This window comes from Megascapheus bottae, chromosome X (genome assembly GCF_031878675.1).
Source record: "Megascapheus bottae isolate mThoBot1 chromosome X, mThoBot2.hap1, whole genome shotgun sequence".
NCBI lineage: Eukaryota > Metazoa > Chordata > Mammalia > Rodentia > Geomyidae > Megascapheus > Megascapheus bottae.
The window spans coordinates 10,698,236-10,832,215 of NC_143547.1; the positions used below are offsets into that span (position 1 = coordinate 10,698,236).

Consider the following 133,980-nt stretch of genomic DNA (forward strand, 5'->3'; position numbering starts at 1 on the left):
ACCAAGCTGGCATCCTTTGAGTGGGGAGAGGTTTAACTCTCCTAATAGACAAGACCCATGTGAAACAAAGCCACATACTGAGTTAACTGCACAGTGGCCTGTGGTGTTTCTCCTGCCAGGAATTCCTACTCTTCCTCAGTCCTTGAACTTGCAGGCCAAGGTTCCACTTTAGGCCATGGGAGACCAGTCCCAGCTCAGAATATACATTGTTCTCAGAACTTGACTTATGAAATTGTAACCTCTCGATACAATTCCTTAGTAATAGCAATCTAAAAAGAAAAAGGGAAAAAAGAATATAGCTCTGCTTATTAACAGCCTCATATTACATACTAGATCACATGGGTTTAGATTTTTCCCTCTGGTCTAGCTCCTAAATGGCTTGCTAATAGGTCATGTAATGGTTTTTACTATCAATGAGTCTGGCATGTAGTAGGATATCAGATTGGATTAATAATGACAATACTTTTCTATGACAAAAATATAATAAAACTAGGATTTTTTTCTAATATATGTTCATATAGGTGGCTATTTTGGGAAAATATCTACTGTATCTAATTTATATGATCTCATTTAATTTGCATAACCAATTTATGAAGTTCAAGTTTATGACCTTAGTTTTTTTGTTTTTTTTGTTGTTGTTGTTGTTGGTCATGGGGCTTGAACTCTGCACCTATTCTGAGCTCTTTGGCTCAAGGCTACTGCCCTACCCCTTGAGCCACAGCCCACTTCAGTTTTCTGGTGGTTAACTGGAGATAAGAACCTCATGGACTTTACTGCCCGGGCTGGCTTTGAACAGCAATCCTCAGATCTCGGCCTATTGAGTAGCTACGATTACAGGTGTGAGCCATCGCACTTAGACCTTATTATTTTGAACTGAGTGATTAAAGTATCATCATTGACTCCAAACTCCTCCTACAAATCAACAATCAAACTTATACTATATCATTAATATATATATATATATAAATTTGGTTTTAAGTCAGGGTCTCAAACTTGCTAGGTATGGTTGTGATTACCTTTGCCATATTCCTGAGCTTTTGTTATTTTTTTTTTTGCCAGTCGTGGGGACTGGACTCAAGGCCTGAACACTGTACTTGGACTTTCTCAATAGTACCACTTCCAGCTTTTTTCTTTCTTTTTTTTGCCATTCTTGGGGCTTGAACTCAGGACCTGAGCATTGTCCTTGGACTTTCTCAAAGCTAGAGCTCTACCACTTGAGAATCAGCACCACTTCCTGCTTTTTTCTATGTATGTGGTACCGAGGAATCGAACTCAGGACTTTGCGCATGCTAGGCAAGCACATGTACCACTAGGCCAAATTCCCTGCCCCAGCTTTTCTTATTTATTACCATAAGGTCTTACACATTTATGACTGGGCTGACCTAGACATCCATGCTATTTATGATTCCCCTGTAACTGAATTAACAGATGTATACAATCATATCCAGCTTTTATTGGTTGAGATGGGGCACATTAACTTTTTGCCTTGGCTGACCTTAAACTATGATCTTCTTCATCTCCACTCTAATGTGGCTAGGATTACAGAATTGAGCCACCTTACCCAGCATGTACCATCTTATTATAGCCAGAATCTTCAATACAAAGCCTTTACATGTTACAGAAATGATAAAGTTTCTAATTCAGTTTGGTCAAATACATTTCCCAAGCAGCAAAATATGTGATTCAGCATAGGAAAAGTTAACCACTGGCACAGACAACCACAGGCTTCTCTTAATAAGCCTGTCTACAAAGGAGAGATTTCCATCTAGGGGGAGGAAGAAGGGAAGAAAAGCCAGTTGTTGGACTGGGGCCTTCCAAAACCAAAGACGTGACCCTAAACAGAACAGGTGACCTGGGCCATTCAGTTGCTTTGACTTCATATGTGCCTTTAATTCCAAAGTTGCAAATAACAGGAAATGAACCACAGCTTTAGCCAGTTAACATCAAAGGTAGGAGAGCAGGAGGTTGACTGTTAAAAAGAATCCAAAAAGTAAACATCCCCGTGAGTCACAAGCATTCCCTATTCAGTAGAACCATTCAAGTCAAAATTGCATGGGAACATCCAAATTAACATCCCAAGAAAAAGCAAGTCTAGTGCTCTTTGAAAATGTATGAAATTCTGCGAGATGCTAGTAGCTTCTGCCTGTCATCCCAGCGACACAGGAGGCTGAGATCTGAGGATCATGGTTCAAAGCCAGCCCAGGCAGGAAAGTCTGTCAGACTCTTCTCTTTGAGAAACTACTCAGCAAACCAAAGTGGTACTGTGGCTCAAAGTGGTAGAGCACTAACCTTGAGCAAACGAGCAGCTTCTAGGACTTGAGATCAAACTGCAAGATCCACAAAAAAAAAAAAACTAAGACGTTCTATACCAATGAGAGAAATAATATACAGTCTAATTATAACAGAAAATTTGTTCTTGGAAATTAATTGGAGAATGCATTGATTTACAGTACACACACACACACACACCATTTGCTCTTTTTTCCCCCTAGTACTACAGATAGAACTCAGCGCTTTTGGTTTCCTTGGGAGGCTCTCAACCATTCAAGCTATGCCCAAGCCTTCCGTTTGTTCTTTTTTGTATGGAGAATGGTCCTTAAGGGATCTTTGCCTTTAAGCTGTTGTCCAAACATAAATATCATGGATTATGTGGCACTTCAACTTTGAAATGAAAGCTGTGTGTTGTTCTTCAACAAAAAATAAGTACATTTTAAAATCATGATACTGAGAGAGGGTGTGGAAACAGTAATTTTCTTTTCCTTGGAGGCACACTAGTCTCAGTTCTGGGATATTTACCAAAATACTGATGCCCAGGGCCCATTTCCTAAAGAGGTTCTGCTACTGGTCCAATGTGCTACTTGGACATCAGAAATAAGTTGGATTTTGTGTATGTATATTGGTCCTAGGGCATGAACATAGGGTCTAGGTGTTGTTCCTTAGATTTTTTACTTGAGGCTGGTATACTACCACTTAAGCCACAGCTCCACTTCTTTTTGGTGATTGATTGGAGATAAGAGTCTCATGGACTTTCTTTCCTAGTCTCGCTTTGAACCAGGATCCTCAGATCTCGGGCTCCTAAATAACTAGGATAACAGGCATGAGCCACTGGCACCCAGCTTAAGGGAAGAAAAATTTGGAAATCTGTATGGCCATTCTCAGAATCTTGGGGAGGCTGTTGAATTTTCGGGAGATCCAAAGTAAGCAGAAGAATAGGAGTCACAAAGTTAATTGGGACGCATCCAGCAATAGACTTCATGTTTCTAAATAGCATTAAAAAACCCAACATCACACCCCAGTTGTCACTGTATTTGATTTCGGAACCTGGTGTAGTGTATATATATTTATTTAAATTAGGGAAGGGAAAGGGAGCAACAAAATGGTGAGGAAAAGGACAAAGGGTGAACCAATATAACAGTGATATTTACAAGACAGTATGTTGGAAATATACTCTACTGATTGGAGAAAAGAAGGGGGGGAGGAAACGTGAGGCAAAAACGTTGGAGGCAGGGGGGGGGGGGCGGGGGGGGGGGAGTTTGGCCTAGTGGTTAAAGTGCTTGCCTAGCATGCATGAAGACCGGGGTTCGATTCCTCGGTACTACATACATAGAAAAAAGCTGGAAGTGGTGCTGAGGCTCAAGTGGTAGAGCTCTAGCCTTGAGAAAGTCCAAGGACAATGCTCAGGCCCTGAGCTCAAGCCCAGGACTGGCAAAAAAAAATGTTGAAGGGAGTAGCAATGTTCGACAAAAATATACTCGTTACCTTATGTATATCACTGTAACCCCTTTGTACATCAACCTGACAATAAAATTAAATTTAAAAAAACCAACAACAGAAAAGAGGAAGTCTAAAGAAAAGAGCTAAAGGAAGTGGAAGGATGACAGGTGCATGACCAGCTGTCCAATTGCGAATTTGAAACAAAGCAAGGCAGAGGAATTAGTACATTCCTGTAACATACTCCATTGGGATGTCAATGTTTTGATCAGAGACAGCTCTATTGTACTTTGTAAAGCCTTTTTGATGGGAGCTAAAAACAAAATCTGATTCATACTGGTTTTTCTCCCTAAAAAGTTACACAAGGGGAAGTAGGAATGCCAACTGTGAAAACTGAAGAGAAAATCAGATAGATCTCAGTCCAAACACAACCACGAATGGGACAATAGACAGTAACTGTGACTCTAATGAAATGCAGTTCTCAGTTGAAAGAACTGGGCTGGTGTTTCTCTTGTTCTATTCTTGTCACTCAGTCTTTTCCCCTTTCAGAGAAATAGTTCCCTTCAGTTTGAAACAATAACCAGTTACACTGCAATACATGTCCTCTGGATTCTCAGTGTGGCCTAAAATGTCATGACCTCTTCTCTACTCCCACAAGATAGAATGGAGATTTCCCTTCCTGTGAAGGGGTTGTCACAGGCTGTTTTGAGGATATCAGTGGGTCAAGTTGGGTAAGTGGCACACATTTGCCTTGCTGAAGAAGCAGTACTGATAAGTGAAGGGTCTTATTGTGGTACTTTAGACCTGTAATCTTAGTTACCTGGGAGGGAAAGGTAGGAGAATCAAGGTTCATTGTCAGCCAGAACAAAAGCATGAGATTTTAAGTAAACAATAATCTAAAGCAACAAGGTTTGTGGCTGTAGCTCAGGTGGTAGAGTTCTTGCCTAGCAAGCACAAGGCCCTAAATGACAACTCTAGTGCCACCATAAAAAAAAAGTGGAGAAAAGGCCTGAATTGGGGAAGCATTTAATACCTGCAAAAAAAGAACCTTGCAGATTCCAGTTAAATCCTATCTGCGCAGGAGGCTGAGATCTAAAGGATGGAGGTTCAAAGCCACTTAAGCAGAAAAACCTGAGAAACTTCATTTCCAAAATAACCAAGCTTGAGGTGTAGTTCAAGTGGTAGTACGCCAGTCAAGCAAGCAAGCCAAGCAAGTACAAAGCCCTGAGATCAAATCCTGGTATCGGTAAAACACAAACTAAATGGGAATGTATGGCAATGGAAGTCCAAGAAGGCACAAGTAATAACTTATACCTCAAGTAATAACTTACACCTGATTAAACAGGACTGTAGTTGCAAGCAATAGAAACCACTAGGAACATCTAAGGGAAGGATTTTTCCCCCAACAAATGGATAGTCCAAGATGGACGTACCTTTGCTCAGAAATACATCCAGGATTAATAATAGCCCTCAAACCCCTGACACACAGCCAGAGCAGGGTCAAACTGAGAGGGGTGTTCTGAGAAATAAAAAGAGCATATATTCACTTGACTGTGTGGGTTTAAGATTTAAAGCCATATCTTGCTCATCTATTTTATCTACAGCGCTATGACTGCCATTTACTGGCATTCAGGGCATATTTATCAAATATTTGTGGAGATTAATTTGATATCTGTGTATCTATACCATATCAAAATCTGCTTGGAACATTATAAAGTGGCTGTGGCATTATGGCTGCTATGAGACTGCGTGAATGAACTGGATTGTTCATTGAACCTGCCCACGTGGACTCACCCACTTTGCCCTTTCATTTTTACCATGTTTTGTGTGCTGAACTCAGATCCTGGGCACTGACCCTGTGCGATGGTACTCAAAGATAGTGCTCTAACACTTGAGCCACTGCGCTACTTCTGGCTTTGTTAGTAGCCCATTGGAGATAAGAGTCTCGAGGCATTTCTAGGCTAGGCTGCCATGTCAGATCTCTGCCTCCTGATTAGCTAGGATTATTGGCATGAGTTACCAGTGCCTGGCTTTTTTTATTAGCTTTTTGTTTCCCATGCCAAGCTTATCTCATAGCTGAGCAGGTCAGTTTCTCTCAAAGAATCTAGCCAGAGGTTTCATTGCTATGCTTGTGGTCATTATCACATGATCACATGATCAATCCTGGCCAGTAAGGAGCTCAGGAGGCAGGAAGAGCCCAAAGGCGCAGGACTGAGAGGGAAATGGGAAGCTGAAAGGCCAGTATGCCATGGAGGCTGAATGGCTATAAGAAGTTAAATCTTTCCATCTCTTTTTTTTGGGGGGGGGGCAGTTCTGGGACCTCAGCTCAGGGTCTGAGCACTGTCCTTAGACACTTTTGGCTCAAGGTTCCAGCCATGCCACTTGAGCCACAGCACCACTTCTAGCCTTTTTTGTGTATGTGGTACTGGGGAATTGAACCCAGGGCTCCGTGCATGCTAGGCGAGCACTCTACCACTGGGCTACACTCCCAGCCCCTCTTCATTTTTTTTGTTGGTCGTGGAACTTGAACTCTGGGCCTGGGCATTGTCCCTGAGCTCTTCAGCTCAAGGCAAGAACTCTACCACTTGAGCCACAATGCTACTTCCAGTTTTCTGGTAGTTAACTGGAGATAAGAGTCTCATAGACTTTTGTGCCTGGGCTGGCTTTGAATTTCAATCCTCAGATCTCAGATTCCTGAGCAGCCAGGATTACAGGCATGAACCACTGGGGCCCGGATCCTTCTCATGTTTAAATAAAACAAGAACATTGTATTCAATTAGATCCCAAGGACTATATGAGAAGGTGAGACTTTCATAATGACCATAAACATATGGCTGAGAAGCAGACTTTGGGAAGTTGTATTGCTTCTTAGTGTAATAGCGAGGTAGAGAGAGATATGGTATAGATAAAACAGACAAAATATATAGCAGTGATGAAACAAGGAAACTAAAATAATTCAATGAGTAAAGGATTAATACCTAGAATATACACAGACTTTGAAGAATAGCAAAAGAATAAATAATTCAATTACTAAGCGAACAAATGAACTGAACATAGTTCACAGAAGAAACACAAACAGCTAATGGTTATACAAAGAAATGTTAAACATCCTTGGCCAAAAGAAAATGCAAGTAACTACACTGAGGTCCTATTACACTCCAGTCAGAGTAACAATCATCAAGAAAACAAAAATGAACTATACAACTTGTGGATAGGGAAGAAAGGGAAAAAATAGGAGAGAGCAAGACAAGGGGTGACACTGTCCAAAAAGAAATGTACTCATCACCTGACATATAACTGTAACCCCTCTGTGCTTCAACTTTATAATAACAATAGAAAAGAAAATGAGGGGCCGGGAGTTTGGCCTAGTGGTAGGGTGCTTGCCTAGCATGCACAAAGACCCAGGTTCTATTCCTTGGTACCACATACATAGAAAATGCCAGAACTGGTGTCATGGCTCAAGTGGTAAAGCTCTCCCCTTGAGAAAGCCCAAGGATGGTGCTCAGTCCCTGAGTTCAAGGCCCAGGACTGGCAAAAAAAAAAGAAAGAAGATAGTGACTCATGCCTGTAATCCTAGTGATGCAATATGTGAGCATTGAGGTTCAGAGCAGCCTAAGCAGACAAATCCATAAGATTCTCAACTGCATATAAACACCAAAGAGCCAGAAGTATAACTCAAATGGAAGAGCACCAGCCTTGAGAGAGAGCGCCCCAGTACAGGGAAGAAGGGAAATATAAAAGAGGAAGGGTGAAGGGAGAGAAGAAAAGGAAAAGGGAGGTGGGAGGGAGTCCTAAGCTAGTTCTAATACTAGTCTACTTCCTGCACTATGGATTTGCCTATTCTGAATACAAGTAAGTGGGATCACACCATATATACTATTTTGTGACCTAGCATATTTTCAATATAGTATGTATCACTACTTTGTTTTTTTTTCTTTTGTACTTTGTTCTTTTTATGGCTGGATAATATTGCATTATTTGGTGTTTTTCCACTTGGCTATTATAATGCTGATATGGGCATTTGTATAGCTAATGTTTTTGCTTTTGCCTTTTGCCAGTCCTGGGGCTTGAAGTCAGAGCCTGGGCACTGTCCCTGAGCTTCTTTTGCTCAAGGCTAGCAGTCTACCACTTGAGTCACAGTGCCACTTCCAGCTTTTTCTGTTTATGTAGTACTGAGGAATCAAACCCAGGGTTTCATGCATGCTAGGTAAGCACTCTACCACTAAGCCACATTCCCAGCCTATATACATGTTTTTCTGTAACTACTGTTTTCATTTTTCTTTTTCTTTTGCCAGTCCTAGGGCTTGAACTCAGGGTCTGAGCACTGTCGTTGGGCTTTCCTCAAGGCTAGCACTCTGCCACGTCAGCCACAGTACCATTTCTGACTTTTCTATGTATGTGGTACCAAGGAATTGAATCCAGGTCTTTGTGCATGCTAGGCAAGCACTCTAGCACTAGGCCAAACTCCCCACCCCTTCATTTTTCTTGATATATACCTAGGACTAAAATTGCTGGGCCACAGAACTCTATGCTTAAATTTTTTATTTTGCTGATACTGGGTATTGATGTCAGGGTCTAATGTTTCCTAGGCAAGTGCTCTATCAACTGGGCCAAATCCTGTCTTTTAAAATATTTTTTTGCCTATCCTGGGGCTTGAACTCAGGGCCTGAGCACTGTCCTTGGACTTTCTCAAAGCTAGAACTCTACCACTTTTGGCTTTTTCTATGTACATGGTACCAAAGAATGAAACCTGGGTCTTGGTTCATGCAATAGTGGTAGGTGAGCACGCTACCACTAGACCAAACTACCACGACTAAAATATTTTTTAAAAATATTTTTTGCTGATACTGGGGCTTGTATTTTGGGTCTGGGCACGATCCTTAGTTATATTTTACTCAAGGCTAGCACTCTACCACTTGAATCATAGTGCGATTTCTGGCTTTTTCTGTGATTAGGAAACAAGAGTTTCATGGGGACTTTTCTATCCACGCTGGCTTTGAACTGCGATCCTCAGATCTCAGTTTCCTGTGAAGCAAGGATTACAGAGGTGTGAGCCACTGTGCCTTTTGCTTTTAGTTTAGGTTTTTTTTTTTAGTTTAGTTTTTTTTAAATTTGATATTAGCTCATGTGCTTTTGCCTTGGCTAGCTTTTGACTATGATCCTCCTACCTATGCTTCCTGAATAATAGTAATTACAGGCATGCACCACTATGCCTGACTTATGCTTCATGATTTGAGGTACTATTATTTAGAACATTTGTTCCCAGTCTTTTGTCAATGGTTCTTTGTTTTAGCCATCATCATTGTGAAGTGACTTCTCCCTGTCGTATTCGTAAATATCTTTTCATGTGTTTGGGGGCATTTTTATGTCTTGTTTGGGGTAAAAAGTGTTCTGACCCTTTCCTCTGTTTTGTTTTTCTTTTTACTGATGAAGAGCAAAGATTGATCATATATTCTATATAAGCCACACATGTTATATGGCTTGTATATTCTCACACATTCCAGTGAGTTATTTTTTTCTAAATAGTTATTCTTTATAATATTTTCAGTAGTCAAATGTATCTCTTTTGTCAAGTTGTGTTTTGATATCTAGAAAACAACATTGCCTTACCCCATGATCTTGAGATAGGACTTCATCAAGACTTATTTATCTTGTCTTCTAATAGCTTTGTTTTTTGTCAGTTGTGGGACTTGAACTCTGGACCTGAGCATTATCCCTGAGTTCTTCAGCTCAAAGCTACCACCCTGCCCCTTGAGCCACAGTGCCACTTCCAGTTTTCTGGTGACTAATTGGAGATAAGACTCTCATGGCCTTTAGTGCCTGGGCTGGCTTTGAAGAACAATCCTCAGATCTCAGCCTCCTGAGTAGCTACAATTACAGGCATGAGCCACTACTTCTGGCTTTGTTGTTGTTTTAGCCATGACATTGTTGTGTATGATTCCACTCAAAATTTTAAAAGTCCCTATGCGGTAGTGCTTTCTCTAGGAAATATTTGTACCGCCATCAAAAAAAAAAAGAAACAGTTATACTATTGTATTGAAAACAAAATGTACAATGTGTGCTCTTTAGCATTCTGATCTCAGCTGAGAACAATATTTGAAATGAGCCAGTGCTTTCTCTGTAGGACAAATAAATGCTTTCATAAAGACGTCACTTTGAATGGAGTGCGGTTTATGACCTATTTACTTATAAACCAGCCCAAACAGCTTGTCTCCATAGCGTGAGGGAGGGAAGAAAGACTCTACTGTTAGAATCAGAGAAAAAAATCACTAATTTGGTCTAAACAAGGGAGCTTAAGAATTTTCTGTGGCTTTCAAAAACTACTTTCTCAAGGAAGATGAATAAAAACTGTTTTTATAATGTCTTGTGACCTGGAAATATTTAATGTAAATATAATAGTGCTTTTATTTATATTTATTGAAGATGGCACAACATAAATGAACCAAACAAAACCCCATCTGAATAGGCTATTTTGGAAGGAGGATCCCTAAGAGAAGTCAAACTGACTAAGTGGACTCAGCATGTATAGCAAAGGGTACATGAGAGGAAGAGGAGAGAATAAAGACTCCCATACTTCTGCTTTCTCTCCAAGCTACAGCTGTTCACTGCTTCCAGCCAATAAGGCAATCCTAGGAGATACTCGCCATCAAGCATTTTACTGCACTGCACTGCACTGCATGCATGCAGTGCCAGACTTATGTACATGGGGAACTTTGTCTTGCAAGGAGGTTTTTCTAAAGACAGCAGGCACAGGCCTGCACAATCTCTTTTCTGCGTAGATTCCATACCACTCATGCAAAGTTGAATTTTACGGTTACTTAAGGAAACACTCAAATTTAGTTTTGTCAATATTCTCATTTTGCAATCATTTCAGTGAGCAGTTTTCCTATGTATTAATTTTAAAAAATTAAGTATATTAGGAAGGTACTAGTGGCTCAAGTCTGTAATCCTAGCTACCCAGCAGCCAGAGATCTCAGGACTAAGGTTCAAAGCCTGCTTGGGTAGACAAATCTATCTCTAATTAACCAGCAAAAAAGCCAGAAGTAGAGGTGCTGTCTAAGTGTTAGAGTACTAGCCTTAAGAGAAAAAGCAATCAAGAGCTTGAAGCCCAAGTTCAAACTGGAATGCAACCACAAAAATAAATAAGCACATTACTAAACTAAATATCACTCAGTGTCATAGTAAAGCCTCAAGAGGTGTTTAAACTAAGCATGGAGGTATACACCTGTAATCTCGGCACTTGAGAGGTTGTATCCTAACAATTATGAGTTCCAAGGCAAACCTGGCCTGCATCGCCAGTTTCAGGTCAGCCTTGAGCTACATAAATTCTTCCTCCACTCCCTAAAAAGGAGACAGACTTAGACTTAATGGACAGTGGCATATATTATTATGCAAACGTCACTTTTAAATTAATTAGGAAGCCTACAGAGTGGGAGAAGATCTTCACCAACCAAACAACGGACAAAGGCCTCATATCTAAAATATATCAACAATTCAAAAAATTGAATCACTCCAAAACTAATCTCCAAAGTAACAACCATCCCATTAAAAAATGGGCCAAAGACTTAAAGAGAGTCTTCTCTGAAGAACAAACAAAAATGGCCTATAGACACATGAAGAAATGCTCAACATCTCTCTGGTCATAAAAGAAATGCAAATCAAAACAACTCTAAGATTATACCTCACTCCAGTTAGAATGGCCAGGATCAGGAAAACGAATAATAACAGATGCTGGAGGGGATGTGGCCAGGAGGGATCACTACTACACTGTTGGTGGGAGTGCAAACTCGTTCAACCACTATGGAAAGCAGTGTGGCAGTGCCTCAAAAGGCTAAACATAGAACTCCCCTATGACCCAGCAATTCCACTACTTGGCATTTACCCAACCATCCAGAAACAAGGGCATACTAAATCCACTAGCACAACAATGTTCATTGCAGCACTATTCACCATGGCAAAGATATGGAACCAACCTAGATGTCCCTCAGTTGATGAGTGGATCAACAAGTTGTGGTATTTGTACACAATGGAATTCTATGCTGCTGTCAGAAAGAATTACATCACCCCATTTGTTAGGAAATGGAAAGACTTAGAAAAAATCATATTAAGTGAAGTAAGCCAGACTCAAAGGAACGTAGGCTCAATGGTTTCCCTCATTCGTCATAATCAGTAGAAACCTTGGGCTCTACTAGCAGAGATCTGCAATAGAGCAAAATCTTGATACATAAGGCCATATAGTATGAAGCTAATTGAAAGGACCTCCAGGATATTGAAACAAAAGCCATATAACGAATGATTGTTGTCCTTAATGTACTATGTTGTCTCTCATCTCCTTTGCTGTCCCTTGGTTATCTCATATTGTTATAGTATCTCACTTTGTTATCTGATATATTGAATTTATTTGTATTTGGTTATTTGAAATTTGATAGGGAAGGGGGGAAAACCAAGACGGATGGGGGGTTTGGGGGGGAGGGTAATGGGTACCAAGACATGTGAAAGGGTATCAATGTATGTGAATTAATGCACCTTCTATCTGGCAAATATCATGTAACCCTTTTACTAATTACAATAAAAAATGTGAAAAAAAATAAAATAAAATAAAAGGTTTTAGCTAGCCAGGCATTGGTGGCTTATGCCTGTAATCCTAGCTACAAAAGGAGGCTGAGATCTGAGGATCAAGGCTCAAAGCCAGCCCAGGCACTGAAGACCCAGAGACTCTTATCTACAATTAACCTCTAGAAAAACAGGAAGTGGGGTTTGGCTCAAGGGTAGGGCAGTAGCCTTGAGCAGAAGAGCTCAGGGACAACGCTGAGGCCCAGGGGTAGAGTGGTAGCCTTGAGCTGAAGAGCTCAGGGACAGCACCTGGCCAAGTTCAAGCCCCATGACCCACAAAAAAAGTTTTAGGTGGGCATGGTGGTACATATCTGTAATTTCAGCTACTCAGGAGGCAGTGATATGAAGGATATGATTTGAGACCACACCAGACAAAATGTTAGTAAGACTATTTCAACCAATAAACCAAATGTAGAGGTTTGCACCTGTAGTTGCAGTTAGGCAGGAGACACAGAGGATTGCAATCCACAATAGCCAAAGCAAAAATGTAAAATGCTATCTTTTTAAAAAAAAAGCAAAAAGGACTGGGGATATGGCTCAAGTCATAGAGTACCTCCTTGCCTAGCAAGCATGAGTCCTTGAATTCAGACCATGGTAGTGCCAAAGAAAAAAACTGGAGGATGAGTGTGATGCTTAATCACACAGTTTGCCTAGCAAGTGCCAGGCACTGGATTTAATTCTTAGTAACACAAAATAAGAGGTTTAAGATGGTGCAACTTTTTTCTAGATCTCTCATTTTGTCTATGAGTAACAAGAACAGGTGTCCAAAGAAACTAGTGATGCTCCCAAATAAGTCTGTAATAAGTTAATAAGCATCATTAGGTCAGCAGAATCACAAACAGTAAAACAAGGTGAGGAGGGGCTCAATACGGTCGAGAGGAAGTACAGAAAATAGACATATACTCATACACAGCCAAGAGCAATGTAGAAGGTGAAAAAGGCCTGGACACACCATGGCCTCTTCCAGTTCAGGAGAGCCTCAGCAAAGGCTAGCATACACTGCCAGTCTGCTTTTTCTTCCCCAAATGACATAATTTCCAATCTCAGAAAACATGCTCCACAACCCATCATAGTCTCTCTCATGAGCAATGCTGTAATTAAGAATTGTAGGCTTCACAAAAGATTCAGAAAATGAATCAAATTTGACGAAATGTCACAGACACAAAGACAGGTCATAACCCTCTGAAACTTAAAAACACATAAAGGAAACAGGTTTTTTTCTTAATTATTGTTTTCTTTTTGTCATATATCTGCCTTTGGGAGGGCAAAGAGGGGAACAAAAATGAAGGGAAAAAGGTGAACAAACATGGCAGTGGTACTCACAAGCAACTGTAAACTATACAAGTTGTAGATGGGGATAGGAGGGGAAAACTAGGAGAGAGAGAAGGAAGAGGTGATGTGGTCCAAAAAGAAATGTACTCTTTGCCTGACTTATATGACTGTAACCCCTCTCTACATGACCTTCATAATAACAATAAAAACAAATTAAAATTAAGGAGGGGTGGACTAGGTATGTTGTAATGAAGTAGTTGTCTAGCATATGTGAAGCCTACACTTATCCCTAGCACCAAAAATCAACAGCTCCAAATGGAGAGAGATGAATTGATGCCGTCATTTACAAAAGGGCTCCAATGGATACAACAGCTAAATTTATCAAGTAAACATAAGATTTTAATATTAGCCTCTTTTTTTGCAACCCTGAGGCTTGAACTCAGGGTCTGAGCACTGTCCTTGGGCTTTCTCAAGGCTAAAGCTCTGCCACTTAAGCCACAGCACCACTTCCAGCTTTTTCTATGTATTTGGTACTAAGGAAATGAATCTGGGTCTTTGTGCATGCTAGGTAAACACTCTACCACTAGGCCAAACTTCTAACCACTAGCCTCTTCATTTTTTATAGAATTGTAAGTACTGTATATGCGTTATTTTATTTGTACCAATATTACATGGGCAAAGTTTTAAAAATCAAACAATTCCTCTATAGTGGTTACAAAAAAACAGCACACCTCCCTGCCACACCTGTTTTCCTGTGCTAATATTTCATTAATTTTGCAACTATTTTTTTTTCTGTTGTGCAGCTTGAACTCGGGGTCTGGGCACTGTCCCTGGGCTCTTTTGCTCAAGCCTAGGACTCTTACTACCACAGCTCTACTTCTGGTTTTCTGATGGTTAATTAGAGATAAGAGTCTCATGGACTTTCCTGCCAAGGCTGGCTTTGAACAGTATTTCTCATATCTCAGCCTCGTGAGTAGTTAGGACTACACATGTGAGCCATCAGTGCCTAGCTCCAAGCCACACTTTTATGACACAATGTCTCTTGTTATGTATCTCAGTCTAAATCTAAACTCATGATCCTCCTGCCTCTCAGCATCCTAAGTGCTGGGATTACAGGTATGAACCATCCATGGCATGTAGAAACAAAAGCTATACATATTTATGGGATATTATGAGGTAGTTCAATGTATAATGCTTAAATCAAGGTAAATTTATCTATGTTCTCAATTATTCATCATTTTAAAAATATTTATCCTTTTGGTTATTTGAAATTTGATAGGGAAGGGGGGAAAACCAAGACGGGTGGGGGGTGGGGGGAGGGTAATGGGTACCAAGACATGTGAAAGAGTATCAATGTATGTGAATTAATGCATCTTCTATTTGGCAAATATCATGTAACCCTTTTATTAATTACAATAAAAAATAAGTCAAAAAATAAATAAAAATATTTATCTTTATTTGTGGTAAAAAAAAAAAGAAAAAAAAATTAGGGGCTAGGAATGTGGCTTAGCAGTAGAGTGCGTGCCTACCATGTATGAAACGGGACAATTCCTTAGCACCACATAAACAGAAAAGGCCAGAAGTGGCAATGTAGCTCAAGTGGTAGAATGTTAGCCTTCAGCAAAAAGAAGCTCAGGGACAGTGCTCAAGCCCTGAATTCAAGCTCCAAGACTGGCAAATGAACCACCAAAACATAGCTAACTTGGTTTCTTCTAGCGTTTTGAAATATACAATAAATTCATTAAACCATTCATTAAACCCTCCTTTGTAATAACACCATAGAAATTCTATCTAATCCTAACCTAAGACACACTGATCAAACTCTCAAGAACTCTTTACCCTTGTATGCTAATGCTATCTTTAAAACCCCTTTCTTCTGGTCTCCTGCAGTTTCAGGAGAAAATAATGTGTGTATTCAGATACTACCATTACCTGGAGGCCATTTTCTCATAAATTAGAAGAGATACAGAAGATAATTTAGATGGCTGATATTTAAAAGCTGATGTTTCCCTGTAGTGAAGAAAGCATTTAAGATCATTCTGCTGATCATACAGAAATTTAGCCTCACTTCTAAAAACCTCCCAGCATTGCATCATAGGAGCATTTTAAAGACTCACTATGATTTTCCTTGGAGGTGTGGGGAACAGTCTTGTGAATCTCCCATTTTCTCTCTTTGCCTTTTACCTTTTCTACACTACCATCAAAGGCAGCGCTGAATGGGGGAGGGCCCTGGCATTTCTCTCAGGAATTTTCACATGGTCTATATAGACCTTGGTTTAGGTTATTTCACAGGCTGGAGTGAGCAGGAAGAAGAGTCACTCCTCTCATTTTTCTTTTCCCTTCCAGAATGCAACTACAGAGCCCTCGAGTTGACTGAGAAGATAAAGGCCCCTTAAATAAAAGTACAAGGGAAAGATTCAGTATCACTAGGTCAACAAAATGCTTCTAAGAACAAACTCTTCTACCTAAAAATTTCCTTGACCATTTTATAGACATAAATAAGCTAGAACTTTGGTCAGGTCTGGATTTGGACCCAATTTGTACTGTAACTTTATTACTCCTGGCTAGTGCCAGGAATTTGGCCTAGTGGTATGAGTGCTTGCCTAACATGCAGGAAGACCTGGGTTCAATTCTTTGGTACCACATACATTAAAAAAAAAGCTGAAAGTGGTGCTGTGGCTCAAGTGCTATGGCACTAGCCTTGAGAAAGCCCAAGGACAGTGCCCAGGTCCTGAGTTCAAGCCCCAGGACTGGCAAAAAAGACTGTTCTTTAAATATCACGACTTTCCAAAATAACAAATGTGAAGTTCACTAATTAAACAAGACAACATAATGCCCATCTAGTTTTTCTCTGAAGTCAAGAATTCTGAATTTTATTTTCATACTTGCAAAAAGAAATAATACTCACTGGACCAAATTTTAATGACCATTGACTTCCTTTTTAACCTAGAGCAAGTCACATTTTTCCATCTGTGTGTGTCAACTCACACAGATTTTCTTTAGAATATTTGCATATATAACCTCATTGATTTGTTAGGGTAAATGATTTACATTATATGAGCTATTACTGGGACAGGACAAAAATCAAATCACATACATAGAAAAGCAAATAAAACTAAACACAACTGGGTGCCAGTGGCTTACTCCTGTAATCTTAGCTACTTAGAAGGATGAAAGCTGAGCCTTGCTGTTCCAAGCCAGCAGGGTTGGAAAGACTGTAAAACTCAATTAACAGACTCCAATTAACCACTAAAAAGTCAGTGGTAGAGTGCTAGCTCAAGGACAGTCCATGCATTCAAGCTCCAGGACCAGCATAAATAAATATTAGTATACACTGAGACCGAAAAAAAAAACAGAACAAACTTAGTGAATTCAGGAATAAATGAGTAAATATATAAAATGGTACTTGAGTTACAGAAATGCAAGATATTAAAACATGTAATTTTAGTGGGACAGCAATGGCTCATGCCTATAATTCTAGATACTCAGGAGGCTGATATCTGAGTACTGAGTGTAGCAGTTCAGAGCCAGACCAGACAAACAAATCAAAACTCTTATTTCCAATTAACCAGCAAAAGCCAAAAGTAAAGAAATGGTTCAAGTGGTCGAGCATCAGACATGAATGAAAAAGCTGGTAAGTTAAAGGACCTCAGTTCAAGAGGCAAGAAAGAAAGGTTTTACAAGCTGAGCTGTACCATAAATATGCCTACTTTATATTATTTTTTTTTCATGGGGCTTGAACTCAGGGCCTGGACACTATCCTTGAACAATTTTGCTCAATGCTAGTGCTATACCACTTTGAGCCACAGCACCACTTCCAGTTTTCTGGTGGTTAATTGGAGAAGAGTCTCCATGGACTTTTCTACCAGAGCTGGCTTCAAACTGCAATCTCAGACCTACTTTATATTCTATCCATGTTAGGATCAAGTACAGTATGCAAAATGTATTAAATATAAAAAGAAATCTCTGAACACAAGCAACCACAAAAGACAAAGAGATCTTGGAACAATAGTCTGTAAATTTAAAAAAGTTCAGACAACTCAACAATTCTAGTTATGAGGTTACATATCAGGCACTACTAGAAGTCTGTGATATTTACTACTCCACTACCCCACCACCCCATAGAAAAGTTAGAATAGTTTCAATTGACATTTTAATAATGACAGAAGGGCTAGAAAGGGAAAATAATACCTTGCAGGTAGGAGGCACTATTGACTAATAATCTTCAATATATGCTAAAGTATGGGTCATGTCTTTGCAATCTTCTGCAAATGAAGCAATCTCAATGAAGAATCTCATGGAATTTCTACTTTGCCTAGGTGACATAGGAAGCACAGTCAAATGGAGGAAACCTAAAATAATAATAGTGTATTTATAATTTAGAAACAGCTTTAAGTATTCAAAGAATCAATGTAAACACAAAAGGAACTTTACGTAGGGTAAAATTTGCTGCAGTTCAATAACCTGGTAACATCATCAGCCTTGTTTATGCCACTTGTGCCCCATTAAAATATTTATCATTGGAACTAGACACTGGTGGCTCACACCTATAATCCTGGCTATTTAGAAAGCTGAGATCTAAGGACTCCAGTTCCAGGTCAGCCTGGGCAGGAAAGTCCTCAAGACCTTTATCTCCAAGTAACCACCAAAAAGGCAGAAGTGCATTTGTGGCTTAAGTGGTAGAGTGCTAGTCTTGAGCACAAAAGCTCAGGCATTGGTGCCCAGTCTTTAAGCTCAAGCTCTGGGAGCAACACACACACACACACACACGGTATTTAACATTAACATGTACATGTCTGTTCATGTATTATCAACTTTCTAGCTGCTATCAATTCTGGAAGACCACCTATTGGGAATTAAACTGGTGATATCAGAACACAGGGGCTTATAGTCTCAAATAGGTCTGAAATTTGGAAATTCTGTTTTCTTTTTCACATGCTGGGCCCCTGCCATCCTTCTTGGCAGGCTGACAAGTCAAAAGAGGCTCCTGCTGGTGCCACTCACCCTGGGAATACAGAGTTCCATGAACTGTGCATTCAGGAGCCACAAAGGAGGATACAAACCACACACAACAGAGCCAACGCACACAGCTACATCTCCATTCATCTATAGACACTACTTCATTATGACTTTCCCACTGCCATTCAAGAACCGGAAGATCTCTACACACTGGGAGGGGACAGCCACATAAAGGTCACCATTACTGCTTTCTTTTGTATGCTTCTAATTAGTGCAGGCAAACTGTTAGTTACAAGTTTTGTTCCTTGTGCTGGTTTGCAAAACATCCAACGCTCCTTCTCCTCTACACTCTTCTGGGTTTGGAAACTCAGCAGTTACAGACTACAACAGCTGATGATTGCCCCAAGACAAGTGAACAGTTGTCTAATAGCACATATACACTGTGCACCCCCACATATACTCACACAGAAACATGCGTCAAACACGAATCACTCATACATCTACATCATATGCATGAGCACCAGAGATGCTAAAACTGTCCCCTAAAAATATCAGTAAAGAGAGCAGGACAATTGTTTTTAAATTTAGGTTTTAATTAGGTACATAAATAGCAACTTGAGAACAAGATGTTCTAAGGCTTGTACATTATTATCTCTAAGTGAAAAGATTCAGATTAGTCCACTTGAAGTATGGCATCAACCAAGATAATAAAGGAGGCTTGGTATAGATTTTCCTGAAGAAGAAAGCCAGTTTACTATATTCAGTACTGACATCTCTGCCATTTTTTTCTGTAGAAATACTGATTTACTGTCTGCAGTTTCCAATGTTTACCTATAACTAAAAGAAAGAAAAGAAAAACGTGAAGTAAATGGAACCAGAAGCCAGAAAAGTAAAAGTAAAAAAAAATTGCATTTTGAAAATGTCTTAAGTTTAAGTAAAGGAAACCATATAAAATACTGACATTATTGGAAGGGGTGGAGGTGGGAAATCGGCAAAAAACATGAGAAGGGGTATCAATGTGTGAGAAGTAATGCACCTACTATCTGGCAAATGTAACTGTAGCCCCTCTACACATTACAATGAAAAATTAAAAAAAAACAATAATATTGACATTACTGTTACATGAGCCGGAAAATACTATATAATGTTCCTGATTTCTTAGATGGTTAAATTAACACTCAGTAAGGCTCTGTACTCCAGTAGTAATATAGTTAGGCTATCACCTGGTTGAGTATCCAATCACAATTAAATAGTGACAATGGTTAGATGAATAAATACAAAATAATTATCTAAGTGGCATAGCAACCCATCCTCCCACCATACAAATATATTTCCATGGATTAAAAAAAACCACAGAAATTCAAACACACATGAAGGGTAAACTGAATCTCCTATAGATTGCTTTCTTGCTTCTTCCTTTCATTTTTTGTCTTTCTTCCTTCCCCCTTTCTGTTCCTTCCTTTTCTCCTTTTTGTGTCAGTACTAAGGTTTGAACTCAGGGTTTTGCTTAGGTTTTTTGCTTAGTTTTTGCTTAGTTTTTTTCACTCGTGATTAGTGTTCTATCACTTGTGCTACTCCTCCAGTTCCAGGTTTCAATAGGTTAACTGAAGATGAGTTTCACAGATTTGCCTACTCAGACTAGCTCTAAACCTCAACCGTCAGATCTCAGCCTCCTGAGTAGTTAGGATAACAGATGTGAGCCATCAGAAACCAGTGCAATAAGATTAATTTATCCTTTTATAAAGTGCATTGCTATATAATTAAAAGCTACATTTCCAATAAAAAAAAAGCTAAAAAAAAAGAGGGGGGGCTCTGAATGTGGCTTACTGGTAGAGTGCTTGCCTAGCATGAATGAGGCCCTGGGCTCAATATCACATAAACAAAAAATTAAATAAATAAATAAATAAACTTTAAAATAAAGCATAAAAAGAGCCAGTCGCAGTGGTTTTCACCTGTAATCCGAGCTACTCGGGAGACTGAGATCTGAGGATCGAGGTTCAAAGCCAGCCTGGGCACTAAAGTCTGTGAGACACTTATCTCTAATTAACCACTACAAAACAGGAAGTGGGGCTGTGGCTCCAGCCAGGGGTAGGGTGGTAGCCTTGAGCCGAATAGCTCAAGAACAAAGTCCATGCCCAGAGTTCAAACCCCATGACCAAAAAAACAAACAAAAAAAAACTTTAAAAAGTCAGGAAAGGAACCAAGATTGTAGATACAGTAAGTTGAACTGTGGTTCAGAATATCTCCAAAAACTGAAGTATTTACCTACTTATATTTTATTTATTTTGCCAGTCCTGGCTTGAACTCAGGGCCTGAGCACTGTCCTTGGCTTTTTGTTAAGGCTAGAGCTCTACCACTTTGAGCCACAGCACCACTTCTGGCTTTTTCTATGTATGTGATACCAAGGAATTGAACCTAGGCCTTCCTGCATGCTAGGCAAGCATTCTACCACTAAGCTAAACTCCCAACCCACTTACTTTCATTTTATGTCTCATTGTCTTTATACAGAAATACAACTATATTCAATATGTATATCCAATACACATCTGGCTGAAAGATGCCTCTGCCTTTTACCAAGATTCTGGGATAAAGTCATTGGCTTGCTTGTATAATAGCTGAGTGTTACTGACTTCTGTGTATGTGTATATTTTTTTCTTTTTGCACTTTTTCCTTCTTTTTTCTTTCTTTTTGTGTGATGCCAAGGCTTAAACCCATGGTTGGGTTACTATAAATGTAAAAGAAGAACTGGAATTATTTTCGGTGACCCCTCAAACAGGATCAGGACCACTGTGTGGGAGTCACAAGGGAACATATTTTTGCTTAGTATATAAGAAACAGTTTCCTAAAAGTCACAGCCATCCAAAGATGGCTGGCTGCCCTGTGGAGTGTTTGCTATTAGTGGATGTATAAAAAGAGGAACATATAGGGCTACAGGGGATTCTGCTTGAGAGACAGTCTCTCAAATTCGGTCATTTTCCAGCTCTCTAAAAATGTGGAGGCAGACCTAAAAAGAAAAAAAAAATTTCAAACTCGGGGTTTCGTGAATTTACAATATTAGCCATGATTTACAAAAACATAACAATGTGTTCTGGTACATTTCTGATTATATGAGCTGAGGGTACAGCTCACTGGTAAAGTTTGTCTAGCATATGCAAGATCCTGGCTGTAATCTCCAGCACAACGTTTTCTGGCTTGTTGTGTGTGTGTGTGTGTGTGTGTGTGTGTGTGTGTGTGTGTGTGTGTGTGTGTGTGTGTGTGTGTGTGTTGGTTCTGGGGCTTGAACTCGGGGCCTGGATGCTGTCCCTGAGCTTTTTTTTTGTCAGTCCTGGGGCTTGAACTCAGGGCCTGAGCACTGTCCTTGTGCTTTCTCAAGGCTAGAGATCTACCACTTGAACCACAGCACCACTCCTGGCTTTTTCTATGCGTGTGGTACCAAAGAATGGAACCCAGCAAGTAGTTAGGATTACAGGCATGAGCCAATGGTGCCCAGACACAGTTTTGCATACATATACAAACTATTAGTATAACATTTTTTTAGCACTTGAAGGTGCTTGATAAGTAAATATATGAATAAATAAAAGCAGTGAATTGAGTATGTAATAAAAAACTATCTCAGGCTGGGAATTTGGCCTAATGGTAGAGTGCTTACCTAGCATACACGAAGACCCAGGTTCGATTCCTTGGCACCACATATATAGAAAAAAAGCTGGAAGTGGTTTTGTGGCTGAAGTGGTAGAGGTCTAGTTTGAAAAAGCCCAAGAACAGTGCTCAGGCTGTGAGTTCAAGCTCCAGGACTGGCAAAAAACAATCCTATCTCACTGATTTTCCAATTTCTGTCTGGTTCTAGCTTGTATAGAAAACCTAGGTACTGCTTCAGAATAAATCCAATTAAATAAAATATAGCACTTAAGCCCAGAAATTAAAGATGGGATAAAATATGACCCTCTGTTTCCACATCAAGGTGAAACTGCTATAATTAATTTAATTAAATTAACTAAAGACAAGTCATTTCACCTGGCACTAAAAATGCTGCAAATAACCAGAGTTTTTCTTGTTCTTTACCTGATAAATTGGCAGAGTATGGAATTTTCTACTTATTTTCAGGTGAATTCTTCACGTTTCCTGGCTAGAAAAATGAAAATGAGATCTTTAGATGCAGTTTGAAAAGAAATGTGAAATGTCACAAAGTGTCTTCAGTAGTTGTCTAAGTAATAAACATTAAATATGACTATTTGGGGCGGGGAGGAAAGATGTCAAACCATTTTGGGGAAGGGCTTGGTAGGGAGTCAATGAAAGACCTGGGAAGATAATGAGATCCCAAATTCTCAGCGAGGCTTACAGTTACTGTTTAATACTGTTATAATACAGAAAAGCATTGGCATTTCATGCATGTAATCCTAGTTACTCAAGAGGCTGAGATCTAAGGATTGAGCCAGTCCACGCAGGAAAATCTATGAGACTCATCTCCAATTAAACACCAAAAAGCTGAAAATGGATCCAAGGCTCACTTTGCAGAGCACAAAAGCTATTCTTGAGCATAAAAGCTTAGGGGCAGTGTCCAAGACCTGAGTTTAAGCCCCAGGAGTGGCACAAAAATATTGTTGTAATATAGAATAACCCATTCAGTAAAGTGAAAGAATTGCTACAGGCTCCTGAAGGAGTCTGCTGAGCTCCCTAAAGGCCCTGCTGTAGAGAGAAATGTGTGCAAAGACAGCAAGAAATAAAGTCCCACTAATTCTCATTATGTAGACTGAGTCAGCTGATTCTGTTTTTAAAAAATCAAATCAACAATGGAATGATTTCTTTTTTTCTTTTTTGCCAGTCCTGGAGCTTGAACTCAGGGTCTGGACACTGTCCTTGAGCTTTCTCAAGACCAGCGCTCTAGCACCTGAGCCAGAACACCACTTCAAGCTTTGTGTGTGTGTGTGTGTGTGTGTGTGTGTGTGTGTGTGTGTGTGTGTGTGTGTGTGTGTGTGTGTGTGTGTGTGTGTGTGTGTGTGTGTGTGTGTGTGTGTGTGTGTGTGTGTGTGTGTGTGTGTGTGGTACAGAGGAATTGAACCCAGGGCTTCATGCATGCTAGGCAAGCACTCTACCCACTAGGCCAAACTCCTGACCCTGGAAAGATTTCTTAGTTCCTGGAAGCGTTAAATGTACTACTACTTCATGCCACTACTGAAGAGGGCAAGCTTCTTGCACCATCCATCATAGGGGCCAATGGACCCAAAACAAACAGGCTTACTCTGGAAGTAGTTAAAATTGGACCACACCCACTCTGCCTGGCGCCATCTGGGAACATGTAACTAGGTCATGTCATCTACGAGAAGTAATGTCATCCATGAGTAGTAGTAGCTAAGTTTCTACTGGAAAAAGCACATGAGTGAAATGTTTAAGCTCTTATTTTCCTATGTGTTCCTTTCACTCTGAAATCACATTAATAAGACTTTTTGACCTCAAAGAGCCAAAGCTGGAGTCTGACAAAAAATGAGGCTACCACTGGGCAGGCAATGGGGCTGGGCTTCTGATCTCTAGAGTTTACCTGGTGGCCCTTTTACAGTGATAAATATGACTCTAAGGGGAAAGGTTTAAGAATGCAGACATATGTGGTGGACCTTGTAATTTCAGAGTATGGTTTCTAGGCAATTTTAGTATTTATTGGAATGGTTGGGAACTGGTCTGTAAGTACTGCTCTTTATTTGTCATTCCAGCATCATCAACACTGACCCTTTCATTCTCAAAAGTATCTTCATTTGGATGATAAATTAAATGGTCACCACATCTACTTGATGATGGAGTTATGGGGAACAAGGCCATATACATTATGTTGAGTAGCTCAATATTCAAATACACAGGCCTGCTCGATGCTCTGAATACAGCTCTGCAGGACTCAGTTCCAGTGGTCCTCTTCTTTTTTTTTCTTTTTTTTTTGCCAGTCCTGGGCTTGAGCTCAGGGCCTGAGCACTGTCCTTGGACTTTCTCAAGGCTAGAGCTCTACCACTTGAGCCTCAGCACCACTTCCGGCTTTTTTCTATGTATGTGGTACGAAGGAATCGAACCCGGGTCTTCATGCATGCTAGGTAAGCACTTTAACCACTAGGCCAAACTCCCGGCCCTGGTCCTCTTCTTGTAGTCACTCCTCCATTCACCATTACTTCCTCCAGGCCATATACACAATAGTACATACATGAATGTACACACACACACACACACACACACACACACACACACACACACACACACAAACACTACACCACAGCCTGGGGGCCTTTTTGCTATTACCCAAACTTTCCAAGCTCTTTCTTTTTAGTATAACAAAGCATGACAGTTCAAATATCTCACTAAAGTAATACTGGGCTTATTCACTCACCCTATTAAAAATTCGAGCTCTCCTGGTGGAGACCACTATGATCTCAGAGAAAACATTCTTACTTCAAAAGGCAGTTCGTGACTTAGCACAAGCCAAAAATCTAGGGTTTTCTATTTTCAAAGAGGTTCTTTTATTTTAAAAGTATTTTATAATTCAATCATCTTCCTTATAATCCAGCTTTAACATATATGGCTTGGGTTTTTAAAATTTCTCTTTAACCGTGTCCATGAACATGAATAACAATTTGGTAGAAAACTGGAAAGCTTCAAACAAAGCTCAAAGCACTGGTTTCTAATTACTACACCCTGCCATGTGAGCATGATTGCTAGCCAAACCTTTAAGCTATGGCTGAAATGTTTCAGGCCTCACCCACCAGCAGAATGATGTTGATCACTTCTCCAAAATGCAATTTGCCTGCATGTAAACTGGGAATAGTAATGGACTTTGCCTGAGCAAAGAGCACAGCACTAAAGACCAAGCTCAAGAAACCTGACCTACTCCACTACCATAGGACATTTAACTTTCTTTATGAAAAACGGGAAAGGACAAATGACCTGTTAAAAGATTCTCACAAGATTCTAGTTCACTGAAAAGTCTTAGGCAGGACAGTACTCCCCAAAAGATACTATGTCCCAATTCCAGAATTTATGACTATGCTACCTTACATGGCAAAGAGAAATTAAGGCTGTGTTACAGTTAAGTTTAATAAACAGTTGCCCTTACAGTAGGGAGATTATCTTGGATTATCTGGGCAGGCCCGGTTGACTTTTAAGAGTTGACAAAAGCTGGATGCTAGTGGCTCGGGACTGTAATTCTAGACACCTGAGAGGCTGTGGATCTGAGGATTGCAGCTCGAAGCCAAGCCTGAACAGGAAAGATTCTTATCTCCATATAGCCATCAAAAAGCCAGAAGTGGAGCAGTGGCTCAAATAGTAGAATGCTGGCCTTTAGGAGAAAAGCTCAGGAACAGCACTTGGCCCTGAGTTTAGCCCTAGGAACAGCGCGCGCGCACGCGCACACACGCACACACACGCGCACACACGCGCGCGCACACACACACACACACACACACACACAGAGTTAACAGAAAGTAAGGAAACAGAAGAAAAGGGACAGAGAGAGGGGACTTGAAAAAGTCTTGGCCTAGTGTTGCTGGCTTTGAAGATGCAAAAAGAAGACATGGAGGCAAGGTCTCTAGAAGCTAGGACAGCCTCATTCACTAGCCAGCAAAACAGAACATTGTTTATAACAGCAAGAATTGAATTCTATCAACAATTTAAATGAGCAGGAAATTGTGCTCCGGGGCCTCCAGCAAGGAATGCAACTGTAGTGGCACCTTAATTTAGTATTGGACTTCTGACCTGCAGAACTGAGTAATTAGTATTATTTTCACCCTTAAAACATATAGCCACCTGTTTCAGTAGCAATAGGAAATTAAAACAATTATATAAAGACTTCTATGAGAAAGGTATTGTTATGTAACTCAGTCTAGCCTCAGAATTCACAATCCTCCTGTCTCAGACTCCCAAATGACTGATTAGTCATACAGCTATGATTCCAAAGACTCTATCTTCTCAGGTGCTTAGTCACCTATGCGGTTGTAAATGGTTGACAATGTGTTGAACTCATCGAGTCTGAAAAACAGTACCAGGAAGTCCTATCCTCACTATCCAGGCCATCAGAACAACTTCCCAAGGTTTAAAGGCAAGGCCGAGAAAAGGGTACTTTGTACAACTCTATCCTGCCAGCCAATCTTTCTGGGTACCAAAAGTAATAACACTTTTCCTAAGAGGAGCTAATTCCCCACATCTCACACAGCCACGTCAGGATTTTTGGCTGTTTATTTTGCTAAGTGATGATGCTTTAAAAAACAGAAAATTTGCGCCAGGCATTTGGCCTAGTGGTAGAGTGCTTATCTAGCATGCACAAAGACCTGGGTTTGATTCCTTGGTACCACACACATAAATGCTGGAAGTGGTGCTGAGGCTCAAGTGGTAGAGCTTTAGCCTTGAGAAAGTCCAAGGACAGTGCTCAGGCCCTGAGCTCAAACCCAGAACTAGCAAAAAAAAATATAAAATTCACACTTTCATTTATTAGAATTTCACTGTATTTTGTGACAGTGTTGGGGCTTGAACTTGGGGCCAGGGTGCTCTCCTTTAGCCTTTTCCCTCAAGGCTGACACTACATCATTTGAGCCACAGTTCCACTTCTGTTTTTTTATTACTTGGAGCTAAGTCCAGGCTGGCTTCAAAATGTGATCTCAAACCTCCTGAGTAGCAGGGATTCTAGGCATGAGCTACCATAACTGGACTATATCTTAGACTTTTAGGAAGTTGGAAAGGCACAAATTTAGAATAACTTGGGCTTTACAGAAAAATCTACCACATTGGCCTTATTTTCCTTTTAGTTTGATAGCACTAAGAACAGTAAATATCAGCTCTATCCTCTTAATAGATTCATAATTTTTAGCTGTGTGAGAGAAGGAAGTAAGGCCTTGATGTTAAGGCAAGGGTTGTACTATTGAGCTACATAAACCTATACCAGGTTTTGAAGTATATGACACTGCATTGTCACTGAGAGGCATAATACTGTATTCATCTCATTTGACTGAAATATTAGGCTCATCAATTAGCGACTCCCCAGACTCCCAAACTCCACCACTCTATTCTCTGCTTCTATGAGCTTGACTATTTTTTTCTGGTCCTAGGGCCTGAACTCAGAGCCTGGGCAATGTCCTTAGAAACTTTTTTCCGCCTCAAGGCTAGTGCTCTGCCACTTGAGCCACAGCACCACTTCTGGATTTTTCTGAGAATGTGGTACAGAGGAATCGAACCCAGGGCTTTGTGCATGCAAGGCGAGCACTCTACCACTAGGCTACGCTCCTGGCCCAAGCTTGACTATTTTTTGACACCTCATGTAAGTAAAATCCTACACTCTTTGTCCTTTTTTATGTCTGGCTTATCTCAAAGACAAATATTTTAAGATGGCATAACTTGTTTTCAGCGGAAGACATAGATGTGTTTAGAGAGCTAAGGAATTTGGAATGGAGGAAGAGAAAGCAGACCGTGTTTACTCAGGGTGGTGGCCACTGCTTCCCTTGCATTTATTTTCCTGCTGGGTCAGCAGGGCTGAAATAAAACTATTACAAGCTCAGCCTTAAAAGTTTTATTCAGTTTTCCTGTGAAGGAACAGGTTCATAGTTTCTTGTATGTATTTTCTTGCCTTTAAAATAATTATTCTATAATTCCCTGATAGTAACTTGCAATTTAGTGAAAAACTAAAATATGACACTTATTGTAACACCGTACTATGGTTAGCTAATTATAAGACAACTCCAAAAGAGGCAATGTGACCATAAGGTTGACATAAACAAGTAGCCTCCATCTGTTATTATTTTTATGTCAGTAATAAGACTTGAACTCACGACCCTGTAATGTGGCTTGACTTTTTTGTTGTTGTTGTTCAAGTCTAGTACTCTACAACTTGAGCCAAATCTCCATTATAGCCTCCATCTCTGATACTCGGATCTTACAATGGAACTATTCTAAAAAGATTTCAGATTAGTATTGAATAATCAATAGATATTTCATTATTTTATTAAGCTCCTGGAGTAAAACAGTGAAATTCATAATGAAGATCATTAAGTCAACTACATGAAAATTTTTGTGCATCAAATAAGAAACCTGAGCTGAACATACTGGTCCACACCTATAATCCCAGCACAAGGTAGAAGCAGAAGGATCTTGAGTTCAAAGTCAGTCTAAGCTATATAGTAAGACCTTGTTTCAAACTACACTCCCTTCCAAAAGAAAAAAAGACTGAAAATACAAGCACTAAATTGAAAAGACAACTAAAAATTTGGAGTCAAAATATTAATATGTAGGCAAAAATAATTACTCATAATCAGTCAGAACAAGATAGTGATCTATATACAAAAATTGATCAAAGACTTAAAATAGGCATTTCAATAAGAAACTAGTAAATGTTGAGGTTGGAAGATTGGATCAGTTGATAGAATGCTAGGCAATGAGCAAAGGCATCAGGTACCAAGCTGGAGCCCCAGTCTCAGACCAAAAAAGAAGAAAAAAATAATGTTCAGAGTCAACTTCTACTAACAAGATGGAACACTGAACTATAAATAAGGACAAGAATTGTAAAATACCCACATATAGCAAGTACTGATATTTTAAAAAACTGATTGGTACTGAAATACATAGATTTAGGTGAAAACTTAAACTGTAATTTCTTAGAAATGCTAAATCAAGGTTAAACAAAATAAACACAAGAAAATAAGTACTTGAAAGTGGTGGGATATGGTCAAGGGAAGGAATAGACCAATGAAGAGAAGAAAGAGGAACAATGCAGTAAAAAAAAATTTCAATGCATGTCCTACAAAATTAAGAAGAGTGAGGGAAGAGGTGGTTAGGGGAAGAATGGGTGAGAATGATAAAAGGGGTGACATAATGGGACTGGGAGTTTGACCTGGTGGTAAAGTGCTTGCCTAGCATGCACAAAGACTTAGGTTCAATTCCTCAGTATCACATACATAGAAAAAGCCGAAGTGGTGCTGTGACTCAAGTCGTAGAGCTCTAGCCTTGAGAAAACCCAAGGACAGTGCTCAGGCTTGCAGTTCAAGCCCCAGAACTGCCCCCCCTTACGAAAAAGGGGTGACACTGATCAAGAGGCATTGTAGCCATAAACTGTTTTGTTGAATAGCGACACCTCTGTACAACTATTTCAAGATAATCTTTTTTAAAAAAAATTCAAATTGAGAAAAATATTGTAATAAATACACAAAAATATTTATCCTACTTTTTGTATAATAAGCTTTTACTAGGTAACTAAATGAGGGAAAAAGGTAGTCCTAGCCGGGTGCTGGTGGCTCATGCCTGCAATCCTAGCTACTCAGGAGGCTGAGATCTGAGGATCACAATTCAAAGCCAGCCTGAGCACTAAAGTCCATGAGACTCTTATCTCCAACTAACCACTAGAAGAGTAGAAGTGGCGATGTTGCTCAAGAGGTAGGGTGGTAGCCTTGAGCTGAAGAGCTCAGGGAACATGCCCAGGCCCAGAGTTCAAGCCCCATGGCCGATTAAAAAAAAAAAAGATAGTCCTTATTGGAAAAGCACAGCTAATGAATGAGTGAAATGACCTAAGTAAAACATCATCATTTCCTTATCCCCACATGCTCAGCATTAGGTTCCTCAAAATTTCTGTTCTAGAGCTGGGAGGTGGGGGAAGAAGAAGAAAACCAATACACTTCAATATCAAATAAGTTCCAAAATCTATACCAAACATTAAAAGAGACTTTTGCTATTTTGCATTTAAAACTGGTAGTAAATGTTTAATGTCCTCAACATCAATTTTATTGCCTTCTATTGAGAACACACAGCTGGCAGGATAAAAACATGGGAGAACATATTAAGTCCTTATTAGTTTTGAGGAGGGCAAAGGTGTAGCACAGAAAGAAATGCAAAATAATCATGAACTAATTAGAAATCTTAACCATTGCACTCCCAAATGATTCCCACATTAAATCAGCGTAGCTTTAAAAGTGAGGGTTATCAAATCACTACCAAATGCTGGACTGTTTAATTTGTGTTACAACCCACAGCCCTGCACCAGCTTGTGTGCATGTACGTGCACATGCATATTCTAGTCCTGGTGTTTGAACTCAGGGACTGAGTGTGCTGTCCCTGAGCTTTTCTGCTTAAGGTGAGTACTTTACCACTTGAGCCAAAACTCTACTTCTAGCTTTTTATATTTAACAGAAGATAACACTCTCTTGGACTTTTCTGCCCTGGCTGGTTATGAACCATGATCCTCAGATCTCAGCCTCCTGAATAGCTAGGATTACAAGTATGAGCTACTGGCACCTTGCCCAGACTGAATGCTTTGAGAAGCTCCACCTTGGCTTTAGTGTACATGTCTGTCTGCACACACATAGCCATGCCAAGGAACCCCCTCTGGCTTTGCTGTGCCACAGCCTGTGATCACACCAAAGCCAGTGCTCTGATGGAGAGTGATTCAGGATTATTTTCCATGCTACTTTCGAGGGCTGTGTACATTTTCCTGACATTCTATTTCCTTTCCCAAATAAAATTTTTGTGAGATCTTGTTAAAAGCATTTTTTTAAACAAGAAAGCAGGCTTCCAAAGAAAATGTCAGAGAAGTGAAAATAAAACTGTTTATTCTTTCAAATGATGGTCCAGAACCTCTTACTAAAGAGAGAGTTAAAAAGGACTCAAGGGGGACTAATTCCTTTGGAGACCATCAGTACAAAAACCAATTTCACTGGAAAATTGTTTATATATACATTGAGAAGGGCTCAGAATTTATTTTGTAATGCTATTTCTGAATCCTATTTCAAAATTATGGATCTTATTTTGAGATAGCTTTTTTGGAGAGTGCTAAGGATCTAATCTAGTTTCCTGTATATGTGAAACACACACTTTTAACAGTGAGCTATATCTCTACACCATTCTTTTTGTTATTGTTAGTTATGGGGCTTTAACACTGGACCTAGGCACTGTCTCTGAGCTCTTCAGCTCGAGAGTGTCACTCTACCACTTGGAGCTACAGCTCCACTTTTGGTTTTCTGGTGGTTAACTGGAGATAAGAGTCTCACAGACTGTTGTGCCTGGGATGGCTTTGAACTACAATCTTCAGATCTTAGCCTCCTTGATTTTTTATTTTTATATTTTGCCAGTCTCGAGGCTTGAACTCTGGACCTGGGTGGCTACCCTTGAGCTCATTTTGCTCAAAGCTAGTACTCTACCACTTGAGCAATAGCTCTACTAGCAGCTTTTGCTGTGATTCAGTTGGAGATAAGAATCTCACAGATTTTCCTGCCTTGTCTGGCTTTGAATGGCAATCATCAGATCTCACCCTGAGTAGTTAGGATTACAGGCATGAGCCACCAGTGCCCAGCTCAACACATTGATTTATACGTTTATTTATTTTTCTTTCGTGCTTATAACTAGGGCTTGCATTCAGAGACTTGAGAACTTGCTTAGCTTTTTTACCCATGTCTGGTCCTCTACCAATTTGAGCCATGCTTCTAATTCTGTTTTTTTTTGCTGGTGAATTGGAGATAGTTTTGAACCTTAGTACTTAGATTTCAGCTTCCTAATTAAGTAGCATTACAGGCATGAGCCACCTACTTGATTTATACATTTCTGAAAGAGTATTTCATTTAAAACAATGAGAGTTAAAATGAATTTCCCTTCCGTCTATAATGTAGAAAGTATAGGAATACAAGAACCCTACTTCTCCCTTGGCTGGCATTGTCTCTCAATATGTAGAGGAGACAGGGTTTCTGTTCCACACACATTCTGCCTTATCAGGAGAAAGAGGTCATTCCAGCACACATAAGACATAGTCAATCTGCAATGTGGCTGGAAGAAAAGATGAAAGGTAACACGTCACAATTACACAACCTCCTCCCCCTGTGGCTCATGGCACAGAGAATGTGGCCTGTGGCAGGTATCTGCTTCTCAACACACCAGGGCTCCTGCCCTCAGCAGGGAGATAACGGATACATTACTGCTAAAGGAAATAAGGAAGATTATGGAAATAAGAGGAGGGGTCTTTCAATGATGTCTCCTCACCCCATGAGGGAGCAGAGTATATTACCCTTTGAAACCACTTTTGATAAATGTAGTAATATGCTATATTTTGAGCAAACTATAAATAGAATAGAGTGGAAATTAGGGCCTAAGGCTGAGGTGAAATGCGGTGGACAGTCAATACTTATTTGGCCCAGCTGATAAACACTACTCTAAAAAAATGGTACTCGAAAATTCTAAGCTTAGAAACTTAGAAGAAAAACAAATAGAAAAATCTAGAAACTAAAAACAGACAGAAAAGGCAACTGAAGCAGTAGGGCTATCCAACATTTTAAATATCTAGATAAACAACATATTTAATCCAACAGATAGTGAAAATTACCTTACGAAAATGTTCCTTCCACAAATCTTCTGCAACTATGTATCCTCTTAGACCCCAGTCATACAACTTCTCCCCACTGACCTAGAAACAAAATTGAAATCATCTGCTACTATTCCATATGTGACTGGCAAGGAAGAGAATATTCATCTTTCTTTTCACCTATTTCTAGGAACTATATTTAAGTGTATGACTACTATAGGATGTCTTGGACCATACATGTTACATCTGTGCAACACTGAGCTGGGTGACAGTGGCTTACACCTGTAATCCTATGTACTCAGGAGGCTGGGATCTATGGATCTTGGTTCAAAGCCAGTCCAGACAGGAAAGTCCAGCAAACTCTTATCTCCACTTAACCACCAAAAAGGTGGAAATAGAGCTATGGCTCACATGATAGAGTACCAGCAAAAAGAAAAATAGAACAAAAAACCCTGCGTTCAATCCTCAGGACTGGCACAGGAAAAAAAAGTGAAACATAAACAAGTAAAAAAAATAGCAAGAGCCAGATTCTGGTGGCCCCCACTAGTAATCCTAGCTACTCAGGAGCTGAGATCTGAGGACCATGGTTTGATACCAGCCCAGGCAATAAAGTCTTGTGAGACTCCTATCTCAATAAAATACTCAGAAAAGGTTGGAAGTAGCATTGTGGCTCAAGTGGTAGAGCTCTAGCCTTGTGCAAAAAGGCTCAGGGATAGTGCCCAGTTGGTTGTGGAGTTAACCCCGATAGCCAGCAACAAAAAAGCAAGAATTAAAAAGTAAAGCAGTAAAACATGAAAGGAGCAGAGCTGGGAGTGTGGCCTAGTGGTAGAGTGCTTACCTAGCATTCATGAAGCCCTGGGTTCAATTCCTTGGTACCACATACACAGAAATGGCCAGAAGTGGTGCTATGGCTCAAGTGGTAGAGCACTAGCCTTGAGAAACTCTAGCCTTGAGAAAGCACATGGACAATGCCCAGGCCCTGAGTTCAAGCCCCAGGACTGCCAAAAAAATAAAAATAAAAAAGCAAATAACTCCAAACACACAAAAAAAGGATAGCAAAAATGATAGAACAAGAAGGAAAATTAGCCAGAGCTGGTAGCTCACTCCTGTAATCCTGGCTACTCAGAAGGCTGAGATCTGAGAATTGTGGTTCAAAGCTAGCTCTGACAAGAAAGCTAATAAGGCTTGTGTCTCAGGTGGTAGCTAACTTTGAGCAGGAAAGCTCAGAGATTATGCCCAGGCCTTAAGTTCAAGTCCCAAGAATGCCCCCCTCAAAAAAAAACCCAACAAAATTAAGCAGTAAACCCATAAGTTGTACACAAGCAAGAATGAAGAGCACTGTAACAGATTGAGTCATAACTTACCTGGGCAAATGCAATAGCTTGTTGTGGATAATAGATAGAGGCAGCTAATCCCATGAAAGCAGGTGGATATACTAGCTTCCTCATTTTTGAGCCTAATAAATAAAAGGTGTACACACCATTAGATGATTGTTATATTCAACATCACAATCTCCTTTATATATTCAATACTGAGAAAGATTTCTTTGGCCCAAAATTGACAGGATATACTTAATACTAGTATGTGCACCAAAAGATTAACACTTTTTTTGAGATAGTCACACAATCTTCATTTTGAAAGGCTAGAATTCAAGGACTTTTAGTATATTCACAGAGTTGCGTGATCATCATCAAAATCAATTTTATCATCCTCAAAAGAAATGTTTACCTATAGGCTGAGGTAATAGCTCAGTGGAAGAGCATGTGCTTAGCATTCATAAGGCCCTAAGTAAAAGACAGAGAAGAGATAGAGGAAGAAAAATGAGGAGGGGTGGCTGTCAGTGGCTCAGAGATTGAGGATCATGGTTCAAAGCCAGCCAGGGCAGGAAAGTGTATGAGACTCTTATCCTCCAATAAACTACTCAGAAAAAGCAGGAAGTGGCGCTGTGGCTGAAGTGGCAAAAAGAAGCTAAAGGACAGTGCCCAGACCTTGAGTTCAGGTCGCAGGACTGGCAATACATACATACATACATACATACATACATACATACATACATACATACATACATGAGGCAGGAGAGATGGAATGATGGGTGAGGGAAGAAGACTCATTAATAGACACTATAATTCCCTCCTCCAACCTTTCACCAAGAGTAATTGGCATTCTATCTCTATGGATTTGCTTTCTGTGAACAAATCATACAATCTGTGGCCTTTTACGACTGACTTCTCTAACTCACGAATGTTCTCAAGAGAACCGCCATCTCTTTTTTTTTTGTTTGTCAGTCATAGGGCTAACGCTCTACCACTTTAGCCACAGTGCCACTTCCCACCATTTCTTTCTTTTCTTCTTTTTCCTTTTTTTTTATATTTCTTTTTTTAATTGTAATTAGTAAAAGGGTTACATGATATTTGCCAGATAGAAGGTGCATTAATTCACATACATTGATACCCTTTCACATGTCTTGGTACCCATTACCCTCCCCCCCACACCCCCCACCCGTCTTGGTTTTCCCCCCTTCCCTATCAAATTTCAAGTAACCAAATACAAATAAATTCAATATACTTTTTCCATTTTTTTGTCAGTCATGGGAATTGAACTCTGGGCCTGGGTAATGTCCCTGAGCTCTTCAGCTCAAGGCTACCCCTTGAGCCACAGTGCCACTTCCAGTTTTCTGGTGGTTAACTGAAGAAAAGAGTCTCACGGACTGTCGCTTTTTGAGCAGGCATGAGCCACTACGTCTGACTTTTTTGATTATTTGAACAAGCTCATTATGTCACCCAGGGTAACTCCTAATTCGCTATGTAGACTTGAGGTAATGATCCTCCTGCCTCAGCCTCCCCAGTGTTTCCAATGCACAAAGACCCAGGTTTGATTCCTTGGTACCAAATACATAGAAAAAAAAAGCCAGAAGTGGTGCTGAGGCTCAAGTGGTAGAGCTCTAGCCTTGAGAAAGTCCAAGGACAGTGCTCAGTCCTGAGCTCAAGCCTAGGACTGGCCAAAAAAAAGAAATATACTATTTGTCTGACTTAGGTAACTGTAACAACTCCCTCTGCCCCCGTACATCACGTTTATAATAATGTTTATAATTCAAAAAATGTTTTAAAGAAAAAAGATCATTTTATGGAAATGATACAATCAGGATAAGGTATTATTGAAGAAATTCTATGAATTCTCTCCTGAGATCCCAGGTGACTGTGTATGTGTAAATGTATATGAACCTGTGACTATGTGTACGTGTGTGTGAGTGCCTGACAGTAAAGCATTCCTCACACTGGCGGCCCTGGGTCCATGTAACCTCATCTAAGGTCAGAACCTGCCTCCTAGCAAGCCCCATCTATGCACAAAGACTTCTTACTAGTGTTTCAACTGCGTCATTCTGAAACATGACCAGACAACCAAGACATTGGAGGAAAGCCTATAAAAGTGAAAGATAGAAACAAGAAAGAGGGGGGAAAAAACTAACCCTACAGGAACCAGAACTTAAAAACAAAATTAAACCTGTTATTAAGTATCATCAAATAAACTTGAGAAGCTACTACATTAAAAGAAAAAATAATTCTATAAAAAATGGGATATTCAGAGAAGAGTTCATGAAAATGAACAAAGTAAAATATTCAAAATGAATAAAATAAAATAATCAAGAAATAACCCAGTTTGCTAGTTAATGAGCTCAGGAAGAAAAAAAGTACATTGTCAAAGACTAGACAGTAAGCATCCTTCAGCTGAAATCTAGAAGCCAACAAAATATCAAACAAGCATTGAAAAATCCAAATCTAGTCATGACACCATGGAATCTCAAAATACTCAGATTTAAATAAGACCCTAAAGCTTCTAAGAAGGAAAAAGAGAGTCATTTCAGAAACAGCAAACATCCAGACTAGTAAACTACATTTCCATCAGCAACTGCCAGAGGCTAGAATGTACAGCTTTCAAAGTTTTGATGAAAAACAAATTCCATCACTACCCCAGCTGTCACTTGGAATAACGGTAGACACACAAGGTCTTGGAAAATTTGTCTACAATAGATCTTTTTGCAAATGATTCAAGTGCACAGTTTAACAACATGACAGAATATATGAAGAAGACACCAAAGTCCAGGAAAAAAGGGGGATCAAGAAAGAGAACTCTCCCAACAACAGCTTTGTTGAAATCTCAGGCCAGCTGCAAGAGGAGATAAGAGCTGAGGGAGCGGATGGAGAAGAGGAGCGACTAAAACACTCAGAAGGATGCTAAGTTTAGAGAAACATGAGAATCAGTGGGAAAAACAGCCATAAGGGGTAAAATAGAAGGCATATGAACTTGAATCTAAAAATATTCTCCACAGAGAACACAGTGTTTTTGACATGGGCCCATACACATGTTAGTGCAATGTATATCAATACCACTTACACTTCTAATAATAGAAGTGGTGTTTATTGGTTTTAAACTTGACTTTTTTCTGGTTTTAGAGCTTGGGCTCTGGAGACAGGCACTGGCCCTGAGCTCTTTTTGCACAAGGCTAGTGTTCTACTTCTTGAGCCACAATGCTACTCTGGCTTTTTCTTTGATTAACTGGAGATATGAGTCTCACAGACTTTCTTGCCTGAGCTAGGTTCAGACTGTGATCCTCACACCTCTGACCCCTGGGTAGCTAAGATCACAGGCATAAGCCACCAATGCCCAGCAAGTTGAATGTGTTTCTACAAGTCTCATTGCCTGGATTGAAAGTATGTGATTGGACCTAGAGTGTGGCTTAGTAGTAGAGTGCTTGACTAGCATGCACAAAGCCCTGGTTTTGATCCCTCAGTACCACATAAAGAGAAAAGGCTGGAAGTAGTGCTGTAGCTCAAGTGGTAGAGGGCTAGCCTTGAGAAAGCCCAAGGAAAGTTCCCAGGACTTGAGTTCAAACCACAGGACGGGCAAAAAAAGTGTATGATTATCCTAGAAAAGAAAATCCTGTTACCCTGGGGTCTCTCATTGTCCACTTGAGCATCTGGGCACTTCACACAAATGAGGACCAACTAGGTGAAGTAAACCTGCCCCTAGTCCATTTTCACCTCTCTTGGAAAAGCTGACATGTGGCAGTTCTTGTACTTTTTTTTAACCAGTCCTGGGCTTGAACTCAGGGCTTGGACACTGTCCTTGAGCTTTCTCAAGGCTAGAGCTCTTCTACTTGAGCCACAACACCACTTTTGGCTTTTTCTGTGTATGTTGTACAAAGGACTTGAACTCAGGGCTTTGTGCATGCTAGGCAAGCACTTTACCTCTAGGCCACACTACCAGCCCATGGGCTATACACTTTTGTCAGTCCTCTCAATGATCTGGAGGAGGGGGGCTTTCCAGAACCTCAGAAAGGAGGTATGAGCATATTCCTTTCCTACATCTTCATACTCTTACTTCCCACAAAGCCAGTGAGAGGTGTAGGGAAGTCAATAGTGATTAAAACCATCTTTCATGGAAACTCCTGTCACTAGTAAAGCCATGGGCCTCCTAATCATATGACTTAGCAAATGCACTTAAAAAACCTTATCAGGAGGGACCCCTGAGCTCGTACTGCTACTGCTAGCTTAAGGTGCCAACTCCCTGAAGGCGCCTGCACACCACTCCAGTCATCCACAGACATACCTATGGGCCTGGTCCTTTTGCTTGGTGACCTCCTCTGATGCCAATCATTTCAGGGCCTCTACATCCAGCACCCAAACGCTATCTAAATGAAATGGGAATCCTTTTTTTGTTTCAAGGATTTGGTGCCTTAAGCTAGAAGTAGTAGTATGAGCTCAGGGGTCCCTCCTGAGAAGGATTTTTGAGTGCCATATTATAGGTCATATTTGGGAATCAACTTAGTATCTTAAAATAAAAAGCTAAGAACCAAATTTTATCTTCCCTCCCACATGAACAGCTAAAGAAATAAAAAATAAATAAAGACAAAATTTCACCTACCTCTAGTAAAGAGGAGTCCAACAAATCCAGCAAAACCAATAACACCAAGTCTTGGAAAAAATCCAGGAGGTGCATTTTGGAGATAATCATAGCTATCTACAACAGAACCACATCACGAACCACAAATTACTCATTAAAAAACAAAACAAGTCTTACATACAGCTAGTATATATAGTATCAAATGGATATAAACCATACATTCTTTGTTTCCTAATAGATTTTTTGTCATTGTTGGTGTTATTTTAGATAGGGTCTCATTATGTAGCTCAGGGTGGCCTCAAACTCACAACACTTTTGCCTCTACCTCCTGAGTGTCAGGATTATAGGCATGTGCCACCACACCTAAACGTGCACAAACTTTTTAACACATTCTTTCAGGAACCAAATGCATTAAACTTAGAGAAATCAGCATCCTTAGGGAGTACAAGTTCATACAGGAAGTAGTCACTGTTGGTGATGACAGCATGAGTAATAAATTTAAAAAATACAACATGTGAGCCTAAGCATGCCTTAGGAAAATTTGCATGATGTCTCCTTTCCTGTTCTCTCTGCTGGACCAGTCTCACCAAGTAAGAGCCAGCATGAGCCCTTATATTCTTATCAACCTCTCCTCTTCCTCTAAAGTCTCAGCTGACTTTAGCATCTCATACTTAATTATATTTAGCAACTCATATTTGGTACCTTGCATTTAATTCCTCGAGTATATGTTCTATGTATCCTCACAGAGAACATAAGCTCCTTAATGGTAGATTGTATACAACTATGCCTATCTTGCCCCAGTGGATAGTCATCCAACAGATACCTATTACAATCACTTCTAAGAGCTGATAGCTTAACAAATAAAATCAGCCAAGTCCTGATGCAGCAAACCATCATATCTCTTATTCAACCTCATCTTTAGCACTGTCTATCTACTTACAACTCCTTCTGGAAGACTTAGTGCTAATTCCCACCTTGATGGCTAGACTGATACCCAGTGTCCCATCCTCAGATCCCAGCGTGGCTAATACTGTTCCTTGAAGACTCGCCTCAGAAATCCTTCCCTAAAAGCCTGCCTCCCCAATTTTTATACAACTAGTCTCCTTCCTCTGTATCTTGTGAATGATTGTATACATCGGTCTCAATGATCTTTTTGACGCCAGGCACTGGTGGCTGAGATCTGAGGATCATTGTTCAAAATCAGGCTGGGCAGGAAAAGTCCATGAGATTCTTATTTCTGATAAGTCACAGAAAAAGCCACAAGTGACACTGTGGCTCAAGTAGTAGAGTGCTAGCCTTGAGCAAAAAAGTCTCAGGAGCAGCATCCAGGCCCTGAGTTCAAGCCCCAAGCCATCACCAAAAAATTAAATAATTCTTGAGATAGGATCTTGCCATGGCTAGACTCTCTTGCCTCAGCTGCTCAAGTGTTAGAATAATAGATGTGTGTCACAGTGCTTGGCTTTGATCACAGTTCTGATCAGCTTTGATCTTTAATGGCTGGCACAATGGTGACTTAACAAATGTATGCCAAACTGAATAACTAGAATATTCAGTAATCCTCTCCCCCACATAATCCTAGATACATGACAATTTTCTTTTCCCTAGGTTCCTTGAAAAATGTGGCAATCACCTAAGCCATCTCTCCAGGGGAGAGTTTGAAAACTTGAATCCAAGCCTCAGTACCAGTATAAAAAACAAACAATAACAACAAAACCCCAAAACCAGCTCGTCGCTGGTGGCTCACACCTGTAATTCTAGCTGCTCAAGATGATGAGATCTGAGGATCACAGTTCAAATCCAGCCCAGGTACTGAAGTCTGTGAGATGCTAATCTATAATTAACCACCAGAAAACTGAAGTGGTGCCATGAATAAGTGGTAGAGCGCTAGCTTTGAGTTGAAGAGCTCAGGGACAACGACCAGGCCCTGAGTTCAAGCACCATGATGGATAAAAACAAAACCAAACCTTACCAGTGGTAACAACTTATGCCTGTCTCAGTTCAAATTCAGAAAAATGCTGGAAGCAGAGGTATGTGCACACACATTCCCCCTTCCCACACACACAGGGGAAAACCTTGGACAAATAAGGTTTTGATTGGCTGAGATGCCTAGTAACAGGAATTAAATATCACTATCTCTATTAATTTACTAGTTCTGACTGAGATCAATCAGAACATAGCTATAAACTCAGTTTATGAGTGTATGGAATAAGTGGCCCATAAGTGAGAAACCATCAAAGGCAATAAAAACCAAAAGGAAAAACATATAAGCACACATCTCATTATATAATAAGATCTTTTCCAGGTATCTCAGTGCAGTTCCTTTCTGCCTCTAAACTTCTATGGCATGTGATAAGAGTAGTGCCAATGAGCTATTGTATATCTGAAAATATACCAATAACTTTGTGTGTCTATAATGTACCTGGAAACGGTTGTTTTGTGGGTGTTTTCTGTGCGATATTTTTCAGGTAGGATCTTGTGCTTTTTTTCCCGGGACAGTTTTAAGACTGTGATCCTCCTACCAACGATTCCCTCAGTTTGGACTGCATGAATCACCATATCCTACTTGTTTGTTGAGATGGGAGTCTCATTTTTTGTGGAGATTAGTCTCAAACCAAACACTTCCCAATCTTTACCTACTAAGTAGGTGGAATTACAGATATGAGCCATGACTCTTGGCCTCAATTTTTTAAAGAAATTCCAGTGTATCAGTACTTGACAGCCCAACAATCTTAATAATGCTAAAGAGATTTAGGTGATACCCGTTCTCTGTAATCTGACACTAACTGATTATCTTTCCAGGAAAAAAAAACACTCCTCTAAAATTCTTCATACAATTTCCACAGCCCACTCATGGAACCCCAGCTAAACAGTTCAATGTTAGCAAAGTAACTGATTATATCTAATTAAAAGTCAACTTACCTAATCCCCAATGAATCAAACGTAGAACCTTGGGCTTAGTTTCGCAGTATCTATCCTAAGAAGGTAAAAAGAAACGGAGAAGAAAAGTTTGTGAGACTCTTATCTCTAATAAACCACCAAAAAACCCAGCAGTGGAGATATGATTCAAATGTAAGAATGGTAGCTTTGAGCATGGACAGTGCCCAGGCCCTGATAATTCAAGCCCTAGGACTGGCACAAATATAAATACTTGTCTCTATTGAATAAATTATTAAAATGGATATACACCTGAATATAAGACAATCTGAAAGAAAATTAGGAGTAGCCAGATAGTACCCACCTTCAAGAACTCTGGAGTGAAGTGGCACTGTGGCTCAAGGGGTAGGGCCATAGGCTTGAGCTGAAGAGCTCAGGGACAATGCCCAGGCCTAGGGTTCAAGTCCCACCTTAACCAACACCCCCCACAAAATATATGTTCATACAGGATGAGAATAAAGGAAATGACTCTAGGATATGGAAACAAGAGGTTTACCTTTGTGACTGTTGTTCTTAATAAGCCAGGTGTAGTGGCTCACACTTGTAATCCTAACTACTCAGGAGGCTGAGATTTGAGGATCAAGGTTCAAAGCCAGTCCAGACACTAAAGACCATGAGACTCTTATCTCAAATTAACCACTAGAAAACTGGAAGTGGGGCTGTGGCTCAAGGGTGGTAGCCTTGAGCTGAAAAGCTCAGGGATACTACCCAGGTCCAGAGTTCAAGCCCCACAACTGACAAAAAAAGAAAAGAACTCTATAGTGAAAATAAATGAACTCTATAGTAAAGGTGGACAAGATGTAGTGGTATCACTTGGATATGTCTGTCACTTGGAAATAACTTAACACTTAGATACTGTTTTCCACCCAAAAAAGGAAGAAAACCAGGCAGACACCTGTGGGTCACGTCTATAATCCTAGCTACTCAGGAGGCTGAGATCTGAGAATCACAATTCAAACCTGCCTGGCCAAGAAAGTCTGTGAGACCCTTCATTCCAATTAACTACAAAAGCTGGAAGTAGAACAGTGATTCAAGTGGTAGAGTACAAGGCCCTGAGTTCAAACTTCAATACATTCATAAAGGATTGAGTTAGCAAAAGACATTGATTTGTAGGTTTTCTTTCTTCTATGGGTAGAAAAAAAAGTTATGGATTTTGATGAAGTAATATCCAGTTATCCCAAATTCAACATTTATTATTACTATTTTTTGCCAGTCCTAGGGCTTGAATTCAGGGCCTGAGCACTGTCCTTGGGCTTTCTCAAGGCTAGAGTTCTACCACTTGAGCTATTACACCATTTTCGGCTTGTTTCTATGTATGTGGTACTAAGGAATTGAACCCGGGCCTTCATGCATGCTAGGGGAGTACTCTACCACTAGGCCACACTCCCAACCCCTCAACATTTATTATTTAAGGCCATTTAAAAGAATGATCACAGAACTGGCACAATAAAAGGATTAAGCTAGCAAAAGAATTAAGAGTGTCACTCCATACATTAACTCATACGCTTTTCTTTCTCTTGCTTTTGTCTGTCTGTCTCTGTCTTTTTTGGTTGGAGTCCTGAGGCTTAAACTCTGTACGTGGGTGTTGTCCGTAAACTTTTTTTGCTCAAGGCTAATCATACACCACTTCACCACAGCTCTACTACCAGCGTTTTGGTGGTCTATTGGAGACAGGAGTCCCACAGTCTTTCCTACCCAGTCTAGCTTTGAACTGTGATCTTCAGATCTTAGCCTCTTGTAATCTTATGATTACAAGCATGAGCTACCAGTGCCTAGCAAGTTGGGCACACTGGATCTGAGTGCTGTCCCTAAGCTAGAGGGACTGCTCTCACTCAAGGCCAGAACTCTACCACTTAAACCACAGATACACTGCCAGTTTTTGTAGTTAGGAGATGAGTCTCATGGACTTTCTTACCCAGACTGTCTTTGAACCATAATCCTGAGAATTCAGCCTCTTGAGTAGCTAGGAATACAGGCATGAGACACAGGTAGCCAGCTCTGCCGTTTTCCAAAAACACACCATGACACCAACCATACCTGACACCAACTTGTATATGGTTCGAACTGCTGTCGAAGCTCTGAGATGTTTTCTTCAAGTTGGGTTCGTGGTTTCTCCACATATTTAAAATGAGTCTCAGGAGTTGAGTAGAGTGAAAGCTGCAGATATTAAAACAAAATCAAAAAGGCACATCCATTAATGAGATCACATGAGAAACCATCAAATTTATAGGTATATTTTTATTAATCCATAAATTACAGTAACCCTAAGAGTTATATGAAATCTCTAACTTGACTTCAGATCATCTTTGTACCTTGCTTTGATAAGGACAAGGGAGCAGACCTCCAAAATGTCCAGTGCTTTGCCCATCCATTGCTAGGAAGTATAACAGCCCACTTCTATCTGTTTTTGCTGTATTTTTTTTGTGGTATTCAGGACTGAAAGCAGGGCCCCAAGCATGAAAGGCAAGCATTCTATCATCAGCTACACCACTGCCCCTTTTTAATCATTTCACATTCTGTTACGGCATTCTACCTCAGAACTCATTTGGAAAAACAATTCTACTACTCTAAAGCAGGGGTGGGAAATATCTGCTACCCACAGCCTCCGCCTTATAATGGTAATTTTGTAATGGCCCACAAATTTTGTTGTTCCTCCTGTAAACGGTATGTGGAAGTAATTGAATAACTGGTTAGCCAATGAAAATGAACAGTGTGGCCTCATCAAAGGAGGAGACAGTTTATTCCCCACTCAGAGTAGAAACTTCTCACAGCCACTGCTGGCGGATTTCTTTTTTTTCTTGTTTATTAATTGATCTTATCATTTCTTCTTTATAATAAATCTTTTATAGTAATATACATTAACTGAATATAGGAAAGATTTACCTTATGACATTTCCATACATGCATACAAATGGACTTTTATCATATACATCCCTCTATTATATTCAGAAATGTCAGCATCTTGACAATGGTATAAGTAGCAAAATTGGGACTCAAACTCAGGCTTAAACATTTAAACGTGGCATCTTCTGCTACAGCCTAGTGGCTCTCATCACAGCATGTTAGAATGTATTTCTTTACATTGTTATTTCCATCATCATCCTTCCTCAGTGCTCAGATAAGAATCATGTTGTTAGGTAGCTGGGCTCCGTGGCTCACACCTGTAATTCTAGCTACTCAGGATGTTGAAATCTGAAGATCACAGTTCAAAGCCAGCCCAGGGAACAAAAGTCCATGAAACTCTTATCTCCAGATAGCCACCAGAAAACCAGAAGTGGTGCTGTGGCTCAAGTGGTAGAGCAATAGCTTTGAGCTAAAAGAGCTAAGGGACAGTACCTAGGGCCAGTGTTCAAGCCCCATGACTGGAAAAACAAACAAACAAACAAATGAATCACGTTAGGCAAATAAGACACAAAATAGGTATTAAAAAGCATAACTATAAACTATCTGGGTCTCCATTCTTCAATTTCTTTTACTTTAATGTATTTTTTTAAACTCAGATTTCGAGGTAATCTGATTTCTGACCCCTGTCACTTGGGCCATCGTTCCCAAAGCCTGAGAAGAGAGTAAAGGGAAAAAGATAAGCTAATTAGATTTATGTAAACATCATTCAAGTAACTCCAAAGGGGAGACTGAAGGTAGCTTGGTCCATAGCCATATTCAAAGACAAGAAGCAGAAAGGATCCTACTGCCTAATTTCTTTGAGAATGTGACCAATTTCTGAGTTTCACAATTGGTCCAGAATAAGACAGACTACTTAGAAAACTGAGTGTTGTTTAACATCTAATGCAATATGACAGGTTACACACACATACACACACACGCACACAATCTGTAAAAGGCTGGACACTGGTGGCTTACCTCTGTAATCCTAGCTACTCAAAAATCTGATATCTAATGACGGTTCAGAGTTAGCACAGGCAGGAAGTCCCTGCCTAAGACTCTTATCTCCAATTAACCATAAAAATGGCTGGAAGTAAAGCTATAGCTCAAGTGGTACAGTGTTAGCCTTGAGCAAAAAAGAACACAGGCATAGCCCCCGGGACCAACACAAAAAAAAAATTCCTTAATTATATCCTTAGTTAAGTACTATTAAAGTTCATCTGCTGAGTACAGTACAGCAAACTAGTTTTCTTTCTTGCTTGCTTGCTTGCTTGCTTGCTTGCTTGCTTGCTTTCCCTTCTTTTTGTTGGTTGTGGGGCTCGAATGCAAATCTTGAACGTTGTTCTTGAGTTAGTTCTTTTGTTCAAGGACAGTACTCTACCACTTTGAGCCACAGCGCCACTACTGGTTTTTCAGTGGTTAACTGGAGATAACAGGCTCATGGGAAATTTTCTGCCCAGGCTGGCTTTGAACTTCAGATCTCAGCCTCCCGAATAGCTAGGATTACAGATATGAGCTCCTGGCTCCTGGGTCAGCTTAGTAAGGAAAACAAAAAATAAGGGTGACATTGTACAAAATAAAAATGTACTCATCTGACTTATGAAATGGTAATCCTTTGGTACAACTCTAAAAACAATTACATATATATATATATATATATATATATATTTTTTTTTTTTTGCCAGTCCTAGGCTTGAGCTCAGGGCCTAAGCACTGTCCTAAGGTTTTCTTGAGGCTAGAATCCTACCACTTAAGCCACAGCACCACTTCTGGCTGTTTTTTCTATGTATGTGGTACCGAGGAATTAAACCCCAGTCTTCATGCATGCTAGGCAAGCACTCTACCACTAGGCCAAACTCCCTGCCAGGGTGTGTGTGTGTGTGTGTGTGTGTGTGTGTGTGTGTGTGTGTGTGTATGTGTATTATTTTTTTTGCCAGTCGGGGGGCTTGAACTCAGGCCTGAGCACTGTCCTTGGACTTTTTCTCAAGGCTAGAGCTCTACCACTTGAGCCACAACACCACTTCCAGCTTTTTGCTATGTATGTGGTGCGTGTTAGGCAAGCACTCTACCACTAGGCCAAACTCCTGGCCCTGATATATATATTTTAATACAGTACTGTTCATACTAGCCAAGTGTGCTAAGCTATACCCACAGCCCTTCTGAAAGTTCATTTTTAGACAGGGCTTCACTATGCAGGCAAGACTGTTCTCAAACTTTCAACCCTTCTACTTCAGTTTCCCAAGTAAGTGAGACTACAGGCTTATGCCACCACACCTGGACACAGTATTTGGAAATCAAGTATAAGGAAATACATTTCTTCCTTTTAAATATACCATATCTGGGTTAAAGGGGGAGCTCAGGAATAGGGTACTTGACGAGAATTTGCAAGATGCTGGATTTGCTCTCCAGAACATGTCTCTTACTGGTAAGTAACTTACAAACACTCTTACAGTAAGTAAATCAGACATTCAAAAGGTGTTACCTCATCAATCTTCATATTTTTGTGAGGCAAATCCTTTTTTGGTGCTGGTGCTGGTGCTGGTGCTGCTGCATAGACTTTGAAGGTAAGCAGGCTTAGGCTGGCCGGCACCATGGACCTTTGAATTATCTGAAACACAGAAGCCAGCATAAGCTTTCTCCTCAAGTTACAAAGCAACAACAGGAACGTCATTCACTTCTTCACAACTTCATTCACTTCTTTCCTAGAAGGCATATATATGCGTGCCTGAAGTTCTGAGGGAGTCAGAACATAAAATACACATTCTCACAGATTTAAAATTTCAAGCCAACTGACCTTCATTTTCCTAAGAGAACAGTTCCTATTTTTCTACCAGTTTTTCAAGTAAAAAATATTTATACTTAGATAAATAATCTATTTGTGGTATCTTCCCATTAAATCTTTGGAACAATTCCAAAACCTACTCATCATCATACCCTCAGACCTGCTTTCTTTCTTTACTTGTACTCCCAGGAATGATAACAATCTCATCAGAAACTTCAAGGTCACCTGCCATCTAGTCAGCAATTTTTCCATATAATATCTACTTTTGGGGCCAGGAGTGTGGCCTAGTGGTAGAGTGCTTGCCTGGCATGCATGAAGCCCTGGATTCAATTCCTCAGTACCACATACACAGAAAAAAGTTGGAAGTGATGTTATGGCTCAAGTGGTAGAGCACCAGCCTTGAGAAAGTTCAAGGATAGTACCCAGGCCCTGAGTTCAAGCCCCAGCACTGGCAAAAAAAATCTACTTTTATTAACTACAGTTACTGTGTTACCCAATAGACTTCTCAACCTTAGTCCTCCTGTCTAACTTTTATATATAGAATATAACTTTTATATACTTGAACTAACCCTCTCCTTCAACTCCCAGCTTCTCACTCTACTATCTGCTTCTATGAGTTCAACAGCTTTAAATACCACAAAGAAATATAAATATGTGAGGTAATATACAAGTTAATAAGCTTGACTGAGGCATTCGCAATGGATGTGTATTTTAAGACATGTTGTTACCCACAAGAAGTATGCATTACTTATTTTTGATCACTTACAATTAATTAATTGGTAATAATAAAAAAAACGGAGGTCGTTACTGTATTCCCCCATCCAATTGGTCGCTAAGTCCTGTTAATTCTGCCTATTAAATAATTTCAGTTCTACTTTCTCTTTATACCTTCCTGTACAAACTTTCCTTGAGTTTTTATCTCTTTCCTGAATTGTTTTAGCAGCAACTTAACTGGTATTGTGGTCTTCTTAAAGATTCAAAACACCATGAAAAAAAGAATAAAATCTTTATTGTACTCAATCCTTGCTTGAATTTTTTTGCACTGGTCCTTGGCTTGAACTCAGGGCCAGGGCCACTGTTCCTGAACCCTTTTGCTCAAGGATAGCACCCTACAGCTTGAGCCACAGCTCTACTTCCAGGGTTTTTTTCGTGTTTGCTGTTTTTGTTGTTGTTGTTGTTGTTGTAGTTGTAGTTTTTTTTGTTTTTTGGTTTTTTTTTTTTGGTGCTTAATTGAAGATGAGAGTCTCATGGCCTTTCCTGTCTCAAAATGGTTTCAAACTGCCATCCTTGGATGTCAGCCTCCTGAGTAGCTAGGATTACAGCCATAAGCCATGATATCCCGCTGGAATTTTTTGTTATTCATTTTCTAGGAGTTTTAGAAATGAAAGATCTGTTATGAGCACTCATAAGCACTTTCTCTAACCTCATCTTTCTCATTCTTCCCTTGCCCATAAACTCCCTATATTTTTCTCCCGCTATTATCTAGTTTCCAGGGTAGATTCATGTTGATTCCTGTCTAAAATATCCTCTACTTCATCTGTCTTTATGTAGAAATACTTAAGAGCAGGGAGAAATCAAGCCTTTATTTGCATCTATCAAGTTCTTCCTATCAGATTAGGAGTCCTTTTGGGGATGAAGTGTCATATTCCCATTCCTACTGCTATGGCAGTCTGGCTCAGAAGAGATGTTCCAATAACACATAGGTACTGGATAAAAAAGGGGACAAATGAAGAGTGGTTGTCTTTGTCATGATTAAGTACTAATAATTATATTGTTGAGATTTGCCATTCCTGTAATATAAAGACTAAGTTACTCTAATATAACACAATATTAAATAAAATGTAACAAAAATGTTTCTTGGAGCATATACCTGAGGTCACACACAGAAGAAAATTTCTATATTTCAGGAGCAAATTGAACTGCAAATAATTTTTGTGCCAGTCCTGGGGCTTGAACTTAAGGCCTGGGCCCTGTCCCTGAGCTTTTGTGCTCAAGGCTAGGGCTCTACTACTTGAATCATAGTTCCACTTATAGCTATTCTGGTATTTAATTGGAGATAAAGGTCTCACGGGCTTTCCTGGCCTGTCTTGTCTGGCTTTGAACTAAAATCCTCCTGAGATCTCAGCCTCCTGGGTAGCTAGGATTACAGGTGTAAGCAGCACAGCAGCACCAGGCTTGAAACCTATCTTTCAAGAAGTGGCTTTATTGCTGGATGCCAGCAGTAACTCATGCCTGTAATCTTAGTTACTCAAGAAACCAAGATCTGAGGATGGCAGTTTGAAGCCAGCCCAGGCAGGAAAACTATGAGACTCTTATACCCAATTAACCACCAGAAAGTGAGAAAGAGAGCTGTGACTCAGGTTGTAGAGTGCTAGCCTTGAGCCAACAGCTCAGGGACAGTGTCTAAACCCTGAGTTTGTGTCTCTTGAACACTTACAAGTCCCCCACACACAAACACACATGTGCAGACACACATACATAACACAGTGGCTTTATTATTTTCACAGGTTTCAAAATAAGCAATAGTTTCTTAAGTATATAATGTCCATGCTGGAACATCTTAAACTCAAGGTGATAATACTTATCCAACTATGATGACACTGGTCATTAAGGGTTTCATGCCCATAACAATTATTCAGCTGGGCTGGCAGAACCCTGACAAACTAAAGCCATCAACATCCCTCCTAGAAAACTGCTCCAAACTTCAGAGGTCTCTGGGTTTTTAATCCACAACTTAACTCTGAACGCAGCTCTTCCCCCACCACTCCAGATCTTTTAAAAAAGAAACCAGATCATCTGAAGCTTAAGTGACCCAGACAGAGTTCTCAGCAGTTCCCATGGTGTCCCATCCATGAACCCCAGTAGAAGCATGTGAGGAATGAGCTCATTGCTCTCTGCCCTTCTGGGGAATTTCCACTAGGCCAAGTTGACACTATGCCAGGACCTTGTTTCTGATACTTCTCTTATCTGCTCAAGCTGGTACCCCCTCCTTGCACTTGAATCTCTAGTGACTACACAGCTTGGGTTCATGGTGTGTCCTGCTTTTACTTAAGCCAACCCATTAAATAATAGAATTTCAGAAGAGAGAGGCTGTTAAAAGAAAAGAGGGGAAGGGAGGGGTGGAATATGGCTCAAGTAGTAGAGCATTTGCCTAGCATACATGGAGCTTTGGCTTCAATCCCCATTACCGAAGGAGGGAGGAAATGAGGGAAAGGAGAGAGGAGAAGGGAGGTGGAAGGGCTTCACTAACTTCTAAGACATGGGGAATAATGACAAAGCCTTCCTTCTGACCAGCTTTTGTCTCATCAGTACTCCTGTGGGGCTACCTTGTTACACATCAATACAGAAGTGCCTTCTCTGATATAACCAAACTGAATATATATCCTGAAAACTGAAACCTCCTCTGAACCTTTGTGGAAGACCGGAAACTCTAAGCTGCATAGATGCATGGCCTTGAGTGTCACTGTCTCAAGTGACTGTTCTTAAAAATCCATATTCGCTAGGCTTACTTTACCATGCAGGACAAATTCGGCACAGAAAGTGATTTCACATCTACCTTTCCAAGAACTGATTATATATACACTGTTTGGGATTATGTGAGTCCAGTTTGCTAGATCAAAGTCAATTCTTTCTCTATTAAAAGCTGCATCATCAATGACTGCTAAATTACAGACCAAATCTAAGAGCTGCTTTTTTCACTTTAGCCCTTCTTGAACTATGCTCTTCAGTTACTAGATGACTCCTCTGGCATTCAGCCACTTGGGAATTTCAAAGTAAAGACTAATATGTTGACTTGTCTGCAGTTTGAGTAGAGCTAAAAAACTCATAGTTACAGGGAAAACAAAAATTTGGCTCAAACGAAGGTGAATTGGTGACCTTCTGCCTTTGTAAACTTCAAAAGGAGTGTCATTGAGTTCTCTGGCCTATGTAGCTAACTTTTTCTTTGTGGTATGATTCAACTCCCCAACAAGACATCATCAAAGTGTAAAACATTATCAAGTTTCCTTCATACAGCCCACAGAGGGAATGGAAACTGAGAGACTGGGCTACATTTGGTTAGATGTAAAGGTATAAGCTGTCATATATTAAAGGCATTCATTTAACAGAGCTGATGGGTCATTCCTGTAATCCTAGCTACTCAAGAGGTTTAGATTTGAGGATCATGGTTCAAAGCCAGAGCCTGGGCAAGAATCCTGTTAGACTATTATCTCCAGTTAATCACAGAAAAAGTCAAAAACAGAGGTGTGGCTCAAGTGCCAAGAGTGCTAGCCTTGAGCAAAAGAAGCTCAGTGAGAGTGATCAGTCCCAGAGTTCCAAGTCCCAATACCAGCAAAAAAAAAAAGGCATTAATTTGCTTCCCTCTTTCTTATTGGAGCTTGCCAAAGACTGATAATTACAAAAACAAATCTGGCCAGTTAAGCAGGATTATATGTGACAAAACAATTAGAAGAGGTCAAGTAGAATTTCATTTTGAAAAACAAGTATTTATCGCATACCTAACTTCAAGTCAGGCACACTAAGCAAATGTGGCCCCTACCCTTCTAAAGGTTCCAGGAAGCTTATGAGTTTCTTCAAAAATATTCCATTACTTTAAAAAAAAGTATTTAAGCAAAAGAGATTGAATTTATCATCAGTTCCAGCATCAAGGTAAATTCCTGGAAAGTTAGTCAAGATATGAATCTAGGGAGGCCATAAACAATCTGATCATGACAGTTACCTAAAAGGCTAAACTGTTTCTGCTTTTCAAGCTAAAGAACACTGCCCAGAAACTACAGCCCAGGGATCACATTTGGATTACATCCCAGTACAATTACTTAAAAACATGAAAAACCCAAGCCAAATAAGACGCTTCCAGACTTACTCAGAGATGCTCATATGCGGCAGGGATCAACTCCGGATAACTTGTTTTCTTTTTCAGCTCTATAGAATAAAGTTTCTCCATGTTTAGAAAATATGGCTCTTAGCCAGGCACTGCTGTCTCATGGCTACAATCCTAGCTACTCAGGAGGCTGAAATCTGAGGACTGCAGCTCAAAGCTAGGCCAAGTACAAAGCCTGCTTTTGCCTAGCATGCATGAAGCCCTGGGTCCAACTCCTCAGTACCATAAAAACAGAAAAAAGGCAGAAGTGGCACTGTGGCTCAGGTGTAGAGCTCTAGCTCTTGATCAGACTTAGGGACAGAGCCTAGGCCCTGAGCGCAACCCCAGGACTGGCAAAAAACCAACCAACCAACAAAAACCAGAAAAGGAAAAGTCAAGTAAAAGTATGAGGCACTATGTTCAAGCCCAAGGACTGATAAACACGAAAGAAAAGAGTGTCTCTATAGTCTCTCACCATTACCCACCCACTATCTTATTAGAACTTGCATTTACAAATTATACCAGTTTTGTACCAGGCACTGGTGGCTCATGCCTGTAAACCTAGCTACTCAGGAGGCTGAGATCTTAGGATTGCAATTCAAAGCCAGTACTGGCACAAAAAGCCACTGAGACTCTTATCTTCAATTACCTGCCTAGAAACTGGAAGTGGCACTTTGGCTCAAGTAGAGCGCTAGTCTTCAGCTGAAGAGCTCAGGGACAGAGCCCAGACCCAGAGTTCAAGCCCCACAACCACCAAAAATAAATGAATGAATAAATAAACACACGGGCCGGGAGTTTGGCCTAGTGGTAGAGTGCTCGCCTAGCATGCACAAAGACCAGGGTTCAATTTTTCCATACCACATATATAGAAAAAAGCTGAAAGTAGTGCTGAGACTCAAGCGGTAGAGCTTTAACCTTGAGAAAGTCCAAGGATAGTGCTCAGGCTCTGAGCTCAAGCCCAGGACTGGCAAAAAAAATAATTCACACACACACACACACACTCACATACACACACTAATATATATATATATATATATATACACATATATGTACAAGTTTCCTTTTCAATAAAAGGTCTCTTTGAACATGTGTATATGGTTTGAGAATCACCTTGGGAGTATTTTAAAAACAGATTAGGGCCAAGAGCATGGCCTAGTGGTAGTGTGCTGGCCTAGCATGCATGAAGCCCTTGGTTCGATTCCCCAGAACCACATACACAGAAAAAGCCATAAGTGGTGCTGTAGCTCAAGTGGGAGAGTGCTAGCCTTGGGCAAAATGTGTCCAAGGACAGTGCCCAGGCCCTGAGTTCAAGCTCTAGCAGTGTCTCACATCTATTCATAGCAACTCAGTAGGATGAGCTCTGAAAATCACACTTGAAAGCCAGCCTAGGCAGAAAAAACATGGGATACTCTTATTTCCAATTAACCAACAAAATGCTAGTACAGCTGTGGCTAAAACTGTACAGTGCTAGCCTTAAGTGAAAAAGCTGAGGGATAGTAAGCCGGACCCTAATTTCAAGCTCCATTAAACAGTACAAAAGAAAATAGTCCCAGATTCCAGCATCTTCCCTCAGAATATCTGAGGAGCCTAAGAATCTGTTCCTACTTTAAGCCAAGTTGAGAGCCGGACATGGTGGCTCATGCCTGCAATCCTAGCTACTCAGTAGGCTGAGATCTGAGAATCAGGATTCAAAGCTGTGAGACTCTTATCTCCAATTAATCTCTAGAAAACAGCAAGTGGGGCTATGGCTGAAAGGTAGGGCACTTAGCCTTGAGCTAAAGAGTTCAGGGACAGAGCCCAGGCCAGAGTTCAAGCCCCATGACCCGCCCCCCCCCCAAAAAAAATGATGGGCTGGGAGTTTAACCTAGTGGTAGAGTGCTTGCCTAGTATGCATGAAGTTTGATTCCTCAGTACCACATACATAGAAAAAAGCCAGAAATGGTGCTATAGCTCAAATAGTAGAGCTCTAGCCTTGAGAAAGCCCAAGGACATTGCCTAGGCCCTGAGATCAACGCCCAGGACTAGCAAAAAAAAAAAAAAATATATATATATATATATATATATTTAAGTATGCTCAGAAACTGAAAACATATTATTAGTGGTTATGCACAAGTGGTGGTATCAAGGTGATTATTATTATATATACTTTCTTAAGTTTTTACAATAAGAGTAAAATAGCTGGCTCCTAAAGAGCCTACCCTTGGTGCTGTCCCTGAGCTCATGGGGCTTGAACTTGGCCTTGGTGCTGTCCCTGAGCTCTTCAGCTCAAGGCTATCACCCTACCCCTCAGCCAAGCTCCATTTCCCCTTTTCCAGAGGTTAATTGGAGATAAGAGTCTCAGGTCCTTTTGTACTTGGGCTGGCTTTGAACCTTGATCCTCAGATTTCAGACTCTTGAATAGCTAGGATTACAGGTGTGAGCCACCGTGCCCGCTGAGAAGTACAAATGTTTTCAAAGTGAACAATGTGCACATGTCTGGAAATGCCACAATGAGATCCCAAATGTATGTTAATTCAATTATAAAGCAAAATTAAAAATCTGAATGACTGTTTTGATGGTACTGATTTACATGTGTAAATTTGGGAGTGCTCATTTGTCAACAGTAACAGAAACCACAAGATGGCCACAAATTTGCAATTTTCCTGTCTCAGACTACTTACTTATAAATCCAGTATTGTACAATAATTCATACTTTAAACAATAAGAAAAAAGCTGTTTTCCCACTATAATAAACATATAATTATTCTATGAACATTTTCAGTTCTGTACTGTTATAATACAGTAGTGTATATTTCCAAGTTCTTTTTTTATCCAGTAACAACAGACTATGATCTAAAAGATAAGCAAAGAAAAAAAAACAAGACTATTTTTTAAAAAAATAACAATCACCTTTTTTCCCACAAAAAAATCACATTCTATTTCATCTTTGGAGAACAGAATTCACTACAAAATTAGGCCAATGAACCAAAGAAAATATATCTCACTTCAAGCTTTTATTTTCTACACTATCAAATTTTGTAAAATTTATGTGGAAAAATAACAAACTTCTATTATAAACAGGAAAGAACCTTAGAGCCAAAGAATGAGACAACTGCTCATTTAGGCAGGTTTTGAGTCATCCAGTGCGACTGAACTGGTTTCCCAGACTTGGAACACAGAGGATACAAAATTTACCAGCTCCCAAATTTGTTAATTTCCTCATTCACACAAAATTGAATGCTAAAATGCCTGCAACTCTCTCCATAACAACTCTCTTCATGTTAATATATATTACATGCTATAGTATATATATAACATACTATATATGCATTATAGTATATAATATATACTGTATGTATATTGTATATGTATGCATATGCATATATATATATAGTGTCTCTTCAAATGGAATCCTAAAACCCTCCAATTTTTTCTGATGAAAAGGAAAAGAAAAAAATGTAGGGTAATTTCAAGCCTTTGTTTGTAAATAATACCTTTGTGCTCAAGCAACTAGAAAAGGTACATTATTTAATAGAAAGAACTACCTTATCAACCCAGGCTTCATTTAAAAAGACAAAGAAAACCTATACAGAGAACTCTGAGAATACCTTCAAACTTATTTTGGTTATTCCTATATTTTTTGTTCTTTAAAGAGAAGAACAAGCCAGGTGAGGTGGCTCACACTTGTAATCCTAGCTATTCAGGATCCTGAGATCTGAGGATCAAGGTTCAAAGCCAGCCCGGATACAAAAGGATCTAAGACTCTTATCTCAAATTAACGTCTAGAAAATGGGAAGTGGGTCTTGGCTCTAGTGTAGGGTGGTAGACTTGAGCTGAAGAGTTCAGGGACAGCCCCATGACCCACAAAAGAAAAAGAAAAAAAAGAAAAGAACAGCTGGGAATATGGCTTAGTGGTAGAGCGCTTGCCTAGCACGCATGAAGCCCTGGGTTCAATTCCTCACTACCACATAAACAGAAAAAGGTGGAAGTGGCAATGTGGCTTGAGAAAAAGAAGTTCAGGGACATGGCCCAGGCTCTGAGTTAAAATCCCAGGAGTGGCAAAAAAATTCTGGACCAAAAAACAAAAACCATCATGTGCAAAACTATTCAACTGATGATAATCTATAAATACTGTGGAAATATCTCTAAAAACAAGGAATGAGCTGGGTGCTAGTGGCTCACACCTATAATCCTAGCTACTCAGGAAGCATTTATGTGTGGAATGAGGTTCAAAGCCAGACCACACAGGAAAATCTATTAGACTTATTTTATTTCCCGAAAAAGCCTGAAGTAGAGCTATGGCTCAAGTACAAGTAGTAGCATGTTGGCCTTGAACAAAAAGCTCAGGGACAGAATCAAGGCCCTGAGTTCAAGCCCTAGGCCCAACACACACACACACACACACACACACACACACGGGGAAAATAAATATTAAGACTATACACAGCAACTTTCACACACACACACCCACACCCACACCCCCCACACACACCCAAGGAAAACAAATACTAGGACTCCACACCGCAACTTTAACCGGGCTCCCAGTGTGACTCTACAAACAGGCACAAAGTCAATATTTCTCAAGTGACATAAGCTACCAACAGACAATTTAGGCTAGGAGACCTGCCAGTAAGTCCTTGAATCATTTTGTACCTCTTACTGCCATACCCATCTAAACTACGTCATTAAGTCACATGATACAGCCCAGCCAATGTGAAAGGAGGTTCAGATCAGCCAACACAGAGGAAAACAAGCTATTTCAAAAGACTGACGTTTGTGGAATGAGGAAAGAGGCGGGGAAAAAGAACCTTTATCATTTTCACATGTCCTATCTTTACAAGACTGTCGGGAGGAATGAATAGAACCATTTGAAAAAAAGAATCTCTGATATTTTTCCCAAGAAGGCTCCTTATCCTCACAGAACCAAGCAAAAAAATCCTTAAATGGGAGCCAGTGTGGGTCCTGCCCTCTGCGCCCAAAAATCAGAAGTCTGAAGACAAAGAGTGGCTGTATCTCTATTGCCTCTAAAATAAAATTCTATCAAAACACAATTAGCTATTCACTATACATAAAACTGTATCATGTAAAGTTAGCCTAATAGCCAAAGTAACAGACTTTCAACATATTGATAATTTTATGACTCTTGACCTAAACTGCTCCTTAATGTACAATGAACACAAATTTAAAAGACTACAGCACTGAGAAACTGGCTCTACTAAAGTAAGTTTCCTACTGAATCTGACAGGAAGCTAAGCAAAAATTATAAAAAGCCACAATTTCTAAAGTAAACCTAAAAATGAATTTTTTCTCTCCTATAAAATAATTATACAAGCCATGAGCTGATGCCTCACAGCTGTAATTCTAGCTACTCAGGAGACAGATCTCAAGATCACAGGTTAAAGCCAGGCAGAAAAATCCATGAGACTCTATCTCCAATTAACCACTGGGAAAAAAAAGCCAGAAGTGGAGCTGTCTCAAGCTTTAAAGCACTAGCCTGAGGAAAAAAAGCTCAAGGACAGGCAGCATAAAAAAAGCTTAAGTTTCATATTGTATTAACTAATTGTAAATACTACTGGTTAAAATCAACGGAGACAATCTTAAATTGTTCTGTTTAAAAATATTTTTTTCAGCCAGAGACCAGTGTGGCTCATATCTGTAATTCTACCTACTCAGAGATCTTAGGATTGCACTTCAAAGCCAGCCCAGGCAGGAGAATGGCATTTTCTGTCATATTATGAAATCAACCTTAACTTTCTGAAACAGATATTTTGCTATAGAGATTTGTTTTGTTTTGTTTTTTGGTTCCAGGCCTAGGGCTTAAACTCAGGTCCTAGGCACTGTCCATGATATTTTTTGTTCAAGTCTAGTGCTCTACTACTTCAGCCTGTTTTCATTTCTGGCTTTTTTTTTCTTAGTTTACTGAAGATAAGAGTCCCGTAGACTTTCCTGCCTGGACTGGCTTCAAATCACAATCCTCAGATCTCAGGCTCCTGAGTTGCTAGGATTATAGGGTGAGTCACCAACACCCAGCTTTAGAGTTTTTTTTTTCTTTTTTTGAACTCTGGGCCTGGGCACAGACCCTGAGCTCTTCACCTCAAGGCTCTACCACTTGAACCACAACACCACTTCCTAGATATTCCTTTTTTTTCATATATTTTTATTGTAATTAATAGAAGGGTTACATTATATTCACCAGATAGAATGTGCATTTTTTCACATACATTGATACCCTTTCTCATGTCTTGGTCCCCATTTCCCTTCCCCCACCCTAGATATTTCTTATACATCTACATAATTATAGTAATTATTTTTAATTTCTAAATTTTATTAGCATATATTATGATATTTTCATGCATGTATTTTTAAAAAGCCACTCCATATTTATATCTGAATCTAGCATATTTGGCTTAATCTGATGATCTCAACTTCCCTCTATTTTCCTACAAATGATAATTTCATCTTCCTTTATAGCTGAATAATACTCAATTGTATATTTGTACCATATTTTCCTTAACCATTCATTGGTTGACACCTAGACTGCTTCCTTAAATTGGCTACTGTAAATAGTCCTACAATTACCTGCAATAATTTTAAATATTCCCCACAAATCTAAAGGTTCATTTCTTAGCCTCTAAGAAGTTCCAGTTTGGCCTAGAAAGGGTGTGGGTATAGAACATATATACATATAGATTGTTACAAATCTATAAACATGAACAAGCCTCATGAGTTAATTTCATTTCTTGAATATCTAGCAAATGTTCTTCTTTTCTCCATTTTATTTCTAATTTCCCCATTCCTTTTGTCCATTAATGCTACATAAAATCTGCGGATCTCCCAGTTCTGTTAAGGTATCTTTCAGCTACTTCCTTCTCCTCCAGTGCTAGATGCATTTTAGAGGTAGATGGAAGAACACAGTGCCCCAAGCAGAATTTACCTCCAAGTAATGTGTGAATTTATACATGTTACCCTACATTTTTACCAAGCTAGATCCAAAGCACTAATGTGCAACCATAAATTACTTCATGGATATAATGCAGGAGAGAGGGGAAATACTTTACATCACAAATATTTTGTAGTTCACCATTCTTTTCATATAAGCCATCCCATTTGATCCCATTTGAACTTCCCAACAAACCTGTGAGATACAGAGGGGCAAATTAGTATTCTCATAGTACAGCAGTAACTTTAAGAAACCTTATTATGAGTATGCGCTGGGGACTGCTGGCTCACTCCTATAATCCTAGTTACTCACTTTTCAAAGCCAGTTCAAGCAGACAAAACCAAGAGACCAATTTTGTTAGTCCTGGGCACTGTCCTTGAACTTCTTTTGCTCAAGGTTAGCGCTCCACCACTTGAGCCACAGCACACTGTCTAGCTTTTTCTGAGTAGTTTTTTGGAGATAAAGGTCTCCTGATAAGGTAGGATTATAGGAGACACCAGCACCTGGCTCTAAGAGACTCTTACCTACACTTAACTAGCAAAAACTCCAGCTATGAACAAGTATGAGGCCCAGAGATCGAGCCTCAGTACCAGCACTAAAAAAATAAACAAACGCTTGATAGGCTAGTTCGCTCCTATCATCCAGCTATTAAGGCAGAAGCAGGAGAACTTATAGTTCAAAGTCAGCCAGGGTAAAATTAGAGAGACCATATCCCCAAAAATAAAAATAAAAGGGCTGGGTGGTAAAGTGCTTACTTATACTCAAGGTCCTGGGTTTAATCCCAGTAGTGGAAAAGAAAAAATAATCATCCGGGGCTGGGAGTTTGGCCTAGTGGTAAGAGTGCTTGCCTAGCATGCACAAAGACCCGGGTTCGATTCCTCAGCACCCCACATACATAGAAAAAGTGGTGCTGTGGCTCAAGTGGTAGAGTGCTAGCCTTGAGAAAGCCCAAGGACAGTGCTCAGGTCCTAAGCTCAAGCTATAGGACTGGCAAAAAAAAAATCAAATTCTTCAGCCAAAGTCAGAAGAGGCTGGGAGCATAGCCTAGTGGTAGAATAATCGTTTAGCATACACAATGCCCTGGGTTCAATTCCTTGGTACCACATACACAAAAAAAACTAGAAGTGGTGCTGTGGCTAAAGTGGCAGAAAGATAGCCTTGAGCAAAAAAAGTGTCCAAGGACAGTGCCCAGGCCCTGAGTTCAAGCCCCAGGACTGGCAAAAAAAAAAGTTCAGCAGAAACACAACCAAAATCTGAGCCTGTGCCTTAAGACTGTGGCCAGCACTACAAGTTAGATTTTTTTCTTTATGACCTATATTCAACTTCCTTCTACAATAAAATAAAGTCAGTTCTACCCATAAAAATGGATTTATGCAAGTAAAATGTATTCACTATAATTCCTGAAGATACTATGAGTATAAGGAAAATACAAATCTCTGAAAGATAATAACCTTTCAAAATATGTAGCCCTGGGCCAGGAGTATAGCCTAGTGATAGAGCACTCGCCTCACATGCACCAAGCCCTGAGTTTGATTTCTCGGTACCACATACACGGAGAAAGCCAGAAGTGGTGTTGTGGTTCAAGTGGTAGAACTCTAGCCTTGAGTAAAAAAAAAGTGTCCAAGGACAATGCCCAAGCCCTGAGTTCAAGCCCCATGACTGGCAAAATAAATGTGTAGCCCTAACCAGGCACCAGTAGTTCTCATACCTGTAATACTAGCTACTTGCAAGACAGATCTGAGGATTGTAGTTCAAAGCCAGCATGGGCAGGAAAGTCTGTGAAACTCTTATCTTCAGTTAACTACCAAAAAGGCAGAAGTGGCTTTGGCTCAAGTGGTAGATGTCAGACTTGAACAAGAAAGCTCAAGGACAGTGCTGAGGCCCCTGAGTTCAAGTCTCACGACCGATAAAAGTGTGTAGCCATTAAAATATTCAAGTACAGAAGTTGGTGTGCTTTACCTTAAAATGGAAAACAACTTTTCTTTTTATTTAACATAATTCTCCCCTTATTTTTTTACTTAATTAGTAACATACCAATAACATGGTAAGAAAATTAGTTTCAGGAAGACAAGCAATACAGGCATCCAACCAAGCCACAAAGAATGTGTGAGGTAATAATGAGTTACACCTAACGACATTCACTCCAGCAACCTGTTCACTCCAGCAATCCCACGTGGTGAGCTTAGGGCACAGATCACATGGTTGCCCTTAAGGAAGGAAATGACTCACATGGTTTTCACTAAACTATCTTCTCAACCCAGGGGCCTCTCAGTTAGCAGAGAACCAGCTTGAACTAGAGTTTTAGGTTCTGTCAACTGCTACCAACTGTTGATGTCCTACAAACACAATTTTCTTACACTTTGTAAAAATCTCAGTAGATAGATTTAACCATCCAATTGTTTTAAAACAGAAACCTTGAATCCTCCACCACTTCCAATCAACTATTACATTTGGTTGTGGCGACCTGGGGCTTGACCTCTGGGTCTGGGTGCTGTCCTGCAGGTGTTTTAGGTGTTTTTTTTTTCTTCAGGCCAGAGCCCTACACTTGAGCCACAGCTCCACTTCCTGCTTTTTTGGTAGTATTTTTGGAGCTGAGTCTCATGGACTTTTACTGTGTGGGCTGACTTTAAACTACAATCCTCAGATCTCAGCCTCCTGAATTGCTAGGATTACAGGCATGAGCCACGGACACCCAGCTCAAACAAATACTTTTGGAGGGCCCCAAGCATACATGCACTACCATAACACAACTTCATCAGTTTCCTATAAGATGGCAACTAAAACTTAACAACAGCTAATACGTCCTGAACACTTTGTGCCAGATACTCTTCTAAGCTTTAGATCTGAGTGAATTTAATCTACACAATTTGAGGTTAGTGTGACTCTTACAGTAACAGATAAAGAAAATTGTATTAGCACTTTTCTTTCACTAACAAGGTCTTAACATTGTACTAAATCCTCTTCTGTGTCCTTGCCTGAATTTTTTCTTCTTTGCTTGAACAATCCTTTCAACCTTGGCTCCTAGCTTCAAAGTCAGTGCAAAGATGCTCTCAATAAGGACTTCTGATGCCCCCTGCTGGTATGTTTCCCTATAAATCAGTATTTCTTTAGCTTGTATGACTGCTCCAAACACTTAATATCTATATTCCACCCTTAGAGTTATTTTTCTAAGGTCCTGACTAAACATGGAGATTTTTAAAGGCTTCCCAGGCGTCTCTAGCAGGAAGTCAAGGTTGAGATCCAATACACTGTAATGCCTTTATTATATCTGTGCCAGTAACCTCATATAAGTTTCTGAAACAAAAGTTTCACAGTCTCCTAAGGGGGAAACAACAATAAACCCTATAGATTCCTAGTCCTCATCTAAGAAAAAGGAAATCAATGCTGTGCACAAAGCTAGGTGAGGTGGCTTTCCCCTGTAATCCTAGCTCCTCAGGATCACAGTTCAAAACCAGCCTGGACACTAAAGTCTAAAGTCTGTGACACTCTTATCTACAATTAACCACCAGAAAACTGGAAGGGGTGCTGTCGCTCAAGGGGTAGGGCAGTAGCCTTGAGCTGATAAGCTCAGGGACAGGGCCCAGGCTCAGAGTGCAAGCCCCAGGACCAAAAAAGAAAAAGAAAAAAAAAAGCTGGGCACAAGGTCTTGTGAACTATTTGTGGCCTCAAATAATTCTGATGTATGGGCAGATTGGTGAAGTCCCTTCTACACAAAAACCTAGACTTTTCACTTGTACTCATTAAGGTCTTGCCCAGTGCCCATCCCATAGATGAACAGGAATAAGTAAAATGAATAAAATTAAATCACTCACATCTGGGGGAGGACTAGGTATATGTATTCAATATTTAAACTTCTAGTAGCAACACAGGAAGTTGCTCCTACAACAGAAAGCAAATACTGTGAGACTTGTCAAATGCGTTTTTAATCCATAAATGCCCCCTGGTGGCCTTAGGATGAATAACTAAATCAAGTTATAATTAAAATATTTTAATTAGATATGCATATAATTAGTTACATTCATTGTACTTTTTCCACTGATATCTATACTATCATTTCCTTTGTCCTCTGGGCCTAGAGTTGCACCAAGTTGTTAATTCCAAAGCTAGATCAATTCTACCATGTGCTCTGTCTCTACTCAGCAGAGATCTGTAGTAGCTATGCTATCAGACATTTTTCTGTTCTGAATTCTACCACAATCATAAAATCATCTACCTCAAAAAACACAAGAAACTATAGGAAGGTAAGAGGGGGCACAGAAGTGGAGGGACAAAGGGTAAACAAATGCAGCGGGGTACTCACAAGACACTATATTGAAAATGAACTATACAGCTTGTGGGTGGGGACAGGAGGGAAAAACTGGGAAAGAGGGAAGCGGTAAAATTGCCACAAAAGAAACATTCTCATTACCTGACTCATGTAACTGTAACCCTTCTGTACATCACCTTAATAATAACAATGAAAAATAAAATAAAGGCTGTGAGTGTAGGCTGGAATGCTTTCCTAGCATGCACAAAGCTCTGAGATGGATTCCTCAGTACCACATACAGAGAAAAAGCCAGAAAGTGGTACTGTGGCTCAAGTGGTATAGTGCTAGCCTTGAGCAAAATGTGTCCAAGGACAGTGCCTAGGCCCTGAGTTCAAGCCCTACGACTAACCAAAAAAAAAAAAAGAACCACTCTGTGTTCATGAATTTCCTGTGATTCAAGTACTGAGCCAGCATGGTAGCTCACGCCTGTAATCCTAGCTACTCAGGAGGCTGAAATCTGAGGATTGCAGTTTAAAGTCAGCCTGGACACTAAAAAGTCTGTGAGAACTCTTATCTCCAAGTAGCAGAAAACCTGAAGTGTCACTGTGGCTCCAAGGGTACGGTGGTAGCCTGGAGCTGAAGAACTCAGGGACAACACCCAGGCTCAGAGTTCAAGTCCCATGACAAAAAAAAGTAAAGTACTGGTGTTTAGCTTAAGCCAATGAAAGAATGACATTCTCCAGTCACTTGTTATTGGATCAGGGCAGACACCTAAACCAAGCTGGTCCAATCAGACCTGAAGGAAGAACATAGTCCAAGCGTTGGAGTTCTGTCCTCTCTCCTCTTGCTCTAGTGAATGAGAAAAGTGCATGTTACTAATAGTTATAACCATAATGAAAACCAACATTACTGGGGAAAGTTAGACTAGTCCCTGATGGTACTGTTGATCACTGAATCAATAAGCCCAGGATTTATCCTTCTTCTGGACTTTGTGAGATAATTTTCCTTACTATTTAAACAACTAATGATCTGACCTTATAACTTTCCTCCCTTAGTTTTCTTCCTCTGTTCCCTGCTGCTTCTCTCTCCTACTCTACAGTGCTGAGGATAAAACCCAAGTCCTCCTGTGCAAGGTATTCTAGTACTGACCTCATCTACAGGATCTGTTTAAAAACTGTTTTCTCTCTTTTTTTCATCGGTTGTGGGGCTTGAATGCAAGGACTAGGTGGTGTCCCTGAGCCCGTTGGTGCTCCGGGAAAGCTACCACTTGAGCCAGTTCCACTTACAGTTTTTGAGTGGCTAACTGGGACTTTTCTGCCCAGGCTGACTTGGGCTGGCTTCAAACACAGATCCTCAGATCTTAGCCTCCTGAGTAGCTAGGATTACAGGCATGATCCACTGGTGCCCAACTAAATTTCATCTCTTCTTAAAAAAATCTTTTGGAGCCAGGCAGCGTGGTGGCTCACGCCTGTAATCCTAGCTACTCTGGAGGCTGAGATCTGATGATCAAGGTTCAAAGCCAGCCCAGGCACAAAAGGACCTGAGTCTTATCTCCAATTAACTTCCAGAAAACAGGGGAACAGGGACTTGGTACCAGGGTAGGGCAGAAGCCTTGAGCTGAAGAGCTCAGGGAGAGCACCCAGGCATACTTTCAAGCCCCATGACCCCGCAAAAAAAATCTTTTCAGGCCAGGAGTGTGACCTAGTGGTAGAGTGCTTGCCTCCCATGCACAAAGCCCAGGGTTCAATTCCTCAATACCAATACACCAAAAAGAAAAAGCCCAAAGTGATGCTATGACTCAAGCAATAAAGCACTTGCCTTGAGAAAGTCCAAGGACAGTGTGCAGGCCTGAGTTCAAGCCCCAGGACTGGCAAAACAACAACAACAAAACAACCTTTTCTAAGTATCACTCTTTTCCATCAACCATGTAGGTGTCCTCTGTTTTTGGTCTACGCTCACCCTTCACTTATTTCTTAGACTTTAGTGTCCTCTAAGGTTTGTTGTGATCCATTTCTATCCAAAATACACATTAAGCACCCATGACTTCAGTTTTCCCTTAATGGATCAAACTGAGATATAAACACGTGCCTAAAATCAAGGACCACTGTTGATCTACACACCCCTCACTTACTCAGCTGACTTATTCATACCTATCTTTTGAAATTAAATTTAAATGTTCTTTCTATGAAACCTCTAAAGTCTTCAGGGATTTCTTGACTTTTTGGTGAATTAGAATGCCTCTAATTGCATAAAACAATTACATTAAAATAATTATGTGGCCGGGAGTTTGGCCTAGTGGTTAAAGTGCTTGCCTAGCATGCATGAAGACCCGGGTTCGATTCCTCGGTACCACATACATAGAAAAAAGCCGGAAGTGGTGCTGAGGCTCAAGTGGTAGAGCTCTAGCCTTGAGAAAGTCCAAGGACAGTGCTCAGGCCCTGAGCTCAAGCCCAGGACTGGCAAAAAAATAAAATAAAATAAAATAATTATGTAAGATTTTTTAAATCCAAACTTCTGATACAGGATATATGCTTCTTTATTAGTCTATTAATTTTAAAAAAATCTTCGAGGCATTGATGGCTCACATCACCTACAATCCTAACAACTGATGAGGCTGAGATCTGAGGATTGTAGTTTGAAGCCAGGCATGGAATACAAATCCAAGAAACTCTAATCTCTCAGTAACCAGCAAAAAGCCAGAAGTAGGGATTTGGCTCAAGTGGTACAGTGCCATCCTTGAGCTAAAAATCCAAGCAACTCACGCCCTGAGTTTAAATTCTATTACTAGCAAAAACAGAAAAACTTAAGAACTTCCATAATTTCGATGTAGTGATGAGCATAAATGGTGTTTTGAAATCTGCAACAACTGTAATATGATAGGAAAATACCTGTTTTGAACTGGTATTGTGATTCCTATCAGTGGCAAGTGCTACTAATATGACTGTGGTTTCTTGCTGTAGAATCTTGTTCAATCAATGGCCCCCAATCAAGCACTCTTCCTTATATTCATGGCCTCTTATAGCCACCTACCATAGCAACTCTGAATAGTGGCTTATCATCAACAAATACGATGCAGAGAAATGGGCATGGATATCTGCCCTCCTGGAACCCAGGAACCATATGAAGCCCAAGCTTTGCACATGGAGGAGCACAATGCTCCCTAGAGGGAGTAAGGCTATTTTTTAGTCAAACAGCCAGTGTAACTGCATGACTGGGATAACACTAGTTTTACTCCCTGTGTAACTGCACAGCTAATTCACACATTAAGAGATATTCGTTTGAAGACACTGATTTTAGGTGGTTCATTTTAGTTATTTGCAGATAACTAGAATGGCTACCCACATTGCTAGGTGAAGGAAATGCTGAATTGCAGCTGGTAATTAGTTAAAATAGTTTCCAGTCTCCTAAAGATCACCTGAACTCTAGCTACAGAGCCTTTGACGGACTGAGGCTCTCTTTTGACTATTACACTACATTATTGGTATGCATGTAAGTGAAACAGGTCACAATATATACCTTGCCAATGATAACCCTAAAATGGAGCTGCACTGTTAGCATGTAATAGGTGTTTAATACAAAAATCAAATGAATGGCAAGTTGCTTCTGGTATCTGTATTGATGATTAAAGTCTGAACTGACTAAAAACTGCAAGTATACCAGAGCATTTTCTAGCGGTTTTACTACACCAATTTACTTATAAAACCACTATGGCATGGGGGCTATTACCCTAATTTCACCAATAGAAAAACAGGCAGAGAACAAGACCACATGGCTAAAAAGTGGCAATACCAGAAATGGACGGCCACAATCTGACTCTGTAGCATTTCCTAATGGGCCCCAATGCACATTGAAAGTCGATGAAACTTTTAAATGAGGAAGATACAATTTGGGGACTTGATGAGCACTATGGCTTTTTAAAGACTCAAATAATCTTCAGTGTAAAAAGTTGATTTCTTTCAAAGGAGACGAACTGAAAAAAAAAAAAGAAAGAAAGAAAACTTAAAGGAGGACATGAAGCTGTGGCTTAAAGGGGAAAAAAAAACCTCAGGGACAGGCCTTGAGTTCAAGCCGTAGGATCAAAAAAAAAAAAAACCTAAGGGAGTCAATTGCTCATATTAGTAAAGTTCACTGGAGAACAAAGTAAAACTCCTTTCTCAACCATTCTGAAAACAGCGTCCCCCTCAGTAGCTCCGAAGATGACCCTCCCCCACCCATATTCCAGGTTGGAAACCAGATCCTGCCAAGCAACCAAAGCTGACCTACCCCTACCCATGATGCCTAAGTGGCAAGCCAGGGGAAGTGGGTTCTTTGGAGGGAAGTGCTTTTCCAAGTGTTTTATTCACAAAGGCATGCGCACAAATTGCCTATCCCATCCACCCTAGACGGTCACGCCTCCGCCCGGCACCAGCTCCCGCGACTCCCATCTCACGACCGAACCGCGGGGCCAGGACACCGCCGACCCAAAGGCGGGAACACCCTTAGAGGCGCGCGGGGCCTGGTCTCCGGAGAGGCCCCACGAGAGGGTGGGAAAAGCTCCAGACAGCCGGGAGGGGGCGATGACAGCGCTAATCCGTTCCACGCTCTCACCTTGAACATGTCGCTGGCAGCCGCGGCTCCGGCAGGGTCACCCCGGCCTCGGCCCCGCCTACTATAGAAAAGTCACTACGGAGGCCCGGGAGGGCCGTAATTCCCTCAACCGCAAGCGGGCTGGGGTGTTTGTGACGGCAGTGCTGCCAGTTCAATTGAATGAAGAATTGCTTCAAACCAAGTGGGCTGGAAGCGGCGTCGCTCAGCAGCAGCTTAGCACGTCCGGTTAGCGGGCGTTCCGAAGACCCGCCCTCCTGAAAGGTCCGCCTCCTCGCCGACTGTTGCTAGGCTACAGAAAGCGTCCGTTCTAGGCGGGCGTCGCGCCGAGGCGAGGGAAGGGAGGTGCGAAGCAACTCTAGGAATTGGCTTCCGATGCCGGTACTATTGGATACTCAGTGGCATGGGCTGAGAATTCTGGGAGACTGAATCGACCCGGCAAGGGCTCTTGGGTGACTTCGGAAGTTTTGGAAGGCCTCTTAGAGTCCCTGCTTTAAGCGTTACAATTAACCTCACAAAAGATTGTTAGATTTTTACCACAGACTATTGCTCAAATTTTTACAATTAACCTCACAAAAGATTGTTAGGTTTTTACCGCAGACTATTTCTCGAATTTCAATTTGCCATGTCCTTTTGCCACGAAAGTCTATTGATAGGGTTACCCGCCCCTTCACTTGTAAGTCCTTCACTGGGAATCAATTATTAGTTCTTTAATATTACAGAAATAATTGATAACGGCAATTGATATTAACCAGAATAATAAAAAAAATACTAATATAGCTGGTGGCTCACTCCTGAAATCTAGCTATTCACAAGACTGAGATCTAAGGATCATGGTTGAAAGACAGCCCAGAAATAAATGCCTATGAAACTCTTTCTACCCAAAAAAATCTGAAAATGAACCTATAGCTCAAGAGGTAGAGCACAAGCCTTGAGCAAAAGCCCAGGTACAGTGCCCAGGCCTTAAGTTCAAGCCCCAAGACAGGAACCAAAAATAAAATCACTAATGTGAAGTCAGAAGCCAAGATTCAAACGCTTTGAAGTCTGTGCTCTAGCCTAAAATATTCTTAGGCTGTCTCATAAAAAGGGTATATTTCATATTCTGTATTTCTGAAACAATCTGATAGAAAATAAAGGACCAATATAGATGGGTACCCACATATTGGGAGTTGTGCAATGACATGTCACTGCCCCCTTAAGACCAGTAGGGAACTTGGAATGTGGCTTCATGGTAGAGTGCTTGTCTAGCATGCCTGAAAGCCTGGGTTCGATGCCTCAGAACCACATACCCATAAAAAGCCATAAGTGGTGCTGGGGCTCAAGTGGTAGAGTGCTAGCCTTGTGCAAAAGACATTCAGGGGCAGTGCATAGGTGCTGACTTTAAGCTTTAGGATTGACAAAAAAAAGTCCAGTAGGAATACATCTGTCACTGAAGAGGTTGAGTTTTTCTTCCTTTTTTGCAAGTTCTGGGGCTTGAACTCCGGCCCTGGGCACTATTCTTGGACACCTTTTGCTCAATGCTAGTGCCACTTGAGCCATAGCACCACTTCTGGATTTTTCTGTGTATGTGGTAGGGAGGAATTGAACCCAGGGCTTCATGCATACAAGGGAAGCACTCTACCACTAGACCACACACTCCCTGCCCCAAGGTTGATTTTCTTATTGGGGAAAAAGGCATATTTGAAGAAAACTAAGGCATTTGTGTAAGAATATTTGATTTGTTGCAGAATATGGAAGCAAATCAAGGAAGCAAAACTTCACTGTGATGTTAGAACTTTGGGTGGTGGTAGGAAGTAGAAACACTAAGGCCTAGTCAAGTACCAGGACAATTCCCACGTGTTAAGGATTGTTTTCCTAGTTCCTAGGCAGATTGTATATTGTAAACCATCCCCTTCCCCATTCCCTTCCCCATCCCCAAAGAGAAACAGCAGACTCTGAAGGCCTCACACCAGTAATGTAATATATAAATTAATGTGGAAAGCTCAGTGATAAATTTGAGCACTATTTTTTACTTGCAGGGGTAAACTCAGGCGGGAGGAAAATGACAACTTCATTTTAACTAACTGAATGTTAGCATTTCTTTGGATTATAGTGTAGGCAACAAACTGCAGTAGGATGAGCAATACCTGTGACATTGTCATCAACCGAAAGCAGAGACCTTTTTCACACCATGTTACAGTCATGTGCTCATGACGACTTCAAAAATGAAGTATGGCCGGGTGTGGTGGCTTACGCCTATAATCCTAGCTACTCAGGAGGCTCAGATCTGAGGATCAAGGTTCAAAGCCAGCCCAAGCACAAAAGGACCTGAGACTCTTAACTCCAATTAACCTCTAGAAAGTGGGAAGTGGGGCTTGGCTCAAGGGTAGGGTGGTAGCCTTGAGCTGAAGAGCACAGGAACAGTGCCCAGGCCATGTTCAAGTCCCATGACCCCCCAAAAATGAAATATGTATTGGCTTTATTAATAAATACATAAAGGAGACATATTACCAGAATTTTGTTTTGAAAAACATAACATATATATATACATATACATATATATGTGTGTGTGTGTGTGTGTGTGTGTGTGTGTGTGTGTGTGTGTGTGTAGCCAGGCATGGTGGCTCACACCTGTAATCTTAGCTACTCAGAGATCTGAGAATTGTGATTCAAAGCCAACCCGGGTACTAAAGTCCCTGAGTCTCTCGTCTCCAGTTAACCACTAGAAAGTGGCCCTGCTCCAGGGAGGTAGCCTTGGGCTATAGAGCGCAGAAACAGAGCCTGGGCCCAGAATTCAAGCTACATGACCGACAAATATATATATATATATATATACATATATATTTATATGTTTCTATGTATATACTTTTTTTTGCTGTTCCTGGGGCTTGAACTCAGAGCCTGGATAGTGTCTTGAGATTGCTCATGGCTATCACTCTACGACTTGAATAACAGCAATACTTCCAGGTTTTTCTACGTATATGGTACTGAGGAATCAAACCCAGGGCTTCATGCATGCTAGGCAAGCACTCTACCACTAGGCCATACTCCCGGCCTTGAAAATATGTTGAAATCATGACAGAATTTGGGAGACTGCATACAAATTAGAGCAATGCTTTAAAATATTACTAAAAATTAGAGGCAGGATCACATAATTTAATGCTCAGCATCTTACTTTTTCAAGGAGGGAATTGAATCACCAAGAGTTTCATTGATTTCCCTCAAGTCTCAGAGCTGTTTAACAAAACCAGGATGAAAAGATTACAAATAGAAATATTAAAATCCTCCATTCTCTAGGCCCTGTGGATTTCACAGTTGGCTGGGTGCTTCCTGCATCCAGCAAGTTGAGTGAAGTAATAATAGCAGAACAATAATACTGAATTATTGCTTGAAAGTTAACTCCAGCTGTAGTGTGGAGGAGAGATAAAGAGTATGTGATTGGAGATAGGGAAACATCGGAATGTTAACAGATTTTCCCACATAGCACATATTTTTAGTGCACAAAAAATGAAAACTGTAAGCAACATGTAAGAAATGTATACTGCCTTTCTTTTTAAAAGGTTCTAAACATAATCACATAGCTTTGAGTCTAGTGCACATGATGTAAAAATACAGATTTTGACCTTAAAGGATTATTTTGAATACTTTCAGATCACTTTGTTGTAGGGAAAATGATAAGTTCAAAAGCATCAGGTACTCCTGCTCTGAAAAAGAAAAGTGCAAGAGCATCACATACTCATGCTCAGAAATCAGAAGCTGAACAATCAGGTAGAACCCAGGAACGACAAGTGGCAAAAGCAAAGGCAAAGCAACAGTAAGTACCCATTTCAGCCTTTTGTCATTTTCTACAAATGGACAAATTTACCTAGGTAATTTAAAAAACTTGCTGTGGGGTAAATTTAGAAAGATGTTTGTGCTTTAAAATGAACTTTAGCAGAGTGTGATGGTTTAAGCCTGTTATCGTAGCTATTACAGAGAGAAAAAAATCTCCATTTTAGGCAGGGCCAGGCATAAAAGTTCATGAAATTTAACCAAGCACTGGTGCATCACATCTGTAATCCTTGCTACTCAGGAGACTGAGATCTGAGGGTTATGGTTCAAAGCCAGCTTGAGAAGGAAAGTCTTTGGGACTTTTATCTACAATAAACTACCAAAAAAGTTGGAAGTAAGGGCCAGGAGCATAGCCTAGTGGTAGAGTGCTCTTCTAGCATGCACGAAGCCCTGGATTTGACTCCTCGGTACCACATACTCAGAAAAAGCTGGAAGTGGTGTTGTGGCTCAAGTGGCAGAATTCTAACCTTGAAGGGGGGGAAAGGTGTCTAAGGACAATGCCCATGTCCTGAGTTCAATCCCCAGGACTGGCAAAAAGGAAAAGTTGGAAGTAGACCTGTAATTCAAATGGTAAGAGCACTAGCCTTGAGCAAAAGAAAGCTCGGGGACAGCATCCAGGCCCTGAGTTCAAGCCACAGGAACCCCCCCCCACACACACACACATGCCCCACAGAGTGTGAGATTACATTTCAACTAGTGCTTGGGTATAGCAGCAAACAACACAGGAAAGCACAAGTAGGAGCATCACAGTCTTGACCAGCCTGGGCAAAAAGAGTAACCAAAAAGGCAAAATAACCAAAAAGGCAAAGCTGAATATCAGTAGCTCACCTCTGTAATCCTAGCTACTCAAAAGCTGAGATTTGGAAGAGTGCATGCAGTTTGAAGTCAACCTGGGCAGAAAGTCAGTGAGACTCCATCTCCAATCGGAGGGAGGGAGGGAGGGAGGGAAGGAGAGAGGAGGAGGAGGAGGAGGAGGAGGAGGAGGAGGAGGAGGAGGAGGAGGAAGAGGAGCCACATCACACGGTGGAGCAAGCAAGTTAAGCAAGAGCTCAGGGTTCTGAGTTCAAGTCATAATACCACCCCCACACACACACAGCTAAAATGGGGCTGGAGGCACGTGGTCAAGTGACAGATTGCCTACTTAAAGGCACAAAAGCCCAGTTCAATTCACAATGCCACAAAACGCACCCTCAAGTTGAATAACTATTAGAATTTTACTACTTTATAATTTACAAAGCAATTTAACGTGTACCTATTTTATCCTTTTAATCTGAAACAGTTTTTTTTATCTATTCCTTGTGTGCTGGCTACTGGGGCTTCAGCTCAGGGCTTTGCAACATTGACTGGCTTTTGTTGCTCAAGGATATCACTCTACCACTTTGAGTCACTTAGAGCCTGTGGATTTCAGTCTCCTGGATATTAGGATTAGAGATTTGAGTCACTGGCACCCAGCCAAAGCAGAATAATTCTATGACTTAACTGAGATGAGCCTTATACAAGGAAAGACCAAGGAAAGAAGGTAGAAGAACAGAAAATAAGAGGCTCCTGGACTTTCCTGTGGGGCTATCTACAAACTGCAATCTTCACATTTCAGCCTCCTGAGTAACTAGAATTACAAGTGTGAGCTACCTACAGCAGGCTGGACAGTATTAAGCACTAACTGCAATGAAATCATGATTTTCCCTCTTAATGATACATTCATTATATATTAGTGTTCTGATCAATTTTATTCCAACTTTTTTAATATAAGAGAAATGCAAGATACTGCAAATGACCTAGTCCAACTAGCATATCCAAACATTCCTCTTTAAGTCATGCTTAGCATGGGAGATGGGGAGGTATAAGAGGAAGATGCAGAAACTGAAAGTTCTCCCAGATTTTAGAAAAATGAAAAGTAGTTAATATTAACTTATCTTTTCTTCTCATAATTACTAGAAAAATTTCAGCTCAAATTATACAAAGAAATTGGCTCATTTATTTGGACAAATCATTATTTCAACTTCTAAAACACACAATCTGTGCAGCGGTATGTATTTTTCTTTTTCTCTGACAGATTTATTTTTAATTATATTTTTATTATCATTTTCTTATGTATTTAATTGCTGATCAAGCCGAAGGATCTATACATTAAAGATAAAATAGCTAGCTAGCCTTCTTTATCTGTTCTAGTTGGACCTAATAATACTGTATAAGGTTCTGGAATTGCTTCTTTTGTTAGCCTTAAATGCATATTCCTAAGTTATTTTTAATATGAACCACTGTTGCTTCTTTTTCTGAAATTAATGAACCTTTTTATTGTGTTGATCCTGGGGCTTGAACTCAGGTCCTGGGCACTCTCTCTGAGCTATTTTTGCTCAAACCTAGCAAACTAAGACTTGAGCCATAGCTTTAATTCCAGACATTCAGTGGCTAATTAGAGGTATATTGGAGACATTCCTGTTTGGGCTAGCTCAGAGCTCAGCCTCTTGAATAGTTAGGGTTGCAGGCATGAGCCACTGTCACCTGACAGTTTCTTAGTTTAGATATTTTTTGGGGGGGTCACGAGACTTCAACTCAGGGCTTTTGGGCATTGTCCCTGAACTTTTTTGCTCAAGGCTAGTGTTATACCACTTTGAGCCATAGCTCCACTTTCATTTTTTGTTTGTCTTTATTGTTTCTTATTTTTGTTTTTGTTTTTAGTGAATTAGGGAGAAGAGTCTCACAGGGACTTTTCTTCACAAACTGGCTTTGGTGACCCTTAGATCTCAGCCTCTTGAGTAGCTAGGATTACAGGCTTGAGCCATCAGCATCTGACTATTTTCTCAGTTTTTTTAAATTTGATTACTTGCTTGAAGATATGAGATGGTGATTTTCCAACAATAAAAATCTCTAAATTAGGGGTTGGGAGAGTAGCTAAGTGGTGCTATTGTATGCTAAGTATGTATGAAGCTCTGGGTTCAGTCCCCAAAACTAAAAACAAAAGCAACAAACTCTCTGAATTAAAAGAACTCTTATGCATATATGAACATGTCAAAACAAAAATTGCCTTGTACAACTAAGTGGTGCTAATATAAAAATAAGAATATTATATTAAACTAAAATAGAGGAGTGCCTTCTGCCCAGAGTCCCATTTCTAGGAATCCATTCTATAATATATACATCACTGTAGCCTTTAGTGTAACAGCAAGGAATTTTTAGCTGTGTTAAGCCTCACAAAATTAGCATGACTGCAATAGAAAGATAACCAAGAAAGCTTGTTAGTGAAAAACATGTCAGAATAGTATAAAGAACATAATCCCAGTTGATTAAAGAACAAATCATGTAAAGGGAATATGCTTAGGGGAGGAGCCCAACAGTGTAATTCTTTTGAACAACTAACATTTAACAAAATGAATACCAGGAATCTGGAACATGTATTTCAAAGGGAATTAAGGGATGCATACAAATTGAGGGAAGAAGGGTGAGCAAATGTCATCATTATATTCACTGTATATTTTGTAAAAATTGAACTACATAACTTGAAGGTAGGGATGGGCTAGGGAAAGATAGGGAGAATTATGGAGAAGATGACATTGATCAAGATGAATTGTATTCAACATGACTTCTAGAATTGAAACCCTTTTGTATAAGTACTTATTTAAAAAAAGTTTTTGCCAGTCCTAGGGACTGAATTCAGGGCCTGAGCACTGTCCTTGGGCTTTTTCCCTCAGGGCTAGTCTCTACCACTTGAGCAACACCACCACTTCTGGCTTTTCTATGTATGTGGTACCGTAGAATTGAACTCGGGTTCCCATGCATGCTAAGCAAGCACTCTAACCACTAGGCCAAACTCCTATCACCTAAAATATTTTTTTAAAAAGGAAAGAGGTTTCTGAATACTATGTCCACAGGTTTTTTTTAAACATATATGATCCCTTTTTTTAACCACTCTTAAAAAAAAACCAAACTATAAGCTGGATGCCAGTGGCTTACACCTGTAACCCTAGCTACTCAAGAGGCTGACATCTGAGGATCCTAGTTCCAAGCTAGCTGTGGCAGAAAAGTCCCGGTGAGACTCTTATCTCCAATTAACCACTCAAAAACCAAGGTATGGCTCACGTGGTCTTATAAAAAGTTGTTTGTTTGTTTTGTTTTGTTTTGCTACTCCTGGGGCTTGAACTCAGGGCCTGGGCATTATCCCTGATCTTCTTTTGCTCAAAGCTAGCACTCTTACCACTTAAGCCACAGTGCCACTTCTGGCTTTTTATATTTATGTGGTACTGAGGATTCAAACCCAGGAATTCATGCATGCTAGGCAAGCACTCTAACACTAAGCCACATTCCCATCCCATAAAAAACCTTTTATAACAAATGTTAGGTAATTATCATGAGTATAAGGTTGACTATCATTGAGTGGGAGTTCTATAGTCAAATATCTAAGTTTGAATAATTCCCCCATTTACTACCTGCATGCTGAGGTATAAATTACAAAAACACCCTGCCTCAACCGTCTCTTTTGTAAAGTGGGGGTGATAGTATTGTAATACTATTATTGTTGTTAGAATTGAATAAGGTTACAGATATAAAGGGTGCTTAAAATCTACTTACTGGCTGGGCACCAGTAGCTTACACCTATAATCCTAGTTATTTAGGAAGCTGAGATCTGAGGATCATGGTTCAATGCCATCCCAGGTAGGAAAATCCATAATTAACCTTATCTCCAACTGACCACCAAAAAGCCAGAAGTGGAGCTATGGCTTAAGTGGTAGAGTGCTAACCTTGAGCATAATAGCTCAGCGACAGTATCTAGGCCCTAACTTCAAGTCCCAGGACTAGCACCAAAAGAAAAAAATCTAGGGCTGGGAATTTGGCCTAGTGGTAGAGTGCTTGCCTAGCACGTGCAAAGTCCCAGGTTCGATTCCTTGGTACCACATACATAGAAAAAAGCTGGAGGTGATGCTGTAGCTCAAGTGGTAGAGCTCTAGCCTTGAGAAAAATTCCAAAGACAGTGCTCAGGCCCTGAGCTCAAGGCCCACAACTGGCCAAAAAAAAGAAAAAACTAGTAACTTACAGTAGCCATCCTCATGTTAACAGTGATTCATTTAACCACAAATGATTGTGGTATTTCTAGTATATACCAACACTGTAACTGCACATTAAAAATATATTGATAAAGAAGAATGTAACTATCCCTACCTTCATGATACTTAAAGTCTATAGTAGTGACACAATAAGTTTGCAGATAATTATGATAGATTATAAAGTGTTGTCATAGGGAGGTAATAATGCCTGTGGAAAGTTATTCAAACTTGAAGACCCCAAAAGATTAAATGACTGATTCAAGTCTGCACAGATGGTAAATGGAAGAGCCAAGATAGGAAACTATCTGTTCAGAATTCCAAGCCCAGTATAGCATTCTGACCTCTTTGCCATTCATCCTCTGTTATTGCCACCAGATTGGTCAGGATAGTATTTTCTATTTAGAGCTCTGTCATCTATTTCAGGAATATTATGCATCGTATGAAATACTGAAGAAAGTGAGCCCCATAGAAGCCCAACTTGTCAAAGATCCTAGCATGAAGTATAAAGTCAGGTTCAGGTAATTATATCTATGCTGATTTATTCTAAGGAGTACATAGTTAATAAGAAGTCTTAGAAACTCTTCTTAAGCCCTCATAATTTCTCAGGATATAATTATAAATAAATGTGTTATCTTTATTTACATCAGTTATTTGAAGAAGTTAAGGCATAACATTGGCTGAAAGTTGCCATCAGAGAGAAGGCATAGTTGCTCACACGTGCAATTCCAGCTACTTGAGGAGTGGATGATAGCAGTTTCATGATAACTCGCCTCTAGGGAGTGGGGACTTAGCAAGACACAATCTCAATGAACAACCCAGGTATAGTGATTCACACCTGGAATACCAGCTATAAAGGAGAGGCAGGAGAAGGATTATGGTTTGAAGTCTACTCCAGGTAAAAAAGGATGAGACTCCAAAAAATAACAAAAGTAAAAGCAATAAAGGAGAGTGGGACTAAGAACATAGCTCAAGTGGTAGAGTGCCCACCCAGTAAGTATGAGGCACTGAGTTCAAAACCCAGTATCAGGGCAGGGAATTTGGCCTAGTGGTAGAGTGCCTGCTCAGCATGCACAAAGACCCAGGTTCGATTCCTCGGTACAACATACATAAATAAAGCTGGAAGTGGTGCTTTAGCCCAAGTGATAGAGCTCTAGCCTTGATAAAGCCCAAGGACAGTGCCCAGGCTCTGAGGTCAAGCCCCAGAACTGGCAAAAAAAACTAGTACTATATCCAAAAAATAACAAAGTATGTTGTTGCTGTGAGAGTAGGTCTCATCTCCCATTCTGTGACTGTCTGACAAAGATAGCTGTGAGCACACAAATATATGGGCCTTTTCATCCTGTGAGTTTTTTTTCTGGCCCTAGGGCTTGAACTCAGCATCTGAGCAATATCCTTGAGCTTTTTTTGTTCAAGGCTAGCACTCTACCACTTGAGACACAGCTTTTAGGTGGTTATTAGTAAATAACGAACTTTCCTGCCAAAGCTGGCTTTCAATTTTAATCCTCAGATCTCATCTTACTGAGTAGTTAGGATTACAGGTGTAAGACATCAAAGCCTGGCTTTATCCTAAGTTTTTATTGATTGTTTTTGTGCCAGTACTGATACTTGAACTTAAGACTTCTAACTTTCTCTTAGCCTTTGTATTGAATGCTGATACTGTGCCACTTGAGTCACAGCTCCACTTTTGACTTTTTGCTGGTTAACTGGAGATAAGAGTGTCTCAGATTTGTCTGCTCAGGCTAGCTTTGAACCAGGATCCTCAGCTCTAAACTTCCTAAGTAGCTAGGATTACAAGCGCGAGCCACCAGCACCCAGCTTATTACTGCGTTTTACCATGCTCATGGCATATAGCCTTGGCCCTATACTTGAGAAATGGTATAAGCTACCTCAAGTACAAGGGGAAGAAATAATGAACTCCCAAATTAATGGCATAGGACTAATTTTTGTCTTTATTTCAGATTTAATGGTGAAAAATTTCCACCTTACATCGTGTTTAAAATTTTTCTGCAAACGGATAGCTGTAAATGCAAGTATTTCAGCGGGAAAAACATGTTAATGACATCGACTGAGGTAATATTTCATGATGCACATTTTATGTTAATTCAGATTCTTAACACCTATGTGGTATCTGAATTTCCCTCCAAGTATATAGACTAAGTTATTCCTCCATTAAACAGCCCAGGGAGCAGGTAGCATTTTTTAATTGGTATCTTTCAAAATGTCTTCACTTATTAGCTAGAAAAAATTGAATAAATTGCATAAGGAGCTCAAAAAATATGCACCCATTTTCTTTGTACTAAAAATTGGGGTTTTTAACATTGGACTAAAATGGTGTATAGGTCAAGGCTTTTAGACTATTCAAAATGTTGATGTAATTTTAGGTTTTAATGGAGTTTTATGATTTTCATTAGTTCTGATACTATATTGAGAAAAAATGTGCTGGACTATCATATTGAAAATGTACTTTAAGAATATTTGTCTGGGGCCAGGAATGTGGCCTACTGGTAGAGTGCTTGCCTTGCATGCATGAAGCCCTAGTGGATTCCTCAGTACCACATACACAGAAAAAGCCGAAAGTGGTGCTATGACTCAAGCAGTAGAGTGCTAACCTTGAGAAAGATCAAGGACAGTGCTCAGGCCCTAAGTTCAAGCCCCAGGACTAGCACAAATTTTTTTTCTAAACCAGGCACTGGTAGCTCACTCCTATAACCCTAGATACGCAGGAAGCTGAGAATTGAGAATCATGGATAGAAGACAGCCCAGGAAGAAAAGTAAATGAGGCTCTTATCTCTAATAAACTACTCAGAAACATCTGGAAGTGGCCCTGTGGCTTAACTTGTAGAGCAGTAGCCTTCATCAAAAGAAGATCAGGGACAGTGCCTAGGTCCTGTTGTCAAGCCCTAGGACCAGAAACAAAATTTACGTTCTTATATTTTTTTGGCCAGTACTGGGGCTTGAACTCAAAGCCTGAGTCAAGGCTAGAGCTCTAATACTTGATCTGCAGCACCACTTCCAGCTTTTTCTATATATTGGTTCCAAGGAATTGAACCCAGGTCTTTGTGCATGCTAAACAAACACTCTACCACTAGGACAAACTCCCACCCCTGCTTAATTCCTTTAATCTTTAACCTAACTGCAATGAAGTTTAGAAGGTAAACCTTCTTATATTTAGCCTTTACTAAAACAGAAACTTTTTTTTCACATCTGGAGTTGTAGCTCAGTGATAGAATACTTACCTAGCATGTTCATGGTCCTACGTGGAATCATGGCAGTGCTAAAACAAACAAACAAACAAAAAACAAGTTCCCTTTCTGGAAATATTTTCCACAAAAAGTTTGGTCAATGTGAACTCATGAGTTGTAACCTATGCTCAATACAGAAGATTGCACAACCTGGCAGTGTCTGCTCCCATTCAGCACAGCCACATGGAGATACTGAAGAAAAGGAATTGGGCTACATTGCTCCATGTTCTCAAGCAATCAACTCTGGTTTGGACATGTAGCAAATGAACTGCATGTTCTCATAATGCAGTGTGCCACTTCAAATACATTAATATTTCTTCATTATGGGGATTTATGGGATCATATATACCTAGTTTACATTTGAAAGATAAATTTATGCCACATTCGTTTTTGAAATAAACTAACAGTTCTCCCCATGAATTATCAATAGTTTCTTTCCTGAGGTTGTATAATGGAGCATTTCCAGGAACTGAAATTCTCCTGTAGAATTCCCCCAATCTCTCCTGTGTCCAGGCTTGAGAAATGAAGAATCTTAGAGGCAGGAAATCACTGTGTGGACATTTGAACTCATTAGAATGTTTTACAATAACTTCATTTTTTTTGTTGGTTTTTTTTTTGTTGTTGTTGTTCCCTGACTAGTAAAGTGAATTTTTTTTCTATTTTTTTGCCAGTACTGGGGCTTGAACTCAGGACCTGAGAACTTTCCTTGGGCTTTCTCAAGACTAGAACTCTACCACTTGAGCCACAACACCAGTTCTGGCTTTTTCTATATATGTGGTACCAAGGAATCAAACCCAGGTCTTCATGCATGCTAAGCAAGCATTCTACCACTAGGCCAAACTCCCAGCCCAACTTTTTTATCTTTAACTTGTGAAATAACTGTTGAAAAATGATGGAACGAGCCCAGGAATTTACAAAGAAGATAGGCCTTTATTTATCACTCTTTCTTAGGATTAATCATAATAGTTTGCTATATATCCTCTATATTTCCTTAAAAAGAATTTCCACAGAGGTTCTTTAATTTTCTTCTTTTCTTTGTGGTACTGGAGTTTGAACGCAGGGTCTTATACTTGCTAAGCAGGCCCTCTACATTTGAAACATGCCACCAGGCCCCTTTTGCCTTGTTTTCCAAATAGAGTCTTGCTTGCTTTAGTACCAGGCCAACAGGAACTGTAATCTCCTTAAGACTAGAACCCACTTCTTGAGTCCTATTCATGTTGACTAGAATCCTGAAATCCTCGCTTAGATTTTGCCCATTCTCTTCTCCTGAGGCCAAGCTTTCTTGTTCATTAGTTTCTATTTTTTCCGAACCTCAGGATACATAGTACATGTCTGACAAAGAAAATCTTGGCATTGACAGCAAACTTTTTCCAAATCCCTCTCAAAAATTGGTATGGTCTTCTTGGGCCAAGGGACAGGGTTGGAACATCACAGTTAAGGTGCTATACAAACAAGGAAATTTGGTCTTGGAGTGGGGTGTTGATAGCTGAAGCGGACAGTAGGAGGAATAGATAATTATTATCTTAGCCAGGCGTGGTGGCTCTCTCCCGTAATCCTAGCTACTCGGGAGGCTGAGATCTGAGGATCACAGTTCAGAGCCAGCCTGAGCACAAAAGTCTGTGAGACCCTTATCTCTAATCAACCACCAGAAAACTTGAAGTGGTGCTGTGGCTCAGTGTGATAAAGCATTAGCCTTGAGTTGAAGAGCTCAAGGACAGTGCCCAGGCCCAGAGTTCAAGCCCCACGACTGGCCAAAAAATATATATATATAGTTATACCTAATGGAATTCCTTTGTTTTTATGTTTTAGTTTTGTTTTTGTTCATGGGTCTTGAACTCAGGGTCTGGGTGGTGTCTCTCCCCTTCTTTTGCTCAAGGCTAGCAACTCTACGGCTTGAGCCACAGCCCCACTTCTGGCTCATTCTGTTTATGTGGTACTGAGGAATCAAACTCAGGGCTTCATGCATGCTAGGCAAGCACTCTACCAATAAGCCATATTCCTAGCTCCCTAAAGAAATTCTTAATGCAGATCTTTTTACCTGTCCAGGGTCCAATGAACTATTTTTACCTTCAGTGCCACCACAGAGCTGGTTAATTGTAATCTATAGGAAATCAATTGTAAGAAAGCATCACAGAGAGATATCCCAATATAACATTTCCTTGTGATGTGTGTTGTATAAAGAAATGGACGAACTAGAAGGCAAAAATGATCTACCTACAGGAAGGTTTCCTCTCATATTTTCAGTAAACTGTTTCTATCCCTTCAATTTAACACATTAGGATTGTTGCACTAGCATCTTCCTTTTTCTTTTTCACATATGTCTTCTCAGCTTTGGAATTAAAAAAAAATAAAATCAGGAAGTGCTGCTGGTAGTTCATGTTTACAATCAACTGTTCACGAAGCTGAGACCTGGAGGATCATGGTTTAAAACCACCTCAGACAGAAAAGCCTGAGAATAGGAGAATCCATTTCCAATCAACTATCAAAAAGTCAAACCAAAACCAGGCAACAGAGGCTTACACCTGTAACCTGAGCTACCCAAAAGGCTGAGATCGGAAGATCGAAATTCAAAGCCGGCTGGGGCAGAAAATTCCGTGAGACTTTTGTATCCACTAAACTACAAAAAAAGGTAGAAATAGAGTTATGATTCAAGAGATAGAGCACTAGCCTTGAGCAAAATGAAGCTCAGGAACCTGACTTTAAGCTCCAGGACCAGAACAAAACAAAACAGAAGTCAAACTAGAGGTGAAATTCAAATGGTATTATACCAGCCAAGCAAGTTTAGCAAATGAGATATCCAAGTTCAAATTCCAATACTACCACTCCCAAGCCCACAAAGAAAAAAAAATAAACAAGAATATTCTGGATAGCTAAAGTGAAAATTATAGTAGAAATACATAAGACTAGCTATTGTAATATGTGTTATGTAAAAAGAACATCAATTCTTGGATTTGATCTTCGAAGCACTCTTTTACTTTCACAAATAACACATTCTGACATACAAGGGGAAAGAGAAACTGGAACCTAAAGATATTTGTATTCTCTTCTATTTCAGCCTCTAATATAAGCAGACCCTTTGTGGCCAGGAGCACAAAGATATAATATAAATATTTTAGAAGAGTCAGCATGTGCTTATGGATGTGGAGAATACTTCATATCTCCTAGTCTATGTACAGGTTTTAGCACAAGGATAGGGAAATGTGAAAGAATAATGGGATGCTAATAAATCGAGACAGCATTTGAGCCTCCTTATTTTCTCTGATTCTTCAGTCTCTGATCTCCCAGATGCTTTCTTTGACTAGAAACTGCTGACATTTGAGAAGAAAAGGGAAAAATGTTTTTATCTGCTTCTCTTTGGTGAAGAATGAAGTCTGAAGAAGAGGGAGGCCTAAGCAACCTGAAACGTAGATGTTTCCATTTGGGAACAATGTACTAACACAGAAAAGAGAGTCATTCCTGGTATTATTGCAGTTCCTAGGGCAACCTGCTTAATCACCAGATCAGTTTTCCTTGCATTGACAGCACAAATGAGGTTATAGAGTGGTTTTTATTTTTTCTTTTTTAAAGGGAAATAACAGTTTAAGGAGAGAGAAATTGATTTTCAAAACAAAACTATGATCTATTGAGGATTGTTGACTCTAATTCTCTGGCTGCATTTTAAAATTGTGCAGCTATAGCTAAAGAAAAAATGTTAAGTAGGTTAAAAACCCCTATGCTCACACCTGTATTCCTAGCTTCTCAAGAGACTGAGATGTGAGGATCATAGTTCAAAGCCAATCAGGGCAGGAAAGTCCAGGGCACACTTAACTCTAACAAACACAAAGCCAGAAGTGGAACTGTGGGTGAAGTGGTAGAATGCTAGCCTTGAGCACAAAAGCTCAGGGACAGTGGTCAGGCCCTTAGTTCAACTCCCAAGATCTACACAAAAATAAATGAAAATCCTTATGCCAGATGTGGTGACTCACTCTTATAATCCTGGCTCTCAAGATCCGGAGATCAGGAGACCACCTAGGTAAAAAATTTATGTGACACAGCCCACCCCATCTCAAGCAATGAAAGCTTAATGTGGTGGTGCACATCTGTTATCTCAGCTATGTGGGGATCATAAATAGAAGAACCACAGTCCTAGCTGACCTAGGTATAAATATAAAATCCTATTTGAAAAATAATTAGTTGGGTGTGGTGGCTCAGCCTGTCATCTTAGAGACTTAGTTGATGATGAGAGATTATAAGTTGAAGCTAACCAGGACACAAAAGTTGGTGAGACTCCATTTCACCCAATGGCTAGATGTGGTGGTACACACCTGTGATCCCAGATACAGGGGAAAAACAATGGCTAGGTGCTCTGACATAGCTGGTATCCCCAGAGACATGAGAATGAATAAGTAGGCAGATCAAAGCTCAAGCTACCTCACACAAAGCAAGACTTCAGCTTGAAAATAACTATTGCAAAAGGGTTATTTTCAAAATAGGAGCTGGAGGCTTGGTTCAAGGAGCAGAGTACCTGCTTAGCAAAACACAGAGCCCTGAGTTCAAACCCCAGTATGGCTAAAAAAAAAGAACCTTAAGAAGGCAAGTATTGGTAAGTCATGCTTTTAACCCTAGATACTGAGAAGGGTGAGCTATAAGGATCATGGTTTGAAGCCAGATCAAGCAGGAATGTCCGTGAAACTCTTATCTCAAATTAACCACCAAAAAGTCCAGAAGTGGAGCTGTGGGTCAAGAGATAGAACACTAGTCTTGACAGAGATAGTGCCCAGGCCTTGAGTTAAAACCCCAGGATTGGCACAATAAAAATAGGTAGATGGAGAGAGAGAGGGAAGGGGAGGGACAGAAAGAGAGAGAGGACAAAAGGCTGGAAGCACAGCTTAGACGGTTTAGCAAGTTCAAAGGTTGGAATTCAACCCCTAAATGGTGCCAGATTTTTTCTATGTAATCTCTTCTTTATAAACATAGCCTTTCTATTGAATGACATGCTACCACAGGAAAGGAAAAATATTGTATATATTTGTAAAAAGGATACATAAGGGCCAGGAGTTTGGCCTAGTCGTAAGAGTGCTTGTGTAGCATGCATGAAGACCCAGGTTTGATTCCTCAGTACCACATACATAGCAAAAAACTGGAAATGGTGCTGTGGCTCAAGTGGTAGAGTTCCAGCCTTGAGAAAGCCCAAGGACAGTGCTCAGGAGCTGCATTCTGTCCCCATGACTGGCAATAATTAAAGGATACATACAGTACAGTTTTTTGTTTGTTTTGCCAGTTGTGGGGCTTGAACTCAGGGCCTGAGCACTGTCCTTGGACTTTTCTCAAGGCTGTAGCTCTACCCTTGAGCCACAGCACCCCTTCCAGCTTTTTTCTTTATATGTGATGCCAAAGAATCGAACTTGGGTCTTTGTGCATGCTAGGCAAGCACTCTACCACTAGGCCAAACGCCCAGCCCATAAAGTATGTGTTTTATATATGATCATCAAAAGTACTATATTCTGGTTTTGATGTGAGAAAGAGGAACCCTACTGCACTGCTGGTGGGAATGTAAACTTGTACAGCCACTCTGGAAGGCAGTTTTGAGGTTCCTCAAAAATGTGAAACATAGATCTTCCCCTGCGATCTTGCTATACCACTCCTAGGCATCTACACTGAGCATCAAAACCCAGGATATGATAAGGACACCTGCTCAGCCATGTTCATCTCTGCGCAATTCACAATAGCCAAGCGATGGAAACAACTCAGATGCCCCACTACACATGAATGGATACAAAAAAATGTGGTATATATATACAATGGAATTCTACATAGCCAACAGACAAGATAAAATAATGGCATTCACTGGGAAGTGAATAAAACTAGAACAAATCATGTTGAGTGAAATAAGTCAAGACCAAAGGAATAAAAGGCCTCCTTGATATGTAGATATTAGATCCAAGCAATGCTAGAGTGATGACTCAATATTTTGGGTACCCAAGGTAATGGACATGGTCTTACAGATATAAACATAACTACCTAGACATAAAAATCTATGATGGGATATATACTCTATAGATATAATGTTATATCATGTAGATCAATATGTACCTATGACCTACAAACTCAGCTTAATTTTAATTATGTTCTAAAATGTATGCCAGTGATTGCATATAGAGATTCCCTTCTCGATAAACATGACATTTGAAATATGATGTAAAAATAATCAGTGTTAATAAAATCTTTCAAAAAACTATACTACTATTTTTGACTGGGTGCAGTGGCTTAGATTAGTAATCTCAGCTCCATGGAAGGTAGGAATGAGTAGGATTTTGGTTTAAGGCCAGCTAGGGCAAAAAGTAGCAAGGCTCCACAAAAAAAGAGGTTGGGTGTGGTTCACTTTTTATTTTATTTTATTGTCAGAGTAATGTATAGAGGGGTTACATTTGTATTCGTCAGGTAGTAGGTGCATTACTTCCCACACATTGACACCCCTCCCCTATTGGTTCACTTCTGTCATGCAAGCAGCACAAGTAATTTAACTAGGAGAATTGCAGTTTACGACCAGCCTGAGCAAAAATGATAAGATAGCCAGGTGCCAATGGCTCCTGCCTGTAAACCTAGCTACTCAAGAGGCTCACGTCACAGATCAAAGCCAGCACGAGCCCAAAAGTCTGTGAGACTCATCTCCAATTAACGACCAGAAAACTGGAAGTGGCACTGTGGCTCAGAGTAGTTGAGCACTAGCCTTGAGCTGAAGAGATCAGGGACAGCGCTCAGCTCAGAGTTCAGGCCCCATGACCAACCAACCAACCAACCAACCAACCATACATATATACATACAAGATAGTACCTGAAAAAAGCAAACAAGGCTGGGAGCATGGTTCAAATAATAGGATGCCTACCTTGAAAGCATGAGGCTCTGAGTTCAAAGCCCAATATTTCCAAAAGGTAAACTATTATACTACAATTATAAAATAACTGTTCTATTTTCCTTATAGGGAATGTATAGTGCTTACAATATGATGGGGAAGAAGAAATTTTATCAGCAGTTTATGGAAGATGAACGCTACTATCAGAAGTTTAAAGTAACTGATCAAGTGGATATTGTCACATTCAAAGATTATGTGCAAGTAAGTAATCTTTTTAATTTTTTATTGTAATATATAAAGGGGTTACAGTTATATTCACCAGATTGTAGGTACATTACTTCTCACACATTGATACCCCTCCTCATGTTTTTGTCCCCATTTCCCTCCCCCCAAGTAAGTAATTTTGAGTTACATACTTAAAAACAAAGAACCAAGTCTTCCTGACTTGGACCTCCTAGAGAAAGAATCACATTTCTCCCTCTCCCTCTTCACCTCACTCCCCCTCCCTCTTCTTTTCCTCCCCCTCCCCACACCTGGCCACCAATCCTCAAAGGATTAAACGCTAATCTTGAGCAAAAAAGCTCAGGGATGGAGCCTAGGCAAAAATAAAAATAAAAATCTTTATGGGATCAAAATAATAAAGATTTGACATAGGAAGTTTTCTTATTGTTTCAAAACTTTCTGACTTAACAGAATATGCCCAACTGCAGTAGGCTTAAATGATACAGGATAGAATTCCCTGGATAGGTGGTTCCTAGGCTAATTCAGTAGCTCAAGACAACACCATTGGGGCTGGGAATGTTGCTTAGTAGTAGATGCTTGACTAGCATGCATGAAGCCCTGGGTTTGATTCCTCAGTACCACATAAACAGAAAAGGCTAAAAGTGGCGCTACAGCTTAATTGTTATGGTGCTAGTCTTGAGCAAAAGAAGCTCAGAGAAAGTACCCAGGAACTAATTTCAAGCTCCAGGAATGGCCAGGGGAAAAAGACAACAGCATTCTGAGTCAGCTTCTTTGTAGATTTCTTGGTTTCTACCACATGGCTACAAGAATGATTATCACATCTTCAACTCCATTCAAAGACACGAAGACAGGAACATCTAGCATCTTGTTCTTTTTTTGGTTCATTTTGGTTCGTGTGTGTGTGTGTGTGTGTGTGTGTGTGTGTGTGTGCGTGTGTGTAGTAGGTAGGTACTGGCTGGCAGTCTACCACTTACCTGGAGGTGTGGCTCAAGTGGTAGAGTACCAGTTGTGAGAAAAAATGCCAAACGAGAGCTCGAAGCCTTGAGTTCAAGACCTAGTACCAGTATAGGGAAGGGGAGGGGAGGGGAGGGGAGAAGAAGGGAGGGGAGGGGAGGTTGGTTAAAGCTAGAATAAAGAAGTTCCTCTCAGTTCAGTGTAGACAATCTTCTCCCTGTTTGGAGGCTCCGGAGAAATCTATTAGAAATGGTAGCTGCATGATTTAAGGCTGTGAGTCTGAAGATGCAAAAGATAAGTAAAACCAATGAGCCTGGATGACAGAGAAGGAACCTAAAGGAAGATGTATGATACAGCTCCTAGGTTGCTGGTTTGCATTACAGCAGTGCTGAATCAGGACACTTAAACAGAATAGTAGTAGTGGTAGTAGTAATCACAAATTTTTCTATAACAATAATATTTTTTATTCTTATAAGAGGCAGGCACTGTCATTACTCTCATTTTGCAAATTCTAAAGAAACAAGGGATCCTCAAATTCTGGCCTATCATAATGGTCTGTGTGGCCTTAGCTTTTTACTCATTTGTGTCAATACACCTGCCCCAAAATTAATGCAGTACCTTAGAGACTCTTGTGATTTCTTTTCTTTTTCTTTATTTTTTTTAAAAAAAGAGAAACTTGATAGGGAATTGGACCTGGAAACAAGTAGTGTTGATGATGTCAGTTTGCTAAGGACAAGGGTCACATACTTGTGGATTGTGAATATGTCAAGAATTGATGCCCTCAAATAGACATATTGGAAGAGAAGGATAAAATGATTATGGGTATTTATGAAGCTCATGGATGGAATTGCTTTTAGCTCTTTTTTATATATTTTTATTGTAATTAATAAAAGGGCTACATGATATTTGCCAGATAGAAGGTGCATTAATTCACATACATTGATACCCTTTCGCATATCTTGGGACCCATTACCCTTCCCCCACCCCCTCCTGCTTTTAGCTCCCGATACACATATATCTCCTTTAATCTTTGAGGTTGTAAATCATGTGAACCTTTGTACAGATGAGAAAAATGAAGTTTAACATTACCCCAAATCTTGCCCATGATCCCACAGTGAAGAAGTGACATAGCAGATCGTTGATGGTCTATGATGTTGACTCATTTTACTATGGTACTCTTGAGAAATAAACTACACACACATTCTCGGGTTTTGCTTTTGATTCTTTTCGTCCTGGTTCTATGGATTGAACTTAGGACCTGGGCACTGTTCCTGAGCTCTTTTTTCGTTTGTTTGTTTTGCCAGTCCTGGGGCATGAACTCAGGGCCTGAGCCCTGTCCTTTAGCTACTTCTTCAAGGCTAGCATTCTACCACTTGAACTACAGCACCACTTCTATGGTACTGAGGAATTGAACCTGGGTCTTTGTGCATGCTAGGCAAGCACTCTACCACTAGGCAAGACTCCCAGTCCTCCTGAGCTCTTTTGATCAAGGCTAGTGCACTACTAATTGAGCCATAGTTCCACCTCCAACTTTTTGGTGGTTAATTGGAAATAGGAGTCCCATGGACTTTCCTGACCAGGCTGGCTCCAAATGAGATCCTCAGATCTGATAAGCTAGGATTACAGGCATGAGAATGCCACCAGTGTCAGCTGGCATTATCAATTTGTACAGTAGTGTGGGACTGTTACAGTGACAGTGCAAACAGAAATCAATCAAAGCACACAATCAGTGGGGAAAATTATAATTATGTCATGCCTTTAAACAATTTTGTAAACTCATTAAAAATAAGTGGATAGCCAGGCGCTGGCGACTCATGCCTGTAATCCAAGCTACTCAGAAGACTGAAATCTAAGGAACGAGATTCAAAGCCAGCCAGGACATAAAAGTCCATGAGCTGAAGAGCTCAGAGACAGCGGCCAGGCCCATAGTTTAAGCCCATGACGACCCCCCACAAAAAAAACCCCAACTAGATATAATGGTGCATGCCTGTAATTCCAGCACGCTGCAGACTAAACCAAAAGACTGTTCAAAGCCAGACAGGGAGTTTCAAGTCAGCCTGGGCTATATAGTAAGACCCTGCTTCAAATATATATATTGAAAATAAGCATGAAACCTTCTACTGTGTTATTAGTATACAGGAAAATGAAAGAAATCTCAACACATTTAGCATACAATAAAGCATTAGAAATATTGAGAATGGAAGTATTTTTTTAAAAAAACCTTACAATTGGAAATACAATAAAAACTATTCATTTTGGGTGAATTGCATGCTATGTGAATCGTAGTATAGCTGGTGGGGGGTGAAATGAACTGGAACTGAGGCTTAGTGGTAAAGTCCTTGCCTAGGATGAGTGAGGCCCTGATTTAATCCATAATCAGAAAAAATGCTGTGAAAAAAATTAACTTATGCATTAGGAGTTCGGCCTAGTCATAAGAGGGCTTGCCTAGCATCCACAAAGATGTGGGTTCGATTCCCAGTACCACATACATTGAAAAAAAATCAACTTATTGACATGGAAAATTGAAGAATGCTTGCCTTCTTGTTTTTCTTCTGTAGGGAACAAGCATTGTTTTCAGTGCCTTGATGAACTGTCATATCCCTCAGAGTTGCAAAACACATTAGAATTCCTTTAATATAAAGTACTTTTTTTGGTTAGTAGCTAGAATTAAGGTATGGGATATTAATACCCAGTTTATGGGCTATAATATGTTTATACATTGAATGAACATTTAATGAAGATGGTCCTACATGCATAAACTAAGTGACATGAATCCTGAATTCCAGTAAGAGATCTAACTGAGACATTAACTGAGATATTTCGTTGGTAGGAATCATAAAGGAGAACTGTCCATAGAATTCACAGAAAAGATAAAGGATAGCCGGATGTGGTGGTGCATGCCTATAATCCTAGCTACTCAGAAGGTAGAGATCTGAGGTTCTCGGTTCAAAGCCAGCCCGGGCACTAAAGTCCACGAGACTCTTATCTCCAATTAACCACTAGAAAACCAGAAGTGGCACTGTGGCTCAAGGGGTAGGGCAGTACCCTTGAGCTGAAGAGCTCAGGGACAGCCCCAGGCTGAGTCCAAGCCCCACGACCAATCAAAAATAAAGAAAGAAAGAAAAGAAAAGGCAAATGAATACCTTTTGAATGCAATGACACTTAAATGGAACCTTGGGAAATATGTATGAAACCATTATAAAGTACCAATAACTATGGGCCAGGAGTGGGGCCTAGTGGTAGAGTGCTTGCCTAGCATGCACAAAGACCCAGGTTTAATTCCTCAGTGCCACATACATAGAAAAAAACCAGAAGTGGTCCTGCGGCTCAAGTGGTAGAGCTCTAACCTTGAGAAAGCTCAAGGACAGCGCTCAGGCCCTAGTTCAAGCCCCAGGACTGGAAAAAAGAAGGTACCTACAACTAATCATCCCCCAATTGTTTTGTTTTTCCCCACTACACAGTATAATAGTCTTCTTGATGAAATTCCTGCATCATCTGGTGGCAGGAATAACTATTGGCGAAAATTAACCCTCCAAAACATTCCCAAGTCAATGATGATGTATGACATACTTTATTATGTGGAGACTGGCATCATCTCAGAGCGTTTACAGAAAAAAATGAAGTATCTGTTACAGAAACCACGGACAGAAGAGATGCGTCAGCAGCAATTGCGGGCTGTTTCTGATACCAGGTAAAAGAAAGCTGTCCTTGGTGTTACAATACTAAAGGCATTTCTAAAAATATTCACATGCTTCCAAATTGCTCACTAGTGATAACAATAAGGCACATGTGGGAAAAGAGAGTTGAGGCAGATTGCCTAAAATGCATTCGATCTCACAAACAGAGCACTAAACAAAAAAGAGAGTATCCTGGGACATAGCTTGTGCCACCAAACGGACGGACAACTCAAGGCTGACAGCAAATATAAAAACTGTATAGTAATTGAGGGAAACTCTTTAGGTAGAACATATAGTAGACACAGAGACAGTGCAAATAGAGCCTTATGGTGTTGCTTTTAGTGTGTATGTGTGTGTGTGTGTGTGTGTGTGTGTGTGTGTGTGTGTGTATAGTGGGTCATGGGACTTGAACTCTGGGCCTGTGTGCTGTTCCCGAGCTCTTCATCTCAAGGCTACCACTTTACTCCTTGAGCCAGAGCCCCACTTCCCCTTTCCTAGAGATTAATTGGAGATAAGAGTCTCATTGTCTTTAGTGCCCTGGCTGGCTTTGAACCGAGATCCTCAGATCTCAACCTCTTGAGTAGCTAAGATTACAGACATGAGCCACCGCACCCACTGGCTTTTAGTTATGTTTTTGAAATTTCTATCTAGAAATTCCAACATTTTTACCAGGCAGCCATGGATTATGCCATTCTGAAGGGCTGAGATCTAAGGATCCCAGTTCATCCCATCCCAGTAAAAGATCCACAAGGGGAACTGTGCCTTAAGTTGTAGGGGATTTGCCTTGTGCTGAAAAGGTCAGGGATAGTGCCCAGGCCCTGAGTTCAAGCCCTAGAACTGGCATAAAAGAGAGGAAAGGATGAAAGGAGAAAGGAAGAAGGGAGGGAGAGAGGAGAAAGATATCAGTACTGACACAAAAGAAAGAAGAAAAGTGTAGCCGGGCATGGTGACTCATGCCTGCAATCCTAGCTACTCAGGAGGTTGAGATCTGAGTCTCGCAGTTCAAAGCCAGCCTAGGCACTAAGAAGTCCTAAAAAGTCCATGAGTTTCTGATCTCCAATTAATCACCAGAAAACTTGAAGTGGCCCTGTGACTCAAGGTGTAGGGCAGTTGCCTTGAGCCTGGCAAAAAAATAAGAAAGAATCACATTTTCAGATTTTGTATATTTATAGTTTATAAATTTTATAAATTTATGATTTATAAATTTTGTGAGTTTAAGCAGTTTATTGGTTTATTTTTCTTTTTGTTTACATTTTATTAGCATATGTTAATTGTGATACTTCATAAATGCATATCCTGATCAAATTTACCTCCTCTTTATTTCCCCTCCCCATTTCTTTTTTTTTGCCAGTCCTGGGGCTTGAACTCAGAACTGAGCACTATCTTTGGGCTTTCTCAAGAATAAAGCTCTATGCTTTTAAAATCACAAGAGAGTAGGTATAAAAAAGATCAATAGGAGGGTTTTTTTGGTCAAAGTATGTTATATGCATTTATAGAAATATCACAGTGAAACTCCTTGGCTTGTACAATTAATATACACTAATAAAATATGTAGATATAAAAAGTGTGAGACATGAAGACCAAGGAAGATTTAGTCTAAGAATTAAAGTTGAATTAATATTCAAAAAAAAAAGAATAAAGCTCTAACATTTAACATGTGACAGCTCTGCAGACGCCAAGCACTTGATCAATGACCATCCAGTTGTGACCCTTTGTCTGGCACCTGGTGCTGCTGCCAAGTCAGGAGGACATGATCAGAGGCAACAGGTTCCAGGGTGTGGCCCTGACCAGCTAAAGAAGCCTAGGTGACCCCTGAATAGAGCCCCTGCAAAATAAGACACACAGAGAGGAAGACTTCACCAAACTGCACTAAGTATGTTCAAAATAGCTACCACTCCCCAGTGGATAGTTTAGAGGCTTCTATTAAATTAATATTTTAGATTGGATGGTCCTGGTTATGTTCTTACTGGGGAAATTAATTGTTCTACCTTCACGATTAAAATAATAATGCAGATCCTGGAAAAAAAAGAATAAAGCTCTGTCACTTGAGCCACAGCACCATTTCCAGCTTTTCCTATGTATGTGGTACTGAGGAATCAAACCCCGGTCTTTGTGCATGCTAGGCAAGAACTCTACCACTAGGCCAACCTTCCAGCCCCGCTCCCCACTTCTTTAAACAAGTTCAAAACATTCCACTGAGCCATTTTCATACATATGAACTAAGTACTTCAGCTGTATTTGCTTTCCTTCATGTCCCCATTCACAATTATACACAACCCTTTGGATCCTGTGTTATATGCCTACTATTCAATTGTAGTGAATATTAACTGTACAAAGGATTTTCGCATACATGTATATTATATCCTAGTCAGATTGCCCATCTCTATTGATCTCCCATTCCTTGTGCCCCCTGCACCCCCTCTATTATTCAACTACTTTTTAAGTGGATGTGAGTAGCAATTCAACCTGCAAGAACAAGAACCATCCAGTATGGAGAGGAGGGTGGAAAGTGGTAAGGGTAAATTGGGTGTGGTTGGTGAGTGAGGCCTGGGTGCGGATGTTAATATTTTCATAAGTATAACTTAAAGGGTTCCCATTGCCTTTGCGGCACAGAGCCAAGGGCTTTTTCATTTTCTGCTGAAGTCTAATTGCATTCTTGCTGTTCGGGCTTCCCTGGCCCAGGATAAATTGCATATAAATGTACAGGGATAATTCACTTCTTTATAGTATGTGAACCAATGCATGTTTTGAAGGCGTGGGTTGTAGCAAAATAGATAGGTTTGGATCTGAAATAATCCAGGCAGACTGTGACTGTGCCAATTCCATTACTACTCCTTTCCATTGGTAAGACTTTCATAGCCCATTTTATTTACAAAGCTGGCTCTCTTAAGAACAAGCATTGATAAGACTGAAGAATACTTAGGAATTATTCCCTTATGCATGTATAAGATGAAAAAATACCCTTTTAGACCATGAAGAAGATACTGATGACCCACTGCCAAATCAATATGCTAGAATTCTTGAAGACCAGAAATAAAAAGTACTGACCCATTAACATTTTTTCCCAGTCCTGGGCTTGGGACTCAGGGTCTGAGCACTGTCCTTGGGTTTTCTTTTTTTTTTCTTTTCTTTTTCTTTTGCCAGTCCAGGGCTTGAGCTCAGGGCCTGAGCACTGCCTTTGGACTTTCTCAAGGCTAGAGCTCTACCACTTGAGCCTCAGCACCACTTCTGGCTTTTTTCTATGTATGTGGTACCAAGGAATCAAACCCGGGTCTTCGTGCATGTTAGGCAAGTACTCTACCACTCGGCCCTGTCCTTTGGTTTTCACAAGGCGAGAGCTCTACCACTTGAGCCACAGCACCACTTCTGGCTTTTTTCTATGTATGAGGAATCGAACCCTAGTCTTTGTGCATGCTAGACAAGCACTCTACCACTAGGCCAAATTCCTGCCCCCCCAATAACATAATTTAACTGTTATTTTATGATGAAAGATATATATTTGCAGACAGGTGGGCTGGTTTAGGGATCAGTGTGTCATTGTTAAACAGATTTTTTTTTCCTAACTCATCCATATGATCATCTTAACAACTTAACCCTTATATCACCAAGGTCAAATAAATGATAAAACCCTCTCTTTTTTTATACTTTTTTATTGTGATTAATAGAAGGCTTACATTATATTCACCAGATAGAAGGTGCATAACTTCACAAACATTGATACTCTTTCTCATGACATGGTCCCCATTTGATAAAACTCTCTTTACCAACACTTATAGCCCTGAGTTTCCAGCTATTTGGATTCATGCTACTGATTATACACCAATGAGTCATTTTAGAATCAAATAAGGTACACATTCATGCACAGTGAGACCAAAGGAGGATACTTAGGGAAAGAACACAAAGGCACATGCCTCTGTGCCTCTGAACATATAAAATATTATTTATCAAAATAAACTCTAGGGGCTTGGATTGTGGCCAAGTGATAAAGAGCTCACGTGGCAGGTACAAAGCTCTGGGTTCGATTCCTCAGTACCACATACACAGGAAAAGCTGGAAGTGGGGCTGTGGCTCAAGTGGCAAAGCGCTAGTCTTGAGGAAAAAGTGCCCAAGGACAGTGCCCAGGCCATGAGTTCAAGCCCCAGGACTGGAATAAAAAGTGAACTCTAAGAAATGGAAAGGAGGGATTTTTTTTTCTTGTTAGTTCATTGTCTTTGGGGGATAAGGAGACACAGAAATGGAGGGACAAAGGTTGAAGAAATGCGGTAATGGTACTCCCTACACACCATGTTGGAAATAAACTATATAACTTTGAGCAGGTATGGGAGGGAAACCCTGGGAGTGAGAGAATGGGTGATATTGTCCAAAAAATAATGTACTCATTACCTGACTTGTGAAATGATAATAACAACACAAATATTTGATTTTATAAAAGAAATAAATAACTAACTTCTAAATCAGTTGAAGAGTTTTTTTAAAAAAAAAATTCAGTGAGGTATTTTTTTTTGTGCCAGTCCTGGGCTTGAGCTCAGGGCCTGAGCACTGTCCTTGGACTTTCTCAAGGCTAGAGCTCTACCACTTGAGCCTCAGCACCACTTCCGGCTTTTTTTTTTCCTATGTATGTGGTACCGAGGAATCGAACCCGGGTCTTCATGCATGCTAGGCAAGCACTCTACCACTAGGCCAAACTCCTAGCCCTCAGGGAGGTATTTTTGAATGAAGTTTTCATTGGAGATTTCCCACAAGCAAAGCCCTTACATAAGGATTTGAGTTTCAATAGTAGTTTCTTTGGGATCCATTGGTGAGAGGGAGTCGGAACAGCAAAACAGAAGGGAAGGCAGCCACGTGTGTGTGTGCATGTACGTGTGTATGTGTGTGTGCACACACACATAAGTGAGTTACACTGTAGGTAATGAGCTTAATCTCCCTCTTACCCCCTGCCCCAGGAATGTCAAAGCCAGAATAGCATATGTAAGACAGAGTTATCCATAGGACCAAAGGAGTCAGGTACTGAGGCACTGGTTAAGAGCTGCTTGGGAGGGATGATGTTAATTCTTGAGTAATTTCATCCTCTCTGCTCAATGATTCTTGACCTGAAAGACTGACTAATGCAGATGCTGACAGGTGAGAGGTGGGTTGAGTTGCCCTGCCGTGGCAACAGGATTGTGGGCATAGCATCAATTTTGTCTGATCTCAACATTGATTTTGAAAAAGCTTGGTTATTTTTTTCAACTATTATGAAATACTGTGTGTGGGTGGTGTGTGTGCCAGTATTTGGACTTGAACTTAGGGCCTAAGCCCTGTCCCTTACCTTTTTTTTTTTTTTTACTCAAGGCTAGTGCTCTACCACTGGAGTCAATGGTCCACCTCTGGCTTTATGCTAGTTAATTGGAAATAAGAGTTTTTGCCTGCCTGGGTTGGCTTTGAACTGTGATTCTCAGATCTCAGCCTCCTGAGTAGCTAGGGCTGCAGCTGTAAGCCACAGATGCCTTGCATAAGATTTTTGATGGCTGAGCACTGGTGGCTCTTGCCTGTAATCCTAGCTACTCAGGAGGCTGAGATCTGAGGCTCACGGTTCAAAGCCAGCCGGGGCATGAAAGTCCGTAAGAGTCTTATCTCCAGTTAACCAACACTGTGGCTCAAGTGGTAGAGCACTAGCCTTGCGTTGAGGAGCTCAGGGACAATGCTCAGGCCCAGAGTTCAAGCCCCAGGACTGACAAAAAATGAAACCTTTTTGATGTTAGTGTATGATATTTAAAAAAATAAGATGATAGTAGTCTTTACACAGTATCTTCCAGAACAGCTTAGTACTTTCATTCTCATCTATATGCTTGAACAAGTGCCAGATAAAGAACTGTGCCATGTAAACTCAAACAGGAATGAGAACTTTAACCTAAAAGATCATAAACAATGTTGCTTAATGTAGAGAGGTATGCAGTATATATGCTGGAGATCATTTGATTCCATACACTTTGGAACTTGCTTTCATGTTCACTTTGTTGTGTACTCTTTTCTGTCCTCTAGATTTTCATCCTTTACAAAAGTCTGCAGTTTATATAGCTCCTACCAGCAGACAGCTGATATGAAGCAAACCACTCGTTATTCTAAGCAGGCTCAAACGAGAGTTGACAAAATGAAAAAAACTTATGTAAAGGATAAGGAAGAAAAGACATCTGTGAAGACTGTAAGTTTAACTTTCATTGAATCCAGTTTTCTGGACACTATGCTTACATACTGTTAATTTGATTTGCATACATAAGATTTTTCTCATCCATGAGTTCAAGGCTGAAACATACCTTTTTTTTAAATTGTGCTATATGCCTTTGATAGTACTGTAATACTTTTTTTAACTCTTAAACAAAGGACCAGGGCACATGACTGTAATTTCTCACCCATTTGTGAGGATTTAAGTTTGAGGTCAGCCAAGACAAAAAGTTAACATATAAGCCAAATGTGATGGTTTATACCTGTCTGCCGTTTATATGGGAGGCACAGAGGTAGGAGGACCATGGTCCAAGGCCAGTGCTAGGTAAAAATACAAGGCCTTATCTGAAAAATAACCATAAAGTCAGGTGCCATTGGCTTACACCTGGAATCCTAGCTACCTCACGAGGCTGAAATCTGAGGATGGAAGTTTGAAGCCAGCCTGGACAGAAAAGTATATGAGATTGTTATCTCCAATTGACCGCAAAAAAAAAGCCAGAAGCAAGCTGTTGCTCAAGTAGTAGAGTACTAGCCTTGAGAAAAAAAAGCTCAAGGAATAGCACTCAGGCCCTGAGTTCAAGCCCTAAGACTGCACACACACAGAAAACGTTCTTGAGACTCTCCAAAAAAACTCTCACAAAGGCTGGAAGTAGCACTGTGGTTCAAGTGGTAGAGCACTCACCTTGAGCAAAAGAATCTTAGGGGCAGTGTCCAGGCCCAGAACTCAAGCCCTAGGACCAGCAAAGATAAAACAATGAATTAATTTTATTCTTCTATTTTATTTTAACAAATATCTGAACAGGCTATACTTAGCAAAACATACATACATACATATAAGTGAAATGTAAAGCAATTTCTACTTTTATTTACAATTCTGCCTAGGATCGAAAAACAGGCAAGTCGAGTGAAACACCAACAAAAACAATGACAGTCTTCTCCACTCCATCTTTTGATATTCTGAAAATGGAAAAATCTCTTTCAGAAGAGTCAGTACAAGAAGAAAGGAAGTTATTTCAGTGGTATCAAGATTTCAGTGTTTATAGAACTTCGTTATGATGATATATAGCAGAAAATCAGAGATGTGTATCAAAATGTTTTTTGTGGATAAAGGACAAATAAAAAACATCCTTTTATCCAAATGCATAGCATATTTGTAAGCGTTTTTGTATTACCATAGATACAAGTAATTTGGAGGCAGGACTAGGATTTGAGCTCAAGATCTCAAGCTTGCTAAGCTGGTGCTCTACCAATCTCCCCATGCTCAACTTTTTGCTTGTTATTTTGGAGATGGGAGTCTAGCAATCTTTTCTGTCTTGGCTAGACTCAAACTTCCATCTTCCAGATTTGTCTCCTGAATACATAGAATTATACATATGAGCCACCAATGTGCAATTAGGTGTGAATTTTTTTTTTGGTGACAAGACTTTAATAAGAATTAGTGACTTCTAATCAGGAATCGACAAACTAGCACTGTATTGTATTATTTTTTTATTTTTTAATATTTTTATTGTAATTAATAAAAGGGTTACATGATATTTGCCAGATAGAAGGTGCATTAATTCACATACATTGATACCCTTTCACATGTCTTGGTCCCCATTACCCTCCCCCCCCACCTATTTTTAACAATAGCAGAAGCCAGTCGCTGGTGGCTCATGCCTGTAATCCTAGCTACTCAGGAGGCTGAGATCTGAGGGTTACAGTTCAAAGCCAGTGTGGGCATAGAAGTCTGTGAGGGGTCCCAGAGTGTGGCCTGGTGGCAGAGTGCTTGCCTAGAATGCACAAAGACCCGCATTCGATTCCTCGGTAAACATATATAGAAAAAGCCGAAGTGGCGCTATAGCTCAAGTGGTAGAGTGCTACCCATGAGAAAGCCCAAGGACAGTGCTAAGTCCCTGAGCTCAAGCCCCAGGACTGGCAAAAAAAAAAAAAAGTCCATGAGACTCATCTCCAATTAACCACCAGAAAACCGGAATTGGTACTATGGCTCAAGCAGTAGACTTGAGCTAAATAGCTCATGGACATTGCCCAGGCCTAGAGTTCAAGCCCTACCACCACCACCAACAACAAAAAATCAGCATGCCAGTGGCTCATGTCTATAATCCTAGCTTCTCAAGAGGCTGAGATTTGAGGGTTGCAGTTCAAATTCATCCTGGGCAGGAAACTCCTTGAGACTCATATCTCCAATAAACTACTCAAAATGGTTGGAAGTGGCACTGTGGCTCAAGTGGTAGAGCATTCGCCTTAAGCAAAAGAAACTTAGGGACAACACCCAGGCCCAGATTTCAAGCCCCAGGACTGGCAAAAAATTTTAAAAAAGATGAGTTAATTAATTTTATTCATTTTTTAATTTTAACAAATATCTGAACAGGCCATACTTGGCAAAAATATCTGAATTCACATCATGAAAGGCAGTTCTTGCTTTAGTCTCCAGTGTCTTTTTACAGAGCAGCTTGCGAATGACCTGTTCTGAATTATAATAAAAATCATCATGGATTTGGTGCTACAATAGGCATGATGTAGCATACTTAATCAGTAGTGAGCATGAGAAGTACCTGGAGCCAGAGCCCTGAGTCTGCTGTAATATTATATTTAGGATATTTTTCAAATATATTCATGGTTTTGAGTAATATCTACCAAGTTGCTTTTGAATTGATAAATTCATATTTCTGGTTCAGTGCAAATTATTGATTTCTTCTGTGATGAAGGCTACTGACTTTATAGCAAATCTTACCAGAGACCATGGTAAGTAAACAGTACAGTTTTTGAACTTCTTAATGTGGTAGGTTGATTCTGATCTAACTCAGGCACAGCTGCCTATAAAAGAGTCTTCTTCTGCTAAAATCAACCAAATGATAGAGAATATTGAAGCCAATGTGTATGGTTCCCACTAGGCTGCAGTTAACAATAGGCATGTACTCTTTAATATTAATATAGACTCATTTGGTATCCAAGCAAGATGACTAATCTTACTTTCAAAGTGTTCTAGATCCATGGCTGAATAGAAGAACACCTGTGTGTCCCCAGGAGTCACACATATTGCCCTCTATTAATTTGGGAAATAACCCCTCATCTGGTCAAATGAATGTCAGCATCAGTCAGCCATAGTGTGTTATACATGTTACAACAACAACAACAACAACAAAACAAAAATGAATGTCAGGTAGCAAGATAAGGAAAATGGGGCCTGGAGTGTGGTCTAGTGGTAGAGTGCTTGCCTAGCATGCAAAAAGCACTAGGTTCGATTCCTCAGTACCACATACATAGAAAAAGCCAGAAGTGGTGCTGTGATTCAAGTGGTAGATCACTAGCCTTGAAAAAGTCCAAGGACAGTGCCCAATCCCTGAGTTCAAGCCCCAGGACTGACAAAAAAGTCGGGTTCTGGTATGTCTCATGCCTTTAACCTTAGCTACTTAAGAGGCTGAGATCTGAGGATCATAGTTCAAAGCCAGTCCAGGCAGGAAAGTCAGACTCTTATGTCCAATTAACCACCAGAAAACTGGAAGTGGTCTGTGGCTCTTCTTAGTAGATTGCTAATCGTGAGCTGAAGAGCTCAAGGGCAGTGTCCAGGCCCAGAATTCAAGCCCCACAAACGATCAAAAATAAAAAAAAAGATTAAAAAAAGGATGGCCAGGAGCCAGGAACATGGCCTAGTGGTAGAGTGCTTGCCTAGTGGTAGAGTGCTTGCCTAGCATGCACAAAGCCCTGGGTTTGATTCCTTGGTGCCACATACACAGAAAAAGCCAGAAGTGGGGCTGCGAGTTTAGCCTAGTGGTAGAGTGCTTGCCTAGCATGCACGAAGACCCGGGTTCAATTCCTCGGTACCACATACATAGAAAAAAGCCAGAAGTGGTGCTCAGGCTCAAGTGGTAGAGCTCTAGCCTTGAGAAAGTCCAAGGACAGTGCTCAGGCCCTGAGCTCAAGCCCAGGACTGGCCAAAATAAAAAAGGGGGGGGCGGGGGTTTGGCCAAGTGATAAAGTGCTTGCCTAGCATGCATGAACACTCAGGTTCGATTCCTCAGTACCACATATATAGAAAAAAAAGCAGAAGTGGTGCTGAGGCTCAAGTGGTAGAGCTCTAGCCTTGAGAAAGTCCAAAGACAGTGCTCAGGCCCTGAGTTCAAGCCCCAGGATTGACAAAAAAGAAAAAAAAACGGATGAAGAGAGAGTGCCCATTCTACTTTTCAGGGTACCTATTTCTCATATCTTATTAACTATCTTTTTAAATGTTTTATTTTTATAAAGGTGATGTGCAGAGGGGTCACAGGTGTATATCTTGGGTCATGAGTACATTTCTTTGGGGACAATGTCACCTCTTCCCTCACTCCCAATTTTTCCCTCCCATCTTTACCCACAAGTTGTATAGCTCATTTTCAACTTCGTCTACAGTAAGTACCATTGCTGTCTTTTTCCACTCCTCGCCATGTTTCTGTGTCTCCCCTTCAGTTATCATTTGGTCTCATTGTAACACATAGTAAACAGCATGAACACCTCACTGAAAATTCCATTAAAAGCAGAATTATTGTCCCATCACCACACTACTTTATGCCACAATACTTTATGCCTCGTTTGTTTATGCCTTTCTTCGTGTGTGTGTGTGTGTGTGTGTGTGTGTGTGTGTGTGTGTGTGTATTAGTGACTGAACCCATGGTCCTGTGCATGCTAGGAAAGCATCTACCACTGAGCTACATTTGAGTTCTTGATTTCCATTTCTTTGACTTCAGTGGCCCTATTCAGATGTCTCAGTTCTAACCCCCTATTTCTTTTTTATTGTATTGTATTGTCGGGATAATGTATAGAGAGGATACAGTTACATTTTTTTTACTTTTTTTTTACAGTTACATTTGTAAGGTAGTGCTGCATTACTTCTTGAACCTTGATACCCCTTCTCATAATTTTGTCCCTCTTTCCCACCCCCTACTTTCCCTAAGCCGAAGGTTTTATCGTCCACATACATGAGGCCATGGGTACCCTAACTTGGGTTGGTACTGTTAGCAACATGCTCAGGGCATCCATTGCCTTCCACCCTTGCTTATTTACAACTTCCTCTTTTTTTGCCAGTCCTGGGCTTGAGCTCAGGGCCTGAGCACTGTCCTTAGACTTTCTCAAGGCTAGAGCTCTACCACTTGAGCCTCAGCACCACTTCTGGCTTTTTTCTATGTATGTGGTACCAAGGAATCGAACCCAGGTCTTTGTGCATGCTAGGCAAGCACTTTAACCACTAGGCCAAACTCCCGGCCCCAACTTCCTCTTTTTTATTTCTGAGAATTTTCCTTCTTATAAACCCAACTGTGCCTTTTAAAATATGTTTTAGTATCGTTAACTAAGAAAGCTATGAGAGTTTTAAGAACTAAGCTGGTGCTTGTGACTCCTGTCTATAATCCTAGCTACTCAGGAGGCTGAGATCAGAGGATTTTAGTTCAAAGCTAGTTTGGGCAATAAAGTCTATGTGACTATCATCACCAATTAACTACCAAAATTCTGGAAGTGGAGTTGTGGCTCAAGTAGTGCTAGCCTTGAGCAAAAGTGCTCAGAGACAGTACCCTGCTCTAGGTTCTAAGGGTGAGAAGAAAGGCGCGTGAACAAGTGGCTGGAAATCTGTTGAACAGGAACTAAAGGCATGTCTCAGCAAGAGAGTACCTGCCTAGCAGGCCTGGGGCCCTGAGTTCAAACCCTGGTAACCAACAAAAATTTGTTTACTATTTAAGAAAAACTAGGGGGAAAACGAAACAACTGGAGGACAGAGACTGTAGCCCAGTGGCAAAGCATTTATCTAGCAAGTGCAAGGCCTTGTGTTCCATCCTCAGCAACAAAGGAAAAGAAGAAAAATGACAAGGAGGAGATGAAATTAGAATACCAAATCTCTTCGTCATCACTAGAGGGATGAATTGTGATCTTCCCCTCCAAAAAATATGCTGAAGTCCTAATTACATCTGTAGTTAGTTAAAATGAAGTCATATTGGAGTAATGGGCTCCAATCCAGTCTGACTGTTGTCCTTAGAGAATGTCAGCCATGTAAAGAATACCATGTGATTCTGCAGGCAGTTGCTTTTAAATAAACCGTGGATGACAAAGACTGCCAGCAAGCCACCAGAGGGAGCATGAGCTTGCAGACTTTGACCTTGAATTTCTAGCCTCTAAAACTGTTGAGCTAATACACATTTCTGTTGTTTTTCAGTCACCTCGTTTGGGATACTCAATTACCACAACCCTGGGAAATAGATATACCTTCCTTTCAGTCATTCACCTGCCCTTCCTTCATTTAGGTATAAGGCTAGACATTCCTGCCTGGAAAGGGCAAAATAATATTTCTATGGGCTAGAAAATGTAAGATACAGCTAAGGGCCTGGGTAAAATAGCAAACAGGAATTAAGCAAAAGTTTACATACTCATTTGAACCCCCTTGCCTTTTGCTCTCATGCTGGCAGTTAGATTTCTATTGTCCTGGAAGGTTAGAAGAGATTTCTTGGGCAAGCCTGATATCTTCCTTCATTTTTTCTTACATCAATCTTTGAGCTTTAACTCAGATCCTAAGCACTGTCCCTAAACTTTTGTGCTCAAGAATAACCCTCTTCCAGTTGAACCACAGCTCCACTTCTGGCTTTTTAGTTCTTTTTATTATTGTTGCTAGTGGTGGTTGTGGGGCTTGAACTCTGGGCCTGCGCACTGTCCCTGAGCTCTTCAGCTCAAGGTTAGCGCTCTACCACATGAGCCACAGCACTACTTCCTGTTTTCTGGTGGTTAATGCAGATAAAGAATCTCATGGACTTTAGTGCGTGGGCTGGCTTCACAGCGTGATCCTCAGATCTCACCCTCCTGCATAGCTAGGATTACATGCATGAGCCACTGGTGTCCAGCCTTTTTGGTTCTTAATTGGACTTAAGAATCTCATGTCTTTCCTGCCCAGGATGGCTTTGAAACATGATCCTCAGATTCCTGCTTCCTGTGTACTTAGAATTCCAGGCATGAGCCTCTGGCGTCCAGCTCCATAAAAAGCTATTAACTGTAAAGCCACTTGTGTAGAATCTGCTATTTCTCAAACCTGTTGTTAAAAACTATTAGGCAATTATCACTGAAAATGCCTACAAATTTCATAGGAATAATTTTCAGGAACTCAGTAATCAAGGAATTTTAAAAAGAAGAGGAAGAACTTCAACATATTCAACATAATCAGAACCTTAAGTTTAAAAAGGACACAAAATAGTAAGATTCTATAACGTTTCCCTATGTTGAACCAACAATAAATTTCCCCTGAAGAATGCTAATTATTTGTAGAATAATACTGACAATTGTAAGAAACACTGATTTATTTAAAATCAAATATCAAGGGTTTCTTCTCATGAACAACACTTAGATAAATTATTTTAAGTGTGCCTAATTTAAATTTTCTCTGGTTTCTTGAACATTGCATTGGCTAATACATATATATTAGCCAATATATATATATATATATATGTATAGTGACTTTATAAAATTAATGATGTTTTAGTAGTATACAAACTTAATTTACCTATTCCTATTAAAGCTTTGCTTGGAAGTAAGCTGAGAATCTCAGATTCGTGATCTAGGAAGATGTGGGGGAAAAAATTGAAGATTGCTCCAAATCTAAAAATTTCAACACTAGTCTATAAATTTACAATATTCAGCTATGATTCATAGAAATGACATTAAGTTTAAAATATTCATGTGTATCATTTCTTAAGTTCTCCAAGAGTAAATCATTTCCTTCTGTATTTTTGGAAAAGTGAATATTCATTTCTCCCTGGTAATATTAAATTATGACAGTCTTTGGCATTCAAATTAACCTGTCAAATTATATTCTTCAACATGTGCAGAGATATGAGATGTTTCTGAAAGTAAAAATATCAAGATATGGTTCTATGGATCACAATGAAAAAAAATAAAACTTACCGTTCTATCACAGAGTATTCTTAAAGACTCAAATATAACACACACATATTTTGAATCAATAATTAATACTTATTTCTATAAATAAGCATACAGGGCCAAAAGATGTTCGATCAGCATTTCTGGAAATCTTTGAGTAATGCCATTATTACTATCTTACTTAAAGAGTTTTATTATGACATCATCTCTTGATAAACTTTAAATAGTAATCCATAGGTTATTCTCAGCATGCAATCCATTATTTTGTTTGTTTCTTATTCAGGGGATTTCCTCATTTTTCTCAGCACAAATACATTAATGCATTTATTTTTTTTTTTATTTTGTCAGTCCTGGGGCTTCAACTCAGGGCTTGGGTACTGTCCCTAAGCTCTTTTGCACAAAGTTAGTGCTCTACCATTTTGAGCCACACCACCATTTCCAGTTTTCTGGTGGCTAATTGGAGATAAGAGTGTCGTGAATTTTCCTACCAAGGCTGGTTTTGAACCACGATCCTCAAATCTCAGCCTTCTGAGTGGCTAGGATTACAGGCATGAGCTACATGTGTCTGGCCGGAGAAACTCATACCTCCAGTTAGTAGCAAAAAGTCAGAAGTGTACATGTGGCTCCAGTGGTAGAACACCATTCGTAAGAAGTGGGAGATAAGGGAAAATGCTCAGGCCAAGAATTCAAGCCCTATCACTGGTACACGTGCTCATGTACATGTACACACACAGGCACAAGGAACTTCCCTGCCCTGCTATAGCTGCTGGTATCACCTTTGCCTGATTTCAAACTTGCCATCTTTTGGGAATCTTTGTTTAGGACATTCTTCTCCTGCTGATCTGATGTAATGAGGCCAAATGTATTACAGAATTAATACCTCTGGAGCCAATGTCACTTAATACTTGAGAGAAGTTGACAGGTTGTAGGTATTTTAACTTCTACCTCTGTGAATAGCTAGCGTGTGTGTGTGTGTGTGTGTGTGTGTGTGTGTGTGTGTGTGTGTGCGTGTGCGTGCGTGTGTGTTACATTAGTTGACAGAATTTCCCTAGCACAATTACTGCAGATACCCACAATCAGAACTCATTTAATAGCCCATATTTTATTGGCTACCTTACCATCTTTGTTTGACTTCCCCTGTAATCTTCTCATTCTCCTACTGAAGCATTTTGTTTTGTTTTGTCTTCATACCCTCTTTGTAATCTACTTGTGTTGAAATCTTTGCCTTAGGTTTAGCTCCTGGGAAAACCAACCTAATAAGACTCACCAATCTTTATTGTTTGGGTTTGTTCTTTTCCTATTACGTGAATGTATTGCCAGGTCCTACTTTTCTAGTGCAATGAAGAGAGCAAATGTCATCTTTGTTCGGAAATGATACTTTTGAATGTATTGTCTTTCTTATATACTCTGTGTCAAGAATGGCTCTTTAATCCTTTTCCTCTCCTAATCCTGTCAAATATAGAAATCTACAATTGGTATGGGCTAGCTGGAGAGAAAAAAAGTGGGGCCATGGGGCTCTCCATACTCAAATCAAGATTCCAGTCAGTCCTCAATCATTTCAAGATGTCTTTCAGCTTTAAAATCGATTAGTTTTAGACAGGTTTTAGTGACACTTGCCTGTAATCCTAGTTAATCAGGAGGCTGAGATCTGAGAATCATGGCTTAAAGCCAGCCTACCTGGGCAGGAAAGTCTTTGAGACTCATCTCTAATTAACTACAAAAAGCCACAGTGGAGCTGTGGCTCAATTGATGGAGCACTAGCATTGAGCATAAAATCTTATGCTTAAGACAGTACCCAAGCCCAGATTTCAACCCCCACAACTGCACATACACACAAAACTTGGATTAGTTTTAACACAAATCCTACAAAAACTGGTCCATAAAATTGAAGCAGAAGTAACATTTCCCAAGTCATTTATGAGGACAATATTACCTCTTATATCAAAGCAGATAAAAAATTATGCATGACCTTAGATGGAAAGCCATTTAAAACTTCTTAGCTGGGGCCGGGAGTTTGGCCTAGTGGTAGAGTGCTTGCCTAGCATGCACAAAGACCTGAGTTTGATTTCTCGGCAAAACATATACACAGAAAAGGCCAGAAATGGTACTGTGGCTCAAGTGGTAAAGCTCTCCCCTTGAGAAAGCCCAAGGACAGTGCTTAGGCCCTGAGTTCAAGGCCCAGGACTGATAAAAAATTCATAGCAAATCAAAGTCATCTATCTATCTATCTGTCTATCTATCTATCTATCTATCTATCTATCCATCATGATACCCACCATGATGAATTGGTGGTGTTCAAAGATATAATAGTTTGATATTCAAAACAATATAATGCTTCAGCCATATCAACAGAATAATCACTTGATAATATAATTGACAGAGAAAACACTTTGACAGAATTGAATGTCTATGAATAATACACTCTCAGTAAATTAGAAATACAGAAAATATCCTCAGCCTGATTAGAAAAAATAAACCCTATGTGTATGTGTATGTGTGTATGTGTGTGTGTATGTGCATGTGTGTAACCCTATTTCTAACACAGTACTTAATGGTGAAAGATTGGTGGTTTACCCCAAGATTATCCTAAGAACCACTCTTATTCCATGTAATACTGAGTCCTAAAAGCTGTAATAAACCAATTGAGATAAGATGCATATAGATTGAAAACAAACTATTCCTGTTTGCAGTGACATGATTGTCTACATACAAAAGAATCCCCCCCCCAAAAAATCTACAAACAACAACAACAAAACCTTGTAAACTAATTAGTTTCACAAGATTGCAGTGTACAAGAAAAATACACAAACACTGGGCACCACTGGCTCACGCCTGTAATCCTAGCTACTCAGGAGGCTGAGATCTGAGGATCATGGGCATGGAAGTCCATGAGACTGTTATCTCCAATTAATCCCCAGAAAATGGAAGTGGTGCTGTGGCTCTAAGTGGTTGATCACTAGCCTTGAGCTGAAGAGCTCAGAGACAGCACCCAGGCCCAGAGTTCAAGCCCCATGACCGACAAAAAAAATAAATAAAATGCAAAAATCAGTCCAATGTCTATATTAGCAAAAAATGTGGAAATTGCATTGAAAACTTTAAAAGTGTGAGGCCATTTAAAAATCACTACCTTAAAATAACTATGTATAAGCTAGACACCAGTGGCTTGTAATCCTTGCTACTGAAGAGGCTGAGATCTGAGGATCATAGTTTGTAGGACAGCCAAAACAGGAAAGTCTAGGAGATTCTAATCTCCAGTAAACTGCTAAAAAGCCAGAAGTGGGGCTGTGGCTCAAGTAGTAGAATGCTAACCTTGAGCACAAATGCTCAGGAACAGCACTCCAGGCCCTGAGATCAAGCCCCAGGACTGAACAAACAATTCATATGTAGAGTGACCTTGTCCAAAAAGAAATATAGTGTTTACCTAACTTATGTAACTGTAACCCTTCTGTTCATCACCTTTATAATAATGATCAATCAATCAATAGAGATAAATAATAATACTGAAACTCTATAGAGCATATAAATAATTTTAAAATAATATTGCAAAAAACTCCTATGTATACATTGAACAAAATATGTGTAGGATCTGTTTGCTGCAAGTCTTTTAATGCTGTTGAAAGGAATTGAGGTTTAAATAAATTGAAAGACATTCTGCATTCACAATTTGGCACATGCTGAACAGTATTGCTGACATACAGGTTTAACACAATTCCTATCAGAATCTCAGCAGGACATTTGTGTAGATGTAGACAAAGGCACTAGAATAACTAAGACAATTTTGAAAAAAGAATGAGGTAAGAATGCTCTACCGCACGTTAGCATATTGCAACAACAGTAATCACTGCAGCCTGGTATTGGTGGAGGAACAGACACAGTTTCAATAGAATGGAGAAATGGACCAAAACAAATACACTAAATGCATTTTTTGGAACAAAGGTGCAATGGCAATTCAATAAAAAAACAAATGGCACTTGGCTCAGTGGACAGCCATAGGCAAAAAACCTAATCACCAAAAAAATGATCAAAAAGCAAATAAAAAAGTAAAACAAGCAAATCAAAATTCCTAATCACTAAATATGAAACTAAACAGTGCAAAAAATAGTAATTAAATATAGATCATAAGGTCCTAGCTACTCAAAAGCCTGAGATCTGAGAATAGTGATTTTAAGCCAGTGCAGGCAAGAAAGTCATTGAAACTCTTCACTCTTTAACCACCAAAAAAAGAAAAGGTCAGAAGTGGAGGTATGGTTCAAAAATATGGTAGAATTCTAGCCTTGAGTAAAAATGTTCAGGGATAGATTCCAGACCTTAAGTTCAATCCCCAGGACCAACAAACATACACACACACACACACACACACACACACACACACACACACACACACACAAAATAGATCATGGATCTGAGTGTAAAACATAAAATTAAAACTTTCAAAGAAAGCATAATTGAAAATCTGGGAACTAGAGCTATGCAAAGTTCTTAAACATAATAGCAAAAGGATAATCCATAAAAAATAAATTGAACTTTATGAAAATTAGCTTTTCTGCTATAAAAACCCTGTTAAAAGGATGAGAATACAAGCCACATACTAGGAAAAAATATTTAATATAACATGCCCAAGGAAGTAATTGTATCCTGAATATAAAAAAGTCTCCAAGCTCAACAGTAACAAATTTGAAGGTAAAATGTGCAAAAGGCCAGACACTGATGGCTCATGCCTGTAATCCTCGTTATTGAGGAGGCTAAGATCGGAGATTTGAGGTTCAAAGCCAGCTAGGGCTTTGAAAGTGCGAAAAAATTTTTTGCCAGTCGTGGGGCTTGAATTCAGGGAATAAACACTGTCGTTGGACTTTCTCAGGGCTAGTACTCTACCACATGAGCCATTGCGCCACTTCTGGCTTTTTCTGTGTGTGTGGTAAGGAGGAATCGAACCTGGGTCTTTGTACATGCTAGACGAGCACTCTCCACTAGGCCAAACTCCTGGCCCCAAATCTATTAGACTAGAAGTGGCACTGTGACTCAAAGTGGTTGAGCACCAACCTTGAGCAAAAGAGCTCAGGGAGAGAACCTAGGCCCTGAGTTTAAGCACCATGACTGACCAAAAAACAAACAAAAAATGTGCAAAATAGATCAGAGAAGCAAGGCACTGGTGGTTCATGCCTGTAATCCTAGCTATTCCAGGAGCTGAGATCCGAGGAACATGATTTGAAGCCAGCCAGGACAAGAAAGTCTGTGAGACACTTATCTCCAATTAACCAGTAAAAAGCCAGAAGTAGAGTTGTGACTCAAATGCTAAAGAACTCCTTGAACAAAAAGTTCAGGGACAACACCTAAGCCTTGAGTTCCAGTCACAGTACTGGCAATGAAAGAGAGAAGAGAGGAGGGGGGAGTGAGAGGACAGACAAACAGACAGGCAGACAGGCAGACAGAGAGGGAGGGAGGGGGAAGGAAGGAAGGAAGGAAGGAAGGAAGGAAGGAAGGAAGGAAGGAAGGAAGGAAGGAAGGAAGGAAGGAAGGAAGGGAGGGAGGGAGGGAGATAGTAGGGAGAGGTAGGGAGGGGTAGGGAGAGAGGAAGGGAGAGACAGTAAAGCAAGGAAGGAAAATAAGAAAGGAAATGAAAGAGAAATTTCAGAAATTTTCTTAGAGTAAAATTTATTTATGTGTAAATAAGCACATAAAAAGATGCTTGGGCAGGTGCCAGTAGCTCACTCCTATAGCCCTAGTTATTTAGGAGGCTGAGACCTGAGAAGATCATGGTTTGAAGCCAGCCTTCCATCTAACCTGTCTCCATCTTCAGTTACAAATAAAAAGTGGTAGTGTGCCAGCCTTTAGCATGCATGTCAAACAAGGCTAAGGCTCAGTACAGAGCAAAGAAAAAATAAAAAGGAAAAGATGTTCAGTATCATTAGCCAAATTAAAACCACATGAAATATCACCACCTACCAGAATGGCTAAAATAAAAAAGAATGATAATAATACCAAATGTTAGCCGGTTGTCATGGCTCACGCCTGTAATCCTCGCTATTCAGGAGGCTGAGATCTGAAGATTGCGGTTCAAAGCCAGCCTGGGCACTAAAGACTGTGAGACTCTTATCTCCAATTAACTACTAGAAAACTGGAAGTGAAGCCGTGGATCCACAGGTAGAGCAGTAGCCTCCAGCTGAATATCTCAGGGACAGCACCCAAGCCTAGGGTAGGGCAGTAGCCTAGAGCTGAAGAGCTGGGGGCAGTGCCCAGGCCCAGAGTCCAAGCCCCACGACCAACAACAACAATGTTGGTATTATTATTATTATTATTATTATTATTACTATTATTATTATATTGGTATTCCTGTGGAGGAACTAGAAGAAAATTTATGTCCAGAAATAAAAACTTGTACATGAATATTCTTAGCAGTTTCATTTCTAACAGTAAAACACTAGGCATAACCCAAATGTACTTCAGTGGACAATGATTGAATCAACTTTGGTATGTACTTAGATATACAATTTAAGACCAGGCATTGGTGGTTCATACCTGTAATCCAACTACTCAGGAGGGTGAGATCTGAGGATTATGGTTCAAAGCCAGCCTTGGCAGAAATGCTGTGAGACTCTTGTCTCCAGTTAACTATGTAGAAAACAGAAGTGGAGCTGTGGTTCAAAGTGGCAGAGTGATAGCTTTGAGCAAAAAAGCTCAGGGATCGTGCCTAGAGCTGAGTTCAAACCCTGGGATCAACCAAAAAAAATACAATTTAAGAATAAAAAGAAATGAAATATTAATACTTCCAACAATTTGCATGGACCTCGAGAGCATTATTGTCAGTGAAAACAAAGTCATTCTCAAAAGGTTATATGCTGTTTGATTCCTTCTATATAATATGCTTGAAATAACAAAACTGTAGAGGTGGAGAACAAATTAGTGGTTGCTAGGCAACAAGAACAGAAGGATCGAATAGGGACTTCATGCAAATACAAGTAGTGAGAGAATATCTCTTTGTGGCAATGGAACAGTTCCGTATCATTTTTTATTTATTTTTTGCTATTATAAAGGTGATGTATGGAGGGGTTATAGTAACTAAGTCAGGGAATGAGTACAATTCTTTTTGTACAATGTCAACCCTCCCCCATACTCTATCCCAGTCATTTCTGTATCATAACCATGGTGGTTTGTACAGAAATCTACACCTGAGATAAAATGTATACCACATATGGTCCCACACAAATGTACACTGATTAAAAATTGTGAAAATTAGATGGGATCAGGTGACTCACATTTGTAATCCTGGCTACTAAAGGAGGATGAGATCTGAGGATCATGGTTCGAAGCCAGCCTGAGCCAGAAAGTCTGTATACTCATATCCAATTAAACACCATAAAAGCTGAAAGTGGAGGTGTGGCACTAATGGTAAACTACTAACCTTCAGCAAAATAGCTCAGGGACAGTGCTCAGGCCCTGAGTTCAAGCCCCAGAACCAGCACAGAAAAAAGGTGAAAATTGTGTGTCTACAATATAGTTAATAGTAATGTGCCCATGTCAATTTCTTGGATTTGATATTGTATTTTTACTATATAAGATATCACCATTGAGGAAGCGATGAGAAGAGCTCATGGAATAAGTTTCACTATTTTGCACTTCCTGAAAGCTTATAAATATTCCAAAGAAAGGTTTTGATTCTAGGAGTTTTTATGTGATAATACAAACTACATATGGAGCACCTATTTCAAAAACAAGCTGAGTTGGGCCAAGAGTTTGGCCTAGTGGTAGAGTGCCTGGCATGCACGAAGACCCGGGTTTGATTCCTTGGTAACCCATACATACAAAATGCTGGAGTGACACTGTGGCTCAAGTGGTAGAGTACTAGCCTTGAGAAAACTCAAGGACACTATGTTGTCTCTCATCTCCTTTGCTGTCCCTTGGTTATCTCATATTGATATAGTATCTCACTTTGTTATCTGATATATTGAATTTATTTGTATTTGGATATTTGAAATTTGATAGGGAAGGGGGGGAAACCAAGACGGGTGGGGGGTGTGGGGGGGGAGGGAAATGGGTACCAAGACATGTGAAAGGGTATCAATGTATGTGAATTAATGCACCTTCTATCCGGCAAATATCATGTAACCCTTTTACTAATTACAATAAAAAAATAAAGTCTCAAAAAAAAAAAAGAAAACTCAAGGACAGGCTCAAGCCCCAGGTCTGGCAAAACTGAAAAAGAATAAAGAAAATAACTTAGGGCCTGACTGGAGATAGAATAGTTCCTTCCACTTGGCGAGCCATTTCACCACATCACAGTGCCTCACTATTCTTGCTGCTAAGGAATGAGAGTGGGATGGGAAGGGAATGGACCTCGCCCATGTACTCTGCTAACCTTTTTGATCTCACCTCACTGGGCACACTAATGTGATTCATGTAGGTGTACTTGCAGGACGAGTAGAGTTCTTGCTTAGCCTTTCCCACAGTTTGCTAACCTGGGAAAAGCCCTTTCATCAGACAAAGAATATTTAAACCATATTTAGAAATGATATAAGCTGGGCGCCAGTGGTTCATACTTGTAATCCTGGCTATTCAGGAGGCTGAGATCTGAGGATCACAGTTCAAAGCCAGCCAGGGCAGGAAAGTCTTTGAGACTCTTATCTCTTAACCACTTCTGGAAGTAGAGAATGGCACTTGCCTTGAGCAAATTGAGCTCAGGGACAAAGAGAAGGCTCTCTGAGTTAAAGCCAACTATGTGCATGTATAACTTCTTACTGGGTGCTGGTGGCTCACATCTGTATTCCTAACTACTTAGAAGGCTGACATCTAAGGGTGGAAATTCAAAGCCATCCTGGGCAGACAAGTCCATGAGACTCTTCTTTTTTTTTTTCCAGTCAGGGGCTTGGGCTCAGGGCCTGAGCACTGTGCTTGGGTTTTCTCAAGGATAGAGCTCTTGAGCCTCAGCACCACTTCTGGCTTTTTTCTATGTATGTGATATTGAGAAATCAAATCTAGGCCTTCGTGCATGCTAGGCAATCACTCTACTACTAGGCCAATCTCCCGCCCTCCACCCCATGAGACTCTTCTAACCAGCAAAAATGTAGGAGGTAGAGATGTGGCTCAAGTAGCAGAATGCCAGCCATGAGCAAAAATGCCAACTGAAAGTACAAGGCCCTGAGTTCAAGTTCCAGCCTAGCACTGACATGTGTGTGCGGGCGTGCATGCACTCACGTCTCTGCCTGGGTACTTAGCTCAGTGGTAGACTACTTTCTGAGTATTTGTAAAGCTAGCATGCTATATTTTGTCTATATAGATACATATACACATATCCACACAAAAATTAGCTCTGTAAGCCCATTAGTGTGCAGAAATCATTTCTGGCACAAAGTAAATTACCATCATGATGAAAATTATAATAGACGGTCCTTGAAGCAGAAAGAACGGAAGGAGTTTGTTCTAGCCATTCGGGTGGAAAGGCTATTGCAGGACAGGACCTTTCTGTTTCTTCCTTTGTTCTCCCTTGTGTTTCTGTCTGATCTTCTGTCTGTTTTGCTACCATTGAGAATATATAAAGGTTCATGAATTTTACATGATCTAGCAACGAAATATCCCTCTTTATCTTATTAAATGTTTGCTGTCTTGAATTCTACTTTGTCTCTTATTAAAATTTCCACAACGCTTTTTTTGCCAGAATTTGCTCAATACAGCTTGCTCCAGATTTATTTTTTAACCTTTGCTTGTTGTTGTATGTGTCTTTGATAAACGGCCTGTAGCTTTATTTTCTTTTCTTTACCCAACACCAAGGTCTTTTCTCCATTAAAGACATTTAAGAGTTGGTGGTTATGGCTCAGTGGTACAGTGACTGCCTTCCTAGCAAATGGAAGGCCCTGAATTCAAACCTCTGATTTAAGGAGGGTAAAAATCAACTTAAGCTGGGCATAGTGGTATATACCTGTAATCCTCACACTCAAGAATGTTCAGCAAGACAATTATGCGTTCCCTAGACTACATATTGAGTCCCAAGCAAGCCTGGGTTACTTAGGGTGACCCTGTCTCAAAAGGAGCCAAAGAAAAAGAAGTTGAGGGCCAAGAGCATGGCTTAGTGGTAGAGTGCTTGCCTAGCATGCATGAAGCCCTGGGTTCAATTCCTTGGTACCACACAGAAAAGGCTGGAAGTGGCACTATGGTTCAAGTGGCAGAGTGCTAGCCTTGAGAAAGCTCAAGGACAGTGCCCAAGCCCCAAGTTCAAGCCCTATGACTAGCACAAAAAGAAGAAATTGAACCCACTGTACTTACTACACTTACTCTTGATCATATATATATATATATATATATATATATGTATATATATAATATTTTGGCCAGTCCTGGGCTTGAGCTCAGGGCCTGAGCACTGTCCTTGGACTTTCGTAAGGCTAGAGCTCTACTGCTTGAGCATCAGCACCACTTCCAGCTTTTTTCTATGTATCTGGTACCAAGGGATCAAACCTGGGTCTTCATGCATGCTAGGCAAGCACTCTACTGCTAGGCCAAACTCCTGGCCCATATATAATATTTTTACTGCATGTTCTCTGCTTCCTATGGGTTCTTAATTCAGCCCTCATTCATCTCTATTCTTTTTTTTTCATTTTCTTATTTTTTTTGGTAGAATTGTAGGTTAAACCTAGAGCTTTCTGTTTGCTCACCAGGCAAGTGGTCTATCAGCTGAGTCATACTCCAGCCATTTTTTTTTATTTTTTGCTTGCCTTCTTTTTCTTTTCTTAAACTTTCATTATTATTATTATTATTGTCAGGATAATGTATAGAGGGGTTACAGTTACATTCAACAGGTAGTAGGTGCATTATTTCTCACATATTGATACACTTATCATGTTTTTGCCCCAGTTTCCTTCCCCCCCACCTCTCCCAGTCATCTTGATTTCCCCCCTTCCCTTCCCTATTTCAAATAAACATATATACAATATACCAGGTAACAAAATCAGATACAGTAACAATATGAGATTAACCGTAGGGCAAAAACAGAGAAGAGAAATAATATAGTACATTAAGAACACCAGTCACACAAGATAATGCTCATTTGCAATAATTAGTACACATCTAGGACTCTCCTAGCAGAGGATTACAATAGCTCAAAACCTAAGGTCATATAGGATGAGACCAAACGAAATGAACTCTAGGATATGGAAACAAGAGCTTTCCTTCTTTTTTTTTTTTTTGGTCATCTGACTTGAACTCTGGGCCTGGACACTGTCCCTGAGCTCTTCAGCTCAAGGCTAGCGCTCTACCACTTGAGCCATAGCGCCACTTCCAGTTTTCTGTTGGTTAAAAAAATTTGGAGATAAGAGTCTCACAAACTTTAGTGCCTGGGCTGGGTTTATATCTCAATTCTCAGATCTTAGTCTCCTGAGCGGCTAGAATTACAGGTGTGACCCACTAGCACCCAACTACAACTCCATTTTTCTATCAGTTGGTTCTAGACTGTGAGGTTGACACTAGTGAAACTACTTCATAGTGTTTTAGTCAGACTGAGATGAGAGATCAACCATGATAATGAACAAAGCCGTATGATAGAATTTTTAATTAAATTTTATGATTGTTTTTAATTTCTCATTTATAACCTTCCTGGATAAAAATGTTTCACTCCTAAGCCAAATGCTGAATTCCACAATCGAGAAATAAATACCTGTTAACTACTCTATGCTCCTTTCCCCTCCTCCTCCCCTGCCCTATTCACCCTAACTTCTGAAAACCACCACTGTACTTCTATGTAATTAATTACTTTAGATTCCAAATATATAGTTTCTCTTTTTGTGCCTGGCTTATTTGGTGTAACCCAATAGCTTCTAGGCCCATCTAGGTTGTTGCAAATGACAGGATTTCATTGTTTGGGTAGCTGAGTTCTAGTCCATTGCACATACATACCAGATTTTTTTTTTTTTACTCACCCATCATTTGATGGACATTTAGATTCTTCCCCATTTCTTGGGTATGGTGAATAATACTGCAATACACATGGCAATGGATTTGTGGTTTTGACAGTGATTTCATTTCCCCTGGATATAGACTCAAATATGGAATTGCTGGATTATATATTAATTTTAAGGAATTTTTATACTGCTGTCCACAATGGCTGTGCTCATTTTCAACTATGTATACAATTCTCCTTTTCTCCATAGTTTTAGAATTGTCATTTTTTTGCCAGTCTTGGGGCTTGGACGTTCCTCAAGCCTAGAGCTCTACCACTTAAGCCACAGTACCACTTCTGGCTTTTTCTGTGTATGTGGTACCAGAGGAGAATCAAACCTGGATATTCCTGCCATGCTCCTGGCCCTCCTTGAACACTTTTGTTCAAGTCTACTGCTCTGCCACTTGAACCACAGCACCAGTTCCAGCTTTTCTGTGTATGTGGTACCAAGGAATAGAACCCAGGGCTTCATGCATGCTAGGCAAGCACTCTACCACTAGGCCACGATCCAGGCCCAATTATTTGTCTTTTTTACAGTTGCTATTTTCATTACCATTTTGATTTGCATTTCTCTAATGATTAGTGATGCATTTTTCACATATTTATTAGACATTTATATGTTTCTGAGAAATGTGAAGCTAGGTCTATTTTTTGCCAGTCCTGGGGTTTGAACTCAGGGCCTGAGCACTGTCTTTGGGCTTTCTCAAGGCTAGAGCTCTACCACTTGAGCCACAGCACCACTTCTGGCTTTTTTTCCATTAAAATGAACATTTAATTTAAATAAACCCAAACATGAATTTATTTTCTTTCTTTTTTAATTTATTTTTATTGTAATTAATAGAAAGGTTACATTATATTTGCCAGATAGAAGATGCATTACTTCATAAACATTGATACCCCTTCTCATGTTTTTCTCCCCATTTCCCTCCCTACCCCCACCCCTCAAACATGAATTTCACAATGATTTTGCTTTTCTTTTTTTAATATAATCTAATGTCAGTTCCCCAAATGTATATATTTTGGAAAGGGAAGATCTATAAATATATATATAGTAATTTTACATATTAAATGGCTGTGGAAAATATAACAAAATAATTACTTAATATCTTAAAGATTAAAAATTATTCTCTTCTTGAGTTTTTTTAATTTTTTTTATTGTCAGGGTCACTTCTGGCTTTTTCTGTGTATGTGGTACTGAGGAATCGAACCTGGATCTTCGTGCACGCTAGGCAAGCACTGTACCACTAGGCCAAACTCCCAGCTCTACTGTTTACTTTTAATAGCATATTTTTTTGCTATTGAATTAAATTGCTCATGTATTCTGTATATTAAACTCCTTATCAGTTTTGATAATTTCCTGGGTTCTCATTCTAGCAGCCTTATCTTTAATTATTTCTGTACAATAAATATCCTTTATTGTATGTTCTTTATCTGAAAAATCCCCTACCTATCATATTGTGTGTGTGTGTGTGTGTGTGTGTGCGCGCGCGCGCGCGCCTGTTCCTGAAGTTTGATATTTCTGCTGACTCTTATTAATAGTGGCTTGCTTCCTTACAGGTTTTCCACTTTTCTAATTGTGAATTTATAACTTTACAGTAGTTCTTTGAAGGCTGTAAAATGTATTATTTCCAAAGGGGGGGAAAATGAGGGTGTATCTTCAAAGGAAAAAATTAGTTGTTTATTTCTGGCAGTTATCTGTCAGCGTAAGAAGACCAAGGACCACTTTGAACTCTATTTTTGGCACAGACTTTGGCCACACCAGCTCAGTTTACTTCTACCAGCTCCATATGCAGGCTGGGCTTTTACTAAGTTGAACTTCCTGATGGTGATGCTCTTTGGTTCTCCTGTCTTTATGTATTAGAACAAGAAAGCCCTGTTTCATCTCCATTAGATAGTATGAGAGCTCTGTAGCTGGATATAGAAATCCAATTAAAACAAGTGCAGGCCTGGTGCCAGTGGCTCACACCTGTAATCCTAGCTACCCGGGAGGCTGAGATCTGAGGATCACAGCTCAAAGTTAGACTAGGCAGGGAAGTCCATGACAGTCTCACCTCCAGTTAACCAGCAAAAGCCGGTACAGGGCTGAGTCCTGGAGGGGAATCTGGGTAACATATCACAGAATTCATCACAGATAGTAACACTGTGGGCTTCCGATAAAAGAAAACCCAATCTAGGGCCAGGAGTTTGGCCTAGTGGTAGAATGCTTGCCTAGCATACACGAAGACACGGGTTTGATTCCTTGATACCACATACACATAGAAAAAGCTGGGAAATGGTGTCATGATTCAAGTGGTAGAGTTCTAGCCTTGAGAAAGCCCAAGGACAGTGCTCAGGCCATGAGTTCAAGCCCCAGAATTGGCCAAAAAAGAAAAGAAAGAAAAAAAAAAAGAAAATCCAACCTATCTTTAATTACCAAGAAAATATTTTTGTGATGTTTTTGGATTGCATTTTGAATAAACTACATTTTTTGTGGAGTACCATCTCTATTTGAAATCATAGTTTTTCAGGCTCAGGTGTTCTGCAGATATTGTTCTTGAAAATGAACAAAATGATTGCTTCAAGGAAAAACACTTACTATATTTCTGCCAATGAAAAAAATTGGGCCTTGCGAGAGAAAAGTCAGAAATGTTGGGGGGAAAAAATTTTGGTCATCTCTGAGGCTTGAACTCTGGGCCTGGGTGCTGTCCCTGAGCTCTTCAGCTCAAGGCTAGCACTCTACCACTTGAGTCACAGTGCCATTTCCAGTTTTCTGGTGATTAATTGGAGATAAGAGTCTCAGAGTCTTTAGTGCCCAGGCTGGCTTTGAACTGCCTACTGAGTAGCTAGGATTGCAGGTGTGAGCCACCAACACCCAGTTGATCCTTGAAAATTTTTATCCACCACTGTGAGCTTGTCAGCTTCCCCCAAACCTAAATACTTTTCTGATGTCATTATATATATATATATATCATACATAAGTAATATATTATATATAGTATTCTAAATCAGAGTATCCAAGGCCTCTAGCTTGCTGAGCTTACTAAGCTTGTTTTCCTGGATCTTGTAGACATTGTTGGCTGCAAAGGAAGCTGGTAGAGTAGGATCAAGATTGTTATAATTTTGTTCCTGGAGCAATGGACATTGCTGCTTGGAATAGTTACCTGGATTCTGTTAGCAAAAAAGAAAGGATATGAGATGTATAACTCTCAGAAACTACTGGGAAATAGGCCTCTACAAAATTATTTTGAATAACTCCATAGGTGGTTATCTTACTGAAACAGTCCAAGAATTACTATTCAGGTTTGGTTGTTTGCTACTCTACACTAACAGCCCTATGCTTCAATCAACAGTCTGGTCATTTGAAATGTCAGATATGTCATCTCCGGGTCTCTAGGCATTCACACATAGACCAAAGGAGGCTACTCCTAGGAAAGGAAGGGAAAACACACTGCCTCTGTGTATAGGATCATACAAAATAATATTTATAAAATCAACTCCGGGAAATGGAAACAAGTGACTTGTTTCTTTTTTGCTCTTTTTGTTCTGTTTGTTTACATGTGTTGGGGAGTGTAAAGGTGGGCACAGAAATGGAGGCACAAAGTTAAAGAAATGCAGCAGTGATATTCACTTGACAACGTGTTGAAAATAAACTATACAACTGTGAGTGGGATGGGAAGGAATAACTGGGAGAGAATGAGGGAAGAGGTGACAATGTCCAAAAGGAAATGTACTCATTACCTTACTTAAATTGTAACCCATATGGACATCACTTTTATAACAATAAAAACATTTTAAAGCCTGGTGCCGGTGGCTCATGCCTGTAATCCTAGCTACTCAGGAGGCTGAAATCTGAGGATCTCCGGTCAAAGTCAGACTGGTCAGTAAAATCTGTGAGATTCTTATCTCCAATTAAATATTAGATCTCAGCCCAACTACTAGCTACAGATCTCAGCCTAAGTAGCTAGGATTATAGACAAGAACCACTAGCACCTGGTGTATTTACTCACTTTTGAGTTATGGTCCCAAACTGCGGAGTTCACACAGTGCCAGCCTTTTGGAAATTACCAAGATGCGGTGTTTTTCTTTTGAGATGGAAGGGTTAATCACAGCAGGTCTACCGTGAACCTAAGCTGTTTATTTAGCCATCTTCTTCACAGTAACTCTTGGTGCAAGCATGAGATGTATTGATTAATAGTGTCTAGATATTACCCATGAGCCTGAAGAGTTCCAGGACAGTTTGACCCAGCCTGTCAGCATGGTGAGATGGAAGTGTAGAATCCAGAGTATTTCTCCTACTGCTCCCCCTCCATCTCACCCTCCTCCCTGGAGATACACTGCTTAAGTTACAGGGACATTTCCTGGCAACCAGCAACCCACAAACAACCTCAATAAAGACTTGATATCAACCTTTCCAGTTCCAAAGAGTCTTCTGCACATATTAGCAGCTCCTGATCCAAGAGACACATGACCTGGTTCTTACATAAAAAAGGGGATGGCAGAGGCCTGTACCTAGAATCTGCAAATCCCTCTCTGAGAATCATCTGCTGTGAAATGTAGCCTGACTTTCACACTCTTGCTGCAGTGTCACTTCCCTGTAATAAAACATCCACATATCAGATCTTAGGAATCTTCTTTAGTAATTGACCTCCATTAGTGTTTCTTATGGGGACAGTGTTTTGGTTTTTTGGGTGCTAGGGGTCTGGGGCCAGTGTCTTGTACAAGCTAAACACACCCACATATCACCACTGAGCTGCTCTGAGCTCTTCATCCTCTTTGTTAGTGCAGCAATATCAGCTATTTTTTTTCTTTTTGCTGGTCATAAGGCTTGAACTCAGGGCCTGGGCACTGTCCCTGAGCTTTTTGGCTCAAGGCTAGTGCTCTGCCACTTTGAATCAGGGCCTCTTACAGTTTTCTGGTGGTTTATTAGAGATATAAGAGTCTCACAGACTTTCTGGCTTGGGCTGGCTTCAAACTGTGGTCTTCAGATCTAAGCCTCCTGAGTAGCTAGGATTCCAGGTGTGAGCCACCAGCACATGGCCACGCCTCTTTCAGGAAGCTAATAAAGAAGACTGGCTAACTGCAGCAAGGTGTGCATATCTACTCCCTTTAGATCTAGAAAGTCAAATTATTAAATATTCTTAATCTGGTGAAGAATGCAAACAAGGTGGCTCCTTTTTGACAGTACTAAGCTCTGAACTTAAGGCACTGAACCACACCAGCAGTCCTGTTTTTCGCTAGTTACATGATGGTTTTTGTTAGGACCATGTTGCCTGCCTAGATGCACAGCTGATGGCAATATATCTATGCTCACTTTCCCATCGTCGTCGTTTGAGATGGCAGTCATGCATCATCATACCCAGCTCTTAGATCAGAAGGGATCTTGCAAATTTTTCTATCTAGGCTGACCTCAAACTGAGATCTTCTCAACTTTAGTTACCCAAGAAGCTAGGATTATAGACATGACTCAACAGGCTCATACAAGGGGTTTTGATAGCAAAAAAAAAAAAAAGCTATATGAAAAACGACTAGATGATAGCAAAACAACTCAGGAGCCAACTGAAATTAAGTTCCCACTGGCCACAATTGAGACAATGTGAACATTTATGTAGATAATTGCAGTGGACTGAGAAATAATAAAGAAGATTGAGGGGCTGGGTGCCCGAGGCTCACACCTATAATCCTAGCTACTTAGGAGGCTGAGATCTGAGGGCTCTGGTTCAAAGCCAGCCCAGGCAGAAAAGTCCATGAGATTCTTATCTCCAGTTAGTCACCAGAAAAACTGAAAGTGGAGCTGTGGCTCAGAGTAGTCGAGTGCTAGCTAGCCTTAAGTAGAAAAGCTCAGGGACAGTTCGAGCCCTGATTTCAAGCCCCATGGCTAACAAAGAATATCGAATGTGTAACTTTGTATCATTACCAAAAAGAGGAGCCCTTATTGTTTCCTTTTTTTAAAAAAAAAAAACCTTTTTGTTTTCCTTTAGAGAGGTTATCCATACAAACTGTTTGGAAAACTGTTAAATAAAATATTTAAACAGAACAGCAACAATAGTTTGGGTGCTGGCAATTGAACCCATGTGCTTAGCTCACATATGCTAAGCACAGACTCCACCAGAGCCTCACCCTCAGTCTTAAGGACAACAATAATTTAAAAAAAGCATTCTGTGGCCTGAATTGCTTGTCAGAATGTTAAACATGAAATAGTAACCTTAAGTTCTTTGTGATTCAGCCAAGTTGAGCTCAGATTTATTTTCTTCCTTCTTTGTTATAAAAGTCTTAGATGTGGATAGAGATGAACTTGTAGGCTTTAAAAAGTTGCCTTTGTAGTTTTCTATATATGATTTATTTGCGCCTAGCATTTGCTAAGCAGACATTCTACCACTCGATCCACTCTATCAGTACCTGTTTTTATCAGTTACTTCCCAGGTAGGATTTTACTCTGCACCTAGGCCAGTGTGATCTTCCTATTTGTGCTTTCCTGCCTTGAACCATAGTCTCTCCAGCTGTACCTTCTTTTCTGCCTGGGCTTTCCAAAAACTATTCTTGAGCCACCACACTTGGGATTTAGTGTATATTTTAACCAGAATCTCTTTCAAGACACACATACATTATATTATATCTTTTCACTCCAGACCACAATATGAGCTCAAGAGATCAGGCTGCCAAAATTCCATCATAGCTTTTAGATAAGTCAGCTAACATCCCTGGGCTGCAGTTTCCTTATTTGTAAAATGATAATAAGAATTCCTGGGATCAGGAGTTTGGCCTAGTGGTACAGTGTTTGCCTAGGATGCACGAAGACCTGGGTTCAATTCCTTGGAACCACATAGAAAAAAGCTGCGAGTGCTGTTGTGGCTCAAGTGGTAGAGCTCTAGCCTTGAGAAAATCCAAAGGCAGTGCACAGGCCCTGATTTCAAGGCCCAGGAATGGCAAAAAAAGAATGAATTCCTGTCTGTTAGGGCTGTTAGCAGGGTGTATGACTCTGTATGCATATAATGTCATACACGGAATGATGGTAGCCATAGTCACGTATGTGGATAATACTGGTTTGCTAATGCAGAATTATGTTTCCCCCCTCCTCATTGGTTGTGGACTTTGAACTCAGGGCCTGGGCGGTGTCCCTGAGCTCTTTCACTCAAGATTAACAATCTTGTACTTTGAGCCACAGCCCCACTTCTAGTTTTCTTGTGGCTAATTAGAGATAAGAGTCTCTCAAAATTTCCTGCCTACACTAGCTTTGGACTGTGATCCTCAGATCTCCACCTCCTGGGTGGCTAGGATTACAGGTGTGAGCCGCAGGTGCCCAGCAAGAAATGAAAGACACTCTGATCAAGTATATAGATCATCAGTTAACAATCTTTTTCTCCAAAAAGCCTAGCTGTATCTTTTTTCCAACTATCTCCATCTTTCCTCTGAAAGCTAATGCGCCATTGAAGTTTGGCTCTGTTTCCTTAGAGCAGAGCAATGAAGAACTCAGGAATGAGTCTATTTGGTTAGGAGGCTATCTCCCATTTGCTAGATTTGTTTGCAAGTCATTTGACTTCTCTGATCTTTACTATCAACTGAGGGACTCATGGGCCTTCTCTTGGTATTTGTTGACCAAACTATGGGCCCTCCTGAGCCCTTTCTCAAGGCTACAGCTCTACCATTTGAGCCTCAGCACCACTTCCAGCTTTTTTTTCCTATGTATGTGGTACCGACGAATTGAACCCGGGTTTTCGTGCATGCTAGGCAAGCACTCTACCACTAGGCCAAACTCCCTGCCCCGTCCCTCCTTTTTCATTTCTTTCTCCAACCTTTTGATTATAGTGGGATTTCCGATGATAGCATCCTCCTCCCTAGCCCGCTCCCTCCTCCCCAGATCCCTGCTTCCCACCTCTGGTGGTGCTACTGGAATTTCAACTCACAGTTTCATATTCGATAGGGAGGCACTCTACCACTTGAGACCTGTCCCAATCCTTTTATGTATCAAGTTATTTTTCAGATAGGGTCTTCCACATCTTGGTGCCTGGGGCCCATCTCAGGCTGTGATTCTTCATCTCTGCCTCCTGTGCAGCTGGGATCAGAGGCATATACCACCACACTCAGTGCATTCTTGATTGAGAGGAGGCTCTCACTAACTTCTTTTGCCTAGGCTGGCCTTAAATCATGATCCTAATAACTTGGGCCTCCTGAGTGAGAGTGGCTACTTTCTGTGCCAATGTGTTGGGCCTAAGTATTGAGAACCCAAGTGAGTTCTTCTATGGTAGTTCAATAAAAATGGAGGGTAACTAGATGTCACTGACTGTCTAACTCTGGTCTCTCTTGCTGTTAGCAGCTTTTTCTTTGTTCTTCTATGGAAGAACCAGAAGGGAGAGGATTTCTTCTCTTCTTCTGGAACTCCAGAGCTAGAATTATAAGCTTGGAACTGCCTGTGTGGCTGTGGAGAGGGTCTGTCTACCACTTGGGAGTGGGGTGCCATGTAGAATGAAACACGATAAGTGTCAGAGAGCAAATGGATCCATACAACACCAGCATCCCAAGCTGAGTTCCTGACACCAGAAAACTTCAAAGCTTGCACGGTGTTGGGCTTCTGAGGTTTGAGTAAAAAGAATTTTTATGAAGTAACAAGGAGCACAAAATCCAATGCAGGCCCCAAGGAAGGAGAATCTTCTCCTGTCTTGCTACTTTCCCCTTGTAGTATAGTTGCCAAATGTGTCCATGTGTAGGCAGTTTATTCTCCTTGGAATGTGGCAAGTTCTTTTATTCTGAAGATATGAATCTTTCTCAAGCTTAGAAAAGTCCTTTTTTTTCTGGAATATCTGTCACTGTTGCCTCACTTGGCTAGAACAGCAAATCCTGTTCTCTGCTCTCCATCTCTCACATCTCTCCGCATTGTCTGCCCAGCCAGAACGCTGGAGTTTCCTCAGGACTTGGCCTTGGCCAAATTCTCCTATCCACACAAGAGCAGTTAACTAAGCCTTGTGCTGCGCCCAACCTTCCTGAGCCTGATGAGGCTCCAGGGAGGAATCTAAGTCACGAGTGGCCAGAAGCCCCGCCCCCTCCCCAGGCCACCTGATGCATGGGGGGAGTTCGTCCAGTCCCAGGCCCCCAGGCTGGTGCATGCAATGTGTCACACACCAGAGCAAAGCTCTGAGGGATCTCAAAACCCTGCTGCTGGGATCTCAAACTTGGGGGCCAAGGCATCATGGGAAAGCTTGCGGGCAATGCAGACTCTCAGGCCCCATGCTGAATTAGCATCTCATAGCACCCCCCCACCCCTTTGCAGGACTTTGTGCATACATTCAACTGTGAGAAGTCATGCGCAGAGCACAGGCTCTGTTCAATTTTCATTCCTAGAGATCTTCCCTAAGCACCAAATAGAACTGACTTCTCCTGGTCTGTCTTTAGAGTAGTTTGCATTTGTGACAGCCATCAGTTTGTAATTACATATTATCTATGTTTAAGGGTTTAATGGCTGCTTGCCCACTCTGAATTGACAATATGACAGCCTTTACATACTGTTTCTAGCATGGTGCCTGGTCCACAGTTGGTGTTCAATAATCACCCAATGAACTGAATTTCCTTGTCATTTATCTGTGTTCTAGGACAGAATCTCAAGAACGTCTCTTTTTTTTTCTTACTTTTTTTGCTACTGAGACTTGAACATAGGCTTGGGCATTGTTCCTAAGATTTTCCACTGAAGGTTAATGCTCTACCATCTGAGCCACACCCCCTCTTGCAGCTTGTTGGTAGTGACTTGGAGGTAAGAATTCCACACACTTTCCTGCTCAGGGGGGTCAAAATATCAATCAGTTGAGTGAATTTTTGTTTGCCAGTCCTGGGGCTTGAACTCAGAGCCTCGGAACTCTCCTTGAACTTTCTCAAGGCTGGCCCTCTACCCCTTGAGCCACAGAACCACTTCTGGCTTTTTCTGTGTATATGGTACAGACCGAAATATGGGTTTTGTTTTTGTCTTTGCCCTTGGATATTTATTTTTGGCGCTAATACAGAGCTTGAACTCAAGGCTTTGTGCTCTCCTTCAGCTTTTTTGGCTCAAGACAGTAAACCACTTGAGCCATGTTTCCAATTCCAAATTTATTTTTGCTGGTTTAGAGATAAGACCCTCAAATATTTGTCTGACCTGCCTGACTCTGAACCACAATCCTCAAATCTCAGCCTTCTGAGTAACTTGGATTATAGGTATAAACTACAGTATCTAGCTTGAAATTTTCTTATAGTTTCTGAATTCTCTACGTTTTTAACTTCTGTTTTCTCTTCTGTCTTTTGCTTCCCATACATGGAGATTATGATTATCAATGCTTTTTCTTTTTGGGGTTACTCACGTTTGAACTCAGGGCCTCATGCTTGTTAGGCAGATACTCTGCCATTAGGCCACGTCTCTATCCATTAGCAATCTTTCAAAGACATCTAATAATTTGGCTTTTTCTTTCCTTTTTTGTCTTCATTTGGTTGATTTGGTTGGTGGTACTGTAGTTTGAACCCAGAGCATCATGCTTGCTAAGTAGCTACTCTACTACTGAACTATGCTTCCAGCCCCTGTTTTGGCTTTGTCTTCTGGCTCTGAAAGTAAATAATTTTCAGATGTATTTTCAGTACCCAAGTCTTATGAGATGTTCCACATTGACAGGCACTTCTAGTCCCCACTTCGCTTTCGAATCAGTTTTTGTGTATTGTCATCTCATGTTATCTTCTTCCTCTCCTCTTTGGTACTGGTAGCTAGTGTTCATCAATGGAACAGTTCTCTGTGATCACCTACAATGATCAATGGGAGGATATAGCAACCAGTACCAGTGTGCCCTTACTTCCACCCAATGATTGTTGAGATTGTTTGCTCATTCCCACTGTAAAAAGACAGTAGTGGGCCAATGGCAGCTCATGTCTGTAATTGTAGCTACTTGGTAGGCTGAGATTGGGAAGATGACAGTCTGAGACCAGCTCCGGCAGAGGAGTCTTCAAGACTCTATAAACCAAGGAGAAAAGCTGGACAAAGTGACACATGCCTTTGATCATAGCAACTGCTGGAACCTCAAGCAGGCGGATTGGACTGCAGAAGTATACCTGGGTAGGAAGTGAGACTCTATCTTAAAAATGTGTCAGACACTGGTGGCTCACACCCGTAATCCTAGCTACTCAGGAGGCTGAGATCAAGGTTCAAAGCCAGCCCGGGCACAAAAAGACCTGAGACTCTTATCTCCAATTAACCTCTAGAAAAGGGAAGTGGGGCTTGGCTCAAGAGTAGGGTAGTAGCCTTGAGTTGAAGAGTTCAGGGACAATACCCAGGCCAAGGGGTAGGGCAGTAGCCTTGAGTTGAAGAGTTCAGGGACAGCGCCCAGGCCGAGTTCAAGCCCCATGACCCACAAAAAAATTTTTTAAAAAAAGAATTGGACTGGAAGTATGAATCTCTTCAACTCAGTCGAACTCCATTTACCTTCTATTACTTTTAAGGCTGCTCCAAATTTGCTGTCAATCTCAGTCTCTTACTGGGATTTTATCCTTTTCCTATAAGGTCATGGGATATTTTAGTGAGAAGTTGTGAGACATTTCACCAGGGCACTGTACAATCCATTTTCTCTTATTCTCTTTTAACAAAATAATCTGCAGATCCACAGAATATTCATGAGTATGTTTCTTTTTCCCTGACATCTGCTCCCATAGCTCTGTCAGTGAGGAATTTATCATTCCCAAAGCATTCCATATGCTTTTCCACTCCACATTTACCCATGAAATTTCCCCTGGCACAATTCCTCTTCGTTTTTGGCCTCTAGCAATTCAAGAACAGGATGTATCAACCATACCCTTTGTTTTGGGCCTGAAGACACTGATTTCACTTTTGTGAGTATAAACATTTTAATCTGAATTATACCAACATGGATGAAAAAAAATGTTTTGAGACAAGAACCTTGATAGAGAGCCAGGCTGGCCTTGAACGTGAGAGACTGTCCTCAGATTCTTGTCTGCTAGGATTACAGGCACATACCACCACACCCAGCTCCAACATGGATGATATTTTGTGAAAAATGATTTTCTCTGAGCAAATTCAAATCCACGTTTCTTTTTTCTTTCTTGTCAGTTCTAGGGATTGAACTCAGGACTTATGCACTGTCCCTGAGTTTCTTTTGCTCAAGACTAGTGCTCTCCCATTTGAGCCACCGCCCCACTTCTGGCTTTTCCTATTTATATGGTACTGAAGAACCCAGGTCTTCATGAGTGCTAGGCAAGTACTCTACCACTAAGCCACATTCCCAGTCCCTCCCCTTATTTTCATAATATCAGTTTCCTATATAGTGAAGAAAAATAATTCCTAGTATTGTTTTCCTGTCTCTTTTGCTTTTTACAATGTTTGTGGGGGGAGTTAATCATTGCTTAGTTTACTATTATGTCTGTTGTTTTATTCAAACTATTTTCATCTTGAGAATTCTGGTTCACACACATGTCACCAGGATGATTTGTGAAAATTTTATCCTAAGAATTTTTTTGGCCAGTCCTGGAGCTTGAACTCAGGGTCTGGGCACCATCCTTGAGCTTTTTGGCTCAAGGCTAGCACTCTACCACTTGAGCAACAGATACATTTCTGGCTTTTTGGTGATTAATTGGAGATAAGATGCTCACAGACTTGCCTGACCTGGTTAGCTTTGAACCTTGATGACAAATGTGAGCCACTATTACGCAGCCCTAATGAATCTTTAAAGGAGGAATCATTTATTTTGTTCACGATATTTTGGGTCATGGTTTCAGAGTTCAGTCCATGGTTTCTTGGTCTCGTGCACTTGGACAGGAGCCAGTGGTGAAGGAACTTCTTCATCTCATGACAAGCAGGAAGCAGGGAAAACAATGAGACAGGCCCAGGATATGATACAGTCCCCCAAACACAAGACCAGGTATCTACTTCCTCTAACTAGGCACCCTCCCCTTTCCTTCAGTTTCTCACCTCCCCCAAATAGCACCCTCCACAGGGAACCTAGGTTTGAGCACATGATGATGTGGTACCCAGTGAAATTTTTTTTATTTAAAGAATTTATTAACATTGATTTTTACATCATATTTCAAATGGTGTGTTTAACAAACACATATTCAAGAAGGGAATCTCTACCCAGTGAATTTTTAAAATATTTTGAGCATCTTATCAGGTACTGTTAGAGTACTGATTTCTACAGTTTTCCACGGTTGTAAATTTTGTTGGCCTCAATTTTGTCAAGATAGCAAATATAGCAGACATTAGAAGTCTACCTCTAATTGGTTAGCATTCACCAGACCATTAGAATTCAATTGGCCCAAGAGGACATACACCTGAAGTTAGTCCCAGTTCCAGTCTGTCTGTCTACATATCTATCTATCTAGACATGATATCACTAACAAAGGAATGTAGTGTGTTTCACAATTAGGGGCATATTAAAGTTATGGTATAGACATATTATAGAACACAAATTAATCACAAAAAATCCAAAGAAATATTCATGACATTATAATCAACTTCATGTGAAAACAGAGGCTACAAAACTAATTATACTTAGCAACACTGATTTCTAGGAGCCAGCTTCCATTGATTATTTTCCTGCATAGCGATCGCTTCCCTGCTCTTTCTAAGGAACATATTGTAGCAGTTAAAGATCCTCTGTTCTCCCAGTGGATTTCTGTGACTTGCCTGCACATTCTGTGGTTTCTTTTCCTTTCCCTCATCACTGTGTACAGCCACTGATGTCTGTGCCCTGTTTTGAAAATTGTTTCCATTTTTTTTAAATGACTCTTACTATGTTGCCCATCTAGCCTGGCATTCCTGAGCTCATGCAGTTCTCTTGCCTCAGCCTACTGAGTGGCCAGCTTTACAAGTTACACTCTTTTTTATTTTATTTGGATTCCTAGAGATTACCCTTGAATTGGCAACCTTAGTTATCAGCCAATGATTGGTAAGAAGTTGCAGCTAAACAACTTGAGCCTGGAGAATGCACTCACAAGTTTGAGTAGTTCCTGAGTCCTTCCTAGCTTTTTATTTTGTTTTCAAGCCTTCTCATCCAGCCAGGGACTAGTAGCTTACTAGAAGTCTTCTGTTTACCCTTCCGTTCATCCTAAATATGAGCACAGCATCCCAGACTTGCCTGAGCAACACTGGATCTTATCAAGGCCTCTGTGGTCATCTCATTCTCCAAATCTCCTATTCAGTTGTTCTGTCTGAAGTTTATGATTAACCCCAATCCCCATTGAGATCTCAGGCTAGTTGTACTGTTAGCCAAACAGGTAATGTCTACCTGTGGCCCTGGTAGAATTTCTAAGATATAGAGGTAGGGATGAGAGAACTTGGAAAAGCAGCAGCCTCAGAATAAACTCGTGCAGATTTCTACTCTTCTCATTGATATTCAGATTCCTTGAACATATTTCACTTTGTTGTGCACCTTTGGACAATTTCCAAAATCTTTTTTTTATTTGACAGTTCTGTGGCTTGAACTCAGGGCCTGAACACTATCTTTGTGCATTCTCAAGGAAAAAGCTCTACTAGAGTCATAACACCACTTCCAGCTTTTTCTGTGTATGTGGAACCGAGGAATCAAACCCAGGTCTTCATGCTGGCTAGGCAAGCACTTTACCACTAGGCCAAACTCCCAGCCTCTCTTTTTTTGACAAAGCAGTTTTATTATTGCTTTGTAGAGAAATTGGCTAAGCTCCTTGCTCAGTCATTCTGGAAGTCCTGTTCCTTCACCCATACAAGTTTTCACAAATTGATTTAAATATATTTTACTCCTAGGAGAAGTGGGATGTTCCTTGTGATATGAAATCCCCAAGGTAATGTCACCTGACAAAAATGACTTCAACCTGGAATCTATCTAGATTTGCAGGACAAAGCCCCATTTGTAGACCAGAGTGTCTGAATTAGTGGTTCTCTGAGCTTGTTTGCTTTTTATTAGTCCTTAGCCAAACTTAACGAAAGAGTTCAAAGACCACCTATTTTCTATGAGAATAAAAGACTCTGTGATCAACTGTTTGGTTTACACTGAGGTATGAACAAGCAAAGTAAGTCAACAGAACTTTTCAAAGAGGCTTGAATATTCCAAAGTTTGTTGAGATTCTGTAAGAAAATGGTATGCAGTGTTCTCTAAGGTTATTGTGACCACTGAATATATTCCCCCTCCCCAGAGCATTACATGGGATTAATGTTTTACAAACATCTTTTGGTCTGTTTTCCCTGGTATTTCCAGCCTGGATCAAAATTACTGAGAGGGTAAGGGAAGTATTTGCTGACAAAAGTGATAGCTGCATCATCAGCTTTCTATACATGTGAAGCTGTGGGTGTGGAGAGAATGAGAAGGAAGTCCATTTTGGCAATTGAGCTAGTAAAAAAATTTATTGGTAACTCACAATTCCAGGCCTCTATTTTTGTTAAGGACAACTTACCACATACCAGATATTAAGTAAAATTCTTGGAAGGTTAAAAGGCAGAGTAAAGTCAAAAGTAGGAGAGAGAAGACTTATAATCAGATTTCAGAGGAGACAGGTATCTAGGCATCCATGAAGTACTAAGGTAAGACCAAGAAGAAGGATTAAAGACTTGACGAGACCTTGGTGCCCTGACAGTTCTTGATAGTCAAGAAAGGGTGAACCAAGAGAAGAAGAAGAGAGTGGGCACAAGGCTTGCCAGAACATGGTCTATTGAGAACCATACCAAATTCACATTGCTTGAATACAACATGAGATGGAACAGCTGTTAGGGACATTGCTCTCTCTGGTGGAACACTTATGTAGCAAGTGCAAGGCCCTGGATTCCACCTCTAGTAGAGACACAGAAACAGTAACAGAGGAAAGGGAGGGAGAAGAAAAGGAGGGAGCAAAGAGGAGGGGAAAAACAGGTGCAAAGGGAAGAAAACATGAAGGGCCTTGTGTAGCATGCTAGGGTTTGGGTGGGGGCTCTTACTTCAAGGATAAAGAGAAATTATTAAAAGACTGCTGACTCTCAGTATCAGATTTACCTATCAAAAGCTCTAACAGCTGTGTAGAAAACTGATTGTGTAGGCATCTCTGAAAGCAAGCTCCAAGAGTCTAACAAGAATGATGAGGGCCTAGTTAGGAGGAGATGTGTGCGAAGGAGAGGACAGCTAAAAATTAAAAAGTGACAGAGCTGGGTGAATTAAGAAGTTGAGGGTTAAAAAAATACCGGCAGTCCAAGGTACTTGATTTGAACAATCAAAGGCAATGGTATAGCCACACAATGCAGTAGGATTGGGAGAAATAAAAAATTAACATATTTTGGCT

The 133,980-nt window shown here is 40.3% G+C and overlaps 2 protein-coding genes across 4 annotated transcripts; one reads left to right on the plus strand and one right to left on the minus strand.

Annotated features, from left to right (window-relative positions):
• Nucleotides 1–19,127: 19,127 nt before the first annotated feature.
• On the minus strand, nt 19,128–68,083 carry Apoo (apolipoprotein O). Of its 3 annotated transcripts, XM_090327040.1 has the most exons (10): nt 67,960–68,083; nt 64,169–64,221; nt 47,049–47,174; nt 43,721–43,840; nt 41,669–41,723; nt 38,771–38,866; nt 34,213–34,304; nt 32,870–32,950; nt 22,618–22,681; nt 19,128–19,392 (listed from the first exon to the last, which is right to left on the minus strand). In XM_090327040.1, exons 2-9 carry the CDS (start codon nt 64,181–64,183, stop codon nt 22,646–22,648), a joined length of 621 nt encoding a protein of 206 aa, XP_090183166.1. In that variant the 5' UTR covers nt 64,184–64,221; nt 67,960–68,083; the 3' UTR covers nt 19,128–19,392; nt 22,618–22,645. The 3 variants fall into 3 exon arrangements, with proteins under 3 accessions (XP_090183166.1, XP_090183167.1, XP_090183168.1); XM_090327041.1 differs by lacking the exon at nt 64,169–64,221; XM_090327042.1 differs by lacking the exons at nt 64,169–64,221; nt 67,960–68,083 and adding an exon at nt 61,160–61,179.
• Nucleotides 68,084–68,259: 176 nt separating this feature from the next.
• On the plus strand, nt 68,260–99,061 carry CXHXorf58 (chromosome X CXorf58 homolog). Its single transcript, XM_090326050.1, has 9 exons — nt 68,260–68,337; nt 71,587–71,749; nt 73,702–73,792; nt 77,229–77,323; nt 78,764–78,875; nt 87,010–87,141; nt 91,539–91,768; nt 97,776–97,935; nt 98,838–99,061. Exons 2-9 carry the CDS (start codon nt 71,607–71,609, stop codon nt 99,009–99,011), a joined length of 1,137 nt encoding a protein of 378 aa, XP_090182176.1. The 5' UTR covers nt 68,260–68,337; nt 71,587–71,606; the 3' UTR covers nt 99,012–99,061.
• Nucleotides 99,062–133,980: the final 34,919 nt, after the last annotated feature.

Coding starts and splice junctions, on each gene's coding strand:
- Apoo (XM_090327040.1), bottom strand. Junction 41,724..43,720: donor CATATACAAGTTGGTGTCAG/GTATGGTTGGTG, acceptor TTACCTTCTTAG/GATAGATACTGCGAAACTAA. Junction 34,305..38,770: donor TGGACTCCTCTTTACTAGAG/GTAGGTGAAATT, acceptor TTTATTTATTAG/GCTCAAAAATGAGGAAGCTA.
- CXHXorf58 (XM_090326050.1), top strand. CDS start 71,607: ATGATAAGTTCAAAAGCATCAGGTACTCCTGCTCTGAAAAAGAAAAGT. Junction 87,142..91,538: donor CATTCAAAGATTATGTGCAA/GTAAGTAATCTT, acceptor CCCACTACACAG/TATAATAGTCTTCTTGATGA. Junction 97,936..98,837: donor AAAAGACATCTGTGAAGACT/GTAAGTTTAACT, acceptor AATTCTGCCTAG/GATCGAAAAACAGGCAAGTC.